The sequence below is a fragment of the Prionailurus viverrinus genome, chromosome X, assembly GCF_022837055.1.
Source record: "Prionailurus viverrinus isolate Anna chromosome X, UM_Priviv_1.0, whole genome shotgun sequence".
Taxonomy (NCBI): domain Eukaryota; kingdom Metazoa; phylum Chordata; class Mammalia; order Carnivora; family Felidae; genus Prionailurus; species Prionailurus viverrinus.
The window spans coordinates 26,650,756-26,794,934 of NC_062579.1; the positions used below are offsets into that span (position 1 = coordinate 26,650,756).

The 144,179-nt window shown below is 36.5% G+C and overlaps 1 protein-coding gene across 2 annotated transcripts; it reads left to right on the forward strand.

Moving 5' to 3' along the window:
* The first annotated feature begins 1,828 nt into the window (after positions 1-1,828).
* Positions 1,829-110,541, forward strand: LOC125157371 (E3 ubiquitin-protein ligase RLIM-like). Of its 2 annotated transcripts, XM_047844013.1 has the most exons (4): positions 1,829-1,904; positions 14,054-14,240; positions 105,429-105,669; positions 107,399-110,541. In XM_047844013.1, the coding sequence occupies exons 3-4, from the start codon at positions 105,429-105,431 to the stop codon at positions 109,051-109,053; spliced, it is 1,896 nt and encodes a 631-aa protein (XP_047699969.1). In that variant the 5' UTR covers positions 1,829-1,904; positions 14,054-14,240; the 3' UTR covers positions 109,054-110,541. The 2 variants fall into 2 exon arrangements, with proteins under 2 accessions (XP_047699969.1, XP_047699970.1); XM_047844014.1 differs by lacking the exons at positions 1,829-1,904; positions 14,054-14,240 and adding an exon at positions 105,273-105,328.
* Positions 110,542-144,179: the final 33,638 nt, after the last annotated feature.

Here is a 144,179-nt window from a genome sequence, read left to right on the forward strand (position 1 = left end):
TTGGGGAAAATCTTCTTGACACTGATCTTGGCAATAATTTCTTTCCTTTTAACGTGTATTTTAGTTCTGAGACAGAGAGAGACAGAGTGTGAGTCGGGGAGGGGTTGGGGGCACACAGAATCTCAAGCTGGCTCCAGGCTCTGAGCTGTCAGCACACAGCCAGATGCGGGGCTCCAACTCACAAGACATGAGATCATGATCTGAGCTAAAGTCGGACGGTTAACCAACTGAGCCACCCAGGCACCTCATTGGCAATAATTTCTTAATATAACACCAAAAGCACAAGCCACAAAATAAAAAATAAACAAATTGAACCACATCAAACCAAAAAGCTTCTGCACAGGAAAGGAAATAACCAATAGAATGGAAAGTCAACCATTAGAATGATAGAAAATATTTGCAGATCATATATCTGATAAAAGGTTAATTTCCTAAAAGGAACTCATGCGATTTGATAGCAAATTAACAAGTTACTTGGTAAAAAAAATGGACAAAGGAGGTCAACAGACATTTCTCCAAAAAAGATGTACAAATAGACAACAAGTATATGAAAAGGTGCTCAAAATCACTAATCACCAGGAAATGCAAATCATAATCACAATGAAGTATCACCTCCCACCTGTTAAGGTGGATATTACAAAAAAAAAAAAGTAACCAATGTTCGTGAGACTATGAAGAAATTGGAACTCTTGTATACTATTGGCGGGAATGTAAAATGGTACAGTCACTATGGAAAACAGTATGAAAGTTCCTCAAAATATTAAAAATAGAATTATAAAATAATCCAAAAGCCCCACTTCTGGGTATATATATCCAAATAAATTGAAATCAAGATGCCAAAGAGACTGTATTCCCATCTTCGTTGAAGTATTATTCACAATTGCCAAGAGATAGAAAAAACATTTTTAAGAATTATTTTAAAGGGGCTCTGGGTGGCTCACTTGGTTAAGCATCTGACTTTGGCTCAGGTCAGATCTCGTGGTTTATAAGTTCAAGCCCTGTGTCAGGCTCTGTGCTGACAGCTCACAGCCTGGAGCCTGCTTCAGATTCTGTGTCTCCTCTCTCTCTACCCATCCCCTGGCTCATGCTCTGTCTCCCTCTCTCTCAAAAATAAATAAACATTTAAAAATTTTTTTAAAAGAATTATCTTAAAAACAACAGCTTTGAAGAGGAAAACAGGGTCACAATTAGTGACAAAGGTTGAGAAATGGGTAGAGAAATGGTGAACTTTGTTTTCCTTTTGTTTTTGTTTTACTCTTCTTTATTATTTTTTCCCAATTTGGAAGATGCTAGAATGTTTAAAAGCTAATGGAAAAGATCCAGATAAAGGAAGATACTGATCAATATAAGAATCATGAGAGGATGGAAGTTGATGCAATCCAAATTAGGAGTAAGGAAATTGTCTTTAGTAGGAATAGAGCTTCTGTTCTGTTAAATTACCAAAGGAGATAAAGATAGAAGCAGATGTAGTAATTCTATTATGTTCATTAACAGGAAAGTTCTACTCTAATGTCTTTTATTTTCTTTACTGTGAATTAGAAGAAATTATCTCCTGATATTTCAGCAAATGGCAAGGACATGACCATCTAAGGATAATACAGAAGAAAAGAAAAACATTGTAGAGAGTGGGAAAATGATAGGTCCAGATTAATGTAGCAGAATTACAAGACAATATTGAAGGAACTTTTAGGTTATAACCATGAATGCATAAAGGAAACAATTTGAACTACTATGTACTTTTCTTAGGGAGCCTTTGTAAGCTGGAGACCAACTAGAATTTAAATAAAACCTTGAAACAAAAAAGAAAAGAAAAGAAAGTTGGAGATCAAGAAAAGAGAAAGCAGCGGTTTGGATTCATCCAGGACTAGATACAACTAAAAGACATTGGAGCAAAGGAATTTGAGGTATGGAAAAATATACTATTTATTAGATAATGAGCATTGGAATATAAGAGAATAAGTAGGGATGCAAATGCAATATAGGAAAAGGCAAAGGAATAAATAGATCTGTTTCCAAGTACAGCTAAGGTGCAGGAATATTTGAACAATTGCATTAGAAAGTGAGAAGTTAGAGGGATAGCATGCTTGTTAATAATTTTGGAAGTGGAATATGCCATCAGTTTTTTAAAGACCATTTCTCCATCTTTTTTCCTACTCTGATTTTTATTGTAGAGGACTGACTTCTAAAAACTATATTTCCTATTATCTACTGACAACTAGCTTCCCATTAATTGTCAGCAGAGGAAGGACTGGTGACATACTGGAAGATGGTAACAGGGAAGAACCCAGAATGTCCTCTTTGAGTGGTATATGCAACTGAGGTTTTGTCTCCATCATGGGTCCAGTTGCTGCTTAAGATCTTCTCCCTCCATGTTCCCAGTACCCACTAGCAGACACTACATTCATTCTAGTTCTGCTTAGGAGATTCTCTCTTGCCAAACTAGATTGCCTCCCTATCCCGTGTGACACTAGCTTTTCTAACTTTTGAAACATATATTAAAATCCACTTTTTAAACCTCCTGAGGCATATTTTCTGTTCTGTCTGAACTCTGAGTGAGCAGCCCCAGGAAAAAGGCCTTTAACATAGAAGTCTGGAATTAGGTTGTTCATCTGTTTGAGCTTGAATATGGTAGTGACTTCATTGCCAATGTAAAAAAGACAAGTGCTTCTTCCAAGCAGTGGCAACATAATTATTTAAATTACCAGCAGTGTTTACATTGGATAAATTGCTAATTGAAGACAATACTTTTAGAGGTCAAATGGCTGCTGCTTTTATCTATTATGGTAGTAATAACTACAAAGCACTATGGGGACCATTAGCGGCTTCTGATAGCACCAGAGAGCTTACAAAATGAAAATGATGTCAGGTGTTTAAATTCTCAGATTAAGGCATGGGAAGATAAAGGGAGCCATTCTAAGGGCCATAAAAGTTTCTCATATATTATAGGCATAAAGCAGACACGACTAAGGATCAGCTCAAATCTAAAAAGGTGGTTGCAGAATTAAAATTCAAATTTAGTGCACATCTGTGCTGAGTATTACATATTAATATCAGGACATTAATCAGGAAGAATTTGATATTTAAGATAATGATAAATTGAGTGTTTGGGAAAAGTACAGGTAGGCAGACTGAAATTAATATAAAACCTTTTTGTCTTAACATACAGTGTAATGTTAGTTTCAAGTGTACAATATAATGATTCAACACTTCCATAGGACAGCCAGTGGTAATCACAAGTGAACTCCTTAATTCTCATCACCTATTTAACCCATCTCCCCCACCTCCACTCTGGTAACCATCACCTTGTTCTCTATACTTAAGAGTCTGTTTCTTGGTTTGTCTCTCTCTTTTTTCCCCCTCTATTCATTTGTTTTGCTTCTTAAGTTCACACAGGAATGAAATCATACAATATTTTTTTTTCTCCAACTAACTTATTTCACTTAGCATTATACTCTCTAGCTCTATCCATGTCATTGCAAATGGCAAAATTTCATTATTTTTTATGGCTGAGTAATATTTCATTACACACACACACACACACACACATCACCCTTTATTTATCCATTCATCTATTGATGGACACTTGGGCTCCTTCCATATCTTGCCTATTATAAATAATACTGCTATAAACACAGGGGTGCATGCATCTCTTTGAATTCATGTTTTTCTATTCTTTGGGTAAATACCCAGTATTGTGATTGCTTAATTAGAGGGTAGCTATATTTTTAACTTTTTCAGGAAACTCCTTACTGTTTTCCACAGTGGCTGCAAAAGTTTTGCATTTCCACCAACAGTACACGAGTGTTCCCCTTTCTCCACATCCTCGCCAACACCTGTTGTTTCTTGTGTTATTGATTTTAGCCATTCTGACAGGTATGAGGTGATACCTCACTGTATTTTGATTTGCATTACCCTAATGGTCAGTGATGATGATCATCTTCTAATGTATCTGTTGGCCATCTGTATACCTTCTTTGGAAAAATGTCCATTTGTGTCTTCTGCATTTTTTAATTGAATTATTCATTTTTTGGGTGTTGAGTTTGAAAAATTCTTTATATATTTTGGATACTAACCCTGTATCACATATGTCATTTGCAATATGTTCTCCCATTACATAGGTTGCCTTTTAGTTTTGTTGATTGTTTCCTTTGCTGTGCAGAAGCTTTTAATTTTGATGTGGTATCAATAGTTTATTTTTGCTATTGTTTCCCTTACCTCAGGAGACAAATCTTAAAAGAAGTCGTTAAGGCCTATGTCACAGAAGCTACTCCCTGTGTTCTCTTTTAGGATTTAAAAAAAAAAAATTTAACAGGTCTATTTATTTTTAAGAGAGAGAGCATACAAGTGGGGTAGAGGCAGAGACAGATACACAGAATCTGAAAAGCAGGCTCCAGGCTCTGAGCTATCAGCACAGAGCCCAACGCGGGGCTTGAGCCCACAAACCATTTGATCATGACCTGAGCTAAAGTCGAACGCTTAAATGACACAGCCACCCAGGCGCCCCTCTCTTTTAGGATTTTTATGGCTTCAGGTCTCACATTTAGGACTTTAATCCATTTTTTAAATTTATTTTTTTAGAGAGGGAGAGAGAGAGAAAGAGAGAGAGAGAGAAAGGGAGAGAGAATCCTAAGCAGAGCCCGATGCAGGGCTCAAATTCATGAAACCATGAGATCATGACCTGAGCCAAAACCAAGAGTTGGACGCTTAACCGACTGAGCTGCCCAGGCACACCAATTTTGAATTTATTTTTGTGTATGGTGTAAGAAAGTGGTCCAGCTTCATTATGTTGCCTGCTGCTGTCCAGTTTTCCCAGAACCATTTGTTGAAGAGACATTCTTTTTCCCATTGGATATTCAAATTAATATAAACATTTTAAACCAAACCTTCTTGTAGTTTCCTTGCCAGCACAAACTACCCTTCTTCCTCCCAATTTGAGGAAGCTAACTTTCTCCTGCTTCACACCTCTCTAAAGACCTCATCTGAAGTGGTTAATTTTCCAGGCAATTTCTGCTTTTCTCAAGACCCATACACATCAGCATTATTACATCCCAACCTGTAACTATAGTCAGATTCTTGCAGGTCTCAGGAGGAAAATACAATGTCCACCCTGTTAAGAGTTTGCATATACACCAAAAGAAATGCAATATCTTGCTAATTTGTATCAGCAGAACCCAGTAGAATATGTGTGTGGCATATATTTTATGACTGTTAGATTGAAGAAGATGAAATATAAATTTGGAAGGGGTTGAATTTATTACAGAGAACTCACCTGAGATTTCAGATTTAAAATATTAGCTCTAGCTGATGAAATTGGCTCTAATCATCGGCTTGTTTGGCTGACTAAAATATGGATTCAAGAGTCATCAAAATTCAATGAAGGCAAGATGCCATAACTTATCTGACAGAATGCGGAGGAAGGAATCCATGTACTCAAAATGAGGATGTTGGAGTGGATTAATTATGTACAACACACTCAACTGTTTCATAGTTATGCCCCTGTAGAGGTTCCAGATGACATTATTCTTCAAGACATTAAGATACCCTTTGATAAAAGAATTACAAGCATCCTTGAAAACCTCTGTGGTACCTGTCTTCAGTGGGCTAAAGATGACAATGGGGGATGCCACCACTGAAATGGTTCCCTCATTTTTAATAGGAATGATGGGATTATGAAGTAGCAGAGGTTAGGTAACAGCATTTAACATGAAAAACAAGGTAAATGCAATTACCATAAAAGTCAGCAGGGGAGAACGGCAGAGTGTTTTTACCCAAAGTGATTTCTAGCAGTAAATGATCAATCACATTTATACTGGGAATCAAATTGGTGAGCAGGCTTGAACTACATAAATGAAAATAAAATTCAAGCACAATAAGCAGAAACCTGTATCAATTTGGCAGGAAAGGAAATTATGGTCTCACCCAGACCTAATCCAGAGATCAGGTGGCTACAACACCTTCAGAAAGATTCTCATAGGGGTGTCTGGGTGGCTCAGTTGATTAAGCATTCAACTTAGGCTCGGGTCATGATCTCATGGCTGGTGAGTTTGAGACCTGCATGATGCTCTGTACTGCTGGTTCAGAGCCTGGAGCCTGATTTGGATTCTGTCTCCCTCTTTCTCTGCCCCTTCCCCACTTGTGCGCTCTCTCTCTCTCTCTCTCTCTCTCTCTCTCTCTCTCTTTCTCTCTCTCTCTCTCTCAAATATAAATGAACATTTAAAAAATTTTAAAAAGAAAGAATGATTCTCATAATGCTCAAGAGTACACAGTGTGAGTTCTTCCCCAGGTCTACCTCCAAGGGACTTATAATTTTCCAGAGAAAATGTTTACACAGAAAAAGAGAAAATGCAGAATTTTTCAGAGATTATTAAGCTAAATTTACACACCTGAAGATCCAAATGGTCTTCAGGTCGTAATACTGCTTATGGAGGTTATGTGATAGTTAGTCTTGGCACAAGTTCACCTCACTAGGACCTCTGTGGGATCAATAACCTACACTATATTTACTTCACTATATCTGAATGCAGTTTTGGAGTAGACATACTTGCAAAATGACAGAATTCTGAACCAAGGTAAAAGCTATTAAGTAAGATAAGAAGGGCCACCACTTCATACCCATTAAGATGGCTATTAATAATAATAATAAGTAATAAGTGTTGGCACGGATTTGTAGAAATTTGAACCCTTATGCATTGCTTGTGGGAATATACAATGGTATAGCCACTGTGGAAAAATATGGCAGTTCCTCCAAAAATATTAAACATACACTATCATATGATCCAGCTATTCTACCTCAAGGTATATATCCAAAACAATTGAAAGCAAGGGCTGTAACAGATGTTTTTATACTCATGTTCTCAGCAGCATTATTCAGAAAAGCCAGAAGTTGGAAACAACCCAATGTCCATCAATAGAGGAACAGATAAATAAAATGTAGTCTATATATACAATAGAATAAAATCACTCTTAAAAGGGTAAGACATTCTGGCACATGCTCCAATATGGATAAACCTTGAAAATATTATGGTAAGTGAAATAAACCAGAACCAAAAGGACAAATACTGTAATTCCACTTACATGAGCAGTCGCATTTATAGAGACCAAAAACAGAACAGTGGTTGCTAGGGGCTGGGAGGAGTGATGCATGGAGAGTTGTTTTAATGGGTAGAGTTTCAGTTTGGGAAGAAGAAAAAGTGGAGACGAATGGTGTGCAACAATGTGAATATACTTAATGTCATTGAGTGGTACACCTAAAAATGGTAAATTTTATGCCATGCATATTTACCACAATTGAAAAAATATATAGGAAGGGCCAAATAGAAGCTTCTGGAATCTGCCCTGCAAATGAAAAATACCAAAAAATTGCAATAACCGATATCTGAGGAATTTGCAGAGGATATTCTCCATTACCTTCCCCATTTAAGAAATTTGTTTGGCTTGTGAAAAAGGCAACTGGATCATGGACAACGACTGTTGATTATCATAAAATAAAGAGGTGGTAATTCTAACAAAGCTTCTGGGTTTTATGTTTTTGCTTTTTCTCCTGGAGCCAACCAAAACATCTCCTGACAGATAGATATTCATATGGCAAATGCTTTTTTGACTGCACAGTAAACAGTAAGTAAGGATGATGAGGCAGTTCACTTTTACCTGACAGAAACAGAAGTACACTTAAACTTTGTCTCAGTCAAGTGCTAGGCCAAGTCTACTGTTGTGTATCACATTACAGTTCATAAGGAGATTAATCATCTAGGTACCACAAAAACATGATAGTCCATTATATAGATGAGCTTATGGTGATTGGATGTAATGAGAAAAAGGTAGGAAATGCTCTAGCTATGTCAGGAACATTCACAGATCTCAAAGGGTAGGAAATAAACTCCACAAAAATTTAGAGTGTTCAACATATCACAGACTTAGAATGATAATGCAAGCAAACAGAAACCAATCTTCAGAAAGCACTGAAGATCATGTGGAGTTGTCTTAAAGGCAGGGGCATTACACAGCACACTGCTAGGCTTCCAAAAGATTTCGTGTACATCCCTTTTCCCAAATCTCACTCCTGATAATTAGTGCTCTTTCCTTTTAACTCTTCTCTTGTGTCCTCACCCTTCCTTGGTGGTTTCCTACCCTTCTTACGCATCTGCCCTTCTTTGCCCTTTCTCATTCTTTATACCAGCCTCTCTCCCCTACCTATCCCACCCTCCAACAAAGGCCTTGTGCTAGCTAAGAAAGAAAATATTTCTACATCTCAAAATACTGAAAGGGAAAAGGTTGTAGGTAAATAGCAAATCTTGACAGTTTAAATACTGTCTATATATCACATTAGTACATCTTATAATGAATTCATATATGCAATAATGGTAGAAATTGAAAATATTCACAAGCTACCAGAGTACCAAATTCAATATGACATGCCAAATCACATAACCATACTATCTGCTTTTTAATTTATAATTAAAACCCTGTCTGATAACAGAGTTTTAAAATATTTCGATAACTATTAAAAATTACAAATTGCATCAAAATTTAAAATTTCTGCACTTTTAAAGACAATTAAAAATAAAAAGGCAAGCCACAGACTAAAGAAAATATTGATGAGACATGTATATCTAACAAAGACTGGTATTCATAATATATAAGATACTCTCAGAACTCAATAACGAAGTGGTATTTGGGGGAAAGTATACTGACATCAGTAACTTTGAAATATATCAAAAACATAACAGCGATAGATGGAAGAGGAGAGAGATGTGTAGATGAGAAAATATGTAATAAAGTACAGAAAAATGTTAATAGTAGCATGTATATAGTGGATATATAAATGTCCACAAAAAATTATTTCAAAAATTATGTTTTAAATTTCTCATAATAAATTATTGGAAAAATAGCTTTTTGTAAAATGCACATAATTAGTTTGCAAGCTGTACTTCATCAATCTAAATTTGAAGCAACATGATATTGTCATTGTATTCTTTTTAAAAAATGGGTAAGTGGCTTCTAGAATTTCCAAAACCTGTAATAAGCACCTTCTTCAGTATCTGCAGACAGAACAGATGCTACCCTGACCTCTACTTGGTAAAATCTGACAGTCTGTTATACATTTTCTCACCCTTGAAATGACTCTGGAAGAGATTTTGGCCAATGGTTCATCTTTAAATCAATCATATTAAATCATATTAAAAGGAAATCATCTACCTGTCCTCCTCCTTAGGAAGAGTTCCATGGCAAGGGTCAGACATGGAGATGACATTCTTACAAAGCCTGTGTCTTTTTCTCTGTAGAGCAAAATAAGATAAATTTTTAATAGAGAGAAATATGTAAATACATCCTTGTTTTCAAAGAAATTAACACTGGCTTACTAGATTTAAAGCCTATAAGAATAGGGCTTTAAAAGGGTAAATGTTTTTCTTATCAAACTTTCCTTCTTCAGAAATGGAAAAAAAAGTCAGCAAGATTGGATCCGTGAGTAATAGGCATTTATGTTTATGTTGAAACTTAGTATTTTCAAAGTTTACTGAATGTTGTAGTTCAACAAAATTCTCATAAAAGGAAATAAGAAAAGACAGAGAAAGAACCAAACAGCGTAAAGTAGAACCAGGGAAAAATATAAATTGGAGGGATGAATTAAATGAACCAGAAGAAGAAAGAATAGATTTCTAGAATGAGACTGTATATGGCCAGAGTCAGATCAGTGGCCTCTATAAGAGAATAAAAGACAGTTGTTTTGATTCTTCATCCATAGTTGAGGCTGTTTTACAGAAAAGTAATCTACCATGACCTTTAAAACTTTTCTATTATGTTAGTGATGCTGTTGCTAACCCATTGCAAGAAGAGTGATATTTCCAACAGAGCTGCAAATCAGTAGTTTAGAAAGCCCCATGGAAAAAGAAATACATTTTCTGTTGTGAGATCATTGTGGTTATGTATAGTGCCAATACCTGGTGCTTGTACATAGCTATTTGATGCTGAGACTGCTGACCTGCCTGGCTCTTGAGTCCATATTCATATGGGTGAAAGTTAAAATAAACCTCAAGGAAAGTCTTGCTGGGAAAAAGGAATTCATAAAGAGGCAACATGTGGTCTGAGACCTAAGAGTCCAACTGGAAAAAATTAATTCTGCCAGTTTTTCTTCAATGTTAGGTGTAGAGTTTATCACACCAATAAAATTCTGAGAATCTTTATTTTGATTAAAAATTCCTGTTATGTAAAGTCTTTATAGAGAGTATATAGGGGTGCCTGGGGGCTCAGTTGGTTAAGCATCCAACTCTTGATTTCGGCTTGAGTCATGGTCTCATGGTTCGTGAGTTCAAGCACCACATCAAGTACCACTCTCCCTCTATCCGTGACCCTCCCATGCTGTCTCTCTAAATAAATAAAATATACTTTAAAAAAAAGAAAAGGAAAGTATTTATACTGTAAAATAGGATAAAAAAGAAAGAGGTAACTGGCAGGTAACTAGACCACTAGAATGAATTAAAACATTCAGAAGTGTTTACCAGTTAATAACTGTATGTCAAGCATTGTGCTTTTTTTTTTATTTTTTTAAGTTTATTTATTTATTTTAAGATAGGGGGACATACAGGAGGGTCAGAGAGAGAGGGAGAGAGAGAGAATCCCAAGCAGGCTTCACACTGTCAGCACAGAGCCCAACATGGGGCTGAACTCAAGACCCTTGAGATCATAACCTGAGCCAAAACCAAGAACTGGACGACTGATATGTCCAAGTGCCCCTGTCAAGCATTGTTTTAAGCACTCAAGAAATAAGTGAGCATTTGTTTGAGTCCTTGCCAAGTTCATCTGGCATTCATAATATCATCATCTATGTCAGTGGTGACCTTTGAGTTATGCAGTACACAAATATACAGCCATGCATGGTGGCCTTGCTGAGTAAGTAGTAAGGAAAGAATAATAAACAATACAGACAAGATCCCTGTTCTCATGGAATTTACTATATATTGTCTAGATTGGATAAAGGGAGAATAAATGAGTAAATTAAACATAAGTTACAGATACTGATGACTCATAAGTCTAAGAAAATAGAATATGCATGATAGAATGGCATACATCAGGATAAGGGTATAGTTATACTACAGATAATATGATCAGAAAAGATCTCTCCAAAGAATGTATCTTTGGACTGAAACTACTAAATAAGTAGGATCCAGCCATATGGAGATCTACATGAAAAAGATCCAGGCAGGGGAAAGAGCAACCACAAAGTTCCTGAAGTAAGAATAAGGTTGGGATATTCATGTTCTAAGAACTGACAGAAAATCAGTGTGGCTAGAATAGAGTAAATGGGAGGAAAGTTGCACAAACTGAGAATAAAATTGTTATGGACTGAATGAATGTGACCCCTCCAAATTCATACATTGATATCCTAACCTTCAATGTGGTATTATTAGGAGATGGGGCCTCAAGAGGTCTTTTGTAAAGGACTTTCATTTAGCATAATGTTTTGAAGGCATATCTATGTTGTAGGATGTATCAGTACTTCATTTCCTTTTATGGTCAAGTAATATTTCATTATATGGCATATCACATTTGTTTATCCATTCATTGGTTGATGGGCATTTGGGTTGTTTTCATCTGTTGACTATTATGAAAATGTTGCTATCAGCATTCTTGTGCAAGTTGTTGTGTGGACATGTGTTTTCATTTCTCTATGAGTGCAATTGCTGGGTCATATGGTAATTTTATGTTTAATTGTTGTAAAAACTGCTAGATGGTTTTCAAAGCAGCTAGCTATACTAGTTTATATTCCCACAAGGAGTATGAGATTTCTAAGTTTTTCCACATCCTCACCAACACTTTTTGTTATCTTTTTTATTCTAGCCACCTTAGAACATGTAAACAGGATTTCATTGTGGTGTTGATTTTTAATAAGCATTTCCCTGATGAAAAATGATATGGAATAACTTTTCATGTGCTTATTTTCCATTTCCATATCTTCCTTGGAGAATCATCTATTCAGATTCTTTGCCCATTTTTAATGTGCTACTCATCTTTTTATTATAAAAGATCTTTATAAATTTGGATACAAGTCTCTTACCAAATATGTGATTTGCAAATATTTTCTCCCATTATGGGGGTTGTCTTTTCATGTTGTCCTTTAGAACAAAACATTTTTAATATTGAAGAAGTTCATATTATTGATTTTTTATTTTGTTGCTCATGCTGTATCATATCTAAAAACCCTTTCCCAAATCTAAAGTCATGAAGATTTACTCCTATGTTTTATCCTTGTTTATCTGTTTGTTTTTTGTTTTGTTTTATTTTTGGTTTTGGGGTTTTGTTGTTATTGTTGTTTTGTTTTTGTTTTTTGGTGCTGAAACCTGGAATAGAATCCTATGTTTTATTCTAAGAGCTTTATATGTTAGCTCTAACATTTAGTTCTGTAATCCATTTTCAGTTAATTTTTGTGTATGGTGTAGAATAAGGATATAATGTCATTATTTTGCATGTGGTTATATAGTTGTCCCAGTACTATTTACTGAAAAGATTTTTCTTTCTACCACTGAATGGTGTTGGCACCCTTATCAAAAAATCAGTTGGCTACTTTTCCAAAGAAGACATCCAGATGGCTAACAGACACATGAAAAGATGCTCAATGTCACTCATCACCAGGAAAATACAAATCAAAAGTGTAATGAGATACCACTTCACACTTGTCAGAATGGCTAAAATTAACAACTCAGGAAACAACAGATGTTGGCGAGGATGCAGAAAAAGAGGAACCCTTTTGCACTGCTGGTGGGAATGCAAACTGGTGCAGCCACTCTGGAAAACAGTATGGAGGTTCCTCAAAAAAATTAAAAATAGAATTGCCCTACAACTCAGCAATTACACTACTAGGTATTTATCCAAAGGGTATAAAAATGCTGATTCTAAGGGGCACATGCACCCTGATGTTTATAGCAGCACTATTAATAACAACAAATTATGCAAAGAGCCCAAATGTCCATCAAGTGACGAAATGATAAAGATATGGGGTGTGTGTGTGTGTGTGTATGTGTGTGTGTGTGTGTGTGTGTGTGTGTGTGTGTATGTGTGTATATATACATATATAATGGAATACTACTCGGCAATCAAAGGGAATGAAATCTTGCCATTTGCAACAATGTGGGTGGACCTAGAGGGTATTATGCTAAGCGAAATAAGTCAGAGTAAGACAAATATCATATGATTTCATTCATATGTGGAATGTAAGAAATACAAAAGATGAACAGAGGGGGAAGGAAGGAAAAACAAGATAAAAACAGAAAGGGAGGCAAACCATAAGAGCCTCTTAATTTTTTTTTTCAACGTTTATTTATTTTTGGGACAGAGAGAGACAAAGCATGAACGGGGGAGGGACAGAGAGAGAGGGAGACACAGAATTGGAAACAGGCTCCAGGCTATCAGCCCAGAGCCTGACGCGGGGCTCGAACTCCTGGACCGCGAGATCGTGACCTGGCTGAGGTCGGCTGCTTAACCGACTGCGCCACCCAGGCGCCCCTCATAAGAGCCTCTTAAATACAGAGAACAAACTGAGGGTTGCTGGAGGGGGGGTGGGTGGGGAGATGGGTTAAATGGGTGATGGGCATTAAGGAGGGCACTTTTCCAGATGAGTACTGGGTGTCATATGTAAGACATGAATTACTGGGTTCTACTCTTGAAACCAAGACTATACTGTATATTAACTAACTTGAATTTAAAAAACAAACAAAAAAACACAACACTAGGCCTCAGGGATTCAGAAGCAAAGTCGTGCCATGCATAGCAGAGAATAACTGTGATGGCTAATTTTGCATCACCTTGACTGGGCCATGAGGTGTCCAGATATCTGGTCAAACATTATTCAAGATGTTTCTGTAAGGGTGTTTTTGGATAAGATTAACATTTAAGTTGGTAGACTGACGAAAGCAAATTGTTCCCCCTAATATTGGTGGGCCCCATCTAATCAGTTAATGGCCTGGCTAGAATGAAAAAACTGATCCTCCCCTGAGTAAGAGAGAGTTCTTCCTCCCTGGCTGCCTTTGAACTGGTACATCACCTTTTTTCCTGACTTCAGGCTTGAACTGAAACATTGGCTCTTCCTGGGTCTTGAGCCTGCCAGCCTTTGGACTAAAGCTACACCATTATCTCTCCTGGTTCTCAAGCCTTTGGACTAGACTTGGACTTACACTGTCAGTCCTCTTGGATCTCCAGCTTTCCTACTCACCTTGCAGAACTTGGGTATTGCCCACCTCCATAGTCATGTAAGTCAATTCCTCATAATAAATCTCTATGTGTAAATATAAAAAAATCAGTCGGCCATAGATATGTGGTTTTCTTTCTTGACTTTCAACCCTATTTTATTGATCTCTGAGACTAATCTTTATCAGCACCATATTGCCTTGATGATTCTCTTCTACTAAGTTTTTAAATAGGTAAGTGTGAAGCTTCTTGCAAGTTGGAGATTGTTAATATTCCCTACTGTTTATTTCCTGTTTGTCCTATTTGTTTTTATTAATTATTCCTTCTACCATGGCCCAATTTATTTAATTCTTGTGTTGAAAAATTAGCTCATTAATTTTTAATAAGTTTCCTTTCAAGTATACATATATAGATCTAGACTGCAGGTATTGATTTACAGGTTTCCAGCAAGGTGGGTTTTTTTTTTCAGTTCTCAATATTTAGTAAATTCTGAATTTCTCATTTAATAATGAAAACAGAGTTTACAGCTTCAAAATTAATAAAGTAAAAATAGACTACTATAAATATTTCATGAATCCAAAGGAAGGAAAAGAAAAAATATGAAAGGATGTAGAAAAGACAAATAGAAAAAAAGGGAGAAGATTTAAACCAAAAGATATCAGTAACTACATTAAATGTACATAGATTAGGGGAACTAGGTGGCTCAGTCCATTAAGTATCCGAGTCCTGATATCTCAAGGCTCATGGGTTCGAGCACTGCATTGGGCTCTACACTGACAGTGCTGAGCCTGCTTGGGGTTCTTTCTCTCTCCTTCTCTGTCTGCCCCTCTCATGTGCTGTCTCTCTCTCTCTCTCTCAAAATAAATAAAAAATAAACTTAAAAAAATGTACATAGATCAGCTGCTCCAAATAATGAGAAAAGAAGGGTCAGACTATAAAATTACATGTAACTACGCACTACCTTCAAAGACATACCCAAAGAAAGCAGAAGCAAATAATAAACACAAGAGCTGAAATTAATAACATGTAAAATAAACAACATAGATCACAAAGCCAACATTTGGTTCTTTTGAGATATTCATGAAAATGACAATCTACTTGAGAGTCTTCTGAAGTCAAAAAAATTAAAGTACAAAGAAGGAATATCAGGAATGTAAGTGGGTAATATAGTACATGTGTGTTACAGATTTTACAAAGGAAAAAATACAGAAAGTGTTTTTAAATAAATTTTAAATTTTAGGGGCACCTTGGTAGCTCAGTCTGTTAAGCGCCCAACTTTGGCTCAAGTCATGATCTCACAGCTAGCTCATGAGTTGAAGCGCCGTGTAGGACTCTGGGCTGATAGGTTGGAGCCTGGAGCCTGCTTCAGATTCTGTGTGTGTGTATGTGTCTCTCTCTCTCTGTGCCCCTCCCCCACTCATGATCTGTCTCTCTCTGTCTCTCAAAAATGAATAAAACTTAAAAAATTTTTAATAAACAAATTTTAAATTTTAGAAAATCACAATCCTCTAGAAAAATATAACATCAAAATAGATTCACAGAAAAAATATAAATGTATACAAACATTTTTACATTATAGAAATTGACAATGCTCACTACTCTTACCATGAAGAAAGTTGAAATCCAAAAGAATTTCAATAGGTGTTCTGATAAACATTCTAGAAAAAAATAATTTCAATCCTATATAAACTCTTCAGGAAACAGAAAAAGAGGAAACACTAGTCAATTGTTATTTTTTTAATCTTCCTCATTTCAAGACAGGAAAGAACAGTATAAGATAATTAGAGGCATTCTTACCATGGAAAATAGATGATAAACATAATATAAGCAAAATGAATCCAGCATAAAAAGCTAAGTTTATGTCAAAGTTATTTTGTACAACAAAATTAATAAAATTAATCTTGCAAAAAAATTAAATAAACGGTCTCTTATAATTTCAAAGGTCATTCATGAGTTTAAAGAACCTTCAGTAGGTTGACTCTTAGTTTTGTTGACTGTTTTCTTCGCTGTGCAGAAGCTTCTTATTTTAATATAATCCCAAGAGTTTATTTTTGCTTTTGTTTCCCTTGCTGCAGGAGTCATATCTAGAAAGAAGTTTCTATGGCCTATGTCAAAGAAGTTACTGCCTGTGTTCTCTTCTAGGATATTTATTGTTTCAGGTGTCACATTTAGGTCTTTAATCCATTTTGAATTTATTTTTGTGTATAGTATAAGAAAATGGTCCAGTTTTATTCTTTTGCATGTTGATGCCTACTCATATATGAAATTTAAGAAACAAAACAAACAAGCAAAGGGAAAAGAATAAGAGAGAGAGAGAGAGAGAGAGAGAGAGAGAGAGAGAGAGAGAGAGAGATACTGAAGACTTAATTATAGAGAACAAACTTATGGTTACCAGAAGGAGATGGGTGGAGAGATGGGTCAAACTGGTGATGAGGATTAAGAAGGTGTGATGAGCATCAGGTGATATATGGAAGTGTTGAATCACTATATCGTACACCTGAAACTAATATTACACTGTATGCTAATTAAATAGAATTAAAATAAATACTCGGGGCAGCTGGGTGGCTCAGTAGGTTAGGCATCTGACTTTTGATTTCAACTCAGATCACGATCTCACAGTTTGTGGGATCAAACCCCACACTGGGCTCTGTGCTGGGAGTCAAGAGCCTGCTTGGGATTCTCTCTCTCCCTCTCTCTGTCCTTTCCCCACTCACTAGCTCTCTTGTTCTCTCAAATAGAGATACACATTTATAAATAAATAAATTAATTAATCCTAAAAATTTTAAAAATAAAAAACCTTCAGCAAATCTTACCAAAGTAGACATAGAAACTATTAGTTGAAATGTAGATATCTATCATACAGTAACATCATAGTTATTATTGAGATAACTAAAGATTTAATTTAAAATTAGGCACAAGACAAGGATACCCTTTGTCACCATTTCTTTTGACTATTGCACTAGAGATCTTAGCCAATGCAGAAACCAAGAAGTTGAACTATCAAAATGCCTCAGGATTAGAAAGAAAAAAAAAAACAACAACAACAGAGCTTCTGCTATTTATATACGATGTGTTGTGTACAGAGAAAAATACTAAATAATATACAGGAAATTGCTAGAATTTGTAAGAGAGTTTAATAGGATTTCTAGATAAAAATAAAAATAAATTGCCTTTTTATATAATAGCAGCAAACAGAAAATGATATTAAAAGAGATAAACCCTTCCAGATAGCACCAAAAGGCTGAAGTAAAAATAAATCCAACATGTGCCAAGTCTCTACAGACAATATTATACTTTTTCAGAGACCTTCAAGAAATAAAAAAAATGAATAGAGATATATTCCATGTTTATAAATTGGACGTCTTATTATTGAAAAGATATTAATTCTCTAAAGTTTAATTTACAGAGTAAGCAAAACCTAAGTAAAATACCAAAGATTTTGTTTTGGACCTGAAGATCTTCTCCAAAAATTTCTACAGAATTACAAAAGCCCAAGAATAACCACCACACATTTGAAGAATAAGACAAATGTGGGAAGACTCATTCTACTGAATATTTAGATTTCTGATAAACCTTATTAAGCTAGAGTAAGATGGTGCAGTATTAACATGGATATCAACAAATGGACCAAGAGAAGAGCATAGAGATGCAAAACACAGACCAAAACATATATTAAAATAAAATCATATAATACACACACACACACACACACACACACACACACACACACACACACACTTGCCACACTCTGTATCTCAGAGGTATCGCAACAAATCGACAAAGAAATAACAAACTTTTGAATTAAAAAATGGTGAGCAGTAGGTTATCCATAAGGAAAATAGTAATTAAAATTAGACAATACCATCAACAAAATTATTTCCAAATGGATTAATGACCTAAATGTGAAATGTTCAAATATATGTTAACAGACAATATAGGAGGATATCTTTATGCCACAAAGTAGAAAGGTATTTTTAGGATGAAGAAAGTACAAGCTTTAAAGGAAAAGATTGATGTATTTGCTCATATTAAATTAAGAAATATTTTCCACCAAAAGAAAACATAAAGATAATTAAGACAAGCCATGCCACAGAGTTTTAAAATACTGTTGCAACATATAAAACCAATAAAGAACTGCCATTCAAAAAATGAAAAGAACTCTTATAAAGAAGAGAAAAAGAGACAACCTGATAGAAAAATGGCAAAAAATTTCAACATACCCTTGGAAAAACAGCAAATCCCCCAAATCAATAACTATATTTAAGATTACAACCTCACCAGTAATAATGAAAACTAAAATTCATACCATAATGAGTTACTACTACACACCCATTAGATAAGAAATATTAAAATAAGTGATAATAACTAATGTCAAGGAATTTAAATATGCGAGACTTACCACTACTGTTGGAAGTATGAACTGATTTGACCACTTTTATTATCTTGTGGTTTAAAGATATATTTTCCCTGTGACCCAGCATTTCATTCCTGAAACTTCCCTATAACCCAGCATTCCATTGCCTAGAGAAATGTGTTCTCTGCACCAGGATGTGTATGTGTGTATATATACGTATGTGTGTGTGCGTGTGTGTGTGTATGTGTGTGTATGTATATATATATATAATATATATATATATAATATATATATAATATATATATATTATATATATATATGGTGGCATTATTCATGACAGCCACAACTTGAAAAGAACACAAATTGAAAATAACACATTCTGCACAGTGAAGGAAATAGTCAACAAAACTAAAAGGCAACTGATGAAATGGGAGAAGATATTTGTAAATGACATATTGGATAAAGAGTTAGTATCTAAAATATATAAAGAATTTGTCAAACTCAACACCCAATAAATGAGTATTTCAGTTTTAAAATGGGCAGAAGATATGATTAGACATTTTCCAAAGAAGACATCCAGATAGCTAACAGAAACATGAAAAGATGCTCAATATCACTCATCATCAGGAAATACATATCAAAATTACAATGAGCTATCACTCCACACCTGTCAGAATGGCTAAAATTAACAACTCAGGAAACAACAGGTGTTGGTGAGAATGTGGAGAAAGGGAACCTTCTTACATTATTAGTGGGAATGCAAACTGGTGTAGTCACTGTGGAAAACAGTATGGAGGTTCCTCAAAAAATTAAAAATAAAACTACCCTATGATTCCATCAATTGCACTACTAGGTATTTACCGAAAGGATACAAAAATACTGATTCAAAGGGACATATGTACTCCAATGTTTATATAAGCATTACCAACAAAAGCCAAATTATGGAAAGACTCCAAGTGTCCATCAATGAATGGATAAAGAAGAAGTGGTACAGACACACACACTGGAATATTACTCAGCCATAAAAAATACTGAAATATTGCCATTTGCAACAACACCTATGGAGCTAGAGAATATCATGCTAAGCGAAATAATCAGAGAAAGACAAATACCATCTGATTTCACACATATGTGGAATTTAAGAAACAAAACAGATGAATATAGTGAGGAAAAAAAGAGAGACAAACCAGGAAACAGACCCTTAAGTATAGAGAACAAACTATGGAGGTCAGTGGGTGGACGAATTAAATACGTAATGGGGATTAAGGAGGGCATTTGTGATGAGCACTGGGTGTTGTATGTAAGCGATGAATCAGTTACTACATTCTACGCCTGAAACTATTATTATACTATATTTTAACTAAATGGAATTTAAATAAAAACTTGAAAAAAAAGAAAATAACACAAACATCCATCAGCATTATAGAAATGCACACATAAGTAGTAAATCTACAAAGTAAAACAATGAATGGATTAACATAAAAGTTATATGAGTTGTTATTGCTTGAGCTAAGAGATAATTCTGTAATGATGCAAGGCATAGAGGGAATTTTTGGGTGTTGGCAATATTCTATTTCTTGACCTGTGTGATAGTATCATTCATTTTTGCTTCATAATTATTCATTAATTTTTCTAATGTTTATTTATTTTTGAGACAGAAACAGAGCACGAATGGGGGAGGGGCAGAGAGAGAGGGAGACACAGAATCTGAAGCAGGCTCCAGGCTCTGAGCTGTCAGCACATAGCCCAATACAGGGCTCAAACCCACAAATCATGAGATCATGACCTGAGTCAAAGTCGGACACTTAACCAAGTGAGCCACCCAGGCACCCGAATAATTATTCATTAAATGCACATATATTGTATTCATCTTCTGTGTAAACTCACCAAACTAATCAACTATTGTACCTACTTCCTAGGATCTAAAGTACACAAGAATCCTGCTACAGAAGAATTCTTATGTCTCCACAGTGACACTTATTAGCTGCAATAGCTAAATCACTAGGATGACTGCCTTTCCAAATTTCCAACTTCCGAAACTCACATAAATGCATTGACATGTGGAACTTCTTTCACATCAGGTTCCCAAGATGAGAGAGTATCTGAGACTGTTTTTAAACTTTCTGGCCTGCAGTTTAAGAAAGCACACTAGAAAGTAGACCAAATAGATGGTGAATGCCAACCCATTATTCCACCGTAGGAGTGATCTTGGATGAATCAATTACAATACCACCTGAACTCTCCAAACGTCTTTAGTCCTTTACGATTGGTAAGAAATGGGTTTGTTGATGAGATAACTAATCGTCTTTCCCCTTGTCAATAAGCATTATGGTGACACACTTAAGTGTGTCAAACTCCCACCTGTTAAATGTTATTTTCAAACTGACTTCATTAAGGTGATCTTGCCCTTAAAGCAATGATTTTTCTTGCTTTTTTCAGAGCCTTTAAGTCCTAGACCGAATTTTATTATTTATATATACCCATAATTCCCAATACTCCTATCAGTAGCCAGTCTCCCCATTAAGCACCTGTAAGAGGTGTTCTGAGACATTTACTCAAAGGAAAAACACACACACACACACACACACACACACTCTCTCACTGGAAAAAAGAATCTGTATTCTGAGGCACTTGGGTGGCTCAGTTGGTTAGGCAACTGACTCTTGATTTAGGCTCAGGCCATGATCTCATGGTTCATAAGATCAAGTCCCATGTTGGGATCTGTGCTGACAGTGTGGAGCCTGCTTAGGATCCTCTCTCTCTCTCCCTCTCTCTCTGCCCCTACCCCACTCACACTCTCTCAAAATAAATAAATAAACATTAAAAAAAGAGTTTGTATTCTTAGGTTTAGTATTCCTAAGGGTATCAAATAATATTCACTTCTTCCTTAAATCTAACACAAAAAAATCCTTGACTCTATGCCCTGCCAGCTTCTGAATCCTACATTTTGGGACATGATTAGTTAATAAATAATAGTTTCTTCTTAAATGTCCTATAATACAATACATACATACACATAGCCTAATTTTCTCAGTGTTTTAAAACATATCAATTGAATAAGCCTATTAACTTGGATATTATGTTAACATGATGCCAGATTTCCCACTATGGAACCATAAACCACTGATCTCTGATGCTTCAGTCATACTGAAAATCTCCATAAACTCTAGGGTTCTATACGTATCATTCTCCTTTTGCACAGCTCCTACCCTGCGTGCAGGAAAAATAATATTTTTACTTATAATATGTAACTTCTCTTTAAACTTCCCTACCCTTCCTAGATTACTTGAGATTTTGTAAATTCAAAGCTGCCCACAAGGTGGAGTCAAATCTTACCTTGATATGTGATTAGGTATTAAAATCAGTGGAAAATATTTAAGCGAATAAGTTAAAATTAACCTCAAAAACTTCTTAAATCATAACATACAGTGTCCACTATATAACTTTTATCAGTTTCTCTAAAGCTTCTTTAATCTCCCTTGCCCATCCTCTCTATTAATTATTCAATGAATTACTTGAGAATGGCAAAGAATCATGAATTCCTATGCATTCTCCTTCTCCTCAGATACCTACATCTGTCTTTTCACTGTCTAGTTTCAAGACAGGTTTCAAATGTACCTGCAACCAAATATTATATCAACTGCAATGTCCCTACCAATTTTGCCCTATCTTTCAGGGATCCTTCCCCTTTTCATAAACAATCTAATTTCCCTTTTGTCTTCTCTAAACTCCTTCCCTCTGTTTCAAACTTTGCCTAATAACAGCTACTCAAAATTTCCTATGGGAAACTAATAAACTCGCAAGAAACCATTATCCTAGGCATTCATGTTAAACCATGCATTCTCAAACTTGACACTCAGCCAAGTGCTTCCATGCCAAGATTACTACTTTTCTCATGAAACCCTCCTGCTAAAGAAAAGTACTGATTGCATCATTTGCAGAAGCTTTGAGCACTCCCCTTCCTCAGCAACAATCTGGTAAATAATTTAGATGAATGGTGGAGTGTTTCCTGGTTGATTTTTATGTTATTCTTAGATGGTAGTACAGCCATATGTTATGTCATAGCACAACAATATCAGACAAACCCACAAGTATGTAAATCCTCATTTACATAGATTTCAATGTTTACATGAGTTTGAAAGTGTGTTACTAGAAGAAAACCCTACTTCTCAATACAAAACAGTAGAGAAGAGTGGATGGCACAGATAACGTTCTTTCCTCTTTTCCATTTAAAGTTGATTCAGGTTTTAGCTTAAATGTGCATCTCTATAGGTTCTCCCTAACTTTCCTCTTCCACCATGATCTTGGTTTCTTTAATCCCCTTCCCATTCTCCAAGGTTTTGACTATCAACCAGTAGGTTCCTTTCATCTTTCTTCTCATGAAGCTAGGTATGTAGATAGGCTGACTGTGGGAAAAGTCAGGTATTTTAAAGGTCCTCTAGAAATGTCTTTGGATCTCTCAGTTAATATCTACAACCAAAATTTTCCTGCAAATTTTAACAGCCTTTATTTGATGTTATGATAAAAGAAATTTTCTCTTTTTTCAATTATTTAAGGGTCTCTTTTAGGAAGAGGAAATAAGAAAGAAAGGTTTAAGGAGGAAGCAAATCTTGTCTCATTACATAAAACTGAAAAGACAGAAGAAAACCACATGACACTTTTTCTTGAGGAGGTGATGACAAACCCTGTAGTATTCTAATGAGAAAAGTGGAAACAAAAAAAAATTAACAGAGGTCATTTACCATCATTGTGGTGATCTGACTTCTCTTTTGTCTTAAATTTGGGCACCTAAAGCCATTCAGGAACTGTCTTCTTGGTTGTTCTTGAAACAGATTGTAGAAAATATAGACCTTTCTCCAATTTATTAGCCAGTTATTAAGCACAATTTAAAGACTGTGTTTCAAATAAATCAAGGCACTATAGTCTCTAAACTTTAAACATTCCTTCAGTTCCATTAGTATTCATTTCCAAAGATACTTTTTTAAAGTCCACAATGCTGTATTTTCCACATAAACTATATGTTACATTAAAATGAAAGCATGGGGGAGTGCTAATTGGGCCAAGATCCTCTCATGTTATAACATATATGTCATAAAAATAATTTAGATAACCACAATGCCCTGTTTACTATCAGATTATATGTCTGTTAGTAAATAAACACCGAAGGACCAGGTGATTATATGTGGTATGACTGAGAAATTCAAACTTGATAAATTAAAAAAAATTAAAATATTTAATTTTTTCAGTAACTACTATAAGGGAATTTAATTCCATTCTAGTCTCTACCAAAAACATTTCAATTACTTATAATTTTAAACAATTCATTTAAGTAAATATACAGACACTTCATGTACTATAATTATTATGCTGTTCTTATTATTTGGGAACTACTAATTCAAGGCAACCATACATGCTCTTCTCTAAGTCCCTATTCTATTTGATTTTAAACCTAAATTTAAAATTAAAAAAAGACAAAGCAGAGACCCTACTCTTTTCATTACAGGCATAATTGGTTGCTCATTGGTAGTCAAGATATGATCCTCATCTTGTCCCTCTGATATCAGTGGTCTCTAATAACACAGGATGTGTTTGTTCTGTGGCTTCACCATGGGAAGAATTTATGGTTCATCCTCATTCTTGCCTCATTGACCCCAGAAGACCCCCAAAGTGGAAGCCATATCTTACTTTAGCCACTGTTAGCAAAAAAACCCTTCCAACTCTTTTCTGGTATGGGTTCTATAACAGAGTCCTCTTTTTTTTTTTTTTTAATTTTGAGGGAGGAGGGGCAGAGAGAGAGGGAGAGAGAGACTCTCAAGCAGGCTCCAGGCTCAGCACAGAGCCCAACAGGGGGCTTGATCCCACCCTGAGAGATCAAAACCAGAGCCAATATCAAGAGTCAGACACTTAACCAACAGAGCCTCCCAGGCACCCCACACTGAGTCCTCTTTTAAGCTCTCTGAAAGTGACAGTGACACTGAAGGGTTGGGACTTCTACCATCTCTTCTCCAAAAACACTGTTTATTCTGCCAGATCTAAATTTCTGTTAATCCCACCCAGTTATCTGTTTATTTTAATCTCAAGCACTGTAGCTTTCATCTCTAGAAGTTCACTTTTTTCTATTTTCCATATTTCTGTGTAACTTTTTGAACATGAGGTAAAATTATAATAGCTATTTTGATTTCTTTGTCTTCTAATTCTAACATTTGGGTCAGTCCTGGGTGACTTTCAATTGGTTGTTCTCATCTTTTCCTGTCTCTTTGTATTCCTGGTAATCTTTGATTAGATGCCATAAATTATTAATTTTACCTTGTGGCGGTGATGAATATTTTTGTATTTCTTTAAAGATTAGTGAGTTTTGTTTTGGAACACAGTTAAGTTACTTAGAAAGGTTTTCATCTTTTTAGGTCTTGTCTTTAAATTTTGTTTTGCTCTTAAAAACTTCATTGAGGGGCGCCTGTGTGGCTCAGTCAGTTGAGCGTCCGACTTCAGCCAGGTCACGATCTCACGGTCCGTGAGTTTGAGCCCCGTGTCAGGCTCTGTGCTGACAGCTCAGAGCCTGGAGCCTGCTTCCGATTCTGTGTCTCCCTCTCTCTCTGCCCCTCCCCCGTTCATGCTCTGCCTCTCTCTGTCTCAAAAATAAATAAACGTTAAAAAAAATTAAAAAAAAAACTTCATTGAGTGTTTTTTTATATCTATTTTTTAGATGATAAAAATTGACTTCCCAGAGAAAATGTAAAAGCCATATACCTGGATGTGAACAGGTCCTCAAAAATTATCACATAATTTGATTCACATCCCTCTGATTCTAAACATACCATGGTGCCACTCTTCATGAATTTCCTCTGTTTTTTTTTTAAGTTTAGGCTCCACATCCAATATGGGGCTTGCACTCATGACCCCAAGATCAAGCATCCCATGCTCTACCAACTAAGCCAGCCAAGTGCTCCAAATTTCCTGTTTTAATTAACTCACTTATTAGCCAGATGAACAGTCCCTCAAAAATATCTTACATATAAAATTAAAATACTGTACTGAAATAAAAAAAATAATTTTCTTACCACTAACTCTAAGAAACTTACTACTCTAACCCAGGATTTTCACTTAACACTAACTAAATATTGGTTATCATATGTAAGAATACACAAAAGTTATGTTGAAAAAAATCCATTCTTATATATTACATTATAAAAAAATTTTCACTCTACCAGGAATAGCCATATTCTAAAATATTTATTTGCAGTAATGTCTAGAATACATATTATCCATTAATAATTAATAAAGCCAAGAACTGACTACACCACTGATCAAGAAGTGTAATTTTAAAGCTCCTGCCTCAGAGATTATGCTAATTTTCATGTTCACATTTCATTTAGTTTAATTCAGAAAGAAATGTTTTTATTTTCCTCTTTGTAACTAGAAGAATCCCCAATCTGTATTCAAAACAATAACAGTAAAAAACAAAGGCCCACTTCATATAAAGCCAGAAACTGTAAAACAACACACATTCATAGTATACATATATAACTTCCCTACTGTTGTTTGTAAAATATTATTACAGAGAAAACAATGACTTATGTGGTACTTATTCATGAGTAAGTTCTAATAGATAGTTCTCACTCCTCATTTTTGTCACCCAGCATGTGAACACCGTACATAAGTTACATAAATCTCCATCTTATGAGGAAGAACATGTCTTCATTATAGAGAATGAAAATGCCAGCTACTTGATCTCTGAGTATTCCTTAAAGCTATGGGCTAGCATATGACCTTGCCTCCACCAGTTATATCCACTCTGGAGATTGGACTGGAAGCTATTTACAAAAAGGAAAGACTGGTTAGAATATATTCTAGAAATGGGAAGCATAAACTACTTTCAGCATCCAGAAGAAGCTTAATAGAGATTCACAGGACAATATTTAGCATCCCATATCACTGATATTTGTAGTTCCAACTGCAGTGTCTTGCAGTAAGTTGTTTCCTAGACCAATTGTACAGTGTGAATCCTGGGCATAATGTTCAGCTTTTAAACTGTAATCTTGGTTCTTGAACCTTCCAGAGATTACATAAAGTTCCCAATATCTCTCTAATAGTTTATTTTCTTCTTAAGCCAGAATAAGTCATAGTTGCTCTAATGTAAAAATTAATACCAAGAGATGGGGTGCCTGGGAGGCTCAGTCAGTTGAGTGTCTTGACTTCAGCTCAGGTCAGATCTCAGGTTGTGATCTCACAGCTCAGGAGTTCAAGCCCCCCATCAGGCTACATGCTGACAGCTCAGAGCCTGGGGCCTGCTTCAGATTCTGTGTCTTGCTCTCTCTCTGCCCCTCCCCCACTAGCATTCTGTCTCTCTCTGTCTCTCTCTCTGTCTCTGTCTCTGTCTCTCTCTCTCTCTCTCTCTCAAAAATAAATAAACATTAAAAAAAATTTTAATTAACACCAGGAGAGATCAGAAACAACAGATCATTGAAGAAATAGGGAAAATTGCTACCATGTATCTAGCCTGGTTGGCACTGAAAGCAATAAATCTCCATTTGGCAGTAAGGAACAAGACTCTGGTATCCCATAGCACAGAATGAGAAAGTAATTTTAAAAAATTATGCTTGGAATCTCCAAGGATTTAGTGCCCATTAATGACCTGAGAGGGAAAGTCAAGTATTAACTCACTTAAAAAAGTATGAAGGTCAAGAGTACTCCAAATTCGTAGGGTGGCATGGTTGCTTCTAGAGGCACTGGGAGATTATCCTTTCTCCATTGTATATTCTTGGCCCTTGTGTCAAAGATCAACTGATTACGTATGTGTGGATTTATTTCTGTATTCTCTATTCTGTCAGGTCTATATGAGTTTCCCTAGTGAGGTTTGCTAATGGACAATAAATCACAGGAGACTTTAAGGATAATTTACTTTTTGCTACTACCATGCTGTTTTGAGTACTGTAGCTTTGTAATATATTTTGGAATCAGAAAGTGGATGTCTTCAGCTTTGTTCTTCTTTCTCAAAATTCACAAATGGTGCTGAGAAAACTGGATATCTACATGTGAAAAAATAAAATTGGTAACTTCCTCACACCTACACAGAAATAAACTCAAATTGAATTAAAGACTTAAACACAAGACCTGAAACTGTAAAATTCCTAGAAGAAAACGTAGGCAAAAAGCTCCTTGGCATTCATCTTAGCAATGATTTCTTGGATATGACACCAAATGGACAGGCAACAAAGTGGAACTTTGCCAACAAAAAAAGGCACGTGTAGGAGTGCCTGGGTGGCTCAGTCAGTTAAGTGTCCAACTCTTGATTTCAGCTCAGGTCATGATATCATGGTTTGTGGATTGGAGCCCCACATCGGGCTCAATGCTGACAGCATGGAGCTTCCTTGGATTCTCTCTCCTCCCCTCACTCTGCCCCTCCCCTTCTCTCTTTCTCTCTCTTTCTCAAAATAAATAAATAAAATAATTTTAAAAATGTATTTAAAAATTTTTTTTAATTAAAAAAAAGGCAAGTGGAACTATATAAAACTGAAAAGCTTCCACACAGCAAAGGAAACAACAAAATGGAAATGCAACCTATGCAAATCATATATCTGATAAGAGGTTAATATCTAAAATATATAAAGAACTCCCATGACCTAATAGCAAAAAAATAAACATCTTGATTTAAAAATGGGCAAAGGACTTTAATAGACATTTCTCCAAAAAAAAAAAAAGGCCAATAGATATATGGAAAAGTGCTCAAGCTCACTAATCATCAGGGAATTGTAGATCTGAACTACTATGGGATGTCATCCCAAATATGTTAGGATGGTTATTATTTTAAAAAAAAGATAAGACATGTTGATGAGGATTTCAAGAAACGGAAACTCTTATAAACTGTTGGTGGGAATGCACAATGGCACAGCTGTTATGGGAACAGTATGGAGTATCTTCAAAAAATTAAGAATAGAATTATCACATGATCCAGCCATCCCACTTCTGGATATCCTCAAATCCTGAAGATTTGAAATCAAGATCTCAAAGAGATAGCTGCACTTACATGTTCATTGAAGCATTATTCACAATAGCCTTATATGGAAACAACCTAAATTTCCACTGACAGATAAATGGTTTAAAAAATGTGGTACGTACATACAATGAAATATTATTTGGCCTTCAAAAAAGAAGGAAATCCGGCCATATGCAACAACATAGATAGATGTGCCTGGAAGATTTTATGCTAAGTGCAATAAGTCAATCATAGAAGGACAAATTCTACATGATTCCACTTATATGATAAGATATCTAAAACAAATGAACACACAGAAACAGAGACTAGAATGACAGTTGCCAGCGGCTGGTAGGAGGAGGAAATGGAGAGCTGTTCAATGAGTATATAGTTTCAGTTTTGTAAGATGATTAAGTTTTAGAGGTCTGTGTATAATATAGGATGTCTCTCTATTTCACACTATTGTATTATACACTTAAATTATTTTTTTAAATTTATTTTTGAAAGAGACAGAGACAGAGTGAGAATGAGGGAGGAACAGAGAGAGAGGGAGACAAAGAATCCAAAGCAGGCTCCAGGCTCCAATGTGTCAGCACGGAGACCAATGCAAGGCTCGAACTCATGAACCACGAGATCATGACCTGAGCCAAAGTCAGATGCTTAACTGACTAAGCCACCCAGGCATTCCTATACATTTAAATTTTTAAGAAAGTAGATTTCCTGTTCAATTTTCCTGTCACAAGGCAATGCCAAAATATTATTGACTTTCTGTGAATGTGGTAAAAATGTTATTTCTCACACTCACACGTTGAGATAGAAAAACACTCAACATTTAATTTTGAGGACTGCCTCATTATAAGAGTTAACTGGAATTATGGAACAGGGCACTGATGGAAAAAGAATTAGAAATTCTTTATAGTGGGAAAAGCATACAATAGTAGATTCTAATAACGAATAGGTGAATCTCCAACCCACGCTTATCTACTTTTGTAAGAAGTACATTTTACAGTATATGTTGTAAATATTTTTCACTATAGTTGGAGATATGTAATAACTTTGCCAAGAAGAGTTACCTAGAAAGTGGTAGCCAATTTTCCCATCCCAACCTCTTCATCCTTCAGTGTATTAACTCTTGGTACCTCCAACGCCACTATTGCCCACTGGTCAGGGTGGAGACTTATGAAGATGAGATAGATAATAAATGGCATTTTGGCTTAAGTCTGCCTCACAGTCATATTAACAGGATCCCAAAATTCCATGGATATTTCATTAGTTTCATAGTATATCAGTCATTAAAGAGGAACACTCAGCCACAAGCAGAATCACCATCTTGGCTACATGCCTTAGGGAATAATGTTCATTATGAGGAAGGGCCCTATAGAAGCCCCTAGAGCTTCCTCTATCTACTATAACAATGTATCAAAGGCATGACTACATCTCTGGGAGAATCACAGTGATTAGTTTCACCAATGAAGATGTGACAGATTCAGGGTTGGCGATTTCTATCATATTCCTTTTTAACTAATTTCAGTTTGTCTAGTGCACAAGTCAAGGTATTCAGGAGTATAAAAGAGGATTGTTACAAATTTGATCACCTAAAGACAGCAAATCAAAGTCATTGTTCTATATGTGGTCTTTTCACTAGAACAAATCAATAAGGTTCTAGGAAACCTGCCTTGCTTTCTAAAGAATCAATAGCTATTGATTAGGCACATGCTTTTATTCTTTTACTCTAAAAAGCTGAGAACATCAGAACAATTTGCTTGCAACTCATAGGGCGACAGTATTACTTCACTGTCTTGCCTCAACTTTTTCACTCTGATACAGCTTAGCTCATAGAGACCTTGAACTTCTAAAATCACATTCATCTTCTATTTTGATGATATCGTGCTCAGAGAAACTAGAGATCAGTAAATAGACTTTACCCTAAGTATCTTGGCAAAACCCATGTGTGCCAGAAAGTCAGAGATAAAGTGCATGAGCCAAGTCCACTCCCTATGTTTTAGGAATCTCCCACTGTATGAGGCAAATCCACCTCCCACTATAGAAGCTAAAGATCCCAACTACATGTTTTCTCAGCTTCCTCTGAAACTAGGGCAGTATCACAGGAACCAAATTCTATCAGTCTTGTGCACATAGCCCACATTTAGAATTAGACACTGCCAGTGAGTGAAAAACAGCAATTGCAGATTCTATTCTGGTCACATAAAAGAAGAGTAGTGGAAGCAACATCCATTTTCCAGAAGCAGCAGTATCTAACGTTCTGTGGTTGTGAGTTCAGCATTACAATCTACAGAGTAATCAGGTAATCCAACAGTAACAGCACTCATATTTTTACCAGGTGAGACTGCTAAATGAATTTTGACATTTCTCCTGGCTGGAAGTTCAGGCCCATGATTCTCTGATTCTCCAAGAAATCCTGTAAACTACTCTGTATCATTATGATGAATTTATTTTCTTCTTCAAGGTGTCAAAGTCGAATTAAGTTCCTTAAAACTAAGAGAACTATCTGATATACTCAGTTATTTCATGGACATATTCATTTGACCTTATCAGACCCTAGAGGAAGCTAGATAAATATGGACACAGACTTTGTTAGTGCATGCACTTTTGAGGGAAAATGTGATGAGTGTCACAGTACATACATGTGCAAGAAGCTATAAGAGTACAGCTAAAAATTATTTTCTTAAACTCACTGTGATTTCTCCTTTAGTTTGTGGATTTAAGTAAAATGCTTAATTCCTGAACATTTGGATATATTTTTTAATGTTTTTATTATTTATTTTTGAGAGAGAGAGAGAGAGAGAGCAAGTGAGGGGCAGAGAGAAAGGGGGACACAGAATCCAAAGCAAGCCCCAGGCTCCAAGCTGTCAGCACAGAGCCCAACACAGGGCTTGAACTCGTGAACTGTGAGACCAGGACCTAAGCCGAAGTCAGATGCTTAACTGACTGAGCCACCCAGATGCCCCTGGATATATTTTTAAATCATATTTGTTAATTGATTTCTAATTCAATATCTCAATGGTCAAAAACATATTTTATTGTATTTCAACCTACGAAATTGGTTGAGAGGTACTTTAAGTACAACCACACATGAATTTTTGTAATATAATCTATATGTACATGAAAAAGTGTGATTCTGTCATTACTGAGCAGAATGTTTGTACACAGGTATCTTCCTCCCCATCCTTTTCACAAGTTTGTGCTGTAACACCTCAGTTTTACAAAAGACCTACATAGTATCTGTTTTCACTAAGTGAAAGAAATCCGAAAAGGATTTTCACTTCTACAGAAAAAAAAAATGCAAAAAGAGCACTCGGCAATTGTTTTGCATTGAGCTACCATAGAGGCAGTGTGCACCCAAGCAGCGAGAGTGGAACTGCCTGGCTCCTTCCCCACCCGCTGCCCAAACTACACTCACCTTCTCAGCATTAGGCTGCCATACCTTTGAACTGTGTCTGTGAGCATCTCTGCTTTATCTCAATTTATTTTGTGCATCCATTAGCAAGATGTGTCCTAAGGTATCAGAAAAGCCTAAGAGAGGTTTCTTTTGGGTCTGGGAATGCCCCAATATTCTTCCATATTAATTGTTTCTTTACTTTATGCCATTTTGGCTTAGGAAAGATTTCACAAGAATATGCTACTTTTGGATAGTGGGAGAAACCTGTATTTCAATTTGATCAAGTTTGATGTTTATGTTTAAATCTTCTACAGGCTTTTGGCTGATTGTTCTACCTACTGCCGAAAAAGTTATGTTAGAATTTCACACTATAATTATGGATTTACATACTTTTTGTTAAACAAATTTTTAGAGACATGATTTATACAGACTTATATTACACTGTTTTGGAAAATTGATCTTTTAGTCATCATGGAATATGAACAAATTCTATAGGTAAGCTATTTGAATTAATAAGATAATTTAACAAGATTGCTGACTATTTTCTAAAAATCAGTTGTATTTGTATAGACCAAGAGCAAACAGAAAATGAAATTCAGGATATGATGCTCTTGACAGTAACATCTAAAAAATGAAATACATCAGAATAAATCTACAAAGAGATGGGGCGCCTGGGTGGCGCAGTCGGTTAAGCGTCCGACTTCAGCCAGGTCACGATCTCGCGGTCCGTGAGTTTGAGCCCCGCGTCAGGCTCTGGGCTGATGGCTCGGAGCCTGGAGCCTGTTTCCGATTTTGTGTCTCCCTCTCTCTCTGCCCCTCGCCCGTTCATGCTCTGTCTCTCTCTGTCCCAAAAATAAAAATAAACGTTGAAAAAAAAAATTTAAAAAAAAATCTACAAAGAGATATGGAGAACTGTATATATAAACCTGTGAAATGTTATTGAGAAAAATTAAAGAATACCTAAATAAAATAAGGGATATACCATATTCATGCACTGAGGGACTCAACTTATTGAAGAAGATAATACTCCATAAATCGATCTTAGTTTCAAAGCAAGCAAGGCCCATTAGTTTCTTTCTGTGTTTGTATTTGCGTTTGGCTGTTATATTTTTTCTGTGTTTGTTTGCTTATTTGTTTTTTATTTCTTTGTGCAAACTTACAATGGTTTTAGAAGCACTAGGAAATTTGTCCTCCTACAATTTATGATTGCAATTATATTCCTAACTGATACCTGAAATTCATCCCACATTTAGGTATTTATTCTGTAGCTTTACTTTTTCTTTCCCCCTCTTGAATCTTACTCCTCCCATTTCCCTCAAAGAAGCAGCACCTTAAGACTTCTGAACCATTTGTGTTTCAGTATGAGTGACTTTCAGATAAGTGTCCTAGAAGTAATTTTGGTAGGGAGAAGGATAGAACAGAGGCAAGAGGCACCTAAAAGAATAAAGACAAAGGAAAATGAGTTCAATAAAGACAACCACAGACTCCAGAAAGAGAACCTTTTTTATCTATTTCTCAATCCTACTATAGCAATTCTGTTAATTAAAATTCAGAAAAGCAAATGAGTACAGTATTTCTGCTTTATCCATTTATTTTCTATTCCAGAATTAGCCACTGCCAATCAATTGGTCATCATGTGCTAAACCTAAAATTTTAATTTAAAATTGTCTTTTATGTTGTTTTTAAGTTGAAATGTCATCCGGATTCCAAAACATGACATTCTGTTCTCTTTGGGACACAGGAAAAAATGTTTTGATACCTGGAACTATATAATTAATTGGCCAAATGGTGGAAAGAGAATTAAATTGGGAACAGAAATTTTAATACTTATTAATATCTAATATTTAACCATTTATCGTTGATAAATTATTTAGCTCAGCAGGCTCATATTTTTCTCATTTGTAAAATGAAAGCACTAAAATATTTCATGAATTTGTTCACCTCCACACTTTTAAGAGTATATGACTCTTAGTCAGATGGTCATTTGATGATTCCGGAAAATCTTTCTAAGAATAAGACAGGGCTAAATGTGCGATGAGCATTAAGTGGGGGGGGGGGGGGGGCACTTGCGAAGAGCACCAGGTGTTGTACGTATGTAAGTGATGAATCACTGGGTTCTACTCCTGAAACCAATACGACACTGTATGTTAACTAACTTCTATTTAAATATATTAATTTTTTTAAAAAGACTGAGACAGGATAGTTTTAGATAACACTTTTCTTTCTTTAATGTTTACTTTTTTGAGAGAGCGAGAGCGAGAGCAAGAGAGTGAGAGAGAGAGAGAGAGAGAGCTGGGGAGGGGCAGCAAGAGAAAGGGAGCCAGAGGATCCAAAGTGGGCTCTGTGATGACAGCAGAGAGCCTGATGCAGGGCTCAAATTCACAAACCATGAGATCATGACCTAAGCCAAAATCAAATGCTTAACCTACTGAGCCACCAAGATGCCACAGTAACACCTTTTTTTTTTTAATGATTCAAATGAATGTTTTCTTTAAAAATTCCAGTAAAGGATTAGAAAGATATATTTTTGCTAGAATGGTGATATCAGTAAAATGAAAAATTTCACTAGTCTTAGAGTTGAAAAGCAAATATTAACGCCAACATTATTATTTAGAAAATATATTTTATATCTCACAGTTTCAGTTCAGAAAATAATAATGTTTTAAATCATCTACAAATATTCAAAAGGCAAACAAATTATTCTGTGTATGAGCTATGATAACACAATACTTTGATTGCTTAAATATGATTTCCAATTCAAACTTCTCCCTCATTCTCTCCAAAAAAATATTAAAAACTTAGGTTTATTCCTTTGATCTAAATTAATTTACCAAAAGACATGTAAATTCTCTGTGCTAGATAATCTTTTAAAATATAACTCCCTTGTGCTAGAATGCCCTCACTTGAGACAGGCAAATAAGTAGATGAATTATTAAAATGCCTGCTGTTTCTACAATCTGGTGGTTTTAGACATTATTTAGTCAATCTGTCAAAAGTTACTTAGACCAATGGTTTCATTTTTTAAAACATTTTTAAAAATTGTTTTAAGTTTATTTATTTTGACAGAGAAAGAGAGACAGAGAGAGTACATGAGTAGGGACAGAGAGAGAGGGAGAGAGAGGATCCCAGGCAGGCTCTGAACTTTCAGAACAGAGCCCACTGTGGGGCTCAAACTCATGAGCCATGAGATGATGACCTGAGCTGAAAGCAAGAGTTGGACGCCAAACAAACTGAGCCACCCAGGCACCCCAGACCAATGGTTTTAAATTATAGTACTTGGAATTTTGTCAAGGAGACTTATGGGCATATGAAAGAGGGGAGTGTACAAATTGTCAAAGCACCACTGATTTTTTATTTTGTAATTTTATTGCAACAAGACATAATTTTTTTTTAAAAAGATGGGATATGTTGTTTTAAACATTTGGATATCAAACTTATGCATAAAAAATATTTTAAATGTAGAGGTTAACAAGGTAATAATAACTAATGCATACTGAACATGTACTAAATACTGGGTACTGTTTGAGTGCTTAAGATGCAGTAACTCATTTCATCCTAACATCAATCTAATTATCATTACCTTCATTTTACGAATGTAGAAATCAAGGCACAGAAAAACAAAAATAACTGTCCCAATTAGTAAATTAAGAAACTGTAATCAAACTCAGACTATTTAACTCCAGGGTGCTCACTCTTATACAAAACATTAATTCACTTTCTTAGGACCTCCTTAGGATAGGATAATGGGCACTCTTGGACGCTAGACAAAAGAGACAAAGTAGATTAAATGGAGCTCCTGATAAAAAAAAGCAGTGATTCAAAACTGGCATTAAAAATATTCATCTGGGAGGCACCAGGGTGGCTCAGTCGGTTAAGTGTCCAGCTGTTGATTTAGGCTCAGGTCATGATCTCACGGTTCATTAGTTCAAGCCCCACATTGGGCTATGCACTGACATCAAGGAGCCTGCTTGGGATTCTCTCTCTTTCCCTCTCCCTATGCCCCTCCACTGCTCTCTAAATAAATAAATAAATAAATAAACTTTAGAAAAAATATTCATCTGGTAATGAATGTAAAATATATTAAATAATAGCAGAGCCTAGGTTTGAATATTTGGGCTCATTCATTTAACAAATATTCATTGAGCTAGTCACCATCTTGTAAGCTCGGACTACATTAATGTACAAAGCATACAGAAAAGTCTGCCCTCTTGAAGGAATGATTCCAAATGCATTCTGTGAGGCCAGAATTACTCTGTTACCAAAACTAGATAAAGATACTACAAATAAAGAAAACTACAGGCCAATATATCTGATGAACATAGGTTTAAAAAACCTTAACAAAATATTAGCAAACTGAATCCAACAATACAGTAAAAGAATCATTCAAGGGGTGCCTGGGTGGCTCAGTCAGGTAAGCATCTGACTTCGGCTCAGGTCATGATCTCAGGGTTCATGGGTTTGAGCCCCGTGTCGAGCTCTGTGCTCACAGCTCAGAGCCTGGAGCCTGCTTCAGATTCTGTCTCCCTCCCTCTCTCTCTGCCCCTCCTCCACTCATGCCCTGTCTCTCTCTCTCTCAAAAATGAATAAACGTTTTAAAAAAAATTTTTAAGACAATCATTCAAGTGGGATCAAGTGGGATTTACTCCTGGGATGCAAGGGTGGTTCAATATTTGCAAATCAATTAACATGATACATCACATTAATAAGAGAAAGGTTAAAAATTCTATGATCATCTCAATAGATGCAGAAAAAGTATTTGACAAGGTACAACATCCATTCATGATAAAAACACTCAACAAAGTATGTTTAGAGGGAACTTATCTCAACATAATAAAGGCCATACATAAAAAACCCACAACTAACATCATTCTCAGTGATAAAAAAAAACTGAGGCCTTTTCCTGTAAGATCAGGAATGAGACAAGGATGTCCACTCTCAGCATTTTTATTCAACATAGTACTAGAAGTTCTAAACACAGAAATCAGACAAGAAAAAGAAATAAAAGGCATCCAAATTAGTAACGAAGAAATAAAATTTTCAGTATTTGCAGATAACGTGATAGTACATATAGAAAACCCTAAATACACCACCAGAAAACCACTAGAACTGATAAATGGATTCAGGAAAGTCATAGGGTACAAAATCAATGCACAGAAATCTGTTGCATTTCTATGCACTAATAATGAAGTGGCATAAAGAGAAATTTAAAAAAATCCCATTTACAACTGCACCAAAAACATTAATAAAATACCTAGGAATAAGCTTAACTGAGGAGATGAAAAATTTAGACTTTGAAAACTATAAAATGTCAATGAAAGAAATTGAAGATGACTAAACAGAAATATATCTCATGCTCGTGGATTTGAGGATACTGTTAAAATATCCATACTACCCAAAGCAATCTGCAGATTTAATGCAATTTCTATCAAAATAAGAGCATTTTCTACAGAATTAAAAAAAATAATAATCCTAAAATTTGTATGGAACCACAAAAGACCCTGAATAGCCATGGAAAACTTGAAAAAGAACAAAGCTGGAGGTTTCACAATCCCAGATTCCAAGATATACTACAAAGCTGTAGTAATCAAAACAATATGGTACTGGCACAAAAGTAGATACATAGATCATGGAACAGAATAGAAAGTCCATAAATAAACCCATGCTTTAAGGTCAGTTAATCTACAACAAAGGGAACAAGAATATACAGTGAGAAAAAGACAGTCTCTTCAACAAATGATGCTGGGGAAACAGGACAGCTCCATGCAAAGGAACGACACTGGACCACTTTCTTACACCATACACAAATAAAGAATAGATTAAAGACCTAAATTTGAGACTTGAAACTATAACATTCCTAGAAGAAAACATAAGAAGCAATTCTTTTGACATAAGCCATAGAAACATTTTCCTAGATTTGTCTCCTCTAGCAAGGGAAACAAAAGCAAAAATAAACTGTTGGGAGTACACCAAAAAATCTTTGTACAGCAAAGGAAACCATCAACAAAATAAAAAGGCAACCTACTGAATGGGAGGATGTATTTGCAAATGATATATATGATAAAGGGTTAATATTCTAATTATATAAAGAATCTATACAACTCAAAACACAAAAAAAATAATAATCCAATTTATGAATGGTCAGAAGACATGAAGACATTTTTCCAAAGACATACAGATGGTCAACAGACACATAAAAAGATGCGCAACATTACTCATCAGCTGGAAAATGCAAATCAAAACAACACTTAGATACCATCACAAACCTGTAAAATAAAAAAGACAAGAAATAACAAATGTTGGTGAAGATGTGGAGAAAAAGGAATTCTCATGCCCTATTGATGGGGATACAAACTGATGCAGCCACTGTGAAAACAATACAGAGGTTCCCCCCAAAATTAAAAATGCTATTACCATACAAGCCAGTAATTCTACTACTAGGTATTTACCCAAAGAAAATAGAAACACCAATTCAGAAAGATATATATGCACCATGATTTACAAAAGTCAAATTCTGTGTCTACCCATAGACGAATATCAAGAGGATATGGTGTGTGTGTGTGTGTGTAGATACGTATATATGGTATCTATAATGAAGTACTATTCAGCCATAAAAAAGAGTGAAATCTTGCCATTTGAAACATCAGTGGACCCAGAGGATATAATACTAAGTGAAATAAGTCAGTCAGAGAAAAACAAATACCATATATCTTTCACTCATATGTGGAATTTAAGAAATAAAACATATGAACAGAAAAAAAAATACAAACAGACAAAAAACAAGGCCTTAAATATAGAGAACAAACTGATAGTTACCAGAGGGAAGGTTGGTGGGGAGAAGGGTGAAATATGAAATAGGTAAAGGGGTAAGAATATACTTATTGTGATCAGAACTAAGTTATATATACAATCATTGAATAATTATACTATACACTTGAAACTATTATAACACGGTATGTTAATTATACTTAAATATAAAATAAAGTCTGCCACCTTGAACTCTAATGAACCCAGACTAGTTACCTGGATAAGGGCATGGCATAGGAGGGTAGCAATGAACCTGCAGAGTAAAGAGTAAGTTAAAAAATATTCAAATAAGTTTATGCACACGTACAACAATGAAAAATCAGAAAAGGGGACAAGTTTTGGATAAAAAATGATTTTCAATAGCTGTCTCTGAAGGAAAAGCAAAACACCCATTTGTAAATATTTACACATCAGTGAGCAAAATAAAGCTGAAGCTATATAAATATGTAGTAAACCATATAAATACCAGAGCCATTTGTCATCGAGGCAATATCCAATCCAATGACAAGTTTTAGTTGGAACCATAAAATTGAATAAATACTCTGAGGGAGAAGGAGAAGCAGCAGGCAAAATATCGAAGTTTGCAGAACTCCCAAAATAATATAATGGGAAGAGTCAAAAAGAAGCACTCAAGGTAACAAACTCATTTCTTAAATGTGTAAGAAGAATAACAAGGTAGTATACAGTCATAATTCAAGGGAAAAGACGGGCAACTATGGACAGCAAATTATCAAAGGCAATTGAGATTTTAAAGTAAATGAGACCAAAAAAAAAAAAACCCTGTGAATTGGGGAATTACAAAGTCATTACTGATGAAGATAAAATCTTGGTAGAATGTGAAATGAAAGCAGGGTGAGGAAAAAATGTAAATAGTGCATATAGGGGCACCTGGGTGGCTCAGACAGTTAAGCGTCTGACTTTTGGTTTCAGCTCAGGTCATGATTTCATGGTTTGGTTCATGGGTTCAAGCCCTGCATTGGGCTCTGCACTGACAGTGTGGAGACTGCTTGGGATACTCTCTCCCTCCATCTCTCTGCCTCTCCCCTGCTCTCTCTGTCCCTTTGTCTCTCTCTCAAAATAAATAAATATATTTTTTTAAAAAATAGTGCATATATGCCATTTGTTTTACACATACCATAGTACAAGGGAAGGAGCAAACTATTAGGAAGAAGGCCAGCCTTCACTTTGGTAGTAATGACATCAACAACAATAAAGGATCTTGAAACCACAAATGAGCTGATGATTAGAGAAAACTTTACTTAGCTTTGTAAAAGCTGTGTTTCAAATAGCTAATGGATATCCCAACTAATTCCTACTCTTTCAACTAATATATGCTACTTCCAAGATAGTAACAAAAACTTGTCACTTGTTTTTAACACGGCTTGCTCATTTTCCCACAAGTTTTCTCTTAATCTATTATCTTTTACTTCCTTGCCTCAGACTTACAATAACATTTTAATGCAGGTGAATATAACAATAATGCCGGGCTCATTTATAATGCCACTTCTTCAAACACATTTCCCACATGTAATGCGATTAGGATTAAGTAAAAAGCAAGCAGAGGGACAAATAAGAAAACCTTCTTTTAGGGGCGCCTGGGTGGCGCAGTCGGTTAAGCGTCCGACTTCAGCCAGGTCACGATCTCGCGCTCTGTGAGTTCGAGCCCCGCGTCAGGCTCTGGGCTGATGGCTCAGAGCCTGGAGCCTGTTTCTGATTCTGTGTCTCCCTCTCTCTCTGCCCCTCCCCCGTTCATGCTCTGTCTCACTCTATCCCAAAAATAAATAAACGTTGAAAAAAAAAAAAATTAAAAAAAAAAAAAAGAAAACCTTCTTTTAAAAAGATAAAAAAAAACAACAACTTTGGTCTGAAAGGTAGATAAGAATCACTGACAGCCCACATTTAGGTGATTAGCTAGGTGTGTTTTATTAATAAAGTTCTCAGTCTTTCATTCATGCTTTGTTCCAGTATAATTGTGCCCTCTACAGTCTTATCAAGTGAATGAAGGGGACTTTAGCTTGAAAGGAATTAGAGAAGTTTCTGATACTCAGTCCACACTGATTTACACGGGAGTGTAATAGTTTCTTTTTCATTAAAAATATCCTTGATTTATTTAATTTGGGGAACTTTCTAAGACAAAAGGTAACTAAATTTAGCAAGTGGACACATTATTGGCTTTGTGATGACCGCTGGAAAAGAAAATGAAGTTTTGTTTGGATCTAATTTTGTCCTATGATACTGAAAACTTTACCATTGTTGACAATGTTGAATTTTACCTGAACCCTGTAATCCCGGAAAATAGCAAAAGTGAAAACATCCCCTGTCCTTTGTGCTGTGGAAAACAGCTTATTGCAAAGATCCATCCTTCCCCATTTGACATAAATAAGACTCACAGATGCCTCCTCTTGTATTTCTATGGCAAGGCCAATGATCCTCCAAATTTCTATTGTTTGGCCTCATAAATCATTAGGTGAAATGCTGTTCCTACTAATCAATTGTGACAAAATCTTTGTTAATCAAACTTTAGGAGTTAAACAAACCTTAGGAGTGAAATCAAAATTTCACTCCTTCCTCCAAGCTCCAGAACTCTGATTCAGTGTCAGCCTGAGTCAACATACAATCTCTCCTGAGAACAGGCTGGGTAAAATATTCTGATCTACTATCCAGTCAAGCTACTCATTTGTCCCACTTCCCCACACCCTCTTCTTCCTAACCTTCTTTACCCCTCCCAATAAAATAAAATCCCTTTTGCCTAACCTTTGAAAGACTTGCAGATCTTATGGTCACATGTACTCTCTTTTGCAACAGTCCTCTCCCTCTATTGCAAGAGACCCCTCCTTGCAATTATATTTTCAAATAAAGTCTCTCCTTACTAACTTAGGATTTGTTTTTTACTTGACACTGATAAGTGGTAGAAAGAAGTAGATATTACTGCATTTGGATATAAGTGATAATGGGGAATTGAAAACTCAAAGTATTAAATAATTTGACTCAGTGAATTATGACTGTTAAAGAATACAATAAAGGGTTCACAAAAAGATAGCCATTTAAGCACCTGCTATATGCTAGGGTCTCCTCTAGTTGGCCACAATTAGACAAATTTGTTTGCTCAAAGTACACACAGGTTAGTACAGAAGACTAACATAAAACCATTATGAGATGAGTTGATAGAAATATATACCAAGCATTATGCATACATTTGATTAAGTCATTTACTATGAATGCCTATGGTAGGTGGCAGAAAAATAATGTAACAGAAAAAGTTTTACAGTAGAGGTGATATCTGGAGAAGAGCATTAAAGGATGAATAGGACTTTGGCAGATGAATAAACTATGAAGAGTCTGTATTTGGCAGTGAGAAGAAGGTAATCACAAGAAGACCAAGTAATGCCATGGCCTGTCTGGATAGTAAAAGTAGCTGTAACTGACTCAATTGTAGAGCATACAGTATGGATGTAAGACAACTGAATGAGAGCTGTAAAGATAAGCAGATGCAAGACAGTCTTTTACAGCTATGAAGGCTAGGCACTGCACAACTCCAAAGAGTGCCATTCATAATGATGTCAAGTGAATGGCATTTTCTGGAGATGTGTACAGCCCTGACCAATAGCTCTGAGCAGGTACCAAATTAGTAGTGTATTTTTATACCAAGTATATATGTTAGGATGTCCTGGTAGCAAATTATGAAAACCAAATCTGTCTTTGGCCTCAAGGGGACTTGGGGATGAACACCCGAGGTTCATAGTACTGCTGTGGAGCTAGAGGAAAACCAGAACATTTCAGCAGATGACAGAACAGAAAGTTAGAGAGCCTTCCTTTAAAAGAAACAGTTTGGCCAGAATGTTACTGACCAAGAGGCAGGATACTACCAACATAACTGATGTGAAATAATCTGAGCCATCTCTCATCATTGCAGCATTTTGCTCCATATTCAATCTTCTAGGCGAGAAGCTTTGATAAAGCATGAGCTGGGGTCTTTTCAATGGAACAACCACACAAAAGTAGAGATTATCCTCAAAATAGTTAAGAGGAAAGAAGTACTGGACAGGCAAATTTAACATTTTTTTAAACAAGTTGAGGAGTTTGGATTTGTTTTCTAAGGCAGGGGTTGGCAAACTTTCTTAAAGGCCAAATAATAAGTACTTTAGACTTGCCAGCCTTCTGATCTCTATGGCAACTAATCAACTTTGCCCTTGAAGGCAGCCATGCACTAAATCACTGGGCTTGGCTACGTTCCAGTAACACTTAATTTACAAAATAGATGGCCATGCTATTGATCTTAGTTTGTCAAAAACATCTGTTCTTAGGGATGGAAAGGCCTGGAAGGATCTCAAGACTTTGTCATGTCTAAATAATTGGCCATTTCCTCCATGACTATATGAGGTGGCAGCTACAAAGTTACAAAATTCATAATCTTTCTCCTTAATGAAGTTAAAATGAAGTAGATGAGGCCAAAATATAGCATAAAATCATCATAATAGTTCACAGGACATAACAAAAAAACTAATATGGCAACTGTTTCCACTTCCCAAATTTGCCCCCCAAATTGTATCATTTCTGATCCAGTTTATCATCTCTTTCTATCTAAAATATAAATGAAATGCTTTGGAGGAAAGACATGAAAACTATCTTAATAAGAAAATACTGGAAGATTTGTAGCAAAGAATAAGGGAAAAATCCAGATGGGTAATAGTGCTGGATATAATTGGGAATTTCTGTGTAAGAAATTCTGCAATATTATGGAATGTAAGAAAATTGGGTAGGAGGATAGAGATTTGAATAATGTTCCTTTTTAAGGGAATTAAGTTCCCTTTTATGTTTTTTCATGAGAAATGGTTAAAGTCAGGATTTTTTTTCTAAAATGATTTGGACACTGTACTTTTTAAAAGGCATCTCGATGCTAAGACTAAGCTACATTCCCTCTCCAATTTATTATGGATGCCTAAATAACTTAATACATCTTGAAGTGCTTAGTGGTAAATCACCATAACTGATTTCAATAGAATCTAAAAGATAAGGAAAAAGTCAGCTTCAGAAACAACAGCAAGGACCTGTTACTTAAGAAAAATTTGAAAGATGAGCAGCTACAAGGATATCACCATATTTCACCTGATGAACTAACGAAAACGAATTTTGCAAATTTTCAAAGTATTTAACAGCCCTTTCTTCTACTAGATTAAAAAAACACTTTAATAATCATAAATCATGATTTTTCCCCAATATCCTCTTTCTACTCACCTGTATCTCCCTCTCTTACTATTATTATATTATTATAAATGAGTTCCTTTATGCTTGGTATTAATTGTTTTATATATTAGAGTGCTCATAGGGTGGTGCATGAATATTTACAATTGTTAGATTTTCTTGTTGGACTGTCCCCTTTATTATGATTTGGTGCCCTTCTTTATCTCTTGTTAGTCTTTGTTTTACAGTCTGGTTTTTCATACATATACTGCTACTCCTGTTTTTCTTTTCACATTCATTTGTGCGATAAATGTTTCTCCATCCACTCACTTTCAATCTACATATATCTTTAGGTCTAAAATGAGTCTCTTATAGGCAGCATATAGTTGGTTCTTGTTTTTTTATCCTTTCTGACACTCTATTTCTTTTGATTGGAGCATTTAGTCCATGTATATTCAAAGAAATTATTGATAGATATGTATTTAGTGCCATTTTATTACTTGTTTTGTTGTTGTTTCTGGAGATGTTCTCTGATTCTTTCTTGTCTTTGTCACTTTTGGTCTCTCCTTTCCACTCAGAGTCCCCCTTAATATTTCTTGCAGGGCTGGTTTAGTGATCAGGGACTCCTTTTGTTTTTGTTTGTCTGGGAATCTCTTTTCCTCTCTTTCTATTCTGATTAATAGACTTGCTGGATATTCTTGGCTGCAGATTCTTCTCATTCAGCACTTTGAATATATCATGCCACTCCCTTCTGGCTTGCCAACCTTCCATTGAGAAATCTCCAGCTAGCCCTATTGGTCTTCCCTTATAATTTAAGGACATCTTTTGTCTTGCTGCTTAGTTTTTTTCTTTATCACTATACTTTGCAAATTTAACTACAATACGTCTTGATGTCAGCTTGCTTTTGTTGATTTTGATGGGAGTTCTCTGTGCCTCCTATAACTGAATGTCTGTTTCTTTCCCTAGATTAGGGATGTTTCCAGCTATTATTACCTGCAAAAAAAGTGTTCTGCCCCCTTTTCTCTCTCTTCTTCTGGGATTCCTAGAATATGAATATTATTACATATGATGGAGTCGCTGAGTTCCCCCAGTCTATTCTTGTGTTCCATAATTCTTCTTTCTCTCTTTTGTTCAGCCTCATTATTTTCCATTATTTTGTCTTCTAGGGCACTAATTCATTCCTCTGCTTCTTCCAGCCTACTGTTCATTGCATCAAGTGTATTTCTAATCTTGTTTATTGCACTCTTCATCCCTGATCAATTCTTTTTTAACTCTATTATCTCTGTTGTAAGGGTCTCACAGATGTCTTCTATTCTTTTCTCAAGCCCAGTGAGTATCCTTATGATTATTCCTTTAAATTCTCCCTCGGGGATATTACTTGTATATGTTTTGCTTAGGTCTCTGGTTGTGGCCTTATTTTCTTTTTTCATTTGGGATAAATTCCTCCATCTTAGCATTTTGCATGTCTTCTTCTCCATGTTAGAAGAGCCAGTTACGTTTCCTGTTCCTGTTCCTGTTCCAGTTATGTTCCTTTTGCCTTATGAACAAGAGGTCATGTAGTGTCCAGGGCCTGACACTATGAGGAGTGTCTTCCATGTGTGCTGTGCGTGCTCTGCTGTTGTGTTTTGGCTTCAGGCCAGTTTGCAGATGCTCTCCGTGCCGGCTATGGGAAGTGTTGGTCTTTGACCTGAATTTGATGAGTCTTAACTAGGTGTGCTCTGGTCTCCTTGTGAAATGAGATCTGACACCAACTCCACTAAAACTGAGGCCCTGCAGAACTTTCTTGTCAGGAGACATAGTGTGGGCAGGGATTTATGCTGATCTTCTGGTGGAGGGGCTGGCTGTGCTGGGAATGAGGCAAGCTTGACTGAGAATGGCATTCTTGCATGTGCACAGGGAAATGGGGCTTGATGTAAGCAAGTTAGGCAGCCAATGTGGGCTCTGTGCTGCTTCCTGCAAGTATCTCTGTGTTTATACTGAGAAGCAGGCAAGGGAAATGGTGCCAGTTAGCTCCTTTGTTCAGGGAAAGGCTTCCCTGTGAATACTGCCTTTTAGGGAAGCACTCAGAGAATAGCAAATAACCTTCCTTGTGAGCCTCAGGCACTTTTCAGATCACTATTTCCATGCTATCTGCCCCCAGGTTGCCTGTCCTCCCTCCAGGAGCAGTGCACTCTATCCCAGCTAAGTCCACTGACCTTTAAAACTCCAGATTCTAAGCCCAGCTGGTCATAAGAACTAACAAAATTCAGCCCCTGTCATTTTCCAATACAATGGCTATGGGGAAATGTACTCCTTGTGCATTCCCCTGTGTGTTCCTCTCTCTCTAGCCCTTCTACCTGACAACAGGTCCCTCTCCTCTGCAGCACCTTTCCATTTCTCCCCTAAACCACATCTCCACACTTCCTACCTTCTCCAATGTGGTTTCTTCTCTCTCATTAATTACGGAGTTTGTTCTGTTAGTCTTCAAGTTGATTTCAGAGGTATTCAGGACAATTTGATAGTTATCTAGTTGTGTTTATGAGACAAGACAAGCCAGGGGTCCTCCTACTATTCCACCAACTTCCTCTCCCACTTGTACCTGTTAATTTTTCCTAGCATATTTCCTAACCTTATTTATTTAATATGTTGGAAGTACAAATGTATTTAGCACCTACAATATACACAAGATACTATGTTTTAAAGCTATGTGTTAGTTGGTCCGTTTGTGCTTGGTACTGGAAGATAAAGTATTGGAGGATTCAAACCCTGCACTCAATTTGCTCACAGACCAAAAAGATTTAGACAAGTAAATCCACAATTCAACGTCTTGCTAAAAGAGGTATGAGAAAGCATGACCAGGAGTTTTCACTATAAAGAGTGGGGGAACCTATCTCTTCCTGGAGAGGAAAGGGCTGGATATTCAAGGAAGGATTCCTAGAGGGATATTATCTGAGAAAAAGCAGATGAACAGAAATTACTACATAAATAAGGGAGATTTTTAATCTTTTAGTTCTATTCAATTCTCACACACACAAAATAACTCCAAAATCAAAAAGAAAAAGAAAACATAAAGGTATATGGCTTTTCAGGGCTTCTTAGACTCTTTGGTACCTAAATTTGTAGCTGGAGATACATTTGCCACAGTTATGCTCTAAGCTAAGGGAGGCTGTATATATCATACATCAAGTGTGTAGTAAGATCATGTTAGTAAAAATCATCATTCAAGAATAACTGAGGTAGAAAAGTAACAACTCACCACATCATCTCCAATACCTTTCCTCTAGTTTCCTCTACTTGTGTTCCTCTCACCTACTCAAACGCTTCACCATGTAAGGCTTCCTCTCAAAACATTGGAGTCCATAGCATGGCCAACTGAGTGTGAACAACAGATGAAGTCCCTAATGAATAGTAATACTGAGTTAGAGAAGACTAAGCAATTCCTGGAACCAGGTGAGAGAAACAGTGTTTGCATCACTTGCTCTGAAAAGTTATCTGAAAGATTCAATCATATTTTTCACATGGTTTCTCTTCTTTTGAAGAGTTAAACCTGGATCTTTGTAAGTGGTTCAATGTGACAAATGTGGGGGAGGACATAGTATGATGGAAAGAACATTAGTCCCAGAAACATAAGTTTGAAGTCGTATTTCTGTCACTGTTTTGCCATGAGACTTTTTTTTGAAAACTCATTTAACTAGTCAGCTATTGTTTCTGACATTTGAAAAAGAATGAAGCTTTTTACAACTTTGAAGTTCTATGTTTTTATAGTAATTTTTAGTTTCAGCTTTTTAAGACTCCCCATCTAAATTCTTAGTTATTTGCAAACTTGCAAGCATATAGAGAGAGCCGATTACTTGTGACCTCTCACTGATGGGCCTATTCCATTCAAACACGGCTGAGTACTTCACAGAAATATAATCAACCTGTGTAGAAGACAATTCAAAATATGTATTCATTCACTGTGCAATGATATATATACTTAGTAAAATGCTCTGTAAGATTGATGACTGAGGTCTTTAGTGTCCCATAAACCCAAAAATGTTGGTTAAAGGAATAAAATGTGGATTTCACTATCTGCTTGTTATTTACATGAACCTTATTAAGATCACTGCCAAGAAAATGTTTCTGCAAATAGTATGTATACTATATATCAAAAGTGAAAGTTATTATTTTGTAAAAGTAAGATTCCTGATAGCAGTGCTGGGTAGACTTTCAATATTAGAATTCTTTGTGGATATATTCATGATATTTTTATTATTCACTGTGTATGTTTGTATCCACTAAGAAGCATTTTTACAATACACACATATCAATATTTATGGATTAATTTAATAGTATTTTTCATAACCTAAAGGTATCTTTCAAGTCTTATTTGCTGTTAAGAGGCCTTACTTCTTCAGTAACAGATTGTGATCAGAAGAATTTTTAGATGTCACTCTACATATATACATATGCATAAAAGTAACTGCATGTATGTATATACATACACACATATACATATATCCATATATATACATGTGTATAATTATAGATGCCTGTGTGTGTATATATATATATACCCACATTTGTCTTTCTACCCACCCATAGATACATACATTAATCTATCTAGCTGTCTTCCTGTATACAGTATCCCTACAATGATAAAATAGGATCAGAGTATCACAGAAATTTCAAGCCCAAAAGATATTTAGAGATCACTTAAAGACAGAATTTTAGTCCCAGAGCTGTAACTTTCTAAAACAGTACTGGTAATAAGAACTCAACAGGAACCTAATGCACATGTCCTGATTACAAGTTCAGTTTTCATTCCATCACGTTACACTGTCTTGGCACAAATATTTGGTATAAACTGAACCTTAGGAGACAGTGTCAGTGCAGAAACTATTTTCTATACTGAACACCCTGCTGTCAACAAGACTCTCATTTGAGTTCTGAAATTTACTGATGGTTACTCTCAGCCCCATCTCCTCCTAGGGGTTTTTAAATGTAATCAATCTGAGGAGAACTTCCTGCCAGGTACCAATCAATTCTTTCAACCACACTTATCTATGAAACTATTGTCTTTGAGTCAGAGAACATGAATGTTAGTGTTAAAAACACCTTTGCCTTTGCTCGCATGCATGAGCGTGTGTGCGCGCACGCGCGCACACACAAACACACACACACACACACACACACACAGGCAAACACACAAATTACAATTACAATCTGATTATCTTTAAGCTATTCTATAACTAGATAAATGGAATATTCTGTCTGCCATAATCTTTTTACTTAGGAAAATGCAAACACTAGTTGTTTCTTATAGTTCCTGACCTAATGCAAATAAATTTGCAATAAAGGGTTAATAATCACCAGCACAGCTAAACATTTTTTTAAGATTTTATTTTAAAGTAATCTGTACACCCAATGTAGGACTTGAACTTACAACCATGAGATAAGAGTCACATGCTCTACTGACTGAGCCAGCCAGGCACCCCACAGTTAAACATTTTAAAGAGATTTCTCCTCTAGTAAGAAATTTATATTTTCTCCAAGCAAAGGGCAGTTACTCCTTCATCCCCAGCTGAATTCGTTCTATGATTTCCTTCCTTTCTCAGTTTTCTGCTTATCTACTCATCATCTCTGATGACCTCTTAGTCTATGAGTATTAGGGAGGAGAGGGTCTATAATTAGAATAAGGTTGTCTACAACCACTTTCTATGTTGCTATGAACTTATTTTAAACTCCTCTAATAATAAACTTAGAAAGAAACCATGGAAACGGTTCACATGTGCATATGAATATGACTATTAACTAGGAAACATCCAGATTTTTTGGAAAACCCTAAAAGCAGACTGACTCACTCAGGATATATAGAAATACAAGTGAGAAAGGTGGGCTGGAGTGGATGTCATATTCAGTATAAGCTGTAGATATATTTTTGCATAACTGAACTAAATTCTTAAATAATAACAAACAGAAATGTTTTAACTGAATTTAAGAAATGAAGTTTAAGGGGTGCCTGGGTGACTCAGTTCATTGAGCATCGAACTCTTGATTTCAGCACAGGTCATGATCTAGAGGTTTGTGACACTGAGCCCCATGTTGAGCTCAGCTCTGACAGTGCGGAGCCTGCTTGGGATTCTTTCTCTCCCTCTCTCTCTGTCCCTCCCTCACTCGTGCTCACTCTCTGTCTCTCTCTCTCTCTCTCAATATAAATAAATACACATTTTTTAACTTTAAAAAAAGGAATTAAGATTAAATTTATTTTTTATTTAAAATTACTTTGAGAATGGAAGTTAGAAAATAACATTATGACCTACAGTGTTTAGCAACACCTATAATAAGATACATCCCACAAAATATCTTCTATTTACACTGTTTCCTTGATAGAGGAGTTCTTTGTTTTAATACCTGCACTATATGGTTATTTCTCAATCAAATGTTCTTCAACCAATGATTATACAGGAATAAAACTTATTTACATATCCACACTCAAGATAACTTTTATAATAACCACAATGGTAGGAAAAATCTTGAGTTATATTTCAAATGCATTGGGTAATATTTCAGAATCATATGTAGACATTTTGGACAGCTTGCAAAATGTCACAGGAGAGGATGTGCATGTCTGATATTACTGGGGTTAAGAGAGGTCATGTCACTGCAAACAAGCAAGATTTGTTAACATAAGGAAGGCTTTATCCAGGGAAACTACCACAATGGGGTATTGTAGTAGGAGAGACAGACTGGATTCAATCTTGAATACAGTAAGAACAAATGGAGATTAACAGCCAAGGCGTAGAGTGTGAGTTAGTGGATAGAAAATTACTAAGAGGAAACATAGGGGTAAGGGGAATTCTGGCTAAACCAACTTGACAGTAGTTTTGCTGAGGTAGGGCAGGGGATAATAAGATATGGAGGGTGAAAGATAAAGAAATTGATCAGTAATCAAGGGTGGAGGTTTTCTGATAAACTGACCAAGGAGGATTTTGGCTAAAACTGGTCTATGGGCCAAGGACAGAGCCCAAGGTCAAGGACTAGTTACAAAGAGGATTCAGGGGAGCCTGACTCAAGTTTGTTCAAAGGAGGGTACTATGGTCTGAATGTTTGTTTTCCATCAAAATTGAAATGGTGAAATCCTAACCCCCTAAAGTTGATGGTATTAGGAGGTAGGACCTTTGAGAGGCAATTGGGTCATGAAGGTTGAGCCCTCATGCATGGGATTAATGCCTTTTTTAAATTGAAGTTTAATTAACATAGAGTGTTATATTAGTTTCAGGTATATAACATAATGATTCAAAAATTTTATGTATTACTCAGTACTCATCAAGGGTACTCTTGATCCCCTTAACTTCACCCATCCCCCCACCCACCTCTCCTCAGGCAGCCTCCAGTTTGTTCTCTGCATTTAAGAGTCTGTTTCTGTCTCTTTTTTTCTTTGATCATTTATTTTGTTTCTTAAATTCCATATATGAATGGAATCATATGCTATTTGTCTTTCTCTGGGAATTAATGCCTCTTAAACAAGGCCCAGAGAACTTGCAGACTCCTTTCCACCATATAAAGACACAGCAAGAAGGCACCAGTTACAAACCAGTAAGTGGGCCCTTGCCAGAATATGACTGCACTGGCATCTTGATCTTGGACTTCCCAGCCTCCAGAACTTTGCAAAATAAAGTTATGATGTTTACAAGCTACCCAGTCTGTGGTATTTTGTTAAAGTAGCCAGAATAAACATAGACAAAAAGCGCCTTTGCCAAAGGTCCACCCTCTCTCTCTCCTTCCGGCTTTCCCTCCTGTCTCCCTCTTTTCTTCTTTCTTTCTTTTTCTTCTCCATTCATTTTATTTCTCTAACACATGATCGTTTAGTACATACATTCAGAAACCAAACAGACAGAAAACAGACTGAGCTATAAAAAACACTATTCTTACAGTATACAGTTTACTGGAGAATAAGATAAGGCTCTGTGATAGAGCAAAATGTGCACAATTTTATTTTAGATAAGCTAGTCAGGAAGGCCTTTCCATGGAAGTGACATTTAAACTGAAGCTTAAAAGAGAAAAATTCAGTAATGTTACCAAATTTAGAGTGATTTTCATAAGGACTTACAGATTTTACTTTATTCTGTATTAAATAAGCTGTCGAAGGTGTTTGAAGAGAGAGATTACATTCTAGTATATAGGAACTTGTGTTTAGCCTGAATATTAAAGAGGCTCCAAGAAATCTCACCATTATGAAGCCCAAGCTCTCCTCCCAATACAAATGACACTTTTTATTTTCATTTATGACATAAAAGTTTAATATCTAATATATAAAGAGGTCTTGCAATTAAGAAAAAATAAGCAATCTAATAAAATCCAGAAAATGACACTACAAGGCAATTTTTTAAAAGATATAAAAATGACAGGGATACTGTGTGGCTCAGTCAGCTGAGTGTCTGACTCATGATTTCAGCACAGGTCATAATCTCAGTTGTCAGATCCAGCCCCATATTGGGCTCTGCACTGGACATGGACCCTGCTTAAGAATCTCTCTCTCCTTCTCTCTCTGCCTCTCCCCCGCTCTTGCACATGCATGCATGCACTCTCTCCCTCAAGAAAAAATTGGGGTGCCTGGGTGGCTCAGTTGGTTAGGTGTCCGACTTTGGCTCAGGTCATGATCTCACAGCTTGTGAGTTCGAGCCCCACCTCGGGCTCTGTGCTGACAGCTCAGAGCTTAGAGCCTGCTTCAGATTCTATGTCTCTCTCTCTGCCCCTCCCCCACTCACGCTCTGTCTCTGTCTCTCTCTCTCTCTTAAAAATAAACATTAAAAAAAACTTAAAAAAAACCTAAAATTTAAAAGATATAAAAATGACCAATAAAGTAAGAGATGTTCAGGCTCAGTCCTCTAAGGAATGAAGATGAAAACATGCACAGAATCATACACAGGGAACCCCCCCAAACCTTTCTTCCACAGACCCTCCCATAGATATATACAATCATATTCACAGACAGACACACACAATGTACTCTACGTACAGAGACTCAGTACACCCCATAGGATACCGACACCTGCTGCTGCATGCTCTGCAGCTCAAGCAACCAGTGTCAGCCAGCGATGCTATCTTGAGCATTTCAAAGGAACCATTCCTATTAGAAAGCTAATGACATGGTATAGAACCTCAGCAAAGTGTCTCAAGATGTCATTTTCTGTAAATCCCTGCCCACTGCTCTGCCCTCAGGCTCCTGGGAGCTGAGTGTAGGTAGAGGCAGTTCCTGGAGCCCTGAGAACATAGAATGGAGGAGGGCCTTTCTTCCCCCTATCTGGCCCTGCTCCTTTGGGTAGTTCCTGAAGATACACTGAGACCCAAAAGTATCCCAGATCATGGTGCCCAAGTCCTTCACTGACTTAGAAACAGGCCCAAAGATGGATGGCACTATCTGTGATCATACAGAAAATCAGCTGCTGATGTGGTCCCTTACCCATGCCAGAGAGGTTGTCAGAAGACCACAACACTCCCCAATTATCCTGGTTCATGAGCATCCTCTAGTTGGGTCTCTGCAGTCCTGGATCCCAGCAGGTTCTGGCAGTTTTTGTGTTGTGGCAAGATCAAGGCAGGGATTCTAGAAGGGCCAAGAACCACTAAGGACACAACCAAATGTTCAGGACCTGCTACAAATGTCCTGTGTGACCATGGTCTCTCTGGGTCTCAGGCTCTTATCAGCGCGGTATGGGGGGTTTGCCCCGAACTCAAGGCCCTTCCCACCCAGATGGTCCCTGAGGATTTCTCCCTCTCTGTAGGTTTGTTACCATCTGGGAAGGTCCTTTGTTCAGATCCCCTCCAAAAGTTTCTCACTCTATCTTGCCTCCTTGCCAATACTTTACTTGGCAGATCCCCATCTTATCCCTCTTCCAAGGACACAAGAGTTCATTGGAAATGGCAGCCTAGCAGTGACTCTGAGGAAGGCTGTCTACAAATGCCACGTTTTAGAAAATGATTATTTATTTATTTTGGAGAGTGTAGGGGCAGAGAGAGAGGGAGAGAGACTCCTCAGCAGGCTCAGCACTGTCAGTGCAGAGCCCAGTGTAGGGCCCAATCCCATGAACAGTGAGATCATGACCTGAGCTGAAATCAAGAGTCGGACGCTTAACCAACTGAGGCACCCAGGTGCACCAAAGGCCACTTTTTAAAAGACTATCTTCACTTGGTCAACCTGCTGTCCACTAAATTGGCTGAGGACTGTGGGCATTAAGACCTAAACAAGAGATGCAAATTGATTATAGTAGTTTGCTTTAAACAAAATTCAACAAAATTCAACAAAATTTAAACCAAATGGTACATCTGAAATGTAGGGACCTTTTTGTAATATAATTTAAAAATTGAGGCGGCTGCTTTGGATAGGTAAGCCGAGACTCTGAATATTCAGAGACTCTCCAGAAGACTAATTGCAACACCCAATTAGCACCAGAAAAGGGAGAGAAAAGAGGTGAACAATTACCCATACCAGAAACTGTCAGTGTTGTTATACCTACTGGTGTCAATACTGTTCTTCACCTTGGTCAAAGAGGCAACACACCTCCCTGTGATTGCAGGCTGCTGAACAAAATCACAACCTTCCTTCAATGTGAACATGTAATTTACTAGGCCTGGAAAAGAACAAATAAGTAACATTTACTCTCCCTTGAGCTCATTATCCTCTGGTGTTCTCCTTAATGGGTCTAAGGAAAGGAGAAGATCACATTGAAGCTTGCTTTCAGAGCCTACATGTACAGTTGTACAGGCTATGTACTGCATATATCTAGGAGTGTCATTCACTTTATTATTTCCATAAATGGTGCCCCCCTGGGGTTTTATAGTGAGTGCACAACCTATGAATCTGTATTTGGCAGTCCTGTTTGATTTGGTTTTATTTATATATTGTAAGCCTTTGTGTTGCTCATTCATTTTATGTTCTCCGTGTTCATTCATTTTGAGAAATAAATCTGATATTAGTTTTATCATTGGAGCCACAAAATTCATCTTTAATTTTATCTATATAGGCAACAAGCAGAAAGTTACTTATGTATGTAATTTTATTTATTTCTTACAACAATACTAGAAGGTGAGATTTTATAAATAAAGAGATTAATTTTAACAGATATGAAGTAACAGGCTTTTGGATAATAGAGCTAGAATATGGCTCAGAGAGCAGTGTGAGATTACTCAAAATTGGAAAAAGCCTAGAAGCAAATTATCCACTGATGCAGTAGTAATAAAAAAAGCTATGAAAGGTCTAAATCTGGGCAGAACCAGGAATAAAGGAAGTCAGAAAGATGAGATCTTGCTAAATAAACACATTTTTATTTCCATAATTAGAAGTAAGAATAGGAAGGGAGGAAAATAATTCCTGTCAAGCCAAGGTAAATGGAAAGATTTTGATTTCAGTTGATCAGTTTCACATTTAGATTCAAAACAAGTATTTGTATCAAAGAACCAATTCTAGTGGATTCCATGAGACATGCATATATTACCAGTAAATAGCTATTAATGATACTATTAGTCTCTGCTGTGGGAAAGCTATTACATAACTTAAAAAAATCCTTAATCCATTACCCTAAAAATCAGGTTGAATGTAAAGTACTTCAACTTGTATGCCCTCCCTTTTTTATTCTTAGCCAGAGAGTATTGCACCTAAGACAACAGGAGAGATTAATTTCCACTTCAATTAAAATGTCATCATCATGAGACTTTTCATGTGCTATATAGCACATTAACTATAACCATAAAATCTTCCCCCCTCCTCCCAATGAAAAGTAGACTGTGATATCCCTCTTAATGAATTTAGGCTGACCTAGTGACTTATTTGATCAACAGAATACAACAGAAAAGTTTTTGCACTTCTGAGGCTGGGTCATAGGAAGCCTTAGATAGTTCCACCCAAGCCTTTTGGAATGTTCACTGCAGGTGAAGCCACTCATTACATAAGAATTTCAACTATTTTGAGATTTCTAGGTTATGAAGAATCCTAAGATACATGGAGAAGTTTCATAGAGAGAGAAAGAGAGAGAACCAGCCCCAGCTTTTCCATCCAGTCCAGCCCAGCTCAGGCACCAGATACGTGAATGAAGATGCCATCTTGGACATGCCACCTCCAAAAGATGTGACACAAAGAAAACCTGAGCCAGAATCATGGCCCCCATACATATGACTTCATCAAGTCATCTAATCCCCAGCCATTCAAGCCAGGACAGACAAGGTCCCAGTCATGATGGAGCAGAGATGAGCCTTCCCCAGGATGCTTTATTTTTATTCTTAACTCACAAAGTCCTGACTATAACAACATGGTTTCTGTTATATCTACCACTGAGTTTTAGAGTGGTTTGTTATATTGCAATAGATAACTGAAGCATATGCCTGGATCATTTATTATAGTTCTAAAGCCACAGAACTCCCTTCTACTCATATTCATGGGGAATGCAATTCCTTGTTTATTTTGATTCTCCCTTTGAATCATAGAATCTGTTCAGAAACGTCCTTAGACTGACTCAGTAAAAGAAACTCTTGAACAGCTAAATATGTTCAGACATACCCCATTTTTTCACCAAGTCATAAACAACAGATGGATCAAATTTTCAAGTGCTTGAATCTAACTGATTAAAAGTAGGCAACTTTTCATCTTCAACTCCTTCCCCTCCAACTCAACTTACAGTAATACTCTAGTTAACTTCCAAACTTTCTGATGTACTTCCTATCTCCTAAATGAAAAGTGAAGAGAAACACCTCAGAAGACTTCAGATATTAACCAAATAAGTGATCAAAGACCAAAGCAGCAAGATTATTATCCAGAGAACAAACTAATGTGCCTACACTGTAGCATTCAGAAGGAAAGCCAAAATGTGAAAGAACTAAGTGTAAAGTAGTTATATTGATGACTCCTATTTGAACAATTAAGGTCGATAAATAGGTTTCCATAATGATGAGACCTGTATCATGTTACCTACACCAGAGTTGGTATATAAACAAGGCTAAAATAGTCCATGAAGCCAGAGTCATTGAACATGAACCCAGGTCAGGGAACACCAAATTTCTGGGGCTATTAGTTCATGCGTTTCTATACGTAAAGTTACAAAGACTATACAAGACTGTCTGAATCCTCAAATAACTTGCCTAATGTTCTAAACATAAGCAGTCTTGCTCCCTCTTCGGCTAAAGCACATGGCCTCAAAGTCAGGTGCTATTTATTGCTGGTGCCTCTGTACAGTAAGCAAAGACAAAAATACAGGAGCAATCCTGACTCCTGCCTTTACCTCACAACCCTCCCCCCTTCCCACTTCTCCCTCTATCCAGTATATATCACCAGGTTAGTCAATTCTGCTTCTTAGATATGTCTTCAAGTCCATCATTTTATTTTATTTTTTAAAATATGAAATTTATTGTCAAGTTGGTTTCCATACAACACCCAGTGCTCATCCCAAAAGATGCCCTCTTCAATGCCCATCACCTACACTTCCCTCCCTCCCACCCCCCCATCAACCCTCAGTTTGTTCTCACTTTTTAAGAGTCTCTTATGATTTGGCTCTCTCCCTCTCTAACCTCTTTTTTTTCCTTCCCCTCCCCCAAGGGTTTCTGTTAAGTTTCTCAGGATCCACATAAGAGTAAAAACATATGGTATTTGTCTTTCTCTGTATGGCTTATTTAACTTAGCATCACACTCTCCAGTCCCAACCACGATGCTACAAAGGGCCATATTTCATTCTTTCTCATTTCCACGTAGTACTCCATTGTGTATATAAACCACAATTTCTTTATCCATTCATCAGTTGATGGACATTTAGGCTTTTTCCACAATTTGGAGATTGTTGAGAGTGCTGCTATCAACATTGGGGTACCAAGTACCCCTATGCATCAGTACTCCTGTATCCCTTGGGTAAATTCCTAGCAGTGCTATTGCTGGGCCATAGGGTAGGTCTATTTTTAATTTTTTGAGGAACCTCCACACTGTTTTCCAGAGTGGCTGCACCAATTTGCATTCCCACCAAAGTGCAAGAGGGTTCCCGTTTGTCCACATCCTCTCCAGCATCTATAGTCTCCTAATTTGTTCATTTTGGCCACTCTGACTGATGTGAGGTGATATCTGAGTGTGGTTTTGATTTGTATTTCCCTGATGAGGAGCGATGTTGAGCTTCTTTCATGTGCCTGTTGGCCATCTGGATGTCTTCTTTAGAGAAGTGTCTATTCATGTTTTCTGCCCATCTCTTCACTGGATTATTTGTTTTTCGGGAGTGGAGTTTGGTGAGCTCTTTATACATTTTGGACACTAGCCCTTTGTCCGATATGTCATTTGCAAATATCTTTTCCCATTCTGTTGGTTGCCTTTTAGTTTTGTTGATTGTTTCCTTCTCTGTGCAGAAGCTTTTTATCTTCATGAGGTCCCAACAGTTCATTTTTGCTTTTAATTCCCTTGCCTTTGGGGATGTGTCAAGTAAGAAATTGCTGCCGCTGAGGTCAGAGAGGTCTTTTCCTGTTTTCTCCTCTAGGGTTTGGATGGTTTCCTGTCTCACATTCAGGTCCTTTATCCATTTTGAGTTTATTTTTGTGAATGGTGTGAGAAAGTGGTCTGGTTTCAACCTTCTGCATGTTGCTGTCCAGTTCTCCCAGCACCATTTGTTAAAGAGACTCTCTTTTTTCCATTGGATATTCTTTCCTGCTTTGTCAAAGATTAGTTGCCCATACTTTTGTGGGTCTAGTTCTGGGTTTCTTTTTTTAAATGTTTCTTTTTTTTTAAACGTTTTTATTTATTTTTGAGACAGAGAGAGACAGAGCATGAATGGGGGAGGGGCAGAGAGAGAAGGAGACACAGAATCGGAAGCAGGCTCCAGGCTCTGAGTCATCAGCCCAGAGCCCGAAGCAGGGCTCGAACTCACGGACCGTGAGATTGTGACCTGAGCTGAAGTCGGATGCTTAACCGACTGAGCCACCGAGGCGCCCCTCTGGGTTTCTGTTCTATTCCATTGGTCTATGTGTCTGTTTTTGTGCCAATACCATGCTGTCTTGACGATTACAGCTTTGTAGTGGAGGGTAAAGTCTGGGATTGTGATGCCTCCTGCTTTGGTTTTCTTCTTCAAAATTACTTTGGCTATTTGGGGCCTTTTGTGGTTCCATATGAATTTTAGGATCGCTTGTTCTAGCTTTGAGAAGAATGCTGATGCAATTTTGATTGGGATTGCATTGAATGTGTAGATACCTTTGGGAAGTATTGACATTTTAACAATATTTATTATTCCAATCCATGAGCACGGAATGTTTTTCCATTTCTTTATATCTTCTTCAATTTCCTTCATAAGCTTTCTGTAGTTTTCAGCATACAGATCTTGTACATCTTTGGTTAGATTTATTCCTAGGTATTTTATGCTTCTTGGTGCAATTGTGAATGGGATCAGTTTCTTTATTTGTCTTTCTGTTGCATCATTATTAGTGTATAAGAATGCAACTGATTTCTGTACATTGATTTTGTATCCTGAGACTTTGTTGAATTCACATATCAGTTCTAGCAGACCTTTGATGGAGTCTATCGGGATCTCCATGTATATCATCATGTCATCTGCAAAAAGTGAAAGCTTGACTTCATCTTTGCCAATTTTGATGCTGTCATTTTCTTTTGTTGTCTGATTGCTGATGCTAGCACTTCTAACACTATGTTAAACAACAGCAGTGAGAGTGGACATCCCAGTCATGTTCCTGGTCTCAGGGGAAAGCTCTCAGTTTTTCCCCATTGAGGATGATATTAGCTGTGGGCTTTTCATAAATGGCCTTTATGATGTTTAAGTATGTTCCTTCTATCCCGACTTTCTCCAGGGTTTTTATTAAGAAAGGATGCTGAATCTTGTCAAATGTTTTTTCTGCATCGATTGACAGAATCATATGGTCCTTATCCTTTCTTTTATTCACATGATGTATCACGTTGATTGATTTGCAAGTGTTGAACCAGCCCTGCATCCCAGGAATGAATCCCACTTGATCATGGTGAATAATTCTTTTTATATGCTGTTGAATTCGATTTGCTAGTATCTTATTGAGAATTTTTGCATCCATATTCATCAGGGATATTGGCCTGTAATTCTCTTTTGTTACTGGGTCTCTGGTTTAGGAATCAAAGTAATACTGGCTTCATAGAATGAGTCTGGAAGTTTTCCCTCCCTTTCTATTTTTTGGAACAGCTTGAGAAGGATAGGTATTATCTCTGCTTTAAATGTCTGGTAGAATTCCCCAGGGAAGCCATCTGCTCCTGGACTCTTATTTGTTGGGAGATTTTATATAACTGATTCAATTTCTTCACTGGTTATGGGTCTGTTCAAGCTTTCTATTTCCTCCAGTTTGAGTTTTGGACGTGTGTGGGTGTTTAGGAATTTGTCCATTTGTTCCAGGTTGTCCAGTTTGTTGGCATATAATTTTTCATAGTATTCCCCATAATTGCTTGTATTTCTGAGGGATTGGTTGGAATAATTCCATTTTCATTCATGATTTTATCTATTTGGGCCATATCCCTTTTCTTTTTGAGAAGCATAGCTAGAGGTTTATCAATTTTGTTTATTTTTTCAAAAAACCAAATCTTGGTTTCATTGATCTCCTCTACAGTTTTTTTAGATTCTAGATTGTTTATTTCTGCTCTGATCTTTATTATTTCTCTTCTTCTGCTGGGTTTAGGGTGTCTTTGCTGCTCTGCTTCTATTTCCTTTAGTTGTGCTGTTAGATTTTGTATTTGGGATTTTTCTTGTTTCTTGAGCTAGGCCTGGATTGCAATGTATTTTCCTCTCAGGACTGCCTTCGCTGCATTCCAAAGTGTTTGGATTGTTGTATTTTCATTTTCGTTTGTTTCCATATATTTTTTAATTTCTTCTCTAATTGCCTGGTTGACCCATTCATTCTTTAGTAGGGTGTTCTTTAACCTCCATGCTTTTGGAGGTTTTCTAGACTTTTTCCTGTGGTTGATTTCAAGCTTCATAGCATTGTGGTCTGAAAGTATGCATGGTATGATCTCAATTCTTTTACACTTACGAAGGGCTGTTTTGTGACCCAGTATGCGATCTATCTTGGAGAATGTTCCATGTGCACTCGAGAAGAAAGTATATTCTGTTGCTTTGAGATGCAGAGTTCTAAATATATCTGTCAAGTCCATCTGATCCAATGTATCATTCAGGGCCCTTGTTTCTTTAGTGACCATGTGTCTAGATGATCTATCCATTGTTGTAAGTGGGGTATTAAAGTCCACTGCAGTCATCACATTCTTGTCAATAAGATTGCTTATGTTTGTGATGAATTGTTTTATATATTTGGGGGCTCCCGTATTTGGCGCATAGACATTTATAATTGTTAGTTCTTCTTGATGGATAGACCCTGTAATTATTAAATAATGCCTTTTTTCATCTCTTGTTACAGCCTTTAATTTAAAGTCTAGTTTGTTTGATATAAGTATGGCTACTCCAGCTTTCTTTTGACTTCCAGTCGCATGATAAATAGTTCTCCATCCCCTCACTCTCAATCTGAAGGTGTCCTCAGGTCTAAAATGAGTCTCTTGTAGACAGCAAATAGATGGGTCTTGTTTTTTTTTATCCATTCTGATACCCTATGTCTTTTGGTTGGCGCATTTAGTCCATTTACATTCAGTGTTATTATCGAAAGATATGGGTTCAGAGTCATTGTGATGTCTGTAGGTTTCATGCTTGTAGTGATGTCTCTGGTACTTTGTCTCACAGGATCCTGCTTAGGATCTCTTGTAGGGCTGGTTAACTGGTGACGAATTCCTTCAGTTTTTGTTTGTTTGGGAAGACCTTTATCTCTCCTTCTATTCTAAATGACAGACTTGCTGGATAAAGGATTCTCAGCTGCATATTTTTTCTGTTCATCACATTGAAGATTTCCTGCCATTCCTTTCTGGCCTGGCAAGTTTCAGTAGATAGGTCTGCAACTAGTCTTATGGGTCTCCCTTTGTAAGTTAGAGCCTATTTATCCCTTGCTGCTTTCAGAATTTTCTCTTTATCCTTGTTTTTGCCAGTTTCACTATGATATGTCATGCAGAAGATCGATTCAAGTTACGTCTGAAGGGAGTTCTCTGTGTCTCTTGGATTTCAATGCCTTTTTCCTTCCCCAGATCAGGGAAGTTCTCAGCTATGATTTCTTCAAGTACACCTTCAGCACCTGTCCCTCTCTCTTCCTCCTCTGGAATACCAATTATGCGTAGATTATTTCTCTTTAGTGCATCACTTAGTTCTCTAATTTTCCCCTCATACTCCTGGTTATAGCATTTTTTACCTCCTCCTGGCTGTTCCTTAGTCCCTTGATCTCTGTAGCAAGAGATTCTCTGCTGTCCTCTATACTGTTTTCAAGTCCAGCGATTAATTTTATGACTATTATTCTAAATTCACTTTCTGTTATATTGTTTAAATCGTTTTTGATCAGTTCGTTAGCTGTTGTTATTTCCTGGAGGTTTTTTTGAGGGGAATTCATCTGTTTCGTCATTTTGGATAGTCCCTGGAGTGGTGTGGAACTGCAGGGCACTTCCCCTGTGCTGTCTTGAATAACTTGTTTTGGTGGGCGAGGCCGCAGTCAGACCTGATGTTTGCCCCCAGCCCACCACTGGGTCTACAGTCAGACTGGTGTGGACCTTCTCTTCCCCTCTCCTAGGGGTGGGATTAACTGTGGGGTGGCGTGGCCCCTCTGGGCTACTTGCACACTGCCAGCCTTGTGGTGCTGGGGATCTGGAATATTAGCTGGGGTGGATCCGCAAGGTGCACAGGGGTGGGAAGGGCAGGCTCAGCTCTCTTATCCTTCTGTGATCCGCTTTGGGAGGGGTCCTGCGGCACCAGGAGGGAGTCAGAATCGTCGCCGGAGGGATGGATCCGCAGAAGCACAGCATTTGGTGTTTGCGCAGTGCAAGCAAGTTCCGTGATGGGAACTGGTTCCCTTTGGGATTTTGGCTGGGGGATGGGTGAGGGAGATGGTGTTGTCGAGTGCCGTTGTTCCCCACCAAGCTGAGCTCGGTCGTCCGGGGCTCAACAACTCTTCCTCCCATAGTCCCCCAGCCCTCCTGCTCTCTGAGCAGAGCTGTTAGCTTATAACCTTCCAGATGTTAAGTCCCGCTTGCTGTCCGAACACACTCCGTCCGTCCCTTCCACTTTTGCAAGCCAGACTCAGGGCCTCTGCTTGGCCGGCGGGCCGCCCCTCCACCCCGGCTCACTCCCGCCAGTCCGTGGAGCACGCACGGCCTCTCCACCCTTCCTACCCTCTTCCGTGGGCCTCTCATCTGCACTTGGCTCCGGAGGCTCCGTTCTGCTAGTCTTCTGGTGGTTTTCTGGGTTATTTAGGCAGGTGTGGGTGGAATTTAAGTGATCAGCAGGACCAGGTGAGCCCAGTGTCCTCCTACACTGCCATCTTCCCAGAAGCCTCCTCCTAAAGTCCTTCATTTTAATCAATTTCATTTTCTTGATTCAAATCCTTGTCATCATTAACCTAGGCTGCCCTCCATTCATGTCTGCCCTTCCCATCTCAACCTTTGCCACTCATATTTATCAACACTACCAATGTTATTTCTAAATTGCAAATTACATCATCAATTATCTGCCTAAAAATTTCAATGTCTTTCCATTGCCCTGAAGATAAAGTCCAAATCCTGAACATGTTATAAATGATCTCCATTTCCTGGCCTGGTCTGTCAATTTAGTTAATCTCTTCTTCACTCTATAAACCAATAGTTAAAATATATTTTTGGAGGCACCTGGGTGGCTCATTTGGTTGGGCTCTTGATTTCTGCTCAGGTTATGATCCAATGGTTCGTGGGATCAAGCACCTCATTGGGCTGTGTGCTGACAGTGCAGAGCCTTCCTGAGATTCTCTCTCTCCCTCTCTCTCTGTCCCTCCCAGCTCACAAAGACATGTGCATTTTCAATCTCTCTCTCAAAATAAATAAACTTAAAAACTCTATCTTCACAGTTTGAAAACTGTTAGTAGTTTCTATTCTATTGAAATATTTTCCCCTTTCATTCATTTGCAAAACTCCTATTCACCCTTTGAAACCCAAATGCACAAATGATCTCATCCCTAAAACCTATTTTTTCTCCCATTCAAATTGAATGAGTTTCTCCTAAAAACTGTAACCACACACATAAATTATCTCTGTTTAGCTCAGTTGTTTGCTGCACTCTAATGACACGTAGATTGTCTAAAATATATTCATTTAGTATCTTCATCATCTATAAATATGCCTGACATTTAACACTAAATACTTTAATTGACACTTAAGTTGAATTGACTGACTAGATTGAATTGAATTGACTACTCTCAAGAACACTAATAATTGTTAGAGTTTCCTGTACCAAGAATACAAATCCTTGCTGAATTTTCATAACACTGGTAGTTTTGATTGAGGAATGGGGACCATCAAATTTCTAAGAGACTTCCTTCAGTGAAGAAAATAAATGCAGTAAAAGAGAGCAAATACAAAATACACTCAGAAGTCTATAAAGAAGATGGGGTGGTCTAGTGATTCTGCTCTCATCCAAAGATTTGCTGAGATTCAATTCTGAGGGGGAAGATTGATTTTCCAGCTTACGTGAAGCGAAGCATCGAACAAATGTCAAAAGCATGACATAAACTTAGATTCTTCACTGTCACACTAATAAAGCTACCATCCTTCCATCTCCTTTAGAACAAATGCAAGAAAGCCTGCTGTAGACCCTGAACAAAACAGCAACTGTAAACTTAAATGATTTATTAAGCTCTCAAATTGTGCACTAAAAGTGAATTTATACCCCATGATTAAAAATACATATGTAGACAGAGGATTTTTTCATTGGTTATAGTTTTATTTTTTAAGAGAAGTAATGTTTTTTATCCTAGAATTTAAATGCAATATCTTATTCCTGGAAGATGTTTAAATATTAACATTTTATTATTAAGAATGATATTAGTGGGGCGCCTGGGTGGCTCAGTCGGTTAGGCAGCCGACTTCGGCTCAGGTCATGATGTCGCGGTCCGTGAGTTCGAGCCCCTTGTCGGGCTCTGTGCTGACAGCTCAGAGCCTGGAGCCTGTTTCAAATTCTGTGTCTCCCTCTCTCTGACCCTCTCCCGTTCATGCTCTGTCTCTCTCTGTCTCAAAAATAAATAAAAGTTAAAAAAAATTTTAAGAATGATATTAGATAGAAAGCCTTATAGTATTAAGGTAACTCTCTGTAAAGTTATAAGGATACATAGTATCACTACACACTAAACTTCTAGGACTTCAGAGGTAAAAATGCAAAATATGGCACAAAATTCAAAAGACATGTGAATTTTCTTTTCATTTGTGAGATAGAGAGATACAGCACAAGTGGGGAAGGGGCAGAGTGAGAAGGAGACAGAGAATACCAAGCAGGCTCCACATTGCCAGCACAGAGCCTGACGCAGGGCTCAAACTCACAAAACTGTGAGATCATGACCTGAGCAGAAACCAAGTTTCAGACCCTTAACAGACTGAGCCGCTCAGGTGCCCCAACACATGTGAAATCTATAAAACAAAACAAAAAAAAACAACACTTTATTGACCAGTCCAAAGGCAGTGAATTATCTTAATTGATTGTTCACAGTTATAGATCAAACTCCTTGTTATGCTCTTTCCCCCTTCTCACTACTGCACTTGACTAGTCTTAAAAAATAAAAATAAACCCCACTTTATTAAGGTATAATTGACATATAAAAAATGCACATACATAATGTATACAACCAATGAGTATGGGGCTAGGTATCAACTGATGAAACCATAACCACCATCAAAGCCACAAAGATAAACATATCCATTACCACCCAAAGTTTCCATTTGCCTCCTTTATTATAAATTTTTGTGTGTGGTAAGAACACTTAACATCAAACGTACCCTCTTCACAAATTTTAAATATACAACACAGTATTGGTAGCTATGAGCACTCTGCTGTATAGATCTCCAGAACCTATTTATCTTACATAACTAAAACTTTGTACCCATTACAATCACCTAACCATTTCCTCCTCCCCACCCCCACCCAGTCCTTGGTAGTCACCATTCTGTTCTGCTTATATGAGATTGACTCTTTATTTTCCACATATAAGTGAGATCATAGGGTATTTGTCTTTACGTGAAATCTTTATTCTACCTCTTTATCAGTGAAGGTAACAGTCTGTTGTACATACTTTAAGATTGAAATAAGCAAAGAAATGAAAGGACAAAACTTTTTAACAAACACAACAAATTTTCTATTATTCTGGTTAAAACCCATTTATAAATCCTATTGTGCATTTCAACTGGATGAGATAGACTCATTTCAACATTGTTACCATTGATTTTGTTAGATAAGACTGAAAAAGCATTCATTAAAAAACACATAAATTGGGAATTGGGAAGCTTCTTAAAGTGCATATTCCTGGCCCCTCTTTCCAGAGATTCTTAATTAGTTGGTACAGGTTAAAAGCCAGGATTTTGCTTTTTATAAACTCCATTGAAGATTCTGATGCAATAATTACTCACATAACACTTTGAGAAACTTCCTTAAGTAGGAAAATTTTTGTATTCTGGTTTGAATAGAATACACCTGTTTTATTCTTTTTATTTTTTTATGTTAATTCATTTTTGAAAGACAGAGAGAGAGACAGAGCACAAGCAGGGATGGGGAAGAAAGAGGGGGACACAGAATCCGAAGCAGGCTCCAGGCTCTGAGCTGTCAGCACAGAGCCCGACTGGGGCTCGAACCCACGAACCGCGAGATCATGACCTGAGACAAAGTTGGATGCTCAACCGACTGAGCCACCCAAGTGCCCCTACACCTGTTTCATTCTTATTGTACTATTGCTCTAGATAGTTATTAATAATGTCTCTTTTTTTCGTTCTCAAAAGTTGCATAGCTTGGTGATCAACTACATGGTCATCTTATGACACAAGAGTACTTTTAGGTTATCCATAAATTTAAAGATTCTGTAGAGTTGAGGCCATCTCAGGAACCAAAGAAGCAGTTGGGGCTAAAACAACCTGATACAATTACAAAGTTATCTAACCTTTTAGAAGGACCTAAAATATTGCCACTTTCTCGTTGGAATCCAGTGTGCCAAAAAGACCTCAGTAAACCACTTAAAACTGTTCAAATTGGAATCCTTACAATCTACTCACATTCTTGGAATCTGACTTCATGTGAGCTAGCCTTTCATATGTGAAAATTAGAAAAGCCATTAGAATCACATTCCTGTTTTCTTACCTCTTTTCATCATAGCTTTAGGCTTTTCTGTCTTATGAGAAAAATTCTTACACAGAGGAACCAGGACATAATTTAATATGATTTCACCATCCCAGCAATCTCCATTCTGATCCCAAGAAATCCATGAGTGCTTTGGAATTAGTGTAATGAGAATGTTAGCCCGTACCTGCTCCTATCATTATACTGATAAATTCTATGCCTATAAAAATAAACATATTGTTCAAATATCTGCAGATGATTTTGTGATTAATAAAATAACTGTATCTGATATGTCCCACTTTGCCCACAGTGGGGAAAACATAAAACCACATAATCATTTAAATTCTCAGTAAAAAACTCAACATCTCTTCTCATTATCATAAGAATATTTCTGCTTCCCCCTAAGTACCATGTTAAAGCCAAAAAGTAGCCAGAGAGCTTTGATTCATTTCAAATGGTAAATACTGGTGGCTCTCACCCATTACTGGAGTGAAAACTCAGATGTGACAGAAACACTCTGTGACCACCACTGGCAGCTGGTTGGCCAGAGAGAGGATTTATATTTCAGTGAACATCTGGGAGATCCAAAGAGGTTCTCTGCCTTAAGGCTGTTTTACCTGTCATTATTGACTGGGCTTTGCAAGTTTCTTCAAACCCAGTGTCATTGAGAATAAGCTCAGCCATGGGGGGGGGGGGGGGTGTTCCACACCAAAAGTGACCTAAGGATTCAAAGTTTCAGCTCTTTAAATTAATTCACACAACCCTTTCACCAGAGTGCAATCATTTCCCCTAGAAGATCTAGGATGGGATATTTTCTATTACTTCACTAAACCATAATTCCCACTCTTTCTGTTTTACCACTCAAATCATGTCAAATAAAACCTTTATCTTCTGGTGGACACTAGATAGCTGTTTACCAAGCCCAATTCCTTTTCTCCTGCAGGCACAGTAAGATTACATTTCCCTGACTCCTGTAACTATGTTTGGCCATGTAAATGGTTTTTGGCCAATGGACTATCAGAAGACATGATATATGCCAATTGTTCTATGAGGTCGTACACCTTCTCTCATTCCCTTTGTGCTGTCTGGATATTGGTACCCAAGGTGAACTTGGAATTCACATTTTAAATATAAAGAAGCCCTATAATTTCAGGAGGCCTGATCCCGAACCACCAGTTATAGGAGACTATCTGATCAGAAACACCCACATTCTTTATTCTGTGAATGAATAGATTGTATTGTTTTAAACTATTGAGATTTTGGTATTTATCTGTTACACATCTATTGATATTTTAACTAATACATAAGCCAGTGGAGATGTTACTTTAAGAATATTGGGCAGGGATAACCATGCTCACGACAACAAGATTTTTTTAACTTTGAATCTTATGGAAAAGAAAGGTTTGGGATCTCAGATCTTTCCCTTCAAGAAGTCTTCTAATCATAAAAGAATCTGTCATACCCTCTCCAAAATATTTTAAATCCTTTCAACCAACGCTTGTCTTGGGAGGGGGGAGAAAAGAACAAATTCCTACCAGTTATCCAAATGCATGCAAATTTATTGAAAGGTTTTACTGAAACCATTGTACTGTTTCAATGAATTTATGCTAAAAATTTAACTGTTCTCTAGTAGAGGATGCCATTTTAAAATTCAAGGCAATGAAAAATGGTCCTTGTACTCAAAACGTGAGAATCAATGAAACTCATAGATTTTTAGAATATACTATATGCTAATATAATCACATTATTTTATTTTAAAACTTTAATTTTGAATAGCCATATTCTTAAAAGCACCTTTTTTTCTCCCCTGCTTACCCAGTGGAGCCCCTGAGGGAGCTCCAAGGAGGCATTTGGCTCAGCCAAGTACAGCTTGAAAAGGTAACAATGATAGTAGCTAATGAGGCCATTATTAGGTTCTAGACACTACCTGAAGAACCTAACGTATGTTAACACATTCAATCTCTTTCCAAAATGCATGAGGAAAGTCCTATTACTGCCTGCATTTTATAAAAGAAAAATAGAAGCACAAGATCATACAACTAGCAAATTTCAGGGGTGAGATTCAAATCTAGACCCTTGGACTCCAGCATCTATCTTCTTACCTATTTGGAGGATGCTACTTCTTCAATTTCAAAATTACTTATCTAATGTAAACATATTATATCTAAGGGGAAAAGAGGAAAAGAAAGTTATAGTGGCTTTCCCCAAATTAAGGCATAATATGGTAGCAGGATTAGACTTAAAACCTAATTTAGGAACTCACAATACAATATTGCATCCCACAAACCACTGTGCAATTGAAATGTGGGTACTGGCAGTTTTTACTTTCATTAGCCTTATTTTACTAAATAAAAGGCATTTGTTTTCTCATCTTCAACTTATTTCTTTTAAGAGCTTTGAGTTACTACCCATCCTTCTTCTTTACCATTCCAAATCAATACTGCTTTCCTAATTACCCTTTAAAAACACACATGCATCTCAATTTCTCTAATAATGTACATTCGTGTCAAACTCTTTATTGAAGGAGGAGGGGCATAAATAAATCAAAGAGTAGGGCTGGAAATTAACAATAAATATGTAATGAAGGAAGGAATGAAGTAACTGGTTAATATAATGTCATTGGTTAAGTACCAGAAAATGATTCCAATATTAAGAGAAAAGCTAGACTTCCACTTAGGGTAAAATAAGTAATAATTTGATGCCTAGAATGTGCTCATAAATGCTAGCTATTAGACACTTTAAAGACAGTATCATGATAGCATGGCCTCTCTCATGTATATATACAGTCATTAATAGCTATTTTGCTGGCTTTCTTGTGTGTGTGTGTGTGTGTGTGTGTGTGTGTGTGTGTGTATGTTTTCCCATAATAGCTATGATGGTACCAAAACACATACACACTAATTTGTATATAGTACCCAATTTGCACCTAACAGGAGTAAAAGAAATATAAGAATATGTAACACATATATCTTGAATATTTGATTATCATTTTGAAATAAAAATGTAAACATTGCTTTTGCAATAGTGATTACTAGAAAATGAGATGGGGGGGGCATTCAGTTGTTATTTTATAAAAGGATTTACTTTTACTTACTGCTTGACCATACCATTACCAAAACTCTTCTGAAGATACTACAAAATGTGAAATATTCTAGGGGTGCCAGGTGGCTCAGTCAGTTAAGCATCGACTCTTGATTTCACCTCAGGTCATGATCTCACAGTTCATGGAATCAAGCCCTGCATCAGTCTCTGTGCTGACAGTGCAGAGCCTGCTTGGGATTGTCTCTCTCCCTCTCTCTCTGTCCCTCCCCTGCTTGTGCCATTGAGCTCTCTCTCTCTCTCTCTCTCAAAATAAATAAATAAACATTTAAATAAATAAATAAAAGTGAAATATTCTAAATATAGCTTTATAACCTTTTCATTGTTGCTTTCATAATGTAACTTGTAGGAATACTTATGCTCATATAATATTTGAAGGCTGTATAGAAAGTTTTTGACTCCTGTTCTTGAAATTTTGAAATAGTATTTTCTTGTTATATGCAATAATTTTGTTGTATGTCATATGCAGTAATCTCTGTGGGAATTAGCAGAGAATAAGTGGCAAGAAGGCACAGCACATAAAGTCTTGCATGTATGCAAAGCAAACTGCTGAGGCCTAGGACGTGAATCAGTTTGTTTAAGAGACAAAAAAAACCCCAAATATAACTAAGTACAGATGTGTGCTCAGCAAACAGCTTGACCAAATTTGATCCTCAAAACACATACATGTGTTTGACATTAAATAGCTCATCAGAGGATGACACTCGGTAGACCACAATTTCTAAATAATCCCACTCTATTTTTTTTTATCTCAATTAATAAGTCTTCTGAGGACAAAATTGATTTGATACAAAATAGCTGTGTATAGGGAATGGTTGAAGAATTTTTTTTTCACCTTATATTTCAACAGAAGGGGGCAATGGTACTCTCTGATAGACTGCCAAGGGTATGTGAAAAGCCTGGACACTTGAAGAAGAACAAACTGCTACTGGAGTGGCAGCTTTGTATATATGCCATGTCACTGGACAGAAAACTGTCCTAAGAGAGGCATAGGTGGTGTCTTCTGCCCCTTGTGATGACAGAGTGACAGGTCCCTTTACCAGAGCAAATTTAGAACAGGAATGGCCTTGGGATATGAGAAAAGGAGAGAGAACAGACATTTGTGTTCATTCTTGCTAATTCTCAAAAGTACAAACTTTCTGACATGAATGATCTGGAACAAAACTTCTTCTTTCCTAAAGGTATTAAATGACTTGCATTTGAAATATTAAAATATCCTATGTTGATAACATTATTAAAAATTCTTAGGAACCTACTGAACTATGTAACGGTCAACAAAGTCAAGTCTTGAGTAGAGCCATCCTCAAACTTTAGTACACATTAGGATCAACCAGAGAGCTTTAAAAATCTATATTACCAGGCCGTACTCCTCAGACCACTGAGAAGTTACAGTGAAACTCAGGCATGAGTATGTTTTAGAACTTCCAATGTGCAGCTAAGTTTGAGAACCAGTGTTTTAGTACAGAAATCAGGTTTCCTTTAGTGAGTTTCTGGCACAGGCTAAAGAGAGGGATTGAGTTTTAGAAACAGATCAAACTGAGTTAGGCATCATAAGCATCTTCCCTTAATTCCTACATAGTTCTTTCTTTGTCTTTGAAGGATGGTGATGCATGCCCCATTTGGTGTCTGTGAGGCTTAAATTAAGAATAAGGTATTTGAAACAGTAAGTTATTAAAAATCTAGTTATTTTTCTCCTCTCCATATATTTATACTGCCACCTGTGACTCTAGATCCATTAAGTTTGTATCTAATTTCTTTTCTTTTCTCTTTTTTTGTTCTTGTTCTGCCTTTACCTCACTTAAGGCACCTTACACATGTTTTGCTTTTTTTTTTTTAATTTTCTTCCTCCTTTTATCTTATTTTTTTTTTGCCCATCTCTGTTTAAGTTCTGCTTCACTGATGGAACTTAAGAATATAGATCTTGAGAGCTTGTTTTCAAGTACTTTGTGACAATTTGAGCCCCAAATTAATACCAGCTGGATCTCAGCACCACCCTTCTTCTTCCTCGGGACAGCCCACCTGGAAAGAACACAAACACCATTTCCGATATATGCTGTTGCCACTAGGTGGGGCTCAGAGCACACAATGTATATTCCATGTTTAAGTGATTTCATACTATACCAAAGGACAAAATTTATCTAGAAACCATAGAGTATTTAACAACTTTTTAGAAAGGGCTGGTTGGATGGGGTTGGGAGCTGTTAATATAAGCAAAAAAAGACACCTGAGTATAATACTAGCTATTACAGTGGAGCTGAATTTGCCACCTCAAAATATGTCTCTTTGGCATACTATTTTAGGCTGATTATTTTTAACAAACTGCAAACACAGGAAAAGCTATAAAAATCAACTAAAAGTTAGCCTTTTTATGTATTTTTGAGAGAGAGAGAAAGAGAGAGCATGAGCAGGGGAAGGGCAGAGAAAGAGAGACACAGAGAGAGAGAGAGAGAGAGAAAGAGAATCGCAAGCAGGCTCCACAAGCCCAGCACAGAGCCCTACGTGGGACTCAATCTCACAACTGTGAGATCAGAACCTGAACTGAAATCAAGAGTCTGAAGTTTAAATGAGTGACCCACCCAGGCGCCCCAAGTAAGAGACATTTACATGTACAAGGAAAATCTCCATTTGTAAGGGTGTCTACCTCTCTATACCAGGAAGAGAAGGGTGAATCTAAATCTTTAGAAACTCCAATCAATGGAGAAGGCTGGGACTTAAATCTGCATAACAACCTTACCTTTGTTTACTGTGCTCCCCCCCCTCCCCCCCCCCCCCCCCCCCCCCCGTCATCCTCCATAACTGACTCCCCACCTCCAACATTTTTTCTCTTTGGCTCAAGATGATATTTAAGGGTGTGTCTTGGGCCATTTTGGGGAATTACTCAGTTTTCCTGAGTTTACATGTATACATGTGTCTCCCATGTATACAGGAAGTATTTATGTTATTAAACTTCTGTTTGTTTTCTCCTAATCTGTCTTATATCAATTTAATCATTAGACCAGCCAAAGAATCTAGAAGGGAAGAAGGGAAAATTTTTGTGCTCCTACACTATTACATTTGAGGTTCAGTACCATTCATGTTGAAGAGGTAAGGGTTCCAATCTCACATATACAAAAAGACCTAGGTGGGTAGTAATAGAAATATAACTAAAGGTTGTGTTTCTAGGGCGTTAGTTTTACTGGGATAGCCCACACAGATCTGGGAATAAAATGGCTAATTTATAAAATCCCTGAACTAAACTACTACTACTAGTGTATTTAGTAGGGCTACCCATGGGCACCTTGGGTGGTTGGGTCAGTTAAGCCTACGACTTCAGCTCAGGTCATGATCACACGGTTCATGAGGTCGAGCCCCACATCGGGCTCTGTGCTGACAGCTCAGAGCCTAGAGCCTGCTTCGGATTCTGTGTCCCCCTCTGTCTCCCACCCCTCCCAGGCTGGTGCTCTCTCTTTCTCTCTCAAAAAATAAAAATTTAAAAACAAAAAGTTTTAAAAAATATAGTGCTACATGGAATCCATATTTCTGCTCAAAGGGGAGTAGGATGCATTTTCAGTTCACACTGAAAACTGGAATTTGTGCAGTCAAAGGACTAGGTTTATAAGACCCTTCCCATCATTTCAGGAAAGAAAAATTGATGATTAAGAAAGGGACAGGACACAGTGAAATCAATCAGAACAGGCCTAGAAAGCTAACGTGAACTGGAGACAGGTCACTGGAGGAATACAATCTCAGCACTGGGGATTTGTTTAATGCCTGAGTTTTAAGCAATTAAAAAAGCAGTGAAAAATATGTTATATTTTCTATTATTAACTTCCTTAAGAAAGCTGCAATCCCAGCGTAGACAATGTGAGAGCAAGATCACTGCATAGTACATGGAAGAATATCAAAAGCAGCAGGACATATGCTGGATTATAAAAGAAATAATAGCATAGCTATATGTGGCTAAGACGTGGCTAAGGTGTTTCACTAACTGCTACTGTGAAAATATGGAATTTAATATTTTAATTCACCGTATAAAATTCCTCCTTTCTGTAGTGCATTTATATTTATTGATCTCTTAAATCAAGCACTATATTACATCAGACATTGGAGACAGACCCACATTTAAGACAGTTACATGAATGTGAAGGGGAGTAGAATTTGCCACCCTAAAACATGCCTCTTTGGCATAAGGATTATCTTGAGCTGGTTATTTTTTAATAAATAGCACACACATGAAAAGCTCTGATAACCTAGTACAAGTTAACCTTTTTGTTAGGGACTGTTACATGTATAATGAAAATGTCCATTTGTAAGGGTGTCTCCCTCTCAGTACCAAGAAGAGGGGGGTGACTCTAAATCTCTGGAAACTTATTCAATGAAGAAGGCAAGGACTTAAATCTGCATAATAACTAGTCATGTTTACTGCGTTTTGCCTCCCCCTCCCCCCCCACCCCAATCTCCCACCTCCATCCCCCACACAACCAAAATCTTCATTTGTCTTTGGCTGAAGACAGAAGGAAAGCTGGTAAAAAGCAGATAAAAAGGGGAAGACACATGTCTGAGGCCAGATACTCCCCTTACATGTTTTTGGCTTCTGCAATCTTGCTTGCCTTTTATATTAGCCTGCAGCTAGAAACCAGAAGCTTGACTATATTAGCCCCGCCCAACCCGGAAGCACATATGTATAAAAAGCACCCATAAAACCTAAGTCGGATGCTCAGCCTTTGGAGGTGACTCCACTGGGCCAGCACCGTTTGCAAAATAAATAGTCTTTTCTGATTCCCCGAGTGCATGTCTCTTGTCCCTTCCTGGGCGCCAAGTATTTGCTGTAACAACAGGATTTAAGGTGATGGCTTTGGACTTTTCAGATAGGTATTCAGTTTTCCTGGGTCTCTCCCATGTAGACAAGAGGCATACATGTTATTAAATTTCTCTTTGTTTTTCTCCTATCTTTTATTTCAGGGAGGTCTGAGCCAAGAACCTAGAACATAGACGGAAAATTACTTTTCCACCCCCACTGTTACCCTTCTCATCCTCAATACACTTATACTAGCTATAGATGTGGAGCCCTCCACCCCCAACAATTATACCAAAGGGGACCCTAATGTATTATTTTCAAATATACCGAGGTCTTACCCTGTGCCACTAGGAAATGCCTAACAGTAGAAACCTCTATTTTGAATCCATACTGAACCTCTATATCTTGCTCTTTATTGCAATTTTCATCAAAAACGTAGGCTCAGTCACTCTTGAGAGAAATAATCCTTCCAGACATTGTTGCTATTCATTGATTTTCAAATGTGTCACCATGTTGTATTTAAATTGTATCTTGGTACCCCAAAGAGAAATATGAAAAGTATTAGGTAACAAAAATTCAACCCAGTAAATTTTCAAATCTATTCATGAATTGGGCAGCATCCCATGGAGCCAACAAGGAGGTGCTCCGAAGGGCTAGAGAAAGGCAAAGGTTGTTAAAAGCAGGACAAGGAAGTCATAAACAGAATAAAGGATTTTGGGTGAGGTCACCTTCATTTGAGGACAAAAATGTCTTAGCAGGTGGATTATCACCTTTCTCTGGGGGAATGGAAAGAACCAATGTGACGGATTACCTTAGTGGTGCTCATCAGAAAGTTTCTGAACCAGTTAAGACTACATTTCTGGGGGAGGTTGAAACTGTAGCAAGGTTAGGTACTAAGACCTGTTTTGATGACGTGGCCTAACCTAAGTGACACCATTTTGGGCATGTGGTTTTCTTTTTAACAGAAAGTGAGGATAAGGCCCAGCTTTTGAAGTTTCCAGGACTAATTTCAACTCTGTATTTACAAGTTTTATGTAGTGAAATGCTGTGTAAGATTTTACAAAATTAAAATAAGTTTTGAAAACAACAGTTACAGATCTGTCTGTAATGACTTAAATACTGTCACCCCCCCAAAATTCATGTCCACCCAGAACCTGAAAATGTCAAAATAGTCTTTGCAGATGTAATTAATTAAAGGTTTTTAAATGAAAGCATGCCAGATTTAGGGTAGTTAATAAATTCAGTGACTAATGTCTTTTTAAGATAAAGAAGTAAATTTGGACACAAAGAGGACAGAGAGAGACACACAGAGAAAAAGGCCATGTGAAGATGAAGGGTGAGGGGCACCTGGGTGGCTCAGTAGGTTAAGTGCTGGACTTTGGCTCATGACTGAGGTCATTATCTCAGGGTTCATAGGTTCAAGCCCCACGTTGAGCTCTGTGCTGACAGCTCAGAGCCTGGAGCCTGCTTCACATTCTGTGTCTCCCTCTCTCTGTGTCCCTCCCCCACTCATGCTGTCTCTGTCTCTCTCTCTCAAAAATAAATAAACATAAATAAATAAATAAATAAATAAATAAATAAATAAATAAATACCAATGTCCTATTTCTATCAACTGTATAATTGCATCAGTTTAAAAAGAGGGAGAGGGAAAAAAAAAGAAGATGAAAAGTGAGATTCACCAACCTTTGCTGCCACAAACCAAAGGACACTAAGTATTTCAGGCAACCATGAGAAGCTAAGAGAGGGTCATTGGATTTTTTCTCAGAACTTCCAGAAGGAACCAACACTGCTAATGCCTTGATTTTAGACTTCTGGTCTTCTGAATTGTGAAGGATAAATTGTTATTGCTTCAAACCACCAAGTTTGTGATGATTTAGGAAATTAATACAGATACCAAGAACAATTTGACTTCAAACTCATCGCACAAACTGAGTACAAAAAATCTTAAGTGGACTCCATACATTTTACAAAATCCTAAAACCGGCAGCAGACAGAACAAGTAAATATCATCCTCATTGAAGAGGATTACAAAATGAATATGCCATAGATTCCTTTGGCTTTCCTTCTAGTATTTCCTCATTTGTCATTGCTGATGTTTTGGGATTGTAGTAACTCATGCATGGTGCTACTTAATGACAGCTCATAAATGGTCCTATTCATGCCTGCCTATTCAGACGTTTCAGGACTGAAGTGAGAGCCAAGAGTTATAGGAAGGGTTGGCAATGATTGTAGTCTCTATATCCAAACACTTCCTAAAAGATATAATAGCCCAAAACATGTGGGAAGAAGCAGACACAAGAGGGACAATTCCTAGTCAGAGCAAGGTTGTAGGGAAGTGATAAAAACTACCGTGAAAGACTTTTACTACACTTAGGCCATAGATATTGTAGACTAAGTCAGGAAAGAAGGAGAAAATGGAACATCTTGGTCTTATTTGGCAGTCTTTTAAAAACAGGACTTCTCCTAAACAATCCCTGTCCATGCAAAACTAGATAAAAGGATGCTGACAGTACTGTATAATATCAAGAATAGTGTGATACTGAAAGAAAGGTCAGTGTTAGAAATAAAAATGCATTTCTCCTACAAATATATTTTTAATATTTGAAAGGGATATGTGATTCAAAAATGTTTAAAATAAAATCTGCCACCTCCTGAAACTTTAAGAGGTAAAGGAAAAATTCTACCTATATCACAGTTTTCTCTACTCAGTAAACTCCTCTCCACCCCCAACCCTGTCTTCTCCTTCCTCTTGACCATAATCATGGTTTTTACTTTTAGTGTACATATTAGTGACTCATTTCTCTCCTTAGCAATTAAAACTCTTACTAGTGGTTATCTCTGTTCTGTCTTCATTTCTCCTATATCTAATATATTCCTCATCCAATATAAAAATCTATCTAGTCAAAAACTTTTAATGCAGTGAATACACACACACACACACACACACACACACCAGACTTCACAGCCACAAATCAAGCTACTTCTTAACATAAACTAATCTATACTTTCAGTTTTACCTTGTATTAGTCCATTAAATAATCCAATTGTTCTAAAGAAATAGTGGATGTACGGCCAAGCTTACTTTGTATTTCTTTTTATTACTCTATATCTTTGTATTTATTTTTATTACTCTATATCATTTTTGCTTTGTATCCCCAACTGCTATACTTTCTTCCTTTTCTATATATTCAAACCATGTATACGTTTTAAAGTTTATATCCTTCCCTGATCATTGAAGACAAAACTAGTACCATCTTTAATAAATTCCAGTAGTATATACTTATAATTCATTTGATACCATATTTCATTGTAGTTTTTTTAAAAAAACATAAAGAATGGAATATTCTAGATAGAACAAAATTAGGAAATGTATGTCTCCATATACCCATAGCTTGCCTGATAAAAAGAATCACCAGGGGACACCTGGCTGGCTCAGTCAGTAAAGCATGCAACTCTTGATCTTGGGGTCTTGAGTTTGAGCCCTACATTGGGTATAGAGATTACTGATATAGATAGATAGATGAAAGAAAGAAAGAAAGAAAGAAAGAAAGAAAGAAAGAAAGAAAGAAAGAAGAGAGAAAGAGAGAGAGAGAGAGAGAGAGAAAGCAAGCAAGCAAGCAAGCCTGGAAGCTGCTCCAAATGTGCTTAATCAGAACCTTGAGAGTATGGGCATCTGTATTTTTAACAATGTCCCAGGTGAATTTATAAGCACCCAAATTTGGAAAACATTGGCTCAATCTATTCCCCTCATTCAACAGATGAGGTAAGTGTAATCCCCTGCCTAAAGATAAACACCATGCCCAGAGATCATATGGGTAGTTAGAGGCAGAGTCAAACTCGGGGCCAAGTAAGGTAATGTGCTCTTTCCATGGTATAAATATCCAATCCAGAATTATAAGCCTTTGAGCGAGTATCTGGGTCTTTGTTTCCACCCACCCAGTGGTATTTTGCATAATAAGTTACACATAACCACTTGAGAAGTGTGTGGTAAATTAATTTTAGAGATATAGACTATATACTCTATGTCATTAGCTTCCAAATAGGTTAATAAAAATTGTATTCCTTGACACAAGTAGTTTTATAAGTGAAAACACCAGATTTAAAAAGAGAGAGAAGTAAATGAATGTACACTTGATTTTCAATAAATACCAGGACTTTACTCCTGAAAATTCCTTCCTAATGCTCTCCTGCCACCTGTCAAGAACTATAAAATATTTTAATTTTAACTTGATGACTGGGAAATGCATATAATAAAGGTCCCTCATGTACAGAGTCTGTGGAGTTAATGGGGAGATACACCACAGGCAGATGAGAAAACTACTCCCACTATAAACACTGGAGGGAGCTATGAGATTTGAAAAGATAAAGCAAACCGTAGAAGAAAAAAAAAGCAATGTGGCTGTTAGGGCATATTGTTTTAGGAAATAATGAGTGCTCTTCTAATTTTCCATCCTGTGATACAGTACTATTTTATTCACAATTAAGATTCCAGGTTTTTGTAGTGGTATTCTTTAAAATTAAAAACAGCCCAATTCTACCTTCTTGGCATCAGCATTTTTTTCCATCTTTGCTATGCCCTGCACTTGTTTTGATCTGACAAGCTTAATGTCATTTGATAGGATGAAAGCAGACCACTTTCTGAGAGCTGAGTGCTTCAAGGGCACTCATCCATTTTGTGAGGAATTTCTATCCCTTTCTAGTACTTCTATCTTCTTTGCTTTAGATAACAGAACAAAAATGAATACATTATAAGGCCTGAAATCCTGTCAGGAGGGAAAAAAACATTAATTTCATACTATCTAGCATCCTAAGATGTAGACAGAAAGCTATGTTAAATAGAAGCAGAATTTTACCTAAAAATAAGAGTAACAACCGTTTAAAAAGAACTTACCATGTATTAGTCACAATAATCAAGATACACATAAATGATCTAGGTATTTTATTTAGTGCCTATAATATTTAGTAGCAACAAAATTGCTATTCAGAGAGCTATTTATCTTTCAGTTTTACAGATTAGGAAACTAAAATTTAGGAACTTAAATTTGTCAAAATCAAATGTCACTAAATAAATAAGCCTTGATTCAAACTCCTGAACTGCCTGACTCCAAACCCAAAGCAACAACCTTCTATTAGTAGTAGTATGTTTCTAGGTTTAGCCTAATCAACCTTACCTGGGAACATGTTAGACATAAAGGGTGTCTGGCCCCACTCAAAACCTACTGAAGCAGAATCTGCATTTTAACAAGTCTCCTGGCATAACTCAACAGCAAGAAAATAAATAAACAATCCAATTTAAAAAATGGGGAGAAGACATGAACAGAAGTTTTTCCAAAGAAGACATCCAGATGGCCAATAGTTACATGAAAAGATGCTCAACATCATTAATCATCAGGGAAATGTAAATCAAAGGAACAACGAGATGTATCACCTCATATCTGTTAGAATGTCTTTTATCAAAATGTTGGTGAAGATGTGAAGGAAAAGAAATCCTCATGCACTGTTGGTGGGAATGTACGTGCGTGCAGATATCACCAACTAGAGCGCAAAACCTTACCTTTATTGTCCACCTGCTTACATTCACCCACCCTTGTCCCACATTTTTCCTTAAGCTTTCTTTCCAGCGTATCTTCTAACTCAGGCAAACAGAAAGCAAAACAACCCCTTAAGGAATAGCGACTGCCCTGACAAGACCTCCAGACAGCCCAGACCACCCAGACCAGTTTGAGTGTAACCCCTGACTCGTGCTTGAGCAAATGGACCCTGAAGTGACTTCTAGAATGACGGAAAACTACCTTTACCTCATTACAATACTAAAAATCTCTGCCCAAGCTCTGCACAAGCTTCATTTACATAACATACAATGCATGTACAGGCAGGTTTCCTTGAGGCACCTACACAGCCTTATGCCTGCCTCTACATATGATGACCAGGCTTCTCCATCTAAATATTTATCCTAACCCCAAATAAAGTAACCCCTTTAGTCTTGCTCGGGGAGTCACAGCTTTGGCAATTATTTCCCGTGATCTCCTAATTTGCTGCAAATAAAGTTTACTTTGTACAACAACTTCATCTGGTGTTATCTGTGACTCACCAAGGAACAAACTCACATTGGTTGTTAGATAGCCACTATGGAAAACAGTATAGAGGTTCCTCAGAAAATTGAAAATAGAATTGCCATACGATTCAGTAATTCTACTATGAGATATTTATCTGAAGATAAAAAAAAACACTAACAAAAAAGATGTATTCATCTCCATGTTCATTGCAACATTATTTACAATAGTCAAGATATGAAAACAATCTAGGTGTCCAGTGAAGGATGAATGGATAAAGAAAACGCAGCATATATGTATAATGCAATATTACTCAGCCACAAAAAAGAATGAAATCTTGCTATTTGCAACACCACAGATGTACTTTGAAAACATGCTAAGGGAAATAAATCAGAGAAAGACAGATATTGTATGATCTCACTTATATGTGGAATCTTTAAAAAAAAAAAGTTCATAGACACGGAGAATAAATTTGTAGTTGCCAATCAATGGTTAAAAGAGTCAAAAGATACAAAACTTTCAGTTATAAAATAAATGATGAAAATATATTATATAGCATGGTGACTATAGTTAATACTAAATTGCATACTAGAAAGTTGCTAAAAGAGTACATCTTAGAAGCTCTCATCACAAGAATGAGTAAGTAAACAAACAAGTAAAAGGGTGATTTTTAAACACAATAAAGTTTCAGAAACAGCGTTATAAATGTCTGAAGTGTCCTCTTATAGAGTTCAGTGATAAATATGTTATTAAATTTAGTAATCCTAGGGGCACCTGAGTGGTTCAGTCAGTGGAGAATCCAACTCTTGGTTTCAACTCAGGTCATGATCTCATGTCACAGTTCATGGGTTTGAGCCATGCACTGAGCTCTACATTGATGGTGCATAACCTGCTTGGGATTCTCTCTTTCCTTCTCTGTTGCTGCTTGCTCTCTCTCAAAAATAAATAAACATTTTCTTTTATTTATTTTTTTTTAATTTTTATTTAATGTTTATTTATTTTTGGAGAGAGACACAGAGTGTGAGTGGGGGAGGGGCAGAGAGAGAGGGAGACACAGAATCGGAAGCAGGCTCCGGGCTCTGAGCTATCAGCACAGAGCCGGATGCGGGGCTCGAACCCACCAACTGTGAGATCATGACCTGAGCCGAAGTCGGACGCTCAACCAACTGAGCCACCCAGGCGCCCCAAACATTTTCTTTTAAATTTAGTAATCCAAGAGATATAAACTAACTGGTAGCTCAAATATCATATTAGGCCCAAAATATGATTCTTAAATTTAGAGCAATACCTTTGTATCACCATATTTGTTTTAAAATTTAGGGGTGCCTGGGTGGCTCAGTCGGTTAAGCGTCCGACTTTGGCTCAGGTCATGATCTCACAGTCCGTGAGTTCGAGCCCCATGTCAGGCTCTGTGCTGACAGCTCAGAGCCTAGAGCCTGCTTCAGATTCTGTGTCTCCCTCTCACTTTGCCCCTTCCCTGCTCATGCTCTGTCTCAAAAATAAATAAAAACATTAAAAAAAATAAAAAAAATAAAATTTAGTTAGAACATGAAACTTTTGGTAATATGTGACTAGCATGCCACCACTATTCATAATAATAAAATATTCAGGAAGTTCTTCTTTACATAACACTCTATGAGTTATTATCTATAGAAACTGTGATAAGGAGGAGCCCTTGTTTTCTAAGGGCTTAAAGTTGCACTTGACTGTCTTAGAAGACAAAATAAACTCTTCAAGTAAAAAAAAAAAACAATAATGGGTAAATGAAAATTGTTTCATTCTTCTTTTCTCCCCTTCCCCATTCCTCACCAATCTCTATCTCTTCTATGTCTTAAATCCCTGGGATACTGATGAAGGAGAGCAAAAATTGCCATCCCAAAATATGTCTCTTAGGCATAAGGATTATTTTAAGTTGATTATTTTTAAGAAACAGCAGACAGCGAGAAGCTCTGAAAAATTAGTAGAAGTTACCCTTTTGTAAGAGACATTCAAATTTATAAGAGGCTCCATTTGTAAAGCCTCCCTCACTGTACCATGGAGACAAGGATGATGACCAAGTCTCTAGAAACTGTCATTGAGACAAAGACTAAATCTGCATAACAACCTTACCCTTGTTTACTGTGTTTTTCTGGTCACCTCCCTTAACTGGCCTCCCAACTTCCCATCCCCATCTTCTTTGGTCTTTACCTGCAGATTGTATTTAAGGCAGTGGCTTGGGTCATTTCAGGGAGTTACTCAGTTTTCTTTGGTATCTCCCATGTATACAGGAGGTATACGTATTATGAAAGTTACATTTGTTTTTCTCTTTTTTTAAATTTTTTTAATCATTCATTCATTTTTGAGAGACAGAATGTGAGTGGGGGAGGGGCAGAGAGAGGGAGACACAAAACCCGAAGCAGGCTCCAGGCACCAAGCTATCAGCACAGAGCCCAATGTGGGGCTCAAACCCACCAACTGTGAGATCATGACCTGAGCCGAAGTCATACACCCAACCAACTGGGCCACTCAGGCGCCCCTGTTTTTCTCCTTTTAATCTCAATTATGTCAATTTAATTATTAGACCAGCCAAAGAACCCAGAAGGTGATGAGGGATCATGTGGCAAGATGAGGGCAAAATACAGGCTAACAGAACCCCGGCCCAGATGGAATATGTGTGAAATTCCTCAGACACTCCTGACTGCCCAAGAACAAAGGAAAGGGGTTTAAGTGCTTGCTGTGGTAATATGGGAAACTAAAGCAAATGAAAAATTAAATTCCCTAATTGCCTACAGCCCATAGATAAGTCCTTGAAACGAGCAGAATGACCCTTCTTCTAGGACCTCAGCTGCCTTGATGACGACACTTTGCTAGGGGCAAAAGAGAATCTTGGCTTAACATTGTCCCAAACTCAAGGATCATGCGAGTCTACTCCCTTTATCTCAACTGACCCAAGATATATGCTGGCAATCATACTGTTACAGCAAATACTTGGCACCCAGGAAGAGACAAGCCACACGCATTCGGGGAATCAGAAAAGGCTGTTAATTCTGCAGCGGTACCAGCCCAGTGGAGTCACCTCCAAAAACTGAGCATCTGACTCAGGTTTTACTGATCTTTTATACATAGCTGCTTCCAGGTTGGGTGGGACTAGTACAGTCAAGCTTCTGGTTCCTGGCTGCTGGTTGATATAAGGGGCAAGCAAGATTGCAGAAGCCAAAAGCATGCAAGGGGAGTATCTGGCCTTGGACATCTGGCTGGCCCTTTTTTTTTTTTTAATCTGCTCTTACCAGCTTTCCCTCTCAGTACTGCAAGCTTATATTCTCCTGATATACATCTGAAGGGTCTAATGACTGAGGTTTTATTAAATGGTAATAAATGATGTTTCCCTAGCAACAGCTAGCCCCTCAAGGGCCTGGAAACCTTGCTTCCAAAATACCTTAGAGACTTACTCTATCCCTGACCCCCTCCCAACTTGAGGGTATATAATGAGTTAACCATCACAACCCCAGTGCAGCTCTTCCTGTCCGTGGGTCCTGTCCCCATGCTTTATTAAAATCACCTTTTTGCACCAAAGACATCTTCAAGAATTCTTTCTTGGCCATTGGCTCCGGACCCTACAAACTCTCCACCATCACCCCAAAACCTCAGCAGAAGGGAAGAAGGGAAAACTTTTCTGCCCCTAGTTTTGGTGACTCAGATTGGACCTTCAGTGGCTGGATACTGCTTGTTCCAGGGCTATTAGCTGAGAGATCCTAGCACCTCTGACAAAAAGCTGGCAGAAGAAAAGAATTCTTATCATGTCAGTCTCCTGAATCTCTGTCTTCAGGGTTTGGTGGTGACAGTTCTTTTTTTTTTTTTTTTTTCATCCTTTTCTAAAGTTAGATTAGCGGGAGGAAATATTTGTGGAACTTATTCTTTGGTATAGTGACTGGTGATCCTTTTTCTCTGGAGATGGTAACTCTGTTTGTCTCTGTTGTATTGTTACCAGAAGGAAAACCACAGTGTAGAACACAGACACAGGCCCTATAAGCCTGCTGCTGGAGCTAGCCTCACAAACTACTGAGTTCACAGTTCTCACCAGACTGGCACCTGTTTAGACAAACTTTGCTGTAGGTTAATGTGCACATGAGGTAAATTCTTTTGCAAAGGAACATCACAGAAACCAACACCACAAAATTGGTGGGCATAGCTGGAGCACTTAAGAGCTGTTAGAGCACTCACCACCTAAACTAACTCAAAGACTGCTGTGTTAGGAAAAGTTGGTCACAGAATAGGTTACTTTGACACCAGTTACCCACCAACCTCAAGAAATTTCCATGTAACCAAGTACTCAGTAAAACACCACACAATCCCCAACCAAGGAGCACATCCCTCTTAGGTCTCAGTTTGCCTCTGAGAGATCTAAGGATTAGCTAAAGCTGTTAATATGCACATGGATGGGTGAGTGTAATGTGCAACCAGATGAGGTTTTCCTTTTGTTCTATGTCTTGGGACCTTGGCTTTGAGACTAGTGGGAAAATTCTCTCTAGACACCACCAACGAGAGGATACATGTAGGAGCATATATCTGGCAGACAGCTGAATAGGCTACGGATCCAAAAAAGAGAGGGGATCATGGGAACTCTGATTTCTGGCCAGCCAGTCAAATGTACATGTAACAACCTAGACTTATAACTAGTATCAGCATTCTCTTTGTCCAACTGCCAGCTCTCAGAGTTTGTCATAGCAGTCCTAGTCCATAAGATGGTCTCAACCTTCACTGTCCTGTTAGTGCTGGAAAAGACCCATTCCAGTAGTGCCTGCCTAAGTGTCACAGATTAACATGTCTGTGACTGGAGGAGTCTCAGTTTCTTATAAGAAACAGAGGACACCATTTGCACTACACCATTCTTACCACCAGTGACAACAAAGCCTTTTCCTTCTGAGGCTAACTCTGGGAGTAAACTTTCTGGATCTTGTGAGGGCTGCATCTTTTGCATTCTCCTGTAAGGACGCCTCTTGCATCCATGGATAAGGCATAAAAAGGCTTGTTGGTTGACTCACTATTAAGATTAAAATAAGACCCTACTTGCCAACGGCCAGATGATAGATCCTTTGAATTGGACAAACTTCGACATCAAAAATATTTTTGAGAGCTCTCATCCTAAATTGTTTTATTGATACCTATAGAAAAAGCAAATTGAAAAGTGGATACAAAGAAGTATAACGGCTAACATTAGGGGCTACCTTAACGCAATGAAAGAATAGAAATTAGACTTAGAGCAAAAATCAGAGGGCATATTTAATGTAAATTCCCCTCTTCCACCCTTATACACTGCGTTATTGCCAACTCCCTGTCCCTGGCCTTCCAGAAGATATTTTGCTTCTCAGAGCCCCTAGTCTAAACCTCCCTCTCAAAATCCAGCCCAATAACCCCAGCAAATTCTCTTACATTCCAAAACTCCTCCAACTCCCCAGAAAATCTCTGTTTTGACCTCCCTTTCTTTACAAGATTTATAGAGAGTGCTCCAGCCTGGTCCACAGGCCCAGGGTACAGAGGTTACTCATGTAAATACTAAAATGCAGGAAGTGAATTTAGCAGAAGCATCCAAGATGGGCAGTAGGGCTTGCTTTGCTGTCCCTTATAATTCCTCTTACTTTCTAGGACCCTGTAATCGGGCTATTCCAGCTTCAGGCCTTCCTATACAATGTTGTTTACAGAAGTATCCTGGGCCTGCGCCACAAAGAATTCACATCCCATGGACAGCAACAAATCTGAGTTAGAAAGCCCTTTTACCTCTACATTCAAAATATCCTACCAAATTTAGACAAGAGTAGGAAAGATTAGTGGCCATTCACAAACCCACTCACAGGGACCTCAACTGGCTGATAAGAGGTGTTCTTCCCTCCCATGATTATCCTACAGCTATCAGACAAGCCACATAGACCCCTGGAGAAAATTCCCCACATAGGGTAAACAAATGACCAGAATCTCTCTCAGGCCATGATACAAATGGCCAGAAAGTGGCTGATATTCAGGGGCTTGATAGTAGCAATATTAGAGACATTACCCCTGAAGTGAATAGGTATAAGGGTTAACTATGCACTCATAAAGAAGGAGAACAACTGAAAGCCTTTGCTAAATGCCTTGTATAGACTTCTTGAAGACATAATCCATTAAATCCTGAAGTTCTAAAGCACAGAAATCTTTTAATTCCCATTTTGGTTGGAATGGAAGTCTTCTCCCTGATCTAAAGAAGCAACTGAAGATAATTTAATTGGATGGGCGGGTCAGTCCCTTGATATTAAGACTGCAAGACAGTTCTTGGGGGAATTGTAAAAAACTGTCTTTGTTTTGGAAATCTCTACAGAACCAGAAATCTGTCCCCAAAAGCAGTTCAAAGCTCACCTTTCCTTACCAATCCCCAAACCTTCCCAATTTATATCAAAATGCTTTATAGATATTGTAAAAGATGAGGACATTGGAAACAATATTCTTGTACTTAGGAAAAGAAGAATTTTAGTATTAATCATTCCATACCTTTAATAATAAACAAATATACCCCAAAACTCTTAGGGGAAACGTTGAATACTTTCTCTGTGCCTCTCTAGTATATTTACCCCCATCTTCTACAGGACCTAAGAGCCATTCTTTGAAATGCAAACTTTAGGGACACGTTTCTCATCAGAAAAAAAAAGAAGGGGTGGATATTTAGAAATTGGGGTAATGAAGAATCTAAATGTCTTTTCCACAAATATTAGTAGAATAAACTTTAGACATCTAAGCAGGTAACATTAATTTATTCCATCTGCCAGAAACACAGTTTGGATCCAACTGCTCTTTTATAAACTAATGAGTTTTGTATTATTATACTCATCTTCTGGCTAAAATTTTATTTTATTTATTTATTTTTTCTGGCAAAAAAATTTAAATTGAACTATAAGATCTGTTCGTGTCTGTAAGTTTATGTGTATCTATATGTGTATTTTATAAATAGGTGACATTTTTCTACTTCCACATGGTATTGTCAAAATTAATTTGTAAAGAATTCTAATTGGCTTAAAATTAAATGCTTATTAATTAAGTATTCCTAAAGTTCTCAGAAATATAATAGAAACTAACTCAAATGTGTTTTAGTTTCATGTGATCTGGAAAAAATACTTATTAAAGCTAGTGTAAGTTTGCTGGTTTAATTAAAACAGACAGATCTTTAGGGCTATCAACACTGAATATAATGTAGACTTACAACTTTTATTCTGCCCAAGTTCACTAGTCAAATACATACATCTTAATATCTCTTACAAAATTTGCCAACAAGAAAAATAGCTTGAAAAATGGCTGACTTTGTCTAATATCTCATAGAGTTTTTGAGTGTAGTCTAAACATTATAGTTAGGAAAAAGTGGTTTGGATAGATATAAGTGAGATAATAGTTTTTATGTCAGCTATTTAGCAATAATTATTTTTATAGTATGCATACTTAAAAATAGCTTCCAAAATCTTTTCAGTAAGTTGAAATTTAGAGTTTTGCTAAGTTAAGTTAAATGATGGAAATTTATTGAGTATCTAGATCATTTCCAAATAAGATAAAATAAAACATTAACTACTAAACACAGGTTTGTCTACTTTTGGCTTATTGTAGAGAAACTAAAGATAAATTTGGGTCAATTAGTAAACATGTTTTATGTCACATTAAAAGACTCCACTATAAAAAAGCAAATTCTAGGGACCCCTGGGTGGCTCAGTCAGTTAACGTGTTAACTGTCTTTGAGGTTTGCTTATTTATCTGTGAACTGGACTATATCCTACATTCTTATACTTTTCTCATCTGGCTGCAAATCTCCAAACTAATGTTTCCAATTTTCTCCCCTTCTTTGGCAACTAAAACTACCCTTTTTCCTAAAGCCCTGCGAAATGAAGCAAAATGATTTGATTTAAACTTCAGAGAAATCACAATAGCTCATGTTTAGACAATCTACCTCATTCCTCTTAAGAGCCACTAGGAAAGTTTACTGATATACCCAATGACATCATCAGAGGCATTCAAACTGCAATGTAGGAAAATCTGATTGCCATTGCCTGCCCTCACTCCATCTGAAAATGCTTTGAGCCTGACATCTAGAAATCTTCTCAACTGGCAGCTCTCAAGACTGACACTTGATTTGTAATTTACTCCAACCATTAACCTTTGTTTTTCTTTTGTTTCCATACAAATGCCTGTTTTTTAAAAAAAAAAAAAAGTTTTATTTTTAAGTAATCTCTACACCCAATGTGGGGCTCAAAGTCACAACCTCAAGATCAAGAGTTGCATGCTCTTCCCAAATGAGCCAGCCAGGCACCCCTAGAAATGCCTCTTATTAATTACCTGATTGCTTGTAAAATATTGGCCTAATTTTGGGAGCCCACCTGCAAGACCACCTCCTGAAATGAGACATAATTGTTCAATGAACTGACCAATTGTCAGAACTAACAGACTGGTTCAATGACATATAAAGCAACTCAGCTTCTTGATTATGAAAACTCTTAAAGTTTCTTAGGTCATAGGCAGGTTTGAAGAGGAGCGGAATTTGCCACCTCAAAATGTGTATCTTTGTCATGGGAATTATTTTAAGCTGGTTATTTTTAAGAAACAGCAGACACAGGTGAAACTGTGAAAACTGAGTAGAAGTTACCCTTCTGTAAAATACATTTACATGTATAAGGAAAATCTCCATTTAAAAGGGTGTGTCCCTCTCTGTACCAGTAAGAAAAGAATACTAAATCTTTAGGAACTCATATCAATAGAGAAGACCAGGACCTAATGGGCATAACCATCTTATCCTCCTTTACTGTGCTTTTCCTGGTCATCTCCCATAATTGATTCCCTACCAACAATGTCTTCTCTTTAGCTGAAGATGGTATTTAAGGTGATGGCTTTGGCCATTTTGGGGAGTTACTCAGTTTTCTTGAGTCTCTCAAATGTATACAGGAGGTATACATGTTATTAAACTTGTTTGTTTTTCTTCTGTTAACCTATTTTATATCAATTTAATTATTAGACCAGCCAAAGAACCTAGAAGGGAAAAAGGAAAACTTTTCCACAAATGAAATTAGGTTGTAGATGCCAAGATCCTCCAATATTGCTTAATTTCTCATTCATCCCTCCAAAGACTGAGAAAAGGACAGCCCAAGGCATTTGAGAATTATCAATTTCATATAATCAGAAAGGGCTACTGGTCCTAGCCCTTCCATTATAATTAATGTATTACCCTCCACTCCCATGGGAGAGCTTGATTCTAATAATAAACTCCAAGAATATAAAGAAATAAATTGAAATTTTGGAAAAAATGAATAGATTCTAGGAAGACTTGCCTCACAGCTCTTGGGAATTTTCTTGAGGAAAATGAGGAGCCGAAGAAAGCAAAAGTGATGTGGAACATCAGCCTCCAGACTAAATTCTCCTGACAGTTGATTAGGGTCAGTTCCAAATAGCCATGTCTGGCTATGATTTATGTTTGTTTGTGAAATGCATAAAATATTTAATGACCAAATAAGATCCTTTCAATGAGAGATTTTTACTGAAAAGAATATTACTTACAACAAATTTTATACCTTAATAGTTCTAAGTAATCAGGAAAATGGAAAAACAGTTAAGTATAATGAGCTAGGAATTCTTTTCTGTTTCATATTAAGTGATTTTTAAAAGCAAGAATCCTACTGCTTTCCTGAGGATCTCTTCTCTGTCTTACTCTCCATTCTCTTCCCTTTCTTCCTGCCATTTGTTACCAGACAGCACTACTTTATCTGCTTTTAAGATCTTTGCGTGCCAAGTGGCACAAAGAGTTTCTTTTCATCATTCCTGAACTCTTGGTGGATATTTTCACCATCATTTAAGATGAGGGCATCAGTCAAACATATAACACTGTGATCATCATAGTCACTGCAATAAAATGTTGTTTAGCTCAAAGAGATAATAAATTGATTTGGCTCAGCTGACCAGGGAGGATGAAGAAATTTTAACAAACTATTTTTCTCAGAGGAAAAGGAGTAATCACAAGTTCAATGACCTATGCTCAGCATGCTTTATTTATTTATTTTAAAAATCAACTAAGAGAACACTGTTTAAAAAGAATGAGTAAACAAGTTTTTATCTGGAAGTAAAAATCATTTTCTAATACAATGTCACCTTCTTTCTTTTTTCATTGTTCATGTGAACAATTGTTCATTGAGTTATATTTATATTTAGGGTATTGACTGGAAAAAAAAGCCTCCCATAACCTTCAATTCACTTCCTCATTAAGAATATTAGAAGCTGAGTGTAATATTAAATATAAAACAGTTAATTTCTCATATTTTATTGATGCAGCATCTGAGACATAGAAGAGTAAAGTACCTCTCCCATTATCACACCACTGATTGTTGAATCAGACCTAAGAACACAGATGTCAGCTCCATGCTATTTTGATCAAACTATGAGCTAAATTGGGACTCAAGTATTTGCTTTATATCTAGTTTCTCATGAAGAGAAAAATGGGGCAACATAAGGAATATCAATGCATAAAACATCAAATGGGAAAATCCAACCCATTTTTCTGCCTTAGTGGATGAGATTTATATATTTTTTTTCTGATAAAGCTCTTGGGAGATAATGACAAACAGAATAAGTCATAAACTTCAGTTCAAAATTAAGGTACATGAAACCAAAATCAACTCTGGCCATAAATCTGACCCTCATAAAAGGCCAAATTCATCTTATTGACCAATAGGAGTCAGTAAGGCACGGACTAAATTTTCATTTCAGCATGAGCATTAACATAGAAAGTACGAACATGAACAAAATAAGAAGGATTCAGAAAAGACTGAGAAGTACCCTCAAGTTTGCATTATTACAAGGCCAATCATCAGATTAAATCTGAAAATTTTCTTCACTCAATAACTCTTTAAAATAAAATCACACATTTGCAACAACATGGATGCAGCTAGAGTGTGTTATGCTAAGCGACATAAGTCAGAGAAAGACAAATACCATATGATTTCACTTATACGTGGAATTTAAGAAACCAAACACATGAACATATGGGAGAGGGAGAAAAAATAAGAAAAAGAAAAAAGAGAGAGGGAAAAAAAAACATAAGAGACTCTTTAAAGAATATAGAACAAACTGAGCATTGACAGAGGGAGGTGGGTGGGGGATGGGCTAGATGGGTAATGGGTATTGAGGAGGGCACTTGTGATGATGAACACTGGGTGTTGTATGTAAGTGATGAATCACTGAATTCTAATCTTGAAACCAATATTGTACTGCATGTTAACTAAAATTTAAATAAAGTTTTGAAAGGAGAAAATAATAAAATAAAATAAAATAAAATAAAATAAAATAAAATAAAATAATAAAATAAAATAAAATAATAAAATAAAATAAAATAAAATAAATAAAATAAAATCACAAACACAGTTGACTTACAGGTAGACAGTTAATTAATTAAGAACATGGGACTTCAGGGGCTCCTGGGTGGCTCAGTCGGTTGAACATTCAACTTTGGCTCGGGTCATTATTTCATGGTTTGTGGGTTTGAGCCCCATGTCCGGCTCTGTGCTGACAGCTCAGAGCCTGGAACCTGATTCAGATTCTGTGTCTCCCTCTCTCTGTCCCTCCCCTGCTCATGCTGTTCTCTAACTCAAAAAAATAAACATTAAAATTTTTTTTTAAAAAAGGAACATGGGACTTCAAGAAGGAAAACAAGACAAAGCAAAGGCAAAAGCAAAAATAAGAATATTCCAAAAGATCTCTTGCAAAATTAAGCACTTACTATAATTTATCAAGCAGGGAAACACAGGAGGTTACTTATGGCCTCATTTTGTGGATACGTTAGTGTAAAACAGCTATGTGCCTGACCCAAGGTATTCATGATCCTAGGAAGGCAGGACTAACATAACAGGATATGCTAGTCATTCTGTTTGTTCACACATTCTGCTTCATTTTCTGTTCTTTAATCATTCTATCTTATGAGGTTACCCCATTCACACTGCATTGCCCAGGCTTTCTTGGATTCATTATGAGTTCAAAGAGAAACATTAACTGGATATAAGTGAAGAGGAGAAAGGTTGGGGATATCTCCTCCATCCCTTCCTTGCTCCAGGGCCACATCTTGGATACTTTCTGAGTATCTGGATGACTAACTAGCTCTCCTTTGGGCAGGCCCATTTCCAAGTTCTCACAAATTTTGGCAACAGTTTTTCCAACTCTTGCCTTTCAGCTCTAGACGTGGTAAAAGCTTCACGCTGTTGCTCCTCTGAATACCAACCATCATTTTTTGTTATTTTTTTGAACAGCATCATTAAGGTTTAATTGTACATATTTAATGTATACCATTTATTTTTAACATATATATACTTACATTTATATTTATATACAACTGCACATACTTAATGCATACATTAAAATCACATACCTTTAATGTATATAATGTAATATATATTTAATACACATTTAATGTATACAATTTGGTGAGTTTGTACATATGCATACAGTCATGAAATCATTTCATAACAATCAAGGTAATAAACACATCCCTCACTTCCAAATGTTTCCTTGAGTCTCTTTGGGGTTTGTTGTTTTGTTTAATCTTGTTTTATGATAAGAAAACTTAACATGAGATCTACCCACTTAACATATTTTTAAGTACACAATACAGTACTGTTAACTATACGCACTGTGTTGTACAACAGATCTCTAGAATTTATTCATCTTGTACAAATGAAGCTTTATACCTGTTGAGCTCCCCTTTTCCCCCTTCCCTTACCCAGCCCTTAGCAACTATCATTCTATTTTTTATCCCTATGAGTTTGACTATTTTAGGTAGCTCATATAAATGGGTCGCAGTATTTGTCCCTCTGTGACTAGCTTATTTGACTTAACATAATATCCTCCAGAGTCATACAGAGTGTTGCAAATGACAGGATTTCCTTTTTAAGGCTGAATAATATTCTATTGTGAGACATACAATTTTTTTCAGGGCCTTGACTCAAGCACATGACAGCCCTGCCTTAAGATAATATCTTCCACCCAGTTTATGCTAAATATTGCAGTTTCAGGATGGCAACAAGACAAAAAGGGAGCTTTAATTGGGAAAGGCTAATCAGCCTCTATCACACAGGACTAGAAAGTGAAAAGACCTTGATTGGGTCACTCTATGCTCCATGATTATATAGAGGGTTTTTAGGCTATATTACTTAATAGCTACTAAACTCATAGACTATTGGTTTTAGAATTTGGGTTCACAACTGTAAAATCAAGAAATCTGGGAATGAAACTAAAAAAATTAATTTATTGAGTTTTATTTACAAATATTGCCTCAAAATTAATTTCAGTTACTTACACATTTTAATTAGCACATTTTATCCCAGGAGATCTATCAACTTGGGAAGCGAGTACAGCGTTCCAGTACAACTTTCTTCTGATTGCTCAGGTTTCCAATCCTTTAAATCAAGTACAGAGGTTTAGAGCAGCCACTGAGTATATTTACCCAATTTATTTTAATGCTTCATGTAATAGATAAATAAACTGAGAAGCATATGGCATCTAGACCAGATCTGTAGTAGTAAGTCTAGAAGTATTTGTGGACAATAAGGAAAGAATATTGAGCAAGGAGAATAAACTCCATGGAGAAAAGTTTCTATTAGACTTCAAGGTTACAAGGACAAAGTTGATGCTGAATTCAGAAATTCTCAAGTCACCTCACAAAATACATGACGCTGTTTACTACAAAAGGTGTTATAATTAGTTAAGAATTATTGACCCACATTGAGGAGGGCACTTGTTGGGATGAGCACTGGGTGTAGTATATAAGCAATGAACCATGGGAATTTACCCCAAAAACCAAGAACACTTTACACACTGTATGTGAGCTAATTTGACAATAAATTATATTTAACAAAAAGAAAAAAAAAGAAAAAAAAGAATTATTTTCCCAAATTATAGACAATGAAAGGGGAGAGTAAAATAGAAATATATGTTCCCTGACTTTCAAATCAGGGATATATGCCTTAGATAACAAACATCTAAAGTTTCTGAAGTTATTCTTTACTGGATCCAAATCATAAAGTGATGATCATTTTAAATGAGGAAATTGTTGCCAATGAATGGAATCCAGCACAGCATGCAAACTATCATTTTGAAAAGAACTTTTAGTATTTTAATTGTAATATTAGTTTCAATAAATTTGTTTGAATTTTTGTCAAACTTTTAAAAAGGAACATTTCAACAATTTAAGGTAAGTGATGTTTTACAGGTTGGATAAAACACAAAAATAACCTGTTCTAACTCCCTCATTTGAAAGAGATTAAAACCTGAACCCAGGATTTGACTCTCTTGGGTATTGTGGCTTATTTGTTGTGAATCCAGGATAGGAATCTAAGTCCCCAAATGCTGGTTCAGTGCTGTCTCCTCTCTGCTATAAATCTGACCTGATTTTAATGAAGAATATATGACTTGTTTTCATAAAATTAATTGACACAAAGGTAGAGTCCTTTAAATGAATAAGAGCCCCTATAATTTTTTTTAATCTTTATTTTTGAGAGAGACAGAGACAGAGACAGAGACAGAGTGTGCAAGCAGGGGAGGGGCAGAGAGAGAGGGAGACACAGAATCCGACGCAGGCTACAGGCTCTGAGCTGTCAGCACAGAGCCCGACGTGGGGCTCAAACTCACGAGACATGAGATCATGACCTGAGCCGAAGTCGGATGCTTAACCAACTGACCCACCCAGGCACCCCAAGCCCATATAATTGTTAACATTACTGACCTGTATACTGTTAGTTTTGCTAATTGGGACAAAATGTCCATCAATCCACCTTTACCTTGGAATGGTTTCTCTTAAGGGAACTCATGTAATTAAGAGCTAAAATCTTTTTATTGAGAGGGTGATAAAAGGGCTTGAACAACTAGAAAAATTGCTTATTGCATGTCCCCTAGCAGACCATGATGTAATTGTTAAAATTTGAAAGAATTGAAAGAAAGTAAAGGAGTACCTGGAGAACTGGACACCTGAATTACCTATTGCAAAATGACTAGCGAAACTATCACCTGGAGTATTGTGGAAAATAGCAAGTGTACCTAATAAATTCATAAATCTGGCTAAGGAGATGGCTAGAAAGAGTAAAAAGAAAATTTAAGTGACTTCTTTAAATGCCTCTGATAATATATGAGAAGACAGAAGATGAACTAAAGGAGAAATTGTTCCGTTTTAGAACAAAAGTATATGCAAAAAAGGCTGCCCAGGACAGCCTTTCAGCTAAGAAAAGATCCAAAGGTAAACAATGGCCTCAGAACAAAGAACACAACCTAGACAGTAAAAATCAATTTCAGAGTAAAGAAGAAAAGGGTGTTGCTATCCAATCCCTTTTTAAAGATCTCAGAAAGATTTCAAAACATTCCTCACTAACTCTTTGCTAGGCAACTCACATCAGCCTCACAGTGACCAAAGGTAGATAAGGACTTGTCTCAGAAAGAAATGTGGGTGTGGATTTTGTTTAATGGAGTGAACACCCAATAAGAATCAAAAGCAATCTGATAGAGGATCTGTGCTTTTAGAAGTGCTGTGAGCTTAGACTAAAAGGGACAAAAACAGTTCAGAATGAGAAAAATTCTTGGTACTCTCAACCTTGTACACACAGGAAGCGCACTAAGAAAGCTACTCTGCTACAAACATTGACATGGACCATTTATTTGAAGCAAGATAGGATGGCTCAGAAGGCTGAATGAAGATACCAAATGACCAATTGGTAACTTAGAAATGGGACTAGGGTCTAACCAAGGACCTGGAAACATATGCCTAGTTGAATTTTAGAATTACTGTGGACTAGTCCTCCTATTGAACAGAACTGTCTATTAAGGCTATCTTATGTCTAGCTCAAGAGTATATGTTACATGACAGAAGGGAAGATAATGTGCCCCTTTATTTCACAGGTCTGATTAAGAGTAATAAAATTCAAGAAATTGCACCTGAAGAGTCTCTTCTGCCCTAGACCTAATTAAGATAACAGGTCCTGGATATTCATACTTTGGTGGCCTTAAAAGGGGGTCAATGTATTTTTTCATGTGAGAAGAATGTAAATATTATCTGTCCAGAGGACTATGATAAATTAAAGATGGCTGCAAATCCTTCACATTTCTTTCAATGAGATATTCTTTTTCTCTTCCTTTGAACCTGGTTTGACCTATAGTTGCTTTGACCATTGGAAAATCCTAGAAGTAATGCAAAACTTTTACTATATACTGCCCTGGACCTAGACTTTAAGAGAACTATGGTTTCTTATAAACTGGAGTTCCTATGTAAGAAATCTAATAAGACTAGAAATCTGCCAGTATAACTACATGGAGTGGCTCTAGAAAAGGAGCTGAGGTCAGGAGGTGGGGGTTGGGAACCAGCTGACACCCAGTAGTTCCAGACAAGCTATCCCAGTCACCCTAGCTAATTCAGCTAATACAGGGGAAGAGAAACAAGCCCTACTGTCCTGTGTCAAATTCCAGTGCCTTATAATTGAGTGATAAAATAATGATAAATCATTAGTTTCAGCCACTAAGTTTTGATGTAGGTTATTATGCAACAATGGATAACCAGAGCACATAGCTGCGGATTAAATAATGAGCAGAATATGTTGTGGCTTGCAAAGAGCACATAATGTTCATTGAAGATGATAAATACTTAATAAAATATTATTTTCTATTCCCTATGGTTATGAAGCTCATTTATTGGAGTGCAGTAGACATGATTCATGAGAAAAATGTCAATAATTTGATGAAATATAATTATTAATCCTAAAAACAATTTTTTAAATGTTTATTTATTTTGAGAGAGAGAGAAAGACAGAATGAGCAGGGGAGGTGCAGAAAGAGAAAAAGAGAATCCCAAGCAGGCTCCACACTGTCAGTGCAGAGCCCCATGCAGGGCTCGATCCCACAAAAGATGAGATCATGACCTGAGCCAAAATCAAGAGTCAGACACTTACCTGACTGAGCAACCCAGATGCCCCTAAAAACAATTTTTAAAATGAAAGGAACTTACTCCATCAGACAGTATACTGGGTCAATTAATGAGGAAGCAGTAAATTGTAATAAGCTGTGTTATATTCAATTATATAATTTGGAATCAAAGATCATAATGCCTTTGACTCATTTAATTATATTTTTTTAAGCAGAAAAGGAGGCCCATATTGAGTTTATGATTGCAATTCATACCCTGAAAGTAGTTCTCAATTTCTCTTTGCCTGTTATTACAACTGAATCATCTCATCTGTTCATGACTTGTTTAGGTATTTTGTTTCTTTTTTGTTGTCTCTAAGTAGACAAATGTTTCTAGTCTACATGAATCAGCATTGCAGCAAAGTATTTCACATCACAAAATTATACCTGTATGTATATACTTTTATCTGTAATTACAACTGTATTTAGAAATATACTGAAAATTTCACAAAAAGATATGCTACATAGTCATGGACGTTCATAAAAAAAAGTTGGTAAGGAGGTGTTTCTCAGGCAGTCTCAGCTCTGGAGATAGGATATAGATAGGAGATAGATAGAGATAGCTCTGTGTCATATATTCTAGTGTCTCTAAGCACCCACACGCAGAAGTAAGATGACACACACACACAAGAAAGGAGCTTTAAGCAGAATGAACTTGAGAAAACCACTGCAGCTGCCTGGGACAACTTGCAGTCTTCCCAGGTTTTCAATTTCTGGGGCTCAGTTTGCAGTGCCCAGGCTGAGCTCTCAAAGGCCATGAGTTTATCGTCGCCCTTCTTCCAATGCAGAGGGCTTCCTTTCTCTTAAAGTAAGCAACCTGATTTAATGCACCTCAGTCAATACGCCATGACAAGTCTTTGACAAGTATGAGCGCATGAGCAATGTGTACATCCTGCAGGACTGCCTCTCTAGAGTCTGGGGTTTTGTTTTCATCTGCTTGCATAACAAGTGCCACACCAAGGTTGCCATGGACACCCTACACAGGATGGTGCTGGATGGCCATGAACAGCAAGTGCAGATGGTGTTCACCTGCTAGATACCCATTGTGGCCACCACTGCTGGAGAAATCCTCCCCACAGGTAGAAATGTCAGAGTCAAAGCCCAAAGCATCAATGCCATTCCAATTAGTAGAAATTGATCCTGATTTCAGGGCAGATCTGGCTTCACCATGCAAAGCCTCGATCTCGCTCTTAAGGCAGATCATCATCAACCTCTGTATCCAGATCTATCTAACGATCCAAGTCTAAGTCCTCCTTGGTGTCCAGTTCTTCCCAACCAGGTCCAGGTCTAGATCTGGAAGCCTTCCACCAGAAAGGAAATCTAAGTCCAGATTGTAATCTAAGAATCTCTTCAAGTTTCCTGAAGAGGAAGGAGTGGTGCCCTCTTAAGGCTGAGTCTGCAAGCCACCTAACTAGCACTCAGAAAAGGAAAGGGAAATGGCAGGAGTGGGGAAGGGGAAGGGAGCGACATATTCCTTGGATGGAAGAGTCCATGGAACAAGCCACTAGCGCTTGAAAAGTTTATTCTTCAACATGGTGCCTAACTTTCTTGTTTTAAGTTTTGCCTCAAGTGGTAAACTTTTTATATGGCATGCCGTTGCTGTTATTTCAATATCTTCTATGTTGGGGTGAGCAACTTGAAGTTATTGATTTGGATATTTCTTTAAATACTGCTGACTTTGGTCTTGAGAGTAAACAGAATGTTGATCTAATTTAACTATTCTTGTTGAATAGTTAAAAACTGCCTAGGGATCAACTCATCATTGCCATCATCCTTTTAAAAGAAAGACCTACTAAAGTTGTTGTAATTTATGTACATGTGCTATTTACCTTTGGATCTAAATGGTAATCTGCACCTGCATTTGTTTAAAAACATTTCAGGTGTAAACAAGTGATTTTTTTAATGGGTTATCAAACACAGCTCTAATTTTTTAGGTATTTTTGTGCACTAGACACAGTTGTATAGCAGGTGAATAATGCTGGTTAGCTGTTAAAGTGGTATTTTCTAGTATAGAATGCTTAGCTATTCCATGTTTTTTCCTGTTGGTTCCTATGTAAGGATGATGTGCTGCAAAGAAACAAATGGCTATCCAGTTTCTTAAAAAGTCTGACAATTATAATTCCAGTCACTCAGGCTATATATATATATATATATATATATATATATATATATATATAACAGAGCATACAGTGAGCATATCTAGAAGATGATAAATATGCCTTTATTTTTCCTCTCACCTCCAAAATGGTAAATCTGATCTTCATTTATGAGTTTAAATATGAAAAATTTTAAGAAGAAAATAATTTGTAATTTGGTAATAATAGCTTGCTTTACCTTTTTGCTTATGCTGTACTGTAACTACCATGCAAAAATTTAATTAAAACATTTTTCCTGGTGTTTTAAAAATTAAAATTTGTTGTGATTATATTCTCATTCATAAAATTGTGGAACAAAAAAATATTAAGGTCATCCATCTCAAGTGTCTTTAAACAAAAATGTTAAGACAACGGAGTATCAATCTTCAGAGATCCAAGGCATAGATGTTTTAACTTAGCAAGCTAAAATCAAAGTCATACACATACACTATTACTTCAAGGCTTTGATCCCCAAGCTTGTCATGACCTTGCCCTGGTTCTGCTGGGAATCATCTGGAATTACCTTCTATGGCTCAATACTCCATTTCAACTTATTGGCTTTGAATTAATGTTCTGGGAGACAGTTATTTCTGGCTTGACATTGAAATTTGGACCTGGTCTGATTCCCTTGCTTCTCTGTTAGCTCAGCATTGCTGCACTAACTTAAAATTCCCACTTGCTCTTTCCTCTTTACTTCATGGTTGCCAATCCAGCACTATGGTTTAGGTGTTCTTTTCAATTGCCACTGCCCAATTCTCCGTCTAAGCAACTGAATAAATCAAACTTTGAAAAAATAGATTCAACCTTCTCATAGTAGAGTTTCAGAAATTGGAGTCTAGAGAGTTTAAATGATTGGGCAAATAATGAATTAGTGATTAGTCGTCAACCAGGGTCTCTAAATTCTCAATCCAATACTCTTTCCTTTATATTAAATTGCCTCAAGTATATTGCTTTTAAACACACTGAATTCAAATAATGTTTTGGAAACCAATTGTGATGTCTGATAACAAATATTAAAAACAAGACTTTAATGGTAATGTTGTAGGAACATCTCAATGTTTGAGATGAGGTACATTCACATTGCAAAGGAAATTTCAAAACTTAAGTAAAATAGAGCTGTTACTAGTACCCTGAAACTATACCTGAGCCAATTGTTATTAGCCTAACCAAACATGTTTAAAGTTTTTAATCACACCACACTTATATGCATACGTACACACACAAGCACAAACCTACTCACACTAAGTAAGATTTTGCTAAATTTAAGCGTCCTAAAAATCCCATCCAGGAGCTAATTGCTCACATACAACATTATCTCACTCTTTATTAAGGTAACAGTGAAAGATATTTTAATTCCCACCAGAACCATTTTGTTTCTTTTTTTTAATTTTATAATTGTATTTATTTTTTTAATTTACATCCAAATTAGTTAGCATATAGTGCAACAATGATTTCAGGAGTAGATTCCTTATGTCCCTTACCCATTTAGCCCATCCCCCCTCCCACACCACCTTCAGTAACCCTCTGTTTGTTCTCCATATTTATGAGTCTCTTACATTTTGTCCCCCTCCCTGTTTTTATATTATTTTTGTTTCCCTTCCCTTATGTTCATCTGTTTTGTCTCTTAAAGTCCTCATATGAGTGAAGTCATATGATATTTGTCTCTCTGACTAATTTCACAGAACCATTCTGTTTCTTAATATAAACCAAATGCTCAGTGGTAATTTACTTCAGGGTATTTTCTCTTCATTTGACAAGTAAATGAACATTATTGGGCCAATGTATCAGAATACATTGTATAATATATGAAACACATATGAAAATTAGGAACATTTTAAAAGGGTCAACATTTTAAACACTGAAGTAGGAAATTTAACACAATTAACATATATGCCTAATCAGATTTAAATCATAATCAAATGAAAATGATTGCTCATTTATTTCAACTTAATTATATACAATTTCATTACCCAATAAATACTTACTAAATAAATGACAGAAAAAATCTGTATTATTTTTTCATAAAAGACTAAACCGAATTAAACCTATATAAACATGTTAACTTTATAAATTGGACAATAGCAACTAAGTTTTATGTGGCAAATTTATTAAAAATTACTTTTAGACATCTGATTAGATCACTGATCGTATTGCTCTCTTGCTATAACTATTAGGAACCTTCCAATTGTGACAAAAATTCTACGCAAGCTTTACATTAAAAAAAAGAAGAAGAAAGAAATACATTGGTTTACAGATCTAAAAATCCTAGCTTCTCAGGGCGCCTGGGTGGCGCAGTCGGTTAAGCGTCCGACTTCAGCCAGGTCACGATCTCGCGGTCCGTGAGTTCGAGCCCCGCGTCAGGTTCTGGGCTGATGGCTCGGAGCCTGGAGCCTGTTTCTGATTCTGTGTCTCCCTCTCTCTCTGCCCCTCCCCCGTTCATGCTCTGTCTCTCTCTGTCCCAAAAATAAATAAAAAACGTTGAAAAAAAATTAAAAAAAAAAATCCTAGCTTCTCAAATTTTTCTTATTTCTCAAATTTCTCAAATTTTTTCTTAAGTATCTAGCCCCTTTTCCGTCTGTGTTTTCCTCTGTCTCTTTATAGTGATTTTCCTCATTCTCAGGTACATAAAATAGCACAAGCATCTTTAGGTTTACATCCTACCAGCTTAGCAACCACAGCAGAAAATATTTTTTCATTTTCAATAGTTACAGGTAACATCTCAGATTTTACTTTTATTTAATTTTTATTTTTTTAATGTTTATTTATTTTTGAAAGAGAAACAGAGCATGAGCAGGGGAGGGGCAGATAAAGAGGGAGACACAGAATCCAAAGCAGGCTCCAGGCTCTGAGTTGTCAGCACAGGTCCTGACGCTGGGCTCAAACTCACAAACTGTGAGATCATGACCTGAACTGAAGTCAGATGCTTAACTGACTGAGCCACCCAGGCACCCCACAGATTTTACTTTTAAATACACTTTTGGTCACATGCCCATGCTTAAACCAGGTACCATAACCAGCAATTTGAGATATGCTGATTAGACACGGCTGCATCACATATCTTTTCCTTTATCTATGGCAGTGATTTCAGGTAAACCTACACCAACTGGACTAAGATTGAAGAATGGGTTTTTCCCTCAAGAAAATCAAGGTGCTATTATGAAAAGTACATTAAGTGGAAACTAAGCAGGCAAAACCAAAACCCATTATCTGTTCTCCAAAAAACAAACAAACAAACAAAAAAATAGAACATCTTAATCTGTGCCCTCTTTCATTTTTTTAAATGTTTATTTGAGACAGAGAGTGCCCAAGCAGGGGAGGGGCAGAGAGGATAGGACAGAGGATACCAAGTGGGCTCTGTGCTGACAGCAGAGAGTCCAGATGTGGGACTTGAACTCACAAACCATGAGATTATGACCTGTGCCACAGTCAGTCACTCACCTGACTGAGCCATCCAGGCACTCCATGTGCCCTATTTCTTATAGGAAAAAATCAAAATTCAATTTATAGTCTATGTGAATTATTCCTTCGGTGATTAATTTCACATCATTTCCCCCCCAACTCCAAAATTGTGGCCACAGTTCCCCAAAGAAGCCAAGGTCTTTCAAGTCTATTCCCTCAGTCTGACATAGACTCTTCACCAATATATGCCCAACTGCCACTTTCTACCAGTAGAAACTTATAATTATATCTAAAGATCCATATTTAAATGTAGTATCTCTGAAATATTTTCCAACTCTGATTAAATAATCATCACACAGTTTCTTGTACTTACACAATAGTGCAGATATAAATCTCTTATAGCATATAATATACTGTATTTTCACAGTTTCTATGTGATTTTCCATTACCTGGAATATAAATTATTCAGAAGTACTTTATTTTGCAATATTTGACATATCTCTAGTGGACATTAACTGATTCAGTTTATGTTGGACAGATTAATTGTTAAATAAGTCCAACTGAATAATGTTTAAAATTCCATAGCCAAATCTTTTCTTTACAGGAACAACTTGAATGAAGGATTCCAAAACAATTAAGTGAGGCTGATAGTATTCATGAGTCCAAAAACTCTGGAGGTCTCCTTCAGATAGCATTGCAAATGAGCATTATTCTCACCATGCCATCCTAACTGCACTAACATATAGAGAACAAAATCAGCAGTATCAGTACACAATTACAGTAGGCCAAATAATTGTTCTAGATCTGTTTTAAAAGTGCCTGTTCTGTCTCTGGATAGATTTAAGTAAATATTTATAATATGAGAAAGGAGAACAAAAATGAAACTATGATTTTGTGGAGAATTCCTTAAGGAATTGACCAGAAAACCTGTCAAAGTTTTTGCTTGTTTGTTTGTTTTTAAGTTCATTTATTTTTTTTTGGGGGGGGGGAGCACAGGAGGGGCAGAGAGAGAGGGAGACAGAGAATCCCAAGTAGGCTCCACGCTGTCAGCTCAGAGCCCAATGTAGGGCTATAACTCATGAATGGTGAGATCATGACCTGAACTGAAATTAAGAGTTGATGGCTTAACAGACTGAGCCACCCAGATGCCCCTTTTTGTTTGTTTTGACAAAAGCCTGAGGGAGTGGATAATTCAAGATGAGGCTATTAAGAGTGAAATATGATAAAAAAAATATATCTAAAAATAATTAAAAATGATAAAACAAAAAATAAAATAAAATAATAAACATAACTTTAAAAAAAAAGAGTGAAAAGGAAAAGACCCAACTAATGAAATTCAGGCATGGCTCTGGTAAATTATCAAAAATTGTAGGCTTTCTTAGTGTCTATGATTTGAAGATTTCATGAGGATAAAAAAGACTTCCATGGGCACCTTAAAATGAGAATTGCTTCATTTAACTGGAATGACTTGCGTGCGCATGCGCGCGTGCACGACATTTTGCAGTAGTCAGTCATATGTAACATAACTAGTTACATTGCGTTCTTTAATGTAACATACAAATAACTAGAGCACATCAGAGCCTGGAAAAGCCTCCTGAACGCCTGAGAAGATGCTCGTGTGACTAAAGGGAGGTAGGATAGTGCTGGGTTTGAACGAAATGAAAAGAAACCTATCCTACACTAGGTTGCTACAGTCCCTAGTTGGTAATAATGGCGAATATAATGGCTGCCTAGGCAACGCGGCCTAGCAAATTCTAGTATAAAGTGGTTGTTGGCTACTGACTCCTAAGACACTGGTGGAGTACGGTGAGGGAGGAGCGCCGACGAGAAAGCCGTTCCAACGGAAAGAGAAAGATAATCCAGTCATTTTATTTTATATGTTATATTCATATATAAATTAATATCTGGTTATTGTATTTCAACAGCATGTCATAAAAAATATTTTTCCACTTGTTTGTCTAGATGGAAAATTCAGATTCTGACGAAGAAGATGGATCCGTGGCCCGGAGCAGAAGTCAGATGGACCGATTGGTCCGGGAAGAAAACTTCTATGAATTTGTAAATAACCTGAGTGAAGAAGATTACAAGCTTATGAGGGATAACGATTTATTAGGCATCCCTGGTGAAAGTACACTAGAAGAGTTGTTGAAGAGACTTCAACAAATTAAAGAAAACCCACCGGAAAACTCGGAGGAAAATACAGGTATATTTCACTTTTAGGGAGGGAGACTAGAACGGGATGGGTAAGGAACTTCATAATTGTGTTAGCCAAAGAGGAATCAGAAGTGGCACATGTTAATTTGGTGCTAAGTAATTTCTCATCAAAGAGAACTGGTATTTACTTGATTTTCAGTGAAAATGTAAAGATACGGTTTTTTTTTTGTTTTTTTTTTTTCTCCCCAGTTCATATTTGGATTACTTTAATTGGGAAACAGTGTGAAATAGCCTATTGATATTTTCTTGGTTTTCCACCTCAACTGAAAGTTCCTCCCACTTCCTGAGTTATTTTTGTTATATGGCCTTCTTCACCAGCAAAAAAATACTGTATATGCTATTCAACTGGTGGTAATTTTGCCCCCATTCCCCAGGGAATGTTTGACAATGTCTTGGGATATTTTTGGTTGTCAAAAATGATGAGTGGGTGTTATTGGCAAATATTGGGCAGACGCCAAGGATCTTACAATGTATAAGATAGCTCCCCAAAACAAAGAGCTGCCCAGCACCAAAATGTTAACAGTGCCAAGGTTGAGAAATCCTGCTCTAACCCCAGGTCTGGTGCTTTTCTCCTAGTGTGAAGTAGAGAATTTTACTATCTAATGAAGAGGATATATAACAGTTTGGTTCTTAAATATGGCCTCAAATGTACTATGCTAGATTCAGGTTATTCATTTGATCTGACCTTCAATTTCATGTCAATTCAAAATCCTGTCACATTAAGAAGTATTCAAATATTTTTATTTTTTTTAATTTTCTAAAATATATTTATTTTTGAGAGACTGAGAGAGTGTGAATGCAGGGAAGGAGCAGAGAGAGACGGAGACACAGAATCTGAGGCAGGCTCTAGGCTCTGAGCTGTCAGCACAGAGCCCAATATGGGGCTAGAACTCACTAATTGTGAGATCATGACATGAGCCAAAGTCTGACATTTAACCGACTGAGCCACCGAGGTGTCCTCCCCCCACCCTTTTTAAAAGAAGTATTCAAATACTTTTAAACCTATAGACTTTAGGGGCACCTGGGTGGCACAGTTGGTTAAGCGTCCAACTTCAGCCAGGTCACGATCTCGCGGCCCGTGAGTTCGAGCCCCGCGTCGGGCTCTGGGCTGATGGCTCAGAGCCTGGAGCCTGTTTCCGATTCTGTGTCTCCCTCTCTCTCTGCCCCTCCCCTGTTCATGCTCTGTCTCTCTCTGTCCCAAAAATAAATAAAATGTTGAAAAAAAAAATGAAAAAAAAAAAAAACTTAAGAGCCTAGAAAAAGTAATATTTTGGCTCATGAGAATTAGGCAGTAATGTAAATCAGACTAAAATACTAGCACTGTACCTTAACCTTGTTTAATTGTATTCGTGTTTTGACAATAGAGTAAAAAAATGTCTCTTGACTTTCCTCCCACAGTAGTACACAAGCCCGTGTATATGGTGAAATATTGAAAATAGACTTGCTCCTGATTCCCTTTGAAAACATAAAAAAGATTCTCTAAATTTATCTACAATTAATTCTTTTCAGAAGGAACTCAAACTTTCCTGCCTCTTCTTGTAAATCTAGAAAATGTAGTTTACAAAATATTAACTCTATATATGTGAAATCTGTTTAAAATATCTGAGTACTAAAGTTCTAATTTTTTGTTTGTTTTTGCAACAAAGTTTCAGAGTGCTATTCTATGATGGTTCTACTTTTGGTAGTTCCTTTATGCCCTCACTTCTTTTTGTTAACAGGTGGAGGAAAGTCTTCCGATAATAGTGGTGAGTATCTATTAGGCTGGCTGAACACTTTTGGACAAACTGAATATGTGACAAGTGGGCAAAGAGAAAACCAATCTTGGGAAGAAATAATCCAGATTAATTCAGATAGTAATGACTCCACATTCAGTTTAGAAGTAAATTCTAACCCTAATAATGGGAGCCCAAATCCAGAGAATGAATATGTAGCATCTACAAGATCTCCCAGAACATACAACATGGAAAACAGCCAAAGTCAAGCAGAAAACACACAATCTGAATCAACATTTATAAGATCACCTGGATCAGAACAAAGTACAACTGAAGCATTAATACAAGTCCCAGTTACCAGAGGTCGGCGAAGAGAAAGAAGCAGTAGCCCTGATCATCGGAGAACCAGAGCAAGAACTGAAAGTAGTCCGGCTCCAAACAGAATGAGTGAACTTTTACGAAGATTTCATTATAGTATAACATCTCCAACTTTTGAGCAGCCTCTGGTAAATGAGACTGAGAGATTTTCTAGGATTCAGCACCAAGAAACATCAAGACAGCAAATAACTGGACTTGAGCTGCAAAATAGGGGTCTTGCTGCAACTTCTGGATCAAGCAGTGCACTTCAAGAAGAAAATTTTCCAGGCACAACCAATGATGGTGAATCTCAGGGACTGGGACAGATAAATCCAACCATACACTTCGATTGTGAAGTCGGACAAGTTCATCCTAGGGCGTACTCTCAAAGAGACAGCACAGCTACCAGAATTCAGTTAACATCTGAGACGCCAAACAACACTCTCACTTTAGAAAGTGAACAAGGAGGACGCAGGGATATGTTTCCACATTCTGAGCAGGCAGATGCAAGAGCTTATGTCAGGAACGCCAGAATTCCTTCTCTTCATATTATTTTAACTACTGGTTTCAATGATATACCACCTCCTGCAATTCAGAGCACATTAAGGCAGACAGTGACAGGATCCAGTGGCTTAAGTGGTAACCTCAGGGCCAGTGACACTGATTTAGTACACAGTGTCTCACCCCTAAGTCCAAACATGGAAAGGGAAGAGTCACAAAATGAAAGAGATGCGTCTGATGTTAGGACTCATTCTGATTGCAATTCAAATCCTAGTTCTGATTTCTATTCAAGTTCTACATTGATTTCTAGTTCAGGCTCCAATTACCTGTCTAGTTCCAATTCTACTCCTATTTCCAGTTCCAGCTCCAGTGATGAATATTCAGAAATTAGCTCAGTAATGTTTGAAGGCAGTAATGACATAAGCTTACCACCAGGCTCGTCATCAGAAACCAGGCGAGAAAATAGATCTATGAGCCCAATAATATTTGATGACAGTGACTCTTGGACCTCCCTTAATCTGGACCATTTTTTCCTCTTAAATGAAGATGATCATGACCAACATACAGGACTTACCAAAGCACAGATTGACAACTTGGCTATAAGATCTTTTGGTGAAGGTGGTGCATTAAAAGCCTGTACCATCTGCATCACCGAGTACACAGAAGGCAACAAACTTCGCATCCTACCTTGCACCCATGAATTTCATGTCCACTGTATCGATCGCTGGCTGTCAGAGAACTCCACCTGTCCTATTTGTCGTAGGGAAGTAGCAGGTTCTGCTGAGAGAGAAAATTCTAATTGAGATCTGAATTCTCAGCTATATAAAGTATTATAGTGATGGTCAAACAGTAGTCACCTGCTTATGTCCACTTCTGGAGTGATGCTTAAATACAGCAATATGAATCTAATCTAAAATTTGATCTAAATGTAACAATCAGAACTGAATTATAGGTTCTTGAAGGACTGATTGGACTTTGTCCACTTTTTCTTCCAGAATAAAAGGAAATATTTTTAAAAAACAAGCAATATTATCCTATCCGACAGCAAAAACAAATTTCACACCATAGTAGATCACTTCATCTTAAAAGAAACTTAACAGGTACACTCAGGTGGAATGTTCCCAATTCCATGAGAGAAATGTCTTAATATGATATAATCAACTCAGATGGATCCTAGCAGTCTTATCTAGTCATGTAAATCCCAGACATCTCATAGCCCTGTCTCATCTTAGATGTGCATACAAAGAAACAGGAATGCAACCAAAATAATTAAGAAGTTAAGAATTTATTAGAATCACATAAAAAATTAATGTTATTCAAAGAATGCTGTAAAAAGCTTTAAAAACTTTGTCTTCTATCTCTCTTCCTAGCAGTTCATATCACTCACTAATACTACCTTAAAGTTTCTCCCATTTTCTACTACCAACGTATCAGTTAAGGTCCTGGGCAAAAATTGATGGCATACTTGAAAATGGTGATGGAATAGCATTTAGTGAAGAGACTATTTACTAAAAGTGTATAAAGAATGAAAGGAAACCAAGAGATGTTGAAGTACCCTAGGCTAGCAACTGTGAGAAGCCAGTATTATCACCACTAGGCTTCAAGGGGCATAGAGAAGTAGTAGTTCCTGCAACCCAGACACAGTGTCCTGTAGTTGAAGAAAAAGGCCATCCAACAAGAGCTGTGACCTTAGATGAACAAAAGGCAGCCAGTGCCAATCTAAAACTTGGAGTAAAGGGTCATGGAAATAAATACAAATACCCTTCCCTTTCTTTGCTGATTTATAATATCCTGTTGGTAGTTTACATTAGCGAAACCCAACCTGAAGACAACCGTAAGAGAGACTGTTTGATGAAGCTGATAAAGGTCAGCCTCCTGGAATCACAAAACAGGGCAGAGAAGGATGGCCAGTGGATCCAAAGAGCAGATCAGAGACCATCTACCACAACCAGCATTCCCAATTCTCTTCAAACTCTGCATGCTTTCTTGCCTCTAACTCTTGCCCTCCATTTTGCTCTTTGACTTCGCTCTTTAACAATCCTTTTTTAATTTTCCTTTCATCTACTCAGAGCTGACACCATAAAGGAGAGAACAAGTACATTTTATCTTTAGAAGTGATGAGATGATGAGATGACAACCCCATAGAAGTTAATTACATTGCTTTTAAACACGTCACACTTTGGTTTGCTGTGATTGTAAACTACTAAGCAAAGAAGCCAGTATAGGTATTTCTTCAAGTTTTGCTATATAAATATATTCAGGTTTCAATTTCTTTTTATTTATAAGTTTAGTTCATATATATTTTTTAAAAACATATCCTTAATTCTTATAAAGTGTCTTATGGTTTATATATCTCAATGTTTATGTGAGTGACCCAAAGCATCCAATTACTGCTTACAGCCTCCCAAGTTGCAGTCTGAAAGGTTTAAGGTAAAAAGGTAAAACCCAAGTTCAAAAACACACCTACTTAATTCAATTCTAGTTGTCCCCATAAAAGTATCCCAAAACCATGACACTTTAAAATCCAATTTTAGGTCATGCTTCCTTTCCAATCCAAACATAGTGAAGGTTTTTTCTCTTAATTCAGCCTGGAAGCTCTGGAGATTTTTTTCCGGGGGAGGGAGGTGGTTGTTCTGTTGTTGTTATTGTTGTTGTTGTTTTGTATATTGGCCAAACCAGCAAATTTTGCTTAAAATTTTCAATCCTGGCTTAGGTGAGAGTACATCATATTATAACCAAAGCAATAGTCATAAATATTGTAGAATGTGCAACCGATATAAATATGGACAATGTTAAGTATAAACTTGTTCTAAAAATTTAAAGTCGGTATCATCACTAAGTTTTATTTTCTGTGTGAATTGTTGGCAGCCACAGTAATTACACAGAAACATGAAATATAAATGGGGAGTGCTGATGATGTCTTTTGATATATCTTTGAGCTAGAATATTTTTCACACAGAAGATATTTGTGTGGCTAGAAACAAAGTCTTTTTTTTTAATGTTTTATTTTTGAGAGGTGGTGGGGGGCAGTGGATCCAAAGCAGGCTCTGTGCTGACAGTAGCAAGCTCCATGCAGGCCTCAAACTCACAAATGGTAAGATCATGACTTGAGCTGAAGCCGGATACTCAACTGACTGAGCCACCCAGGGGCCTCCAGAAATGAAGTCTTGAATGAACCTCCGAAACTCACATTAAATTCTGAAATATTGTTTGAATATTCTGATTGTTACTGAGTATTTCTTTTTAAAAAAATATTTATTTATTTTGGGGAGACCGCTGGGGAGGGGCACAGAGCTGGGACAGAGGATCTGAAGCGGGCTCTGCACTGACAGTCTGACAGCAGTGAGCCCTATGGGGGTGGGGAGGGGCTCGAACTCACAAACCTCGAGATCATGACCTGAACTGAAGTCCAATGCTCAACCGCTCAACTGACTGAGCCACCCAGGTATCCCTGTTACTGAGTATTTCTGATACTAGATCTATTTCATTTAAAGTGAGCAGAATAATTATAACAGTGCTTGGCTTCTTATATCCTAACATGTGCCAACCTTCCAGAGGATAACAACTGCCTACTTAATGCTTTAGTACATTCATATATGCCTTCTGTGGTAGAATTCTAAAATTACCCCCAATGACTTTTACAGTAGCCATGGAATATGAGACCTTTGAATGTGCTAGAATATCATTCCCATTAGTAGGTTATGACATATGGCACAGTTAATTGGGACATTCTGACCTAATCAGATGAGCCCTTAAAGTCAGAGGACTTCCAGTCCAGATAAGATGGTTTATACTATCACTCTCCCTGCTCTCCCTCTATATGTACAACTATATATCCTAGAAATAATATGTGACAACCAAAAGAGAACTCTGACAGTTCTAAAGGAGAAAGTGCATTGACTAGGGACCCTCCGAATGGATGAACAACTTCATGACAGTGCACCTTATGACTCCCTCCCAAAAGAAAAAGGTGACTCAGGCTTAGTACTTCCTAACTCCCAACTTAGTAACAGAAAGTGGCTCAGACAGGCTCTTTCTCCACCAGATCAAATAGGAGTCCCACTGAAAACACGAGGTAAGCTCTGCAGAAGCTGTAAGAAAGAACAACTAAAAGCCCTGCTGATAATAAGAGACCTGGAAAAGTGCTCCCTTTTTCCACTGGGCCTGAGGTACCCTTTCCCCACCCAGACATACTAGTGACCAAGGGTTCCAGCAAAAGTGATCCCACCATATAAAGCTCCCACCTGGAAAATGCTCTCCTCCTTTGCTGGGACTGAGACTCCTCTCCCATACCCAGAGATACCAGGTAACTTTCCTGTACCTACCAGCAACAGGGACCCCACCACAAAAAACTCTCAACTTGGTAAATACTCACCATCCCTTATAGTCAGGGGAGATCCTGACATTACAAGTGCCTGGCCTGGGAAGTACTCTTCATCCAGGAGGACCAAGAGATTACCTTCCCCCATCTAGAAGTACCAAGTGCCCTGGCCTGGGAAGCTTTTTCTGCCCCTTAAGCAGCACAAGAACAGACCAGTACTACCCCACCTGCACAAGAAAAATCAAATAGACCAAAATAGTACCACAAAGGTTCTGAAAATTAGATTGTCATGGAACCACAGTCCACAAAAGTAGAACAGGCACTGTGTGCCAAACCTAAACAAAATACCTGCTAAAATTTAAACAACACAAACAAAAAAATAAACTTTAAACAGGAACCAAATTATCCTAACATAATAGCCAAAATGCTCAACAGACAAAATATCACCTTTCATACCAAGAACAAGATACATGACAGCTTGCATGAGAAATGATGAATGATGTCAATCTTAACATGAATTCGATGTTTGAATCATCTGACAAGGTTTTTAATACTGATTTCAGGCATTTAAGACCTTTAACAGAGAACCCAGTCACCCCATGCCAGTATTCCAACTTGGAGACCTGTGAACTAATAAAGGGATGTTTTAAGTCACTACATCTGTGCCGATTTCTTATGGAGCAACAGAAAACTAACAAACTTCTCCTCTAGGATCCATTCTATGCCCAGAAAAATGTTATGAGTCCTAAATGGCTCAGTGTCTTACTTCTAGCCTACTATAACTTTATTCTTGGTCCTGCAAAAAATACAATTCTTGGCACCATTTTTTCCCTAGAATGGAATCCCTAACTAATTCTTGCTATTGAAGCTTCAGGAAGACAATATCCTTCCTGTTTGAACAACCATCAATATCTTAACAGTTTAACTTCATATCAACCAATCCCACTTTACCAGTGTATGCTGCTTATATCATATGCCCAATTTAATGCTCTGACTTTCAAATTATGAAGCCACTTATTTTTGTCTCAAAGCAATTGCTGAGTCTTAGACTGCACTCCCAAACCACATTCCTCTGTATCTCCCCTGCCAAATATCAGAAGTTGGAAAAATTTGCATCTGAATTTTCCAATCTCTACCTGATCTCTGTTTTTTACATTATAATTTATCAGTTTAAATCCATAGCATCAATTATGAGTATGAGCATAAATATTTCCTTAACAATTTTTCCATTATTTTCTTTCTAGATTGTTTTATATTTATTTATTTATTCTGGCCTACTTAAAAAAAGTAAACCTTATCCTAATAATAAATTATTTTTGAAAGCAGTTATAGCCTATGGATAGGACTTTGATAGCAACATCAAGTATATCTTTTTTTTTTTTTTGCTAACCATAAAAATAAGTTGTGCTCTCACGCTTCCATTAAGAATTAAGTATAAAATTCCTCCATAAGTTCAAACAACTTTGAGCACATAAGAACATCGAAACATTGCATGTACTGAAAATTTCACAAAGAAATGTAGCTTCTGTTGAATAATATTACCTGTCATCTACTTGCTTTGAGATCTCAGTCTCCTCATTTTCAGTATCTTTGCAATACTTAACCAAACATTTTATATCTTTTCATTATATGGGAGGCAAATGTATAATCTGTCTGTGAGAAGTTTTCCTGTATGAGAATCTTGAATGAAAATCTGAACTATAATTTTTGCCACTTTAAGATTTGAAAATTCTTTCCCATCTTACTTGGGCTTTTTCACTGTGTAAAATAATAAAAGACCCCCCTTTGTGTGATGGTTGAAACTCTCAATTTTTTGTCATTAAACAAGCATCTTTAACATCACTGAAAAAATGTGGGTGCTTGGAAAAACATTTTCAGGAAATTCCTTTTTCTCTCATCTACCATTTATATAGGACAGACACTAATTATCAACCAACTCTGGGTTCTAGGTTATCCATTCTGACATCACTCATCACAACACAGCTATCTATCACCCCTGGCCTTTTCATCTATACTGGAAGCATATTTTTTGTTGTTGTTACTGCACTTAGCTCTAAAATATATATATTTTTATTTATCTTATACTTGCTTTCTTCCCTACTCCTACTCCAAAATAGAATTACTACAAGAGCTTTCTCTTTATTACATTGCTACATTTCTAAAGACTAGAACAGTTATGGTATGAGTCTATGTATATACATATATATACTCAATATCAATAGGGAAAAACCTGTTATAAGATTGCCAACAGGACTGATGGGGGAATTCTGGTCCCAGGCTGAAGACTCCCCTTCCAGGTTCTTTCTCCTACCCAGCTTGCTTGTGTGCCAAATTACTACTAATGTAGAATGAGTAAGTAACAGACTATAAATTGCTCCCTCTGCTTAATGCTAGGGGCTCAGACCTCTGGAAAGTGATCTCCTCTGAGCTTGCTGGTGTGAAATATACCTCCTGCCTTCCAAGATCTCTGAGTGCTACATGGTTCTTCCGCCGGGTGATCCAGACCAAGTTCCATAACAATATGTATGTGTACGTATGTGTCTGGGGGGGAGGGTATATACAGCATATACTCAATGAAAGAATGCCAAATGAACAATTCAACCAAAGAAAATTATTGCTCAGTTTCAGATTTTTTGGCCAATGTCAGCATCCCAGACTTATTTTTTTCCCTTTATTCTTCAGAGAAAACTTATTTTAATATCGTTACACAGCACCCTGGATTTGATCTATTTCAGCCTAGACCTCTTTCACTTAGTTAACCTATTTATACATCATTTCTTGCTTGTTAAATTATAATATCTGACAGACCTTCTCCAAATCATTATTTCATGCATTCAACACATACAGACTTATCCAGAATGTGCCAGGCCTGATGCTGGATGCTTGGATTATAGTTAAGAAGCACAGCATTTATCACTAAGACATGTACTGAGGGCACCTGGGTGGTTCAGTCTGTTAAGCATCTGACTCTTGATTTCAGCTTATGATCTCATGATCTCATGATCTCATGATTCATGAGACTGAGGCTTGAGTTGGGATCTGCACTGGGTGTGGAGCCTGCTTAAGATTCTCTCTCTCCTTCTCCCTCTGTCCCTCTCCTGCTTGTGCTCCCTTTCTCTCTCTCAAAAAAAAAAAAAAAAAGAAAGAAATCCATTGAATTTTTAAAAAGGCACATAAATAAACATATGCTAACACTCTGTGTAATAGGTACTCTTATATGGATGCTCTAATCTTTTTCAGATACAGGACATAATGGAATGATCTAGAAGGAGCAGTCCACATTAATAAGTCAAAACTCCCTAAAGTTAAATGATATTTTAGTTGTACCTGGTAGGACTAGTAGTAATTAACCAATGAAATGAATTATTAAATTGTGTTAATTATTAATTTTATTCTAAGCAAAATAAACACTGTATCCAAGAGTAGAGATGAATAACAGAGCACTGAAAATTCAGAGATCAGTAAGCAGAACACTGTGGCTGAATCATTATACTCTGGGGTAGAAAAGGAAGAAGACTAAAACATTAGCAAAATATGAAGAGATGAGGCCAAAGGGCTAACCAAGGGCCTTTATAATCTTGCTGAAGAGTTGAACTAGACCCTCTAAGCAATGAATAATTGATATGATTTTAGTGATAGGAAAAATATTTTTACATTTACAGAATAATATTTACAGAAGGTGAGACTAGAGTAAATGTAGTAATTATTTAAAAAATACTTGGTGATTTTGGGATGAGCACTGGGTGTTGTATGGAAACCAATTTGACAATAAATTTCATATATTAAAAAAATAAAAAATAAAAAATAAAAAAATAAAAAATACTTGGTGAATATTTTTCAGAGATGAAGTTAGAAATAAAACTTCAGGGTGAAGAAGTACAGGAACCATCAGTAAAATAAATGAAAACAAATACACAACTATACATCTGTATCAGACACCTCACCTCAGCCTTACACAGTTACACCTGCAACTTACACAGTTGCAGAATGTGCAACTGTGGCAGATCACATACATGTACAACCTGACAGTCTTGCTATTCATGATTCCACTAAATCTACTTCACACTTCTCTCCTCATTCCAACTGATGAGGATACAGTCAAAGAAACCTGCTCAGTGCCTCTACCTACTGACCCTATGGATGAATTCTTTCTCCTTTCTTCACACCTCCCTCCCTATGACTTTGATAACTAGATTATAGCATTTCTAAGGGTCAAGTTACAGCTTGATCATGCATTCTCATATTGCATCACCCTCTCTCTCTCTGCCTTTGCCCTACAATCCTGTTCTCTTGCATTGTACTCTCTAATTAAATAAGAGCACATAAACCCCTGGCCTAAGGCTCTGCTTTCTGGGGAAGCAAGGCTAAAAACAGCTGTATTAACGGCAAAGAGGAAAATCTAAAAAGCAATATGGAAGAAAGAATACCAAGTAAGAGGAACAATTATTTTGGTAGCAATCTTCCCATTCATAACAATAGACTCCAAAAGATAACTGAAAAATACTACCCTTAAAGGGCTAATGGGGAAATCACTCTTAACTTAGAATGCAATACTAACCAACCATATTAACAAATAATTAAAAAATGGCATTTTCAGACAAAGATAGAGATTTCTACCTACATACCCTCACTGGGAGAACTTCTAACGAATAGATTTTCTTACCGAAGGAAATTAACCCCACATGAAGGAATGGGATTAAAGAATAATACTAGGCAATGAAATTAATATACATGTAGATATACCCAAGAAAAATTAACTGTTAAACATCATGTAATTATGTGACTACTTTGGGGGCAGAGTCAAAAATGAAGTGCAATTAAAATCTAGACAATCATTACATGGAATATAATATATGAGCAGGGCAAATGCTTTGAAATTTCTGAATTTTCTTCTGGAAGGGGTAGAGATATTTATTTTTTAATGTTTATTTATTTTGAGAGAGAGAGAGAAAGAGATAGGGGGAGAGGGGCAGAAAGAGAGGGAAACAGAAAATCCAAAGAATTCTGTACTGATAGTGCAGAGCCTAATGTGGGGCTCGAGCTCACAAGCCCTGAGATCATGACCCAAGCTGAAGTCAGATGCTTAACTGACTGAGCCACCCAGGTGTCCCAGGGGTAAAGATCTTAAATGTAAGACTGTGATCATTCAAGTAAGAATGTTAAAAGTTAAACTATTAAAAATCGAGAATGTGAGTATATAACCTTAAAATCTCTTGAGGGGGAAAACATAACATTTAATGAAAAATTAAAAAAATACACATTTTATGCAAAGTCAAAATACACAAAACTAGAATATTATTTCTAACTGGAAACAAATGTCTAGATTCATAAAAATATGGATGTAGAGTATAGTCGAACTTTAAGCAGTGTGTAACTCTGAGCTGGAAGGGAAATGCCATGGAATTTTAGGGCTCTCCAGTGTACTGCCAGTATTTCTAAAACAAAAAGATAACAATAAAATATTTTAAAAAATCACATCTTGGGGTGCCTGGGTGGCTCAGTTGGTTAAGCCTTTGACTTTGGCTCAGGTAATGATCTCAGAGTTCATGCCTCAGGCTCTGTGCTGACAGCTCAGAGCCTGCAGCCTGCTTTGGATTCGGTCTCCCTTGCTCTCTGCCCCTCCCCCACTTGTGTTTCTCTCTCTCTCTCTCTCTCTCTCTCTCTCTCTCTCAAAAATAAACATTAAAAAAATTGTTTTCAAATCACATCTTGAATCTGGGTATCAGACAGACTAGTGATTCCTTGCTGTTTTTGTAAGATTGAAATAATTTGTAATTGGTAAAAGTTAAAAAAAAAATGTCATGGATCTCTCCTTTATTAATTCCTTGAGTCTTGGGTCATGCTTTCTCCTCTCTTCCTCCTCCTTCTTCTAATCTCTCTCTAGTATATAATCTTGTATATGGAACATAGTTAAATGCACATTAAACATTTGTTGACATGTATAATATACATGAATGTATTTTGCAACCTAAAGCAATTATCATTATTTTATAAACTTCTCACATAAATGCATATTTTCCTTCTAATAAGTGAACCACTATAAACTGTAATATTCTACAGAGTACCTCAAAAGTAAAAGATGGAAAAACAATATGCACAAATTTGAGGGGATCAAATTTTGCCACCCCAAGTTATGCCTCTTTGACACATTGATTATTATAAACTGTTATTTTTATGGGGCGCCTGGGTGGCGCAGTCGGTTAAGCGTCCGACTTCAGCCAGGTCACGACTTCAGCCAGGTCACGATCTCGCGGTCCGTGAGTTCGAGCCCCGCGTCGGGCTCTGGGCTGATGGCTCAGAGCCTGGAGCCTGTTTCCGGTTCTATGTCTCCCTCTCTCTCTGCCCCTCGCCCGTTCATGCTCTGTCTCTCTCTGTCCCAGGAATAAATAAACGTTGAAAAAAAATTTTTTTAAATAAAAAAAAATATAAACTATTATTTTTAAGAAACTACAGACACAAAAGGAACTCTAAAAATGGAGTACAAATTACCCTTGTAAGAGACATTTACACATATAAGGGAAATTTCCATTTGTAAGGGTATCTCCTTTGCTGTAACAGGAAGGGGATGACTCTATCTCTAGAAACTCCTATCAATGAAGAATACAAGGACTTAAACCTCCTTAACAAACTTACTCTTGTTTACTGTGCCTTTTCTATAAATCTCCCAAGTATCTTGCCACCACAAACATCATCTGTCTATAGCTGAAGGTGGTACTTAAGGTTATGGTTTTGGTCATTTTGGGGACTTAGTTTTCCTGGTCTCTCCCATGTATACAAAAGGTATACATGTTATTAAACTTTTGTTTGCTTTTCTCCTGTTAATGTGTCTTGTCAATTTTATTATTAGACCAGCCAAAGAACCTAGAAGGGTAGAATGAAAATTCTTTTTTCCTCCCCTATACATGAATCCTGTAGATATATTTTTGCAAATAAACACTTTTATAATGAAATTGCCATCATACAACACTGGTAGGAGCAAAGAATTTATGAATAAAGTAACTATTTACTGGTGCACAATTATATATAACTTATGTGGGAAACTAGTAAGTACCTAGCATGCAAAGGCAATCTATTAATATAAGAGTATAATTTATAACAGAGATGAAAGTAGATGTACACTTGCTATGACAGCATAAATTCTATTAGAATTGCACTTGAGATACTATTATAAAGTAGGTGACTAAATGGGATAGAAAAATAGATTTCTAGTGTGCAAGGCCAAAAAAGAATAATGGATATTTTAACTTCTTTTTCACAGAAAAGCAGGAAATACATGTGTTAGCAATGAAATTGAAATTACAACATAATAGTTTTCATTGATTTTTTTTTTTTCTTTCCAGTTACTAGGTTTTGCTAGAATCATTCTAACCATATCATTTAATACTCATTTCATTCTCTTGTGTACATCTGATTTGGTTGTGATTTCTAAAAGTAATACATTTTATTTATAAACCTCAATATTTCACAGATATAAACACAGAATATTAAAGCCAATGTTACTGTCAGATTGAATAAAATCTAACATTATCCAATCTGAGGTAGGCTCCAGGCTTTGAGCTGTCCACACAGAGCCCTGATGCAGGGCTCAAACTCAAAAACCGTGAGATCATGACCTGAGCCAAAGTCAGTTGCTTAACCAACTGAGCCACCCAGGTGCCCCCAAACTTTCTATCATAGTACAGGGGTTCAGAACAAGTCTCCCCCAAAATGTGCCACTTTGACATATGGACTATTTTGAGCTGAAGGCATTCAAGACCCAGCAGACTCAAGAAAAAAATTTACCTCTCCCCTAAGCTACCTAAAAGAACTCAGATAGGGGGCCTGGTGAAAAAAGAGAGCTATTACTAAAAGATAAAAGATAACTTTTTTATCTGAATGATCTATTTGCAGGGCAAACATCTAAGTACTAAACATCTGATCTTCTTATCTTCCTATGAATCACTCTCCTTCCCTTTGAAGCCCCAGGCCTCTGTCCCATTCCTTAGCTCAAGATGGCATATAAGCCTCAACTGTACAGCTTGTCCTTAGACCTCATATTCTTCTGGAGGCCCCCATATATATGTAATTAAATTTGTTGTTCGTTAATCTGTCTTATGTTAATTTGATTATTAGAGCAGCCAAAGGACCTAAAAGAAGTGAAAATTTTTCCTCCTCAAAAATAGTTAACTATGATTTCTATACATTTATTTTGTGGATACAAGGGAAGAACTGACAGCTGATATCAGAATATCCTCTGAGTCAATGGAAATTTCCTCGAGAACAGCCTATATTCCTAACTATACACAACACTCTTGGAATTCATGAATACAGTGTTACCTTCAAATTGATGCTCCATGGATCTTCAGTATACAATTATTTATGGAAAAGAGATAAAATTTTTAAACTCTATAATGCTTTGTAAATATACACACAGTCAACAATGTCTATAAGCATTTAAACCAAGTCTTTATATTTTATTTTTCACATTTTTGGGGCAAAAGTTTCAAACCCAAAGAAAAGTTGGAAGGCCAGTATAATGAATAAATACACTAATTATTAATGTATCACATGCCAGTTGCATCACTTTGTCTCCACAGACACACATGCCCACACAAACCTCTTTCATCAAACAACCTGAAATTAGCATAAAGATGTCATATTTTACCTCTAAATGCTTCATTATGCCTCTCACTGTATTATGGAAACCTGTATCACCATTACCACACTTAACAGAGGAGATATACATGCTGTTAAACTTCTCTTTGTGTTTCCCCTGTTAATCTTTCATCACAGTAGGGGGACTCAGCCAAGAACCTGGAAGGGTACAGGAAAAACTATCTTTCCTCCCTTACAATACTAAATTATTCCTTATTTTCCCCTAAGAGCACTTTTTAGCTGTTGTTTTTTCCCTAGAATTCAATCCAATTCAACCAAATATTTTGCTATCATGGTCCTTTAGTTTACCATGATCTAAAAGAGTTGATCTGCTCTACTTTTAATGGCACTAAATCCTTTGCAGAGTCAAAGCCAGTTGTTCTTCAACATATTGCACATTCAATATTCATCTGAATATACTGCCATGTTTAGATTCAGATAAAACGTTTCTGGCAACGATACCACTTAGGTGATGTATAACTTCCTCTGCATCTCATCAATGGGCACATAGTGTCAGGTCATAATGCTATTAGTGATTTATGATGTGACCAGCAATCTTGTTGTAAAGGCATATTTTCCATTTGTAATTAATAAGTAATCTTAGGGATGGTGAATATCCTGTTCTCTTCAGTTTTTTACCATATGGTTTCAGCTATTGATCCCTATCTGAATATATTACTACATCAGGGGTTACAAAATAGTTTCTAATTATGAAATTCTTTCTACATTAATTTGCTGCGATCATTTGGTATAATCTAATTTTCTACTTTTTAAGATATCATTTTCTATTTTTTCTATCTCTTCTCTTTTCAAAATAATTATGAATATTTCTTTACTCTTATTCATAAATATTTATTATATTGAATGTATTATAATACATTACTGCCATTATTCTCTGTAATGGTCATATTGTACCAAATTTATCCATTGGACCCACCTTCAAGGTAGCTCCTGAATACTCTTCAGAGGGTTTCATTTGTCATTTGAACACTTCCTTCCTTTCTGGTTCAAGTTGTACTATCTCTGGCCTTTCCTATAATCAGCCAGATAGCGAGAAATGACTTCTAGAAACCAAGATCTCAGTGTTATTTATGCTCTTTGAGACTGGCTTATCAACATGTCAAAACTCTATGATCATTTATAACTCTTCTGTTCTAATTATTTTCTAGAGGTAGAATATAACTGCTATAGTGAAGGGTAGTTTCTTTAATGATCGACACAATTAAGGGAGGATCACATATTTGGATTCTGCATTATTATTTTGCTCCTGTAGGACCTCTAATCCCCTCTATTTGCTTTATTATTTCCCTTCATTTTTAAAATTCCAGGGGATACTTACTCCTTTACAAGTTGCTTCCTTTCTCCCCAGAAGCGGTACCTTCTTCCTATGACTGTCACTGCAGGTCCCGCACTTCTAGGTCCCTTCCTTTGGATTCTCATTAGCCAGTATTCTGATCCTTTTGGTTTAATACTTATTTTTAGTATTTTCCTATTCACAGTGAAGACCTCATTTTCCAAAGAAATGTATCTGTGTTCTGTCACCAGTATTATCCTGCTGCATACTCATGATTTTCAAGTAGTCTCATTTGAATCGCCTCTTCAGCCTGGGCTCCAAAGCCCAGTTGTGTTGGTTTCAGGGGTTTTCCTATATGATGTAAACTCAAGTTATAGTATTCTTTAACTTCTAGTTATGCTGTTGGTGTAAATTTTATATGATCTTATTTTCTTATTGATCTCCATGGTTTTGCAGCATGTGAGGTAAATTAGGATTTAAGAAGCTGCTGTTGTTGTATAGACACTCAAAGATCTAAAATAATCACTGTATGCTTGAAATAATTTTTTTTATATAAATAAATCTTGCCTTGCCTTCTGAGTTACTCCTTATTCAAAAAGGGGAAGGCCTTAAAAACACACACACAGTATAATTTTATTATAAGATTCACAGTAACTTTAGACTTAATTCTAGCAGGGCTGATGCCTCTAAACCAAGTTACTTATTTTTGAGGTTAACTTGCACTGCTATGAAAGTTTTGAATACAAAAAGAAACAAATAAAAAAGTCTTCTGTGTTTTTCTTCAGTCTAGCACTCCTGAATTAATTAAAAAAAAATCATTTGCCTTTGTGCCTACTCACTAATGATGTTTCTAGACATCCAAAATTAATTTTAATCTGTTTCTCATTTCTTTTCTTGTTGGTCTGGTGTTCAGCTGGCTAGGCTGTCTGCAATCAGATGCTTGCATTTGTTGCATAGGAAAAAATTTTTCTCTACCCTTCAAGGTTCTTTTGGCTGATTTTAAGAACTAAACTGACATGAAACAGATTAACAGGAGAAAATCTCATTTAATTTTTTTAGGTTTATTTATTTGTTTGTTTGTTTTAATGTTTATTTATTTTTGAGAAACAGAGCATGAGTGGGGAAGGGGCAGAGAGAGAGAGAGGTAGACACAGAATCTGAAGCAGGCTCCAGGCTCTGATTTGTCAGCACAGAGCCCTACAGGGGCTTGAAACCATAAACGGAGAGATCATGACCTGAGCTCAACCAAATGAGCCACTCAGGCACCCCAGAAAATCACATTTAATTACATGCATACAGTGAATCTACATAAACACGAGAAATTTCAAATAAAGGAAAAATGAGGTACATAGGGTCATTCCGGAGTACATAAGGTCATTCTGAACTAAGTCTGGAGCTTCAAAAGGAAGAAAGGCAATTCACAGGAAGAATAGAAAGAGTAAATTTTTGGTAAACAAATGTTTGTTGGACCATACAGAAACAAGGAACACAGAGCAGACTTTGATCAAACAGGCCTTGCTCTGTTCCTCCCTCTTTAACTACAGCTAGCTTATATTATACTATAGTTACTTATGGTAATAGCTCCCTTCTTGGAACAGATCCTTTATGTAAATCCTTTTAGGTAATTATGGGAGAGGCAAAAAAAGAAAAACTTCTTGAGTCTTTTGTTTCTTAAAAGTAATTATCCTAAAATAATCCACATGCCAAAGAGACACACTTTGGCCATCTGAATAAAGTGTGTTCCCCTACACATTCTTTTCAACTAAGAAATAGTAAATCAAGTTAGAGTACAAAAACAAATGACATTGGGAAATGCTGAGTATCCAATTGAACAGAATAAAACCTAGGAACTTATTAAAGTCATTTAAACTTCCCACACATTGCCAATGTCCTCCTAAAGTTTAATGAGTGTTTTTTACCTTATGCCAACCAGATCATCAATGATCACTTACCCCTTCTCCCAAATGTTTTATAAGGTACACTGATATTGCAGTGCTTGTTGGTAGAATTACAAAAAGAGGAATCAAAATCATCTTATTCCTGCTGTGGGACCACAGCCATATATATCTTTGGGAGGCAAGAGGAAATACATGCTCTAAAGAGAGAAATGTAAAACAAACCATGGGAACTTAAAGTTATAGTAAAACTTATTATCAACTTGAATTCCTGGCCCCATTTACCAGTGCAGTGAGGTCTGGTAAACTAAAATGGACCGCATGAAAACATGTTCCATTTTTCCTAAAGTAGGCTTAAATAGCTTCATGTCAAAGCAGACCATACTCTTTTTAACCCTTCTCTAATTTATTCAACACACATTTTACTGAAAGTTTAAAATGTGACCAATTATATGCTATAAGCTAAACATGTATTCTTACATAAAATATACTCTGTACCTATCTTTCCAAAATTTATAGCCTGTGGGAAAGCAACACTGAAACAATAACAATACTAACAACATGCAATCATAAATATTGATAATTATTTGACATTTAAAAATGGCCTATTCTAAGACAACTAAATGTAACACTAGTCATGATTCAGTTTCCAGGTTAGAAAATCTCTTTGAAGAAGGGGCATTCTTTTTGCCTGGTCCTGACAATAGGCGTTAACAAGAGGAAGCAACCAGGGGAGAACAGGTAAGCAGAAATGTAGGTGATATGGCACATGTCCAAACTCAAGCCTCCTTACTTTATACATTCTAGCTGAGTAGCAAGAAAAGACAGAAACAAAAATAGGCCTTACGTAACAGAGTAGGTCATTGGTTTGCTTAATGTTCTCGCCATCTGAATAAATGTGAAAGAACCGCTCTGATAAACTACAATTTTAATCCATCATCAACTTCTAAAAGTAAGCAAGGTTTATTCATTCTAACCAATTCATAAACTGTACTCCTCCTTTTGGAGGTGTTGTATAAGGAATTAGGAAAGGGTTAGTGAGTGGTCTTGAATTATTTCTCATGGAAGCAATATACTTGATTTCAAACAGATGGTTTTCCAGCAAGAAACATCTAGAGGCATTGCTCACCTCTGTAATTACTGTGTCATTAGTGTGTCTCCCTAATATGTCTGCAGTCACACCCACTTCTCCTTCCTGTCCCAGTGAAGAAAGCATTCTTTCTCATGACTATGACAGTCGTTCCTTCTGTGTTCTGGATTCCATATGTTCTCACTTCTTCAAGCAATGATTTATATATATCATTATCTTCTCACCCTCTGTTGATTCTTTCCCCCTCAGCATTTAAGAAAATATTCATTTAAACCACTCAAATCTTCAAAAGCAACTCCCTATTTATTCGGCATCTCCCCCATCATAACCACCATCACCACACCAGCAATCTTACTATTTAAGGTCCTCATACCTTAATTTCTTTTGAAAAGTTATCTAAATTCTATACCTCTACTTCTTAAGCCCCATTTATCGCCCAACCCACTGGAATTTAGCTTCTTCTATGATCATGCCACTAACAAAAGCGATCACTCAAATCACCAAAAACATCCAATTTGTCAAATCCAATTTAAACTTTTTGAAGATCATCGTACATTACCTCTGAAACCTACTATAAAGAGGGGCATCTCCATTTCCCTGAAATTTCTTTCCCCTTGAAGTCTGTGACTCCTCTCCAGATGTCCCTTAAATATCTTTTTCCTGCTGTAGAGATTCCTTCTCAAAGCTTTTTAAATATGTGCAAATTTGAAAAAGAAATACTGTTCTGTGAGCATTCCCATCCTTTTCTCTTCTCTCTTCCTATTAAAGAGGTTCTGATTATTCTTTATTAGTGTTTTCGATGATATTCATTTTCTGAAAGACTTTGGATACTCACAGCCTAGTTCTTTAAGTTTTGTGGGACATTAAATTAGGAAAAAAGGAAGTAGAATATAGATATTTTGGTAGAGTTTTAAAAGAGGATTGTAAATGGGATGTCTGTGTGGCTCAGTAGGTTGAGCCTCCGACTTCGGCTCAGATCATGATCTCACAGTTCCTGGGTTCAAGCCCTGTGTTGGGCTCACTCTGTGCTGACAGCTCAGAGCCTGGAGACTGCTTCAGATTTTGTGTCCCCCACTCTCTCTGTTCCTCCCCCACTTGCACTGTTTCTCTCTCTCAAAAATAAATAAACATTTTTTAAAAAGTAAAAAGAAGAGGATTGTAAAGGGGGTTGCAATTCTATTGAAGAGTTTGGGAGAAAATAAGCTGAGAAGCTGTAAGGGGAAAAGTGGCATCTTAATAAATGTTTCTCTAACCTTTAATGTTTCAGAATATGTTTCATCCATTAAACTGAGTTATCTGCAGATTACCATACAGTGATGACTAGTTCATTTGTGAAAATTCATTAAGCTGTGCTGCACTTTATGATTCATCTATTTTTTTTCTGTAAACCATACTTCAAAAAACATTTACCAAATACATTTTCAGACATACATTTTCAACTGCTTACCAAATAGCTCTATCACTATGAACCATGGGCAAATAAAATCAAAATGTTCAAATGAAAAATATTTTCCTACTTTTTTTTCTTATTTCTATAAAAGGAACCAAAATACAGCCAGTTTTTCAGCACATATTTTCCTTCTCCATATAATAACTGTCCTTAGGCCCAAACTATACCCATTCCCTCTTCCCCATACACACATCTACCATCTTCATTGGTATGTACAACATTCCTAACCTACTACTATACTGGTCTGGTCTCATTGAGGACAGTTATGAATCTCACTGTCTATTATTTTTGGTTATTCCACAGAGATCCTGTAAAATAAAAATCTGAACATATCCCTTCAGTCTCTTTGGTAGACCATAATAGGAGTCAACAGTCATATAGCATTTGCTACATAACAGAGGCTATTGCAAAAAAACTCTGCAGCTATTAACTCATTTAATCTGTAACAAAACTTTATAAGGGAAGTATTATAATTACCTCAATTATATAGATATAAATTTGAGGCACAAAAAGATTCAATAACTGATAACAACAGATAGAACTTGGATTGGTATGAAGGCTGTACAACTTCAGAAACTCATTAACTAACTTACTGTGGTGATCATTTCACAAAATATATATAAATCATCACATTGTACACCTTAAATTTACATAATGTTTTTGTCAATTATACCTCAATAAAGTTAGAGAAGGAGGGGAAAAGAAACTGATGTTAGCTAGCTCACAAGATATGGTGTTTTCTGTTCTTTCCTTGACTTTCTCTGAATTTCCTAAAATTATCATATATTCTATGTCTCCAGGACCTTTAACATTCTTTTCCATTCACCTAGGATACTCTCCCCATGGCCATATCCATAGCAACCATGTCTATCTCATTAATTCTTCTTTCAAGAAAGAATGCATATTACTTTCTCTAAAACATTCTCCTGACATCCCTATCCTTATTGTATGAGATGCCAAGCATATCTCTACCATTGTCCTTATTACCTGCTATTATAATTGGGGTTTTTTGCTTATTTGTTGTCCTTATTAAGAAAAAGATCATGAGGCTAGTCACTGTTGAAAAACAGTGACTTATACATTGCTTTATACAGTGACTTATACATTGCTTTATACAGTGACTTATACATTGCTTTACACAAAATGACATGCAGACTATTTATTAAGTTGATGAGTAAAGATCCAGAGAAATATATTTATCGTAAAATAAAAATAGCTCTGCTTTTATTTTATTTTGTGAGAGAGAAAAAATAGAGATCAAGCAGGGGAGGGGAAGAGAGAGAGGGAGAGAGAGAATCCAAACCAGACTCCATGCTTTCAGCATAGAACCCAACCTGGGGCTCAATCCCATGAACCTATGAGATCATGACCTAAGCTGAAACCAAGAGTCAGATGCTTAACTGAATGAGCCACCCACTTGCTCTGATGATAGATTTTTCTTACGGAGATTATATGAGCTAATATATTGAAAGCACTTTTTAGTATCTGGCACATGGCACAAGCTCAAGAAACTATAGTAAAAATATCAATATATTAATTATAATAATTTTGAAATAGACCCCTAGAATTCTAAATTCCACTTGGCTTCCTGACAAAACTTTTGCAAAATGGATTTATGTAAAGAAAGTGACAAAGAGAAAAATTACAAACAAGTAGGTTAGATGTGGGAAAGAAAAGTGAAGAAAATTTGAAATAGGGCTAACTCAAAGTATAAGTAATACTAAGAGGATCAAATTTTGAATAATGAATGCAAGATAATAGAAAGAAGAAAAAAACTTAAATATGAAAATTTAATATTCCGCCCAGAAGGTGTATCAAAATCCCCTTGCATTTAGTGAGCACTCAATAGACCTATGATTAATTCATTGGCTGATTAAATGTGATTAAGTACTAAATTCTTCAGCAGATAACCTGAAGCCTGGTACTTTGGACTGATTGAGGGCTGAAGAAAACATGGTCTTAAGGACATAAAAGCAATAAAATAGATGCTTGCTCTCTATTTGTCTCTCACTCTGTGTGTGTGCGTGTGCACGCGCATATGCTCAGAGATGTTTGTCAATGCCATTTGTTGCAAAGTGAAATATCAAGAAAGAGATTGATGGATTGCTGAAACTCTTCCTTAAGTGCTTACTACTCATATTTTCATCCACAAATGTGTACAATGACTTCTTAATTAACAGGCCTCTGAGTGTAGGTCAACTGCTCCAGATCGACTTTCAGCATTGAGGAAGGAGGGAAACTTGCTATAGAAGATAAAGTGTTGGTTATATGGAATGTTTTCTTCTGACATCTCTTTAGCTAGTTGGATATTCCATGACCACTGTGACACAGTCTAACCAATTTTGAACTTCATCAACTTTTTTCTTTCCAGAACCCAGAGTGTCTCCAGCAGTTTCCCAGACCTATACAGAGTGAGGGACATCAGCCACTTTGAAAGGCAGCTCCAGGGAATTAAAAAGTATTTTTTAAAAAGTTACTTGGTGTCACAGGGTACTGATGTCCAGGTTTTTCTTTTTTGTATACTTTTTTTTTATTGAGGTATAATCAATATATAACTTTATATTAGTTTCAGGTATACAACATAATGATTTTGAAACTAGTAACCAAAGGGTTAATGGGACCAATAAGCATAGCTGCAACTTTTTAACCGGGCCTTTTTCATTCCCCTTTAAATTTCTCTGACCTCCTCTCAGGAGTCAGATTTGAGGCTCGCCCTCCCATGTCCTCATTTTGCTGCCTCTTCACTAAACACTTTTTCTGCTGCATACTTGATGTCTCAGTGACTGTCTTTACTATACATCAGCCAGATGAACTTGGGTTTTGTTACAATTTGATATTTGTATATATTACAAACCGATCACCCCATAAGTGTAATTAACATCCATCACTATACATAGTCACAAATTTTTCTCTTCTTGTGATGAGGACTTTTAAGATGATAATTTTATCTTAATTGAATGAATGATTATTTGAAGAAGTGTGAACACTGAAAGTCCAGCTTTATGCATGTTGCTAGATCTTCTAATTAGATCTCAGCTTCAAGAAGAACACAAGTGGGACAGTAAAAAAGAAAAAGAACAGCAGTATCTAGCCATGAAGTTCACTCAAGTAACTATAGAAAATCAGGAGGTAACAGGCAACAAACAAAATTTCCCACATATTATATGCTAGGTGGTTCAAAGAGGAACAACTCCACCAGTGTTGCATCACTTCTAGTTCTCTTGTTAAAAATTAGTAAATAAATATATGAATACATATATAAACAAAAGAATTTATTAGTACTATGCCAGTTAGGCTAAAGATATGTAGAAATTCTCTTAGAAAATAAACTATTGTTTTAAAAGGAATGTGAGCTTTACACGAGCTCAAAAATTCTATTGCTGCCTTGTATTTATGGATGACATATATAGCATGTGTTGTTAGCAATTTCTCCTGATTTATAGTCACAATTTTCATCATTTTTAAAACTCAATTAGATGTAACTAATAAAAATTACCAATTTTACCTGGAAAGGTAATCTTGGGAATGTAAGTACAATATTTTTGTCAAAAGACAGTATATCAGAGAAAAATATGATCTCATCATAGAGAAGTAGTATTTGACAAATTTGTTCAAGCACAGATTTAGGCTGAAATGTGAAAAATGGCTCCAGAGTAATATTAGAAAGACCCTAAGGGTTTTTCTTATTTTATGTTCAATTTGTGCTTCTGTGGGTGTTTGTCTATGTGTATGTATGTGCTTATAGTCCCGTGTCATAACTCTATGACAATATATCCTAGTAGATGGGGGAAAAAAAAACAAAAGAAACCAAAACAATATGAAACAATTTTTTAAAACCCATCACAAAGCAGAATATAAATTTGAAATGAATCATGCCTTACACCAGAAACAAGATGTACAGATCAGAAAACAGGTCTATAATATTGTGCAAAAATGATACTCAAATTGCCCATATCTTCTGTATTGAAGAAGAAAATAGATCCTATGCTGTCTCATGGAAAATCTAAGGGCTGTTTACCAAAAGGTCCAAATCTCATCAGTTTTCAATTTCACATTTCCAAATAGTTCTGGCAAAAATCTCTAAATGCCCTTGAATACTCATAACATTTCTTAGGCCACATTTCATACTCTAAATTATTGAATCAATGCAAATCAGTGCTTAATAATGCTACCTATTCTTTGAAAATTTTACACCTTCCTAAGTATTAATTTTAACCAAAATAAAAGTAAATATGATCTTTTAAAGCTCCTAGGGGGAAAATATTTTATTTTCCCCTTAACTCAGTGAATCTGTTACAAATAGAAGCAATATTGTAACCTAGTCCACAGTCTTCATTTACTTAGCAGTAAATTGATATAAGCTACCCTGTAAGGCATGGTGTTTCTACAGTCATAGTGAAGACTGAAAGGCCAGCTTTGTTCATTTCGCTAGAACCCCTAATTAGAAGATAAAATATAGTGTTTTAATAGTCCAGTAAAAGAATTAATGAAAAAAATGTAAAATGCCCCATGATCAGTTCTGAATGTTTTATGTTTTAGAATTCTTTAAGGGACACAAAAACTCAAAGTATGTGTACTTTGAGACAGAACACTTATTCACTTGGATTCAACAAAAATTTAAGATCCTGTTATATGCAAGAAATTGTGCTAAGTATTATGGAAATCTATCAATGAAAAAGAAATCTTGCCTACAAAGAACTCATGGAATAGTACATTAGCAAAGTATACATCAAATAACTCTAAAGCAATGTTTAATGGGATAAGAGCTATGGAAGACTTTCAAATTGCTAATATAGGCAGTGATGGAAACACTTCTTTTACCTCTTGAGATTACAAAATGATCCATTAAGGAGAAGGTGATATTTAAGGGATCCATGAAAGACTGACAACTATTTGACAGAGGTGGCAGACAGAGCAATGTAGAAAAATTCATTTTAAAGATATAAATACTAAATGGTACAGGTGTTTTCAAAATGTAGTCATTCTCTGTGGCCAGATTATCATGTGGCAAAATGGAAAACAAGGCTTGGAAGGGAGATGGCATATCTCCCTATTTAGAAAATGACATTTTTTTATAGAGAAGAAAGCAGTATTATTCAAGAAAGTGATATAGTCAGATTCAAACTCAAAATTATTCTCACACTAGCACTTATGGTGTGGTGATATGAAAAGTGAACCTGTTACCCCAGCAAAGCAATCGTGACTGGTGAAAATCACACATGTTTGTGTAAAATATAGATAGATAGATAGATAGATAGATAGATAGATAGATAGATAGATCTCCCCTACTCATAGGCGAGGGCTCTATCCTAAGCACAGCAGGCTAAAAATTCTGGGGTCCTAGTGGTCCTTGCCCCAGTTTAATCATTGGGTAGAAGTTCCACACCAGGAGAAACAAGTAGGGAAGATCAAAGATGAATGATCCTTCCAGGGTCTTACTTGTAAATCAAGCCCATCATGCCAGTCCCCAGCTCCAGAGCAGTGGTGCAGAGATTTGCCCGGTGGGAAGAGGCTGTCTGTAGAAATAGAGAGATTCAAAGCTCTCCCCAAAGGAACTGACTGAGACTGAGAAAGTTCAAGCCTATGAGTGCTCTTGACAACAATGGAGATTTAGGTAGTAAACAAGTAAGAGGAAGCTGGTAACTAAATAAGACCTTCAAGTTAAGCCATATGTCAACTAATTTACTAGAGAAAAACAGGGAAAAAGACAATTAAGAACAGCCTTCCTGAAGTCAGAACAAACTTCAAGGTCTGGCCTCAAAAACCACTCCTGCAAAGGTTCCTTTTTTTTTTTTTAAATATATGAAATTTATTGTCAAATTGGTTTCCATACAACACCCAGTGCTCATCCCAAAAGATGCCCTCCTCAATACCCATCACCCACCCTCCCCTCCTTCCCACCCCCCATCAGCCCTCAGTTTGTTCTCAGTTTTTAACAGTCTCTTATGCTTTGGCTCTCTCCCACTCTAACCTCTCTCTTTTTTTTTTCCTTCCCCTCCCCCATGGGTTTCTGTTAAGTTTCTCAGGATCCACATAAGAGTGAAAACATATGGTATCTATCTTTCTCTGTATGGCTTATTTCACTTAGCCTCACACTCTCCAGTTCCGTCCTTATGCTACAAAGGGCCATATTTCATTCTTTCTCATTGCCATGTAGTACTCCATTGTGTATATAAACCACAATTTCTTTATCCATTCATCAGTTGATGGTCATTTAGGCTCTTTCCATAATGTGGCTATTGTTGAGAGTGCTGCTATCAACATTGGGGTACAAGTGCCCCTATGCATCACTACTCCTGTATCCCTTGGGTAAATTCCTAGCAGTGCTATTGCTGGGTCATAGGGTAGGTCTATTTTTAATTTTTTGAGGACCCTCCACACTGTTTTCCAGAGTGGCTGCACCAATTTGCATTCCCACCAACAGTGCAAGAGGGTTCCCGTTTCTCCACATCCTCTCCAGCATCTATAGTCTCCTGATTTGTTCATTTTGGCCACTCTGACTGGCATGAGGTGATATCTGAGTGTGGTTTGTTTTGATTTGTATTTCCCTGATGAGGAGCGACGTTGAGCATCTTTTCATGTGCCTCTTGGCCATCCAGATGTCTTCTTTAGAGAAGTGTCTATTCATGTCTTCTGCCCATTTCTTCACTGGATTATTTGTTTTTCAGGTGTGGAGTTTGGTGAGCTCTTTATAGATTTTGGATACTAGCCCTTTGTCTGATATGTCATTTGCAAGTATCTTTTCCCATTCCATTGGTTTCCTGCAAAGGTTCCTAAATTAATTGCGAATTGTCAAAAAGAAAGTCAGTAAAATACCAGCAAACCACATTCTACAACATATAAAAAGTAATATACATCATGACCATGGAAGATATAGCTTATGAATGCAAGGCTGGATTAACATCCAAAACATAACTAATATAATACACCTTTATCAAAAGAATAAAAGACAAAAACCACAAGATCATTTCAAGAAATACAGGGAAAGCATTTGACGATATTCAATACTCCTTCATGATAAAAACACTCTAAAAAGTAGAAATCCACAATAACTAAGAAAGTATCACATTATACTTAATTATGAAAGACTGAATGTTTTATCCCCAAGATGAGAATGGCAAGACAAGGACAGCCACTTTTACTACTTCCATTAAACATTATACTAGAGGCTCTCTTCAGGTTACTTAAGAAAAATAATAAAATAAAAGACATCCCAGTTAGGAAAGAATTAAATCTATTCAGGTGATACAATCTTGTATATTGAAAATCCTTTGGAATCCACTAAAAAAGGTTAGAACTAATAAATTTGCCCACTAAGGTGGCATGGTATAAGAACAATATAGAAACATCAATTATATTTTTATATACTAGCAATAATCTGTTTTAAAATGAAATTTATTAAATAACTGTATTTTCAATAGCATCTAAAAGAATAAAATATTTAGGAATAAATTTAATGAAAGAATTATAAAACTTAGACCTACACTTCTATACTTCAAAACCCAAAGCTACAATAATTCAGAGTTTGGTATTAGTGTAAGGCCAGACACACAGATTAATGGAATATAATGGAGAGTCCAGAAATAAACCTTTACATTTACAGTTAATTGATTTTCAACAGGGCTGCCAAGACAATTGAATGGAGGAAGAAGAGTCTTTTGAACAAATGGAGCTAAGATGACTAAATATCCACTTTCAAAAAGATCAAGTTTAGACCTATCTCTCACATCATAAAATGAAAATGTAAGAAATAAAGCTATTAAACTCTTAGAAGAAAACATAGGGATAAATTTTTGCGAATTTGGACTAGGAAATTGTTTCTTTTTTAAAGTTTATTAATTAATTAATTTATTTATTTATTTATTTATTTAGAGTGCACAAACTGGGGAGGGGCAGAGAGAGAGAAGGAGAGACAGAATCTCAAGCAGGCTCCACACCATCAGCCCAGAGCCTGGTGTGGGGCTCGAACTCACAAATTGTGAGATCATGACCTGAGCTGAGATCAAGAGTCGGACACCTAACTGACTGCACCACCTAGACACCCCAAGGACCAGGCAATGGTTTCTTAAATATGACACCAAGATCAAAGCACAAGCAACAAAAGAAAAAAATAGATAAGCTGGACTTCAAAACAAATAAAAGTCTTCTGTGCTTCAAGGACACCATCAAAGAAATGAAAAGACAACTCACAGAATGGGAAAAATATTTGCACATCATATATAGCTTGTATCTAGAATATATAAAGAACACTTACAGATCAATAAAACACAAAAAACCCAATTAAAAGTGGGCAAAATATGTGTAAATAAACATTTGTCCAAAGAAGACATACAAATGGCCTATAAGTACATGAAAAGGCTTAATGTCAGTAACCATAAGGGAAATGCAAACTGAAACCACAATGAGATAATTACTTCACACACAATGAAATAGCCATCAACAAAAAGATAGATAACAGCAAGTGCTGGTGAGGATGTGGAGAAATTAGTAGAACCCTCATTCACTGCTACTGAGAATATAAAATGGTACAGCTGCTTTGAAACAGTCTCACAGTTCCTCTAAATATTAAATACAGACTTAGCATATGATCCAGAAATTCCATTCCTAGGTATACAACCAAGAGAAATGAAAATACATGTCACACACAAAAAATTATTTTCATGTAAATATTTACAGTAGCGTTATTCACAGTATAAAAAATACTGTATACCTATGCAATGGAAAAATATTTGGCAAAAAAGAAATGAAATATTGGTTGGCACATGCTACAACATGAATGAGGCTTGAAAACACTTTGCTAACTGAAATAAACCAGTCACAAAAGACCACATATTCTATAATTACATTGATATGAAATGTCTAGAATAGGCAAATCTGTAGACAAAAAGTAGATTTCTGGTTGCCAAGGGCCAAGGGAGCTGGGGAAATAGGGAGTAGCTACTAATAAGTATGCTGTTTCTTCTGGAGATGATGACAATGTTCTCAAATTGATTGTGGTGATTGTTGTACAACTGTGCGAATATACTAAAAGCCATTGAATTATTCACTTTAAGCGAGTTAGCCATATGGTATGTGAATTATTTCAAAATAAAGATGCTATTTAGAAAAAGAAAAGTACATTCTATATTAAAGTAGAAAGTAGAGAAGACATGCTAGAAGGAAGAGAAGCTATCAGAAGAATAGTATGTTTTTTCCTGATGTGGCACAATGAAAATATACGCAAATGTAAGTAAAGTAAACACATATAAGACAGCATATTTTTGAAAAGACAAAAGATGTTTCTCATTTGAGAAATCAGAAAAGTTAGTATTTCAGTATTTCTCTGATGCAAAATATTGTTTTATTACAGAAAAGAATCTGTGCCTGTCATAATAGTTGAAAGCTGAACTTTATTTAATTTCTAAAATTTACAAAGTTTTGGTGATTATTGAATTGTGCTTGTAATTCTGCTGATCCTTTTCTCCTGCACTTTGGTTGTGTTTCCTTTTGCAAGTCCAAAACTAAATCTAAAATTCCATGTTCTTTTCATTTGATTATTCAAATAATAAGATATGAACTTCCTTGAGATCAGCAAGAAAAACTTTGCAGTGTTTCCGGAGTAAAAATTAAGGGCAAAATTAGATGAAATAGAAGTTCAGAGAAGATGAGCAAGATGACGCGTGCCTGGAATGATTTATGAAGAATTATTAAACAAGGGAGACTAAATTTGGAAAACCTGGAAAAGCAGATGCCTAAGTAGAAGCATAATTATATATGAATATTTGATAGATGTCAAAGGAAAGAGAAGTGATACATAGGAGCCAAAAATACAGAAAATTAACCATGTGATGTTGGTTTTAAAAAAAGAAAAGAACAGAAAAAAAACTAAAAGGGTAAGCTAGTGGAATAATCTGATATTGAAATTTTTTGCTAGATTACAAGATGTCAAAAACGTTTATAATTGTGTGTTCGTATAAAGGACCAAAGTTATGGTAACAATTACCTTTAAGATACAACATTATCAGGCTCCCTATTACTTTAAGAAGCAAAAAATGAGAGAATTGAGCAGAGACATGGGCAATGTACATCAATGATCTCTTTTCAGAAATATGGCTTTGGGAGACGTTAAACTTAGTAAGCTCTTTTTCAAAAGTCGTATCTCCTAACACTGACGTTCATGGCCAGAGTAGAATGGATAATTGGAAGATCTTGATTTTCTTCTTTGTTTTTCAATTTTTTATCTTTTATTGAAGTATAGTTGACATACAATATTAAATTACTTTCAGGTGTACAACAGAGTGATTCAATAATCACATACACTGCAAAATGCTAACCACAATAAGCATATTATAATATTGTTGACTATATTCTCTATGCTGTACTTTCTATCCTCATGACTTATTTTACTGGAAATTTGTACTTCTTAATCCCCTTCCTCCCTTTTTGCCCATCTTCCAAGCCTTTTCCCTCTGGCAATCACCAGTTTGTTCTCTATGAATCCATCTCTCTTTATTGTTGTTTGTTCATTTATTTTGTTTGTCAGATTCAACCTATGAGTGAAATCATATGGTATTTTTCTGTTCCTGCCTGGCTTATTTCACTTAGCATAATACCCTTTAGATCCATCCAAACTGCTGTGAATGGTAAGATTTCATTCTTTTTTATGGCTGAGTAATATTGCATTGTGTGTGTGTGTGTGTGTGTGTGTGTGTGTGTGTATCACATCTTCTTTATCTATTCATTGATTACTGAACACTGGGTATTTATTCAGAAAAAAATAAAAAAACTATTTCACAAGGATATATGCACCCCTTTGTTTACTTTAGCATTATTTATAATAGCCAAGATATAGAAATATTGATTCTCATACACTAATGTAATCCCTTTCATTTAAGAGTGAAGTGAGCTCTGGAACCATTACTTGGAATAAATGATGCTTATTCATGAGATGTCACTTGATAACTGTAATAATGGATTTGTGTGATTTCTTTTGTGTATCTTTCCTCCTATGGAAAAAGTATATGGCATATGACCAAGTGGGAAGATAGGGAAACTTCAAAGATGTTGGAATATCAGATGTCTTCCTATACTCGCCATTAACTTTAGGCAACTTGCTTATCATTTTTTCTTTATATGAAAATGTCACTTTGTTCTAGACCTTAAGTGGAGATGCTCTGCCTTGCTTCCAAGTGTAGGGAATAATAATAACTGTAGTAAAAACAGTTACAAGCAATAATTGCTAATCTAGACCAAGTTATCACTGAATGATGATCATCTGATTTTTATTCTTTTGCTTCATACTTTAGCCTCTGGCACTAATATTTGGTCATCTTAGTTGTACTGATGCATTTAATTTTACTTCATTGATTTGCAATCCTTTTGGGCCTCCCTCAACACTTAAACAGAAAGGATGTACTTCAAGGATTAAGTTTGAACAAAAGATTTTAAATAACTCATATGAAAAAAATCATTTCAGTAAAAAAAAAATTCATCTGGCAAAGAACTGATAGGGATTTTACTATAAAGAAACCATGGCGTTGGTATTTTTAACTATGCTAATTTGAGGATCTAGCACAATGCCTGATACAAAATGGGAACTTAACAAGCATGTGTTAAATGAATGAATGAATGAAAAAACAGATTTTAAGAAAAGATACAAGTTGTAGCCATAGATGAAGAATTACACCTAATCTGTAATTTGTGCATGAGAGTATTCTTGCTATGACAAAAGAAAAGCTATGCTGCATCAAAATTATAAAACAACTAATTCTGTATGCTAAGGAGTATGGCATTTATTTTGAGGATTTAAGCTAGATGAATATCATGAGTATTAGAAGAAAAAGAAAATAGAACGATATTGATTTTAAGAGAGGACTTTGTTTCAATAACGTGAGTGTGATATATAATTTCTAATGATGGAGATCGGTAGGAATATAGCAAGGTACTTGGTAGTTTAGGAGTCTTTGGTGACTTTAAATTTTTTTTCTGTTGTTTATTTATTTATTTAGAGAGAGAGCATGTATACAAGCAAGGGAGGGGCAGAGACAGAGGGGGAGAGAGAATCTCAAACAGGCTCCATGCTCAGTTTGGAGTTCAATGCAGGGCTTAATCCCATGACCATGAGATCATGACCTGAGCCAAAATCAAAAGTTAGATGCTTAATTCACTGAGCCAGCCAGGTGACCTTATGATGACATATGAGAAGACAGATTCTTAAAATGGTGGAGACAAAGCAAGAAAAAATAAATTAGATTTTCTGTTCTAGTCAAGATAGAATAACAGGAATCAGATTTACCCTCTGGAATATGTAAAAAAATTCTTTTGAAAGAAATAAGACAATAGTTTGCAAGACACTAGACATAAAGCATCAGAAACTGATCCCTGATAGATAGGAAATAAATGAGGTGAGGCCTATGATTGCTTCACATTACCTGAGTTCCCAGGCCACAGCTCAGGGAGGGAGAATGCAAACAGAGACCAGCCGTCTCGCGGGTTGGGGAATGGAGCTGAGAAACTCTACAAAACAAGGTGGGTAGAGTTCTCCAAACAGACAACCACACAGGAAAATGATGCTCAGAGAGGAAACTCTAGAATTTTGCACCCCACACTAATTATTGAACTGATTACTATCGATCAGCATATGTGCAGGAATACATTACTAGAAGCCAAGAAAGGAAACAAATGGATTACAGATAACAGACCCTGATACACAGGGCCTAAAATAGTAAGCCAGACTATAAAACCTCAAGATTCTCAGGGCTAGAGATAATATACATGGAAGAGTATTGCCTCAGTAGTGGGGAATATTTAACCATGTAACTTAATAGCCATGTATCTAGCTATATAATAGAACAGGAGACTACTTCATCCCTTTTCGTCAAATCTTAAAAAGAACCCAAAAAGTATCAAACCATTTCCAAGCAAGTTAACAGTATCCCAGGAAAAGGAAACAAAAATTGTAAAGCTACAAAATTATCCACTACACAAAAAGTTAAAATTTACAAAGGATGGCATCCAGTAATAGATGATCAGGGATGCAAAGAGATAGTAATCTCCTCTGTAATGAACAAATGAAGCAATCAAAGTCAACGCATAATCAACATAGATGTGAGATTTAGCAGAAATGAACATAAAACAATTCTTATAACTATACTCAAAATGCTTAAAAATTTAAGCAGAAACATAAAAGATATTTTTAAAACCCTAAACCAACCTTCTAGAAATGAAAACTTTAAGTGGAAGATGAAGAAAACATATTGAATAGCATCTGTGACATACTAGACATCATAGGTTAGTATATATCAAAACTGAGCAAGAAGTATTATCCAAAATAAAACACAAACAAAAAAGAAAATGAAATGAAATTGTAAAAAAAATGAGTATAGCAGCAGTAACCTGTGTGTGAGAAAACTTCAAGCAACCTAATATTCATGTAACTTGCATCTCCAAAGAAGAGGTGAGAGAAGGCAACATGTTTAAAAAAGACAAAACACATGTTTGAAGAAATAATGGCAACTTTTTTCCAAATTTGATGGAAACCATAAATCCACAAATCCAAAAACTTCAACTAAGCAAAATAAATATAAAAAATGACAAGTCACATCATAATCAGTTATTCTAACCAGCGATAAACAGGAAATCTTAAAATGGGCAAGAGGGGAAAAAAGACATATTATATATAAAGAAACAAAAATCAGGGCAAAATCAGACTTCTTATCTGAATAATTCAACTGAGGAAACAATGGAGCAGCCTCCTTAAAGTACATAAAGAAAAAAAACTGGACAATCTAGAATTCGATGCACAGCAAAAACACCTCCTTAAATCAAAACAAAATACAGACTGTTTTAAGCTTATTTATTTATTTTGAGAGAGAAACCATGCAGGCACACGGTAGGGGTAGAGGGAGATGGAGAGAGAGAATCTCAAGCAGGCTCCGTACTGTCAGCACAGAGCCCAACACAGGATTTGAACTCACAAACCAGGAGATCATGACCTGAGCCAAATCAAGAGTGGGATGTTTAACTGACTGAGCCACCCAGGCACCTGAAAATAGTGTTAAGTCTGACAAAAAATAAACAAATTCATCACCAGAAGATAAAAAGGACCAAAAAACCCAAAAAAAACAAAAAATAAAAAACAGGTGAAGGATTTTCCTTCAGGCAGAAATAAAATTACACCAGATGGAAAGAAATATCTTTTTAAAGGAATAAATAGTAAAATGTGATAACTACATAGGTAAATACATATTTTATGTTAAATCAATGGTGATATGGATTTAAGTAAAAGTAAGTTTTTAAAGTATTTATAACATATATAAAAGCAAAATGGATGTCACCAGTAGAACAAAGTTGGTAGAACTCAAATAGAAAACAGAAAAAAATAGAGATCAATCAATGAATATACAAGCTGATTCTTTAAGAAGACCAATAAAATGTATTAACCTCGAGTCACTGTGATCAGAACAAAAAGAGAGAAGACAAACATTACTACCAAAATCTGCAGAAAAGGTGTCATCGCTACAGATTACATGAAAGGAATCTATATTTAGATTTATGACTTTAATTTTGACAATATAGATGAAATAGATATATTCCATAAAACACTAACCAAGACACTAACCAAGTTCATTCAAGAATAGAGAATATGAATATACCTGTATCTATTAAAGAAACTGAATTTGTAGTTAGAAAAACCTTCCCAAAAAGAACACTCCAGGCCTAGACAGCTTCACTGTCTAGGTGACCTGTACAAAGCATGTAAGAACACCATCCATACACAAATGCTTCCAGAGAATTGAAAGGATGAGATACTTCCCAAATCATTCCACGAAGCCAGCATTACCTTGATAACAAAGTCAAATGACTGTAAAGGAAAACAGTCACCAAGGAGCCCTCATAAACAGTGATGTACCAGTGTTTACAGAGTTGTTTTTGTTTTTTTTTTTTGTTTGTTTGTTTTTTTAGCAAACCTAATCCAACAACATATACAGAAGATCATTTACCTTTACCAAGTGAGGTCATGATCCCACAGCTCATAAGATCAAGCCCCCTGTTGGACTCTGCACTAAATGTATGGAGCCTGCTTGGGATTCTCTCTCTCTGTCTCTCTCTGCCCTTCCCCTGCTCATTTTCTATATATATATATATATATATATATATATATATATATATATATATAGAAATAGATACAGATCTATAGATATCTATAGATCTATATATGGATCTATATATAGATGGATCTATATATCTCTATATATAGATCCATATGTAGATCTATAGATATCTATATATAGATATCTATCTATATATATAGGTCTATATATATAAATAAATAAAATTGTTTTTAAAGAGTCAGTCACCACAATCAGGTGGGATTTATTTCTGGGTTGCAAGGGTAGTTCATTATTCACAAATCAATCAACATGATACACTACATTTATAAAAGGAAGGATGAGAAACATGATCCTCTCAATAGATACAGAAAAAGCACTTGACAAAGTATAACATTCATTCATGATAAAATACCTCAACAAAGTAGGTTTACAGGGAATATATCTTAACATAATAAAGGTCATCTATGAAAAACCCACAAGTAATATCATCTTCAAAAGGGAAAAACTGAGAGCTTTTCCTTTAAGGTTAGGAACAAGACAAGGACATCCACTCTCACCACTGTTATTTAACAGGGTACTGCCAAGTCCTAGTCACAGCAATCAGACAACAAACAGAAATAAAAGGCATCCAAGTCAACTAGGAAGAAGTAAAACTTTCACTATTTACAGATGGCATGATACTCTATAGAAAACTCAAAATACTCCTCCAAAAATCTGCTAGAACTGTCACACAAATTCAGTAAAGTTGCAGGATACAAAATCAATATATAGAAATCAGTTGCATTTCTACACACTAATAATGAAGCAGCAGAAAGAGAAATTAAGGAAACAATTCAATTTACAGTTGCACCAAACATTGTAAGATACCTAGGAATAAACCTAACCAAAGAGGTGAAAGACCTGTACTTTGAAAACTATCAAACACTGATGAAAGAAACTGATGATAACACAAAGAAATGGAAAGACATTCCATGCTCATGGATTGGAAAAACAAATATTATTAAAATGTCCATACTCTCCAAAGTAATCTACACATTTAAAGCAATCCCTATCAAAATACCAGCAACATTTTTCATAGCTAAAACAATTTTGGGGCACCTGGATGGCTCAGTCAGTTAAGCGTTTGACTCTTGGTTTTGGCTCTGGTCATAATCCCAGAGTCGGGATCAAGCCCCATGTTGGGCTCCATGCTGAATGTGGAACCTCCTTGAGATTCTCTTTTTCTCCCTCTGTCCTTATCCCCCACTTACACACACTCTGTCTACAATAAAAAAATTAAAAATTAAAAAAATAACAATGTTAAAATATATATGGAACTACAAAAGACCCTGAATAGCCAAAGCAACCTTGAAAAAGCAAAGCAAAGCTGGAGGCATTATGATTCTGGAGTTCAAGTTATATTGCAAGACTATAGTGATCAAAACAGTATGGTATTGGCACAAAAACAGACACATAGATCAATGGAACAGAGTAAAAACCCCAGAAATGAGCACAGAACTATATTGCCAATTTATCTTCAATAAGGCAGGAAAGAATACCCAATGGGAAAAAAAGTCTCTTCAACAAATGGTGTTGGAAAAACTGGACAGCAACATGCAAAAGAATAAAACTGGAGCACTTTCTTACACCATATACAAAAATGAACTCATTAAATACCCAAACATGAGACATGAAACCATACAAATCCTTGAGGAGAACACAGGAAGTAAACTTTTTGACAGTAGGCATGCCAACTGTTTCTTGGACATGTCTGCTGAGTCAAGTCACTCAAATAAACTGTTGGGACTTCATGAAGATAAAAAGCTTCTGCACAGCAAAGGAAACATTCCACACAACTAAAAGACAACCTAAGGAATGGGAGAAGATACTTGCAAATGACATATCTGATAAAGGGTTAGTATCTAAAATATGAAAAAAATTAGGAAACTCAACACTCAAAAATGAATAATCCAAATAAAAAATAGGCAGAAGACATGAATGAACATTTTTCCAAAAAGGCATACAGATTGCCAACAAACACATGAAAAGATGCTCCGGGTGCTTGGGTGGCTCATTAAGAACTGAGACCCTGCAGAACTCTCTGGCTGGGAGACATGATGTGGTTGGGGTTGATGCTGGTCTTCTTGGGGGAGAGGTCGAATTACTATGCTGGG

What these genes read in the sequence shown, in the direction of transcription:
- LOC125157371 (XM_047844013.1), top strand. Translation starts at nt 105,429, where the DNA reads ATGGAAAATTCAGATTCTGACGAAGAAGATGGATCCGTGGCCCGGAGC. An exon ending in AAACTCGGAGGAAAATACAG is followed by an intron (nt 105,670 to 107,398) that starts GTATATTTCACT and finishes TTTTGTTAACAG; the next exon opens with GTGGAGGAAAGTCTTCCGAT.